Source organism: Astyanax mexicanus, chromosome 20 (genome assembly GCF_023375975.1).
Source record: "Astyanax mexicanus isolate ESR-SI-001 chromosome 20, AstMex3_surface, whole genome shotgun sequence".
Lineage (NCBI taxonomy): Eukaryota > Metazoa > Chordata > Actinopteri > Characiformes > Acestrorhamphidae > Astyanax > Astyanax mexicanus.
This window is the reverse complement of record NC_064427.1, coordinates 21250007-21394185: the sequence shown is the minus strand read 5'-3', so window position 1 is coordinate 21394185 and position 144179 is coordinate 21250007. Positions and strand designations below refer to the sequence as shown.

Here is a 144179-nt window from a genome sequence, read left to right as displayed (position 1 = left end):
TAAGGGACCGGGTCTAAATGACTGGTTCTAATTGATCATGGTGGATCAGACAAGTTACCTTCTGAACAGGTATCTAAATTTAAAGCTAATCTAAAATCTGACCCACCAAGGTATGGACTCCACATGGACCTCTGAAGGTGTTGTGTGGTATCTGGCACCAAGACTACTGAGACACTCAAAAGGAAAAGCCGAGAAGCAAATCACTCCAAAGTAAGAACGTCCCTAAAAGAACACAATATATGCACAAATATAGGACTTTCTAAAAGAACAGCTCACATGGAGAATCAGAACACCTGAGAGGAACCAAGGCTTAAAAGGAGACTCTCCCTAAAACCCAAAGAAAGGAACCAATGCTCAAATGTAAGGACTCAAGGTCATGTAGAAGAAACTTTAAAAGGAACCAAAACTCACAAACAGAATGGCAGGAATCTGCTAAAACCGACCAAGACTCAAACGTAAGAATCCACAATCATCATGAGGAAAAAACACTGAAATAAAGAAAGAATCCCAAAGAAAACATTGATAAGAGCAAATAAAGGAACCACTGAGAACCGAGGCTTAAAAGGAGAACATTCCTAAAACCAGAAAGTAACCAATATTCAATCTCAAAAACCCACTAAAAGCTTGAAGATGTACATTTCAAAGGAGCCAAGACTAAAATGGAGAACCTCACTAAGAACAGAAAGCATGTCCACTAAAAGAAAACAACTCATTCTTAAGAACCCACAAACAGTAAATTAAGAACTACAATCAACACTTAAAATCCCACTAACAGCTTGATGAAGGAACACTGAAAGGAACCAAGCCTCAAATGAAGAACCTCTTAAAGAGAATGTGAAAGGAAACGTCCATGAGAAGGAAAGGAAGAACCACTAAAAGTATAATATGGAAGAAGCACTGAATGGAACCAGAACCTCCCAAATAGCCTAAAGAAGAACCACTTAGATAAGAGCATGAAGTGTATGCGTTGAGAGAAACCAACGTCATCATCCAGTAGAGCAAATGGAGGAACCACAGAAAGGAACCAAGACTCAAACTTAAGAACCCAAAAATACCAGATAGATGAAGAACTACATCAAACTTAAAATCCCACTAACAGCGTGATGAAGAAACACTGAAAGGAACCAAGACTCAAATGAAGAACCTCCTTAAGAGCCTGTAAAAGAAAACATCCATGAGAAGAAAAGGAAGAACCACTGAGAAGGACCTTAGGAGAATAGGGAAGAAGCACTAAATGCAACCAAAACTTGATTCCATCGGAACCAGAACCTCCCAAAGAGCATAGAAAAGAACCACTTAAGGGAACATGGTTTTAAAAGGAGAACCTGTCTGAGATCATAAAGTGTATTGACTTGGAGGAATCAAGCCTTTGAGAAGATGATCCAGTAGAGCAAATGGAGAATCCACAGAAAGGAACCAAGACTCCAACTTAAGAAGCCAATAATACCATTAAGATGAAGAGGCAACGTAAAATCCCACTAATAGCATGATGAAGAAACATTGGAAAGAACCAAGACTCAAATGAAGAACCTCCTTAAGAACATGTGAAGGAAGCAGGAAACAAAAGCTCACAAAGAAAAAAAAAACAGTAAAAGGAAAGGAAGAACCACTGAAAGGAATCAAGACTCAAACATAGAATATCAACTGAGAAGATCTGATACTCAACAGTAGAACATCCATAAGCATAAGCCACAAAGAACCACTGAAAGAACCCAAATAGAAGAATGGAATCAGTTTTAGTAGAATCTATATAGAAATAAATTATTATGATACTATTAAATAAAAATTATTTTTTCAGTTCTCCTAACTCATTAGTCCTACTATAAAGGCCTACACAGTCCTGAGGGTTCCTATAAGGCAGCTGGAGAACGTACAGGAGCAGATTAGTCGTGTGTGGTGATTGACGGTTATGAAAGTCTTTAATGTGCAATAATCAGCCTAACAGCCGGACCGCAGCGCTCCACACCGGCTATACTGTACCGTATTGTGTTGAGTACTGTATATATCGCCGTATTAAACATTAAGAAAAAGACGTTAATCAGCCCGCGGCCCGGTCTGCCTCCGGAACGTTCCGGAGTTTATTCGGGGCTTATCTCCTCCTGCCTTTCTCGTGGGAGTCGTTTTTAAAATGTATCAGGTCACGCCACAGCGCTAAATTACAAATCCACATTAACATGGAGATGAGCTAATGAAAGAAATTACTCTGCTTTCATTACCTTAGGACGTTTATGGCCGACCAGAATCTGGGGGGGGGGGTCAACCAGCAATTACCCGTGAACTGGACTCTGTGGTGGTACTGGGAAGTGCACGGTGCAGAGGGGTAAAAACACACATGCCCCCCAGAAACCTTCTGGAGCAACTGGGCAGAAAATTACACTCACCTCCAGACCGGGTCTCCAATCACGTATTTCTAAATACAGCTGAATATTTCAGAAATCTGCCCTTCTGCTCTCTGAGAGACCAAACTTCCACTGTAAATTTCATAAATTTCCTTTCCCTGTCCCTCACACTACCTCACTCTACCTCCACCTATCTCACTGTACATTGCTCTGCCTCAACTCTACCCTAACTGTACCTCACTCTCCCTTGCTCTACCTCAACTTTACCTCACTCTAACTCAACTCTACCTCACTCTTCATCCATCTACCTCACTCTACATTAGTCTAACTCTTTATACCTCACTGTAGATTGCTCTACCTCAGCCCTACCCTAACTGTACCTCACTCTCCCTTGCTCTACCTCAACTCTACCTCTATCTACCTCACTTTATCTAAACTCTACCTCAACTCTACCCCACTTATCCACACTCTTCATCCACCTACCTCACTTACTACATTAGTCTACCTCTCTATACCTTACTGTACATTGCTCTACCTCAACTCTACCTCCATCTACCTCAATTTATCTAAACTCTACCTCAACTCTACCCCACTTATCCTCACTCTTCATCCATCTACCTCACTCTTCATTAGTCTACCTTTCTATACCTCACTCTAGATTGCTCTGCATCAACTCTACCCTAACTGTACCTCACTCTCCCTTGCTCTACCTCGCTCTACCTCAACTCTACCTCACTTTACCTCAACTCTACCTCAACTCTACCCCAATCTTCCTCACTCTTCATCAATCTACTTCACTCTACATTAGTCTACCTCTCTGTACCTCACTGTACATTGCTCTACCTTAACCCTACCCTAACTGTACCTCACTCTCCCTTGCTCTACCTCAACTCTACCTCTACCTCCATCTACCTCAACTATATCTTACTCTAACTCAACTCTACATCAACTCTACTTCACTCTACCTCAACTTTACCTCACTCTAACTTAACTCTACATCAACTCTACCTCAACTCTGCTTCACTCTACCTCAACTATACCTCACTCTAACTCAACTCTACATCAACTCTACCTCACTCTACCTCAACTATACATCACTCTACCTTGACTCTACCTCGGCTCTACCTTGACTCTACCTCACTTTACCTAACTGTACTTACTCTGCCTCAACTCTACCTCCATCTCTCTCACTCTAACTTGGTCTTCCTCGCTCTACCTCAATTCTACTTTTACTCTTCCTTGCTTTATCACACTGTACCTTACTCTGATTCACTATACCTCACTCTTACTCAACTCTACCTCACTCTACCTTGGCTCTACTTCATCTCTCTTACTCTGTTAGTCTGCCTAACTCTACCTCAACTCTCTCTCTCACTCTGGCTCATCTCTACCTTTATCTACCTGACTTTACCTTGGTCTACCTCAACTCTACCCTTACTCTACTTTGACTCTACCTCACTCTAACTCACTCTACCTTGACTCTGCGTCGCTATTCCTTGCTCTACTTTGACTCTACCTCAGTCTACCTCAACTCTACCTTACTTTGCTTTACTCTACCTTGCTCTACTTCCTACTTTACTCATACATTTCATTCAGTTTGATATTTAAAACCTATAATTGTTGATGTTGCTATTATTCATTACTTGTTTCAGTTGCACCGCATTTAGACGCAACCCAACAATCTGGCTGGACCATGTGAGTGCCAGTATCTCACAATAATGGCACTCTAAACACATCTCTGCAAATATCTGCCAGTAACCTAGCAACAACCACCTGGCATTAACGATGATTGCCATATACATGTATAATAGCAAAGTCATAGGTAACAAGTCTCAGGAAACAATTGAGAAGAATTGAAACTGAAGTGTCAGCAGACGCAGGATTTGATCGGGATGCACAGCTGTTATTTATAACTAGGAACACTGTCAGTTTCTTTGATAAGGCCTGATTTTCCTCCGGGGCAGATTATTAAAAAGAAATAATCAGTTCCTAAACAGCTCTCAGCGTCTTTATATATGCTAATGCTGCGGCTCTGATCTGATCCTTACCTCTATACCTCTCATCCACAGTCAACACACATCTCTGAACTGTCACAGAGCTGCTGAAGAACCTGTCAGAAGCAGCCTGTAGCTCAGCACAACAGCTTTGTCTGTTACTGTCTGATTATTACAGCAGGAAAATCTCATTTAGCAGGAAAGCAGGCGGAGAATGGCGGTGTAATGATGCACTGTGTGAACCTGCTGGAACACAGGCTGTCTGAAGCTATATAACTAAGCCAAGGTCACTAACTCAATTATAAAAGTAGCACAGAGACTGATAAACCGTATTTAATATATCTCAGTGTCAGAACAGCAAGTATCAAACCTCAGGAGTGGGAACAAGTCACTAAGATACAGGTAACAAGTAAATCTGAAGTCTTAATGCAGAAGTCTAAAGTCTTGACACTTAAGTCTGAAGTCAAGACCCAATTAAATACAGTCAAGTCCCATTTCCCTCACTCCATCTACCTCACACTACCACAACTCTACCTTCTTATACCTCACACTACCACAGCTCTACCTTCTTATACCTCACACTACCACAACTCTACCTCCATCTACCTCAACTCTACCTCACTCTACCAGAACTCTACCTCTTTCTACCACAACTCTACCTCCATCTACCTCACACCACCACAACTCTACCTCCATCTACCTCACACTACCACAACTCTACCTCCATCTACCTCACACCACCACAACTCTACCTCCATCTACCTCACACCACCACAACTCTACCTCCATCTACCTCACACCACCACAACTCTACCTCCATCTACCTCACACTACCACAACTCTACCTTCTTCTACCTCACACTACCACAGCTCTACCTTCTTATACCTCACACTACCACATCTCTATCTTCTTCTACCTCACACTACCACAACTCTACCTCCATCTACCTCACACTACCACAACTCTACCTCCATCAACCTCACACCACCACAACTCTACCTCCATCTACCTCACACCACCACAACTCTACCTCCATCTACCTCACACTACCACAACTCTATCTGCATCTACCTCACACTACCACAACTCTACCTTCTTCTACCTCACACTACCACAGCTCTAACTTCTTATACCTCACACTACCACATCTCTATCTTCTTCTACCTCATACTACCACAACTCTACCTCCATCTACCTCACACTACCACAACTCTACCTCCATCTACCTCACCCTACCACAACTCTACCTCCATCTACCTCAACTCTACCTCACTCTACCAGAACTCTACCTCTTTCTACCACAACTCTACCTCCATCTACCTCACACCACCACAACTCTACCTCCATTTACTTCACACTACCACAACTCTACCTTCTTCTACCTCACACTACCACAACTCTACCTCCATCTACTTCACACTACCACAACTCTACCTTCTTCTACCTCACGCTACCACAACTCTACCTTCTTCTACCTCACACTACCAAAACTCTACCTCCATCTACTTCACACTACCACAACTCTACCTTCTTCTACCTCACACTACCACAACTCTACCTTAGTCTTCTATAACTGTACCACAACTCTACCTTCTTCTACATCACACTACCACAACTCTACCTTCTTCTACCTCACACTACCACAACTCTACCTTCTTCTACCTCACTCTACAACAACTCTACCTTCTTCTACCTCACACTAACACAACTCTACCTTCTTCTACCTCACACTACCACAACTCTACCTCCAATGTACTTCACACTACCACAACTCTACCTTCTACCTCACACTACCACAACTCTACCTTAGTCTTCTATAACTGTACCACAACTCTACCTTCTTCTACATCACACTACCACAACTCTACCTTCTTCTACCTCACACTACCACAACTCTACCTTCTTCTACCTCACTCTTCTGTAACTCAACCTTCTTCTACCTCACACTACCACAACTCTATCTCCATCTACCTCTACCACAACTCTACCTCCATCTACTTCACTCTACAACAACTCTACCTTACTCTTCTGTAACTCTACCTCCATCTACCTCACACTACCACAACTCTACCTAAATCTACCTCACTCGACCACAACTCTACCTCCATCTACCTCACACTACCACAACTCTATCTGCATCTACCTCACACTACCACAACTCTACCTCCATCTACCTCACACCACCACAACTCTACCTCCATCTACCTCACACTACCACAACTCTACCTCCATCTACTTCACTCTACAACAACTCTACCTTACTCTTCTATAACTCTACCACAACTCTACCTCCATCTACCTCACACTACCACAACTCTACCTTACTCTTCTATAACTCTACCACAACTCTACCTCCATCTACTTCACTCTACAACAACTCTACCTTACTCTTCTATAACTCTACCACAACTCTACCTCCATCTACCTCACACTACCACAACTCTACCTTACTCTTCTATAACTCTACCACAACTCTACCCTCATCTACCTCACTCGACCACAACTCTACCTCCATCTACCTCACACTACCACAACTCTATCTCCATCTACCTCACACTATCACAACTCTACCTCCATCTACCTCACACTACCACAACTCTACCTTCTTCTACCTCACACCACTACAACTCTACCTCACACTACCACAACTCTACCTTCTTCTACCTCACACTACCACAACTCTACCTCCATCTACCTCACTCTACCACAACTCTACCTTCTTCTACATCACACTACCACAACTCTACCTTCTTCTACCTCACCCTACCACAACTCTACCTCCATCTACTTCACTCTACAACAACTCTACCTTACTCTTCTATAACTCTACCTCCATCTACCTCACACTACCACAACTCTACCTAAATCTACCTCACTCGACCACAACTCTACCTCCATCTACCTCACACTACCACAACTCTATCTGCATCTACCTCACACTACCACAACTCTACCTCCATCTACCTCACACCACCACAACTCTACCTCCATCTACCTCACACTACCACAACTCTACCTCCATCTACTTCACTCTACAACAACTCTACCTTACTCTTCTATAACTCTACCACAACTCTACCCTCATCTACCTCACTCGACCACAACTCTACCTCCATCTACCTCACACTACCACAACTCTATCTGCATCTACCTCACACTACCACAACTCTACCTCCATCTACCTCACACTACCACAACTCTATCTCCATCTACCTCACTATATCACAACTCCACTTCCATCTACCTCACACTACCACAACTATACCTCCATCTACCTCACACTACCATAACTCTACCTTCTTCTACCTCACCCTACCACAACTCTACCTCCATCTACTTCACTCTACAACAACTCTACCTTCTTCTACCTCACACTACCGCAACTCTATCTGCATCTACCTCACAGTACCACAACTCTATCAGCATCTACCTCACACTACCACAACTCTACCTCCATCTACCTCACACTACCACAACTCTACCTTCTTCTACCTCACACTACCACAACTCTACCTCCATCTACTTCACTCTACAACAACTCTACCTTACTCTTCTATAACTCTACCACAACTCTACCCTCATCTACCTCACTCGACCACAACTCTACCTCCATCTACCTCACACTACCACAACTCTATCTGCATCTACCTCACACTACCACAACTCTACCTCCATCTACCTCACACTACCACAACTCTATCTGCATCTACCTCACACTACCACAACTCTACCTCCATCTACCTCACACTACCACAACTCTATCTCCATCTACCTCACTATATCACAACTCCACTTCCATCTACCTCACACTACCACAACTCTACCTCCATCTACCTCACACTACCATAACTCTACCTTCTTCTACCTCACCCTACCACAACTCTACCTCCATCTACTTCACTCTACAACAACTCTACCTTCTTCTACCTCACACTACCACAACTCTATCAGCATCTACCTCACACTACCACAACTCTACCTCCATCTACCTCACACTACCACAACTCTACCTTCTTCTACCTCAAATCACAGAGAGAATCAGTGTCCGCTGCAACTTATTAAGTCAGTGAGTTAGGAGAACTTTTGCCTGTTTTAAGTTGAGTCATCTCAAAAACTGAACTCCAGTGTTCAGTGACTCGCAAGGCCATGAACCACAGTCAGCACAGAGTTCACCGCCACCGCTCAGCACCCGCAGGTCACAGCAGAGCACTGAATTCTGGGATACGGGCAGATTGGCATGCCGACAGTATCTCAGCAGGGTCGCTGTGACACGCCGTCTCCTCGCTCGCCCTCTGAAGCTGCAGCGGGGCGCCGGGGGCTGGCCTCAGAACCCAGGCTTTAATTCCGCCGTCTGGGATAAAAGCTTCTCTCCTGCTCTGCCTGGAAACGAGGCCACAATTAAGGGCCTAACGGCTGAGCTCTGCCAGCCCGAGTGCACCCCGCAATTAGGAATCAATGACCAATCTTTCCTCACAACCATTACCCACACGACCCGCAATAATCACACACTGAGCTCAGGTGCACTTTTAGGTGGACGGACTGCAGCGCTATTGTGCTTTTATTGAATCTGTGTGTGCGTGTGTGTGAGTATGTGTGTGCAGCCCTTTCAACAAGGTGATGAGGAATACATTACATTCCGAACTGCACCATAAATTTGTGAATATTTAGACAAAATAAGAAACAAGACGCATCAGTTTCACTGGCTACTTTATTGAAAAAAACACCTACTATTACAACCTTATGCTTTCACTTCCTGGAAAACACCTTTATTAGAAACACCTACTGCATCACTCCATCAGCAGCCACAGTCCGAGAGAGAGTACAGTAGAACATGCTACTTCTCCATCTGCAGCCAGAGTCAAAGAGAGAGAGAGTACAGTAGATCATGTTGCCTTTCCATCAGCAGCCAGAGTCTGAGAGAGAGAGAGAGTTCAGTAGATCATGCTGTAATATGGATTAAAACATTAATCAATGAGAGCTATTCACTGTATACCAACTAGAGTTTAGATTCTCTGCCCGAACCCGACCCAAAATCAGGTCGGCTCGGGCCGAGATTTCCCACAACATTCCTCGGGCCGGGTCGGGCTCCAGAAAATAGTCTGAGATGTAGGCATCTGTTTTTTAATTATATTTTTATTTTTAAATAAAGCTCTGGTGGTATCACAATGTTGCTAAGTAACCAATTATTATTGTTAACGAAAACGAACCAAATAACGGAAACTGAAAGTGAAAAAACTAATATATTTATAAGCGCTGTTTTCACTCCCGCAGTTGTACAGCTGGGGATGTTGTACCGATTCTGTCCGTGAAGCGGGAGTCGGATTCATCAGGGAGTCAGATTCGGCACAACAGCGGCAGCGCGGTGGCACGTGCACGGGCTCGGGCTGGGTCGGGTCGGATCGGATTTTTTGGGCCCGATCTAACCTCTAATACCAAATTGACCTCTTCACAACTTTACAACTGATGCTCTCAAACACTTTATTAAGAGGCAAGAAATTCAAGTAATTAACTCTTGATGAGTTCAGCACAGCTGTTAACTGAAAGCCTGAATTCCTGGTGACCCTACCTCATAAAGCTGACTGAGAAAATCCAGCAGATATGTTCAAAATCTGTCATCTAAACAAGAGGTGCTACTTTGAAGAATTTAAGTACATATTTAGTAAATACATATGAAATACTTTTTTCATAGTTTGGATGAGTGTAGTATTAATCTACAATGCAGAACAAAACTTTTGACTGGTGTTGTATATAGCATTTATTCCAGGTATACTATCCTTATATCTGGTAAGACATTATAATAGCATGTCATTATTAACCTAATCATTATGTAATCATTTGTTATTGTGGTTAATAATCATATTGTTGTTAAATTAAGAAAGACTACCATTAAACTTATATTGTGACACACTAATATTCAGATAATCCATGTTCTATATTTGTGAAGATGAAACGCCGCTAGAATAAAGCCCTGTGTTTCAGTTTAGAGGTCATCAGAGAATTTCCCAGTGCGGCTCGGTGTTGCCGAGGTATTACAGAGCGGTGCAGCCGAGCCCCTCGGGGAGACGGTAATGATATGCTGGTCTACTTGTGTCTCTTCTATTCCACAGAGACCCCCATTCCACTTTTACTGCCACTATAAAAACACACTGCTCTCACCGGCCACTTTATTGAAAACCCCTACCACCTGCTTTCTACTTTCACAACCTGGCCACTTTATCAGAAACACCCACCGCCTGCTTTCTACTTCCACAACCTGGCCACTTTATTAGAAACACCCACCGCCTGCTTTCTACTCCAACAACCTGGCCACTTTATCAGAAACACCTACAACCTGCTCTCAACTTCTACAACCTGGCCACTTTATTAGAAACACCCACCGCCTGCTTTCTACTTCCACAACCTGGACACTTTATTAGAAACACCCACTGCCTGCTTTCTATTTCCACAACCTGGACACTTTATTAGAAACACCCACCACCTGCTTTCTACTTCCAAAACCTGGCCACTTTATTGGAAACACCCACTGCCTGCTTTCTACTTCCACAACCTGGACACTTTATTAGAAACACCTACCACCTGATTTCTATTTCCACAACCAGGACACTTTATTAGAAACACCCACCGCCTGCTTTCTACTTCCACAACCTGGCCACTTTATTAGAAACACCCACCGCCTGCTTTCTACTTCCACAGCCTGGACACTTTATTAGAAACACCCACCGCCTGCTTTCTACTTCCACAACCTGGACACTTTATTAGAAACACCCACCGCCTGCTTTTTTACTTCCACAACCTGGCCACTTTATTAGAAACACCCACCGCCTGCTTTTTTACTTCCACAACCTGGACACTTTATTAGAAACACCCACCGCCTGCTTTTTACTTCCACAACCTGGACACTTTATTAGAAACACCCACCGCCTGCTTTCTACTTCCACAGCCTGGACACTTTATTAGAAACACCCACCGCCTGCTTTCTACTTCCACAACCTGGCCACTTTATTAGAAACACCCACCGCCTGCTTTCTACTTCCACAACCTGGACACTTTATTAGAAACACCCACCGCCTGCTTTCTACTTCCACAGCCTGGACACTTTATTAGAAACACCCACCACCTGCTTTCTATTTCCACAACCTGGCCACTTTATTAGAAACACCCACCGCCTGCTTTCTACTTCCACAACCTGGACACTTTATTAGAAACACCCACCGCCTGCTTTTTTACTTCCACAACCTGGCCACTTTATTAGAAACACCCACCGCCTGCTTTTTTACTTCCACAACCTGGACACTTTATTAGAAACACCCACCGCCTGCTTTTTTACTTCCACAACCTGGACACTTTATTAGAAACAACTACTGTGACTTGTGCTTTCACTGACTGGCCACTTTATTAGAAACACCTACCACCTGATTTCTACTTTCATAACCTGGACACTTTATTAGAAACCCCTACCACCTGCTTTCTACTTCTACAACCTGGACACTTTATCAGAAACACCCACCGCCTGCTTTCTACTTCCACAACCTGGACACTTTATTAGAAACACCCACTGCCTGCTTTCTACTTCCAAAACCTGGCCACTTTATTGGAAACACCCACTGCCTGCTTTCTACTTCCACAACCTGGACACTTTATTAGAAACACCCACCACCTGCTTTCTACTTCCAAAACCTGGCCACTTTATTGGAAACACCCACTGCCTGCTTTCTACTTCCACAACCTGGACACTTTATTAGAAACACCTACCACCTGATTTCTATTTCCACAACCAGGACACTTTATTAGAAACACCCACCGCCTGCTTTTTTACTTCCACAACCTGGCCACTTTATTAGAAACACCCACCGCCTGCTTTTTTACTTCCACAACCTGGACACTTTATTAGAAACACCCACCGCCTGCTTTTTACTTCCACAACCTGGACACTTTATTAGAAACACCCACCGCCTGCTTTCTACTTCCACAGCCTGGACACTTTATTAGAAACACCCACCGCCTGCTTTCTACTTCCACAACCTGGCCACTTTATTAGAAACACCCACCGCCTGCTTTCTACTTCCACAACCTGGACACTTTATTAGAAACACCCACCGCCTGCTTTCTACTTCCACAGCCTGGACACTTTATTAGAAACACCCACCACCTGCTTTCTATTTCCACAACCTGGCCACTTTATTAGAAACACCCACCACCTGCTTTCTACTTCCACAACCTGGACACTTTATTAGAAACACCCACCGCCTGCTTTTTTACTTCCACAACCTGGCCACTTTATTAGAAACACCCACCGCCTGCTTTTTTACTTCCACAACCTGGACACTTTATTAGAAACACCCACCGCCTGCTTTTTACTTCCACAACCTGGCCACTTTATTAGAAACACCCACCGCCTGCTTTCTACTTCCACAACCAGGACACTTTATTAGAAACACCCACCGCCTGCTTTTTTACTTCCACAACCTGGCCACTTTATTAGAAACAACTACTGTGACTTGTGCTTTCACTGACTGGCCACTTTATTAGAAACACCTACCACCTGATTTCTACTTTCATAACCTGGACACTTTATTAGAAACCCCTACCACCTGCTCTGAACTTCTACAACCTGGACACTTTATTAGAAACACCAACCGCCTGCATTCTATTTCCACAACCTGGCCACTTTATTAGAAACACCCATTGCCTGCTTTCTATTTCCACAACCTGGACATTTTATTAGAAACACCCATTGCCTGCTTTCTACTTCCACAGCCTGGCCACTTTATTAGAAACACCTACCACTTGCTTTCTACTTCCACAGCCTGGACACTTTATTAGAAACACCCACCGCCTGCTTTCTATTTCCACAACCTGGACACTTTATTAGAAACACCTACCACCTGCTTTCTACTTCCACAGCCTGGACACTTTATTAGAAACACCTACCACCTGCTTTCTATTTCCACAACCTGGACACTTTATTAGAAACACCTACCACCTGCTTTCTACTTCTACAAACTGGCCACTTTATTAGAAACACCCACCGCCTGCTTTCTATTTCCACAACCTGGCCATTTTATTAGAAACACCTACCACCTGCTTTCTACTTTCATAACCTGGACACTTTATTAGAAACACCCTCCGCCTGCTTTCTACTTCCACAACCTGGCCACTTTATCAGAAACACCCACCGCCTGCTTTCTACTTCCACAACCTGGACACTTTATCAGAAACACCCACCGCCTGCTTTCTACTTCCACAACCTGGCCACTTTATTAGAAACACCCACCACCTGCTTTCTATTTCCACAACCTGGCCACTTTATCAGAAACACCCACCGCCTGCTTTCTACTTCCACAACCTGGACACTTTATCAGAAACACCCACCGCCTGCTTTCTACTTCCACAACCTGGCCACTTTATTAGAAACACCCACCGCCTGCTTTCTACTTCCACAACCTGGACACTTTATCAGAAACACCCACTGCCTGCTTTCTACTTCCACAACCTGGCCACTTTATTAGAAACAACTACTGTGACTTGTGCTTTCAATGACTGGCCACTTTATTAGAAACACCCACTAATGTGTGCTTCCAATGGCCTGACATTTTATTAGAATAATTGTCCTTGTCATTTTGTCTTTCTGGCCACTTTTTTAGAAATACCTACTAACGTGTGCTTCTAATCATTTGCCACTTTATTGGAAACACCTGGTCACTTTATTAGAAACACCTGTCAGAAACTATGTGATCTGTCTACATGAGATTGCAGATTATCTCCACATGGTTTATGTTACCCGCATTTAGCACAATGCTAACTGGTGTACATAAGCTTACATTAGCAGTTAGCAACATTCGCCTCGTAGCTCCTGTGTAAATCATGACTGTTTGGTTAATTAGTGCTTTAGAAGTATACTGGGTAAATTAACGGTTGTTTTCGTGGTTTTATTTCTACTGACAGTTTTGTTTTAAGTAAAGAAATAAAGGAACGTAAAGTGCGAACGTTGTTTAATTGACGTAACAGTGACAGACGTGACCCTGTTTAATTGGTTTGATGGGGTTCTTGGGCTGGCTTTGATTTCAGCCCAGCGGAGCTTTGGAGCTTTAACAGACAGAGGAAAACGTACAATACGGTGCGGCCCGGCTCAGATAACTTACAGAAAAATTCTGCATAAAACGTAAAAGTAATATATAGTTATATGTGGGGGGAAAACTAATTAATTTTATCTTAATTTCCCACTGGTGGGATGAGCAAAATTAAATTAAATCTCCGCCTCGGAGGTGGCGTGTTGAAAAAGCCTGTTAATTAGATCTTTTCTGTCTCTTTATGTATGTTCTGACCTACCTACCCAAAACCGCCCAGCGCTCCAAACCCAGAAGATCCTGATCCCGTCCCCGGCTGGATATATACAGGGGTTGGACAATAAAACTGAAACACCTGTCATTTTAGTGTGGGAGGTTTCATGGCTAAATTGGAGCAGCCTGGTGGCCAATCTTCATTAATTGCACATTGCACCAGTAAGAGCAGAGTGTGAAGGTTCAATTAGCAGGGTAAGAGCACAGTTTTGCTTAAAATATTGCAATGCACACAACTTTATAGGTGACATAACAGAGTTCAAAAGAGGACAAATTGTTGGTGCACGTCTTGCTGGAGCATCTGTGACCAAGACAGCAAGTCTTTGTGATGTATCAAGAGCCACGGTATCCAGGGTAATGTCAGCATACGAACAAGAAGGACCAACCACATCCAACAGGATTAACTGTGGACGCTGTAAGAGGAAGCTGTCTGAAAGGGATGTTCAGGTGCTAACCCGGATTGTATCTAAAAAACATAAAACCATGGCTGCCCAAATCACGGCAGAATTCAATGTGCACCTCAACTCTCCTGTTTCCACCAGAACTGTCCGTCACCACAATAAATTATTGTGGTCTAAAACCAGGTGTTTCAGTTTCATTGTCCAACCCCTGTATATACGTACTGAAGCTGGAGCTTTTTGCAGGAATGTGTTGTGGAGTTAAAGCGTTTGGTGATATGGATGTTCAGACGTTGGGAACAGTAGCAGGTTCCTCAGCAGGGAGAATCTTCAGTGCTGCAGAAATTGCTGTCATTAAGGTCCACATAATGTAGGCCTTAACTTAGAAACACAGCCTGGGGTGGGTCGGGGGATGGAGATGGAGGAGCCACGGCGGACGGAGTAATTTAACCACCAACTGAGTGTATGTGAGTGTGAGTGTGAGAGTGCGTGAAGGACAGAGTAGAAGGTTCAGAAAATATAGTCTAGAAGGAACCTGTAGATAAAAGTTCAATAAAGTGTTGTTCAGACTGCAGGAAATTCTGATTATATGGACGTTTAGATTGTATCCAGGTTTATTTTTGATATTGATACACACAACACAATTGTTGGTTTTAAATGTAATTAAATGTAATTATAAAGGTTTATCTCAGTTTTATGTTTTCTTAAAGTCTTTTGCGTGATTCGTCAAAGAAGTCACGCTAAAAAAGAAGGGCCAAAGGTTCATTTCTGGAGCAAAAAACAACAAAAAAAAAGACTGCTGTGTCTGTTAGCATTGTGGCTCCAGTCTTACTAAGGCTAGCTGTTAGCACTGAGGCTACACAACACCAAACTTTCCAGGCCCAGCTATTGCCCTATTGACACGTTTTAGTCCCGTTCCCTGTCCTTCCCTGTCTGTCTCCATGTTTTCTTTGTATTGTCTCTGTATTGTTCTTATTGTCCCCGCCATTGTCTTCAGTTGCTTTTACCTGTATTGTTTGTAGCTCCGCCCCCCCATTAACTTCTCCAGGTGTTTTTGGTTTCAGCATGTGGTTGTCAGGTTCTTATGCATATTCCACATCAGCCAGGTTTCAGCCTTTCTTTCTTTGTTTCTATGTTTTCAGTCACAGTGTAGCCGTGCATCTATGTTGTGAAATATCGTTTTGTTTCCTGTTTGTAATTAAAGTGTTACTCGTAAGAAGAGAATGTGACCATTATTATGATATGCTGTTATGGTGACCTGTTCAATAGGTATGTTTACAGCTATCTAAAAAAATCTAGAAAGTAGTCAAATTGCACTGTGCAAATGAATTTAACTGGCTAATTGACACCTTTCATTACACAATTATTTTTTCCTTCTGCTTTCCTTAATATAAACATTTATCTTTAAGTTATTTACACATTCATTGTAAATGCCTTCTTGAATAAAATGATCATGGTTCTATCAATCTATTTTATTTTAAGTGCAGCAGATACAGAAAAAAGGACTGGCATCAGGGCTGATGATGTGCAATGAATCAGTTCAGATCGGTAGCCAGGTTAGCCGTGCAGTGCTAGCTAACAGGCTAACTGTGAAATCAGGGCAGGAATGTAAGATTGGGCACTTCTAATCATTTAAGATTTAAGTGGAAAAGGAAATTGTAATCTGTCTAATGGTCCAATTAGGTGTAGAGCACTATGATGTGGTACCTAGTAACCTTAGCAACCAAACTTATATACAGCCTATGGGAAAACCCTATAGAGTGTAGGTTGCATGTGATGCAAGCATGCAAGTGCAAGCCCTCCAAGAGCCCATTGAGATTGCATTGCAGAGACAGAAACTTTTTAAATTGCCTACATTTTCCCAAAAAAGGCGGTACTGTAGGGAAATGCAACTTGATGTTGGTTTAGTCTGTGATACTTTGAGGCAGGACTGGCTGTCCAGAACAGTCACAGCTAGTTTAATACTGGTTGAATGTGCTAAACATCTTTATTCCTTATAAAGCCAACTTTTAGCATCACAGCTAACTTGATCCAACCTCATTTCTAAATCTATTAAGCCTTTTTCACTCCTGACACTTGTGGTAAACAGGCAGTTAGACAGTCACTCCACTCAAGAGTTTTAAAGTTGTGTACATTTACTCAGAGCTGTATTTTTATATGGTGTAATGTACAGCTCTGGGCCGGCCCTACGGTCTAACTGCTATTCATTAAGACAAAAGAGTTTAAATCCCAGCAAAGGGGTTCAAATCTGTAGGCGAAACCCCAATATTAAGTCATGTGACAGGGGCAGTTTTAACCATTTATATGGGATTAAACTAAAAACACATTAAGTGGGAGGAGCCAAAGACTAAACATCTTACAAAATATTGAATCAAATTTCAGCTGCAAGCTGTTCAGAGCTGTTTTTGAGACTTAAATCAATATGTACTGTTGATCAAACAAACTGAGATACCGAGGTATAACATGTGAGTTAGGAGAACTTACTTGAACTAGATTAAAGTTAAGTTCCGTATTTTATTATGAAGCATCTTGTAATTAATGATTTGATTAATTAGCTTTAGTATACAAAACAAACAGTAAAAGTGGGTTATGGCTTGGGTTAGATATAGAACAGCTGCCTTAACACACACACACACACACACACTTAATGAAAACAATAGAAACATCACACACTAACACACACACACACACTAACACACACACTCAAGCTAGTGTTGCCTCATTTGTGCCTCTGAGGAAAAACACATCGCCTCATCAGTGTAAAATGGAGCAGCAGTGTGAAGCGACGCCCCTCGATACGCCGCGATCCTCAGCGCACAGATAACACCACACACCAGCTTCTGCTGCCGACTGCAGAAAAAGCTCTTTCTGCACCAGCAGGTAAAAGATTCACATCAGACTCTGAGTTTAAACACACAATAGAGAATATCCCCTACGCTGCAGCGGGATTAGAACACAAATAGCGTACACTACCGCAAACAGAATAACCACAACATCCACAATACACTGCAGAACAATGACGGAACTCAGGTAAGATTTAAGGAACATTACAGTCCCAAAGTCACACCACAAGACAATAATCACACCAAAGGAAAATACAGTTACACCAAAGAATATGTACTGTAGTCACAGATAAATATTAAAAGATAATACAGTCACACCAAAAGACACTATAGTCTCAGAGAAATACCAAAGGATACTACAGTCACTCACACCAAAGGATACTACAGTCACACCAAAAGACACTATGGTCCCAGAGTCACATTAAAAGTTAGTATAGTCATGCTATAAGACATTACAGTCCAGAGCTTCACCAACACATACTAGTCCCAGAGTCACACTAAAAGACTCTATAGTCCCAGAGTCACACAAAATGACACAAACATGACCCTGTGGGTTGTTATTCTTTAAAATCTCTGAAATTAAAAGTTTTTGCACTTCCATATTCCAGGTATTCCTCATAAAATATGTTTGTGACTTGAGGCCGTTTTTATTTTTTTAAATGGTTGTATACATTTTAAGAAATTGCAGTTTTTGTGTCACTACCCCAGTTTTCCATAAGCGGGGTCAAAAATGATCCCAAGCATTTCCTATAGAATCTCAAGGGTTTGCTTTGGGAATCTTTGATTCTTACCAACTGTAACTGTCAGGATACATGTTTTGTCCCACTTACACATCTGATGCCTGCATTCTCACCACCAGGAGGTCAGCAGCAGCAGCATACATGTAAGTATTATCTTCATTTATCAACTCCATGCCTTTTCTCTCATAGAGTATCATGTTGGTCAACAAAGTAGACAATAGTTAGCTAACTACAAAATAATCTTAGTAGTAATGTTAGTACTGTGTTAGCTGGCTAACTTAGCTAGCTAACATTACACTAGCTTAGTAAGATAGCTGATATTACTGCATTTATTATGAGAGACTCATCGTATTCATGATTCCTTGTAATAAAAGCTAACCTGTTGGGTAACCTATTATATCATTATTGCTCGTGTGTGTGTGTGTGTGTGTGTGTGCACATGCATGTCTGTGCTTTTACTTACATATAAATGCACAGACATTTACTTAGATAGCTACATACTGATTTATTGTTTTGTGTGTCATTCAAACATTGTCTGTTTAAAGTTTTCTCATCTAGACTATCATGGCTACACAGAGGCCAGCTAGGAGACTCAAAGACCTTGCTCGAGATATGATCCTGAACGGATGGGATGAAGAGCCCATCGGTGGGATTGACTCAGGATCTGACATCTCAGATGTAGAGGATCCAGAATATTGTCCCCTGAATTTTCCATAGGAATCACCAACGCACGGCAACATTTCCTAACAGAGCTCTCAAAAAAGCTTGTACCCCTCACATGAAAAGTCCAACCTACATCACTGAAGTAATGGGAATGTGTAGAGTGACAAAAACTGCAAACCAGGGAGAGAAAAAATTATTTTGTGTGGGAAAATGTGAGTGGACAGTGTTCTGATATTATGTATGTTAATTTTCTTTTTTGTCCTGCAGACACATGGACATACTAACAATAATTTTGAAGATTTTGATGTTATTTCTTGTGAAAGACACTATAGTCCCAGAGTCACACCAAAGGATACTGAAGTCACACTAAAAGACACTATAGTCCCAGAGTCACACTAAAAGACACCATAGTCCCAGAGTCACACTAAAAGACACCATAGTCCCAGAGTCACACTAAAAGACACTATAGTCTCAGAGTCACACCAAAGGATACTGAAGTCACACTAAAAGACACTATAGTCCCAGAGTCACACCAAAAGACACTATAGTCACATTAAAATATATTACAGTCATGCTATAATACTTTACAGTCCAGAGCTTTACCAACACATACTAGTCCCAGAGTCACACTAAAAAAAAGACACTATAGGCCCAGAGTCACACCAAAAGACACTATAGTCCCAGAGTCACACCAAAGGATACTGAAGTCACACTAAAAGACACCATAGTCCCAGAGTCACACTAAAAGACACTATAGTCCCAGAGTCACACCAAAGGATACTGAAGTCACACTAAAAGACACTATAGACCCAGAGTCTAAAACACTATAGTCACTCAAAAAGACACAAAAAGTCATTATAGTCACACCAAAAGACACTACAGTCACAGAAATACACTACAGTCACACAAAAACACAATTTGGTCACACCAAAAGCTGCTACAGTCACAGAAAAAAAACATTAAAGTGACACCAAAAGACACTACAGCCCCACAGTCACACCCAAGGACACTTTAGTCTTGTTTAACCAGCACACACTACAGTCCCAGAGTCACACCAAAATACACTGCAGTCACACCAAAAGATACTATAGTCCCACAGTCACACCCAAATAATAGTAAAATAAGCAACACAGTCCCACAGACCTACAGTTCCACATCTGTAGTTACACCTCTCACAAACACATATAACCCTATAGGTCTCAATTAATTATGATCAAGGACAACACAGCACAGAGAGAGAGAGAGAGAGAGACAAAGAAAGAGAGAGAGAAAGAGAGAGAGAGAGAGAGAAAGAGAGAGAGAGAGAGAAAGAGAGAGAGACAGAGAGAGAGAGAGACAGAGAGAGAGAGAAAGAGAGAGGTAGTGAATAGAGAGAATAGTGCTAACTGCAGGGTTTCGGGGGAGAGCGGTCCTGTGGGACGGCCTATTCAAATGGGTTTAATTAGAGTGTGTACAGCGGGAGTGTGTGTTTGTAATCGCTGCATGCTCACTGAAATGTGGATGCTGCTACTTCCTGCGTTTCCTAATTAACTTACAGATGAATGTAAACCGTCCTGCTATTTATGAGATAATTGTCTTTTATGCTATTGATTCAGGTGTGACATAATGACTGAACAGGGACATCGGGCACAGTGGTTAAATACAGCTGATTATACTGTAAAAAAAGATATATTTTTACAACCACAGTCGGTCCCGACCATTTCAATATCATTAAAAAGTTATTTTATTTCAGTATGTGAAACTCATATATTATATAGATGTATTAAACATAGAGTGATCTATTTTAAGCCTTTATTTCTTTTATTGTTGATGATTATGGCTAAATTATGGCCTAAAAATCAATCAGTGTCTCAGAGAATTAGAATATTGTATAAGACCAACTGGTACTTTTTTGGAAGTGTGGGCAGTGTGCCAAGTCCTGCTGGAAAATGAAATCTGCATCTCCATAAAAGTTGTCAATAGCAGAGGGTAAAAGCATAAAGTGCTGTAAGATTTTGCGATAAAACACTGCACTGACTTTAGACTTGATAATAAAACATAGTGGATCAACACCAGCAGATGTTTCACATGACTTTCCAAACCATCACTGATCATCAGTAAATTTTACATTTCATTTGTAAATAAAGGAAGCAGTCTGGAGGAGGAAGAGTGGAGAGACACACAGTCCAAACTGCTTGAGGTCTAGTGTGAAGTTTCCACCAATCAGTGATGGTTTGGAGAGACATGTCATCTGCTGCTGTTGATCCACTGTGTTTTATCATCATGTCCAAATCACAAGTTTTATGTAGATTTCAGATTTCATTTTCCAGCAGGACTTGGCACACTGCCCACACTGCCTAATGTACCAAGACAGTTTTGTTCAGTTTCACACTGCAGTTTAGTGACTGAGCAACTAAAAAACTTTACTACATCCTCTATTTATCATCTACATGGGTGGAGTCTCCATATACAGTACTTCACACGGATTCATAGTAGAATAGGTAGTATATAAATACATTATATACTACCTATATAATGTATTTATTATATAAATTCTCTTTTCAGTGCGTTTTCTTTATTTTCATGACAGATATTTACATTGTAGATTCTCACTGAAGGCATCAAAACTATGAACACATGTGGAGTTTTATGTACTTAACAAAAAAAAAAGGTGAAATAACTAAAAACATGTTTTATATTCTAGTTTCTTCAAAATAGCCACCCTTTGCTCTGATTACTGCTTTGCACACTCTTGGCATCATTCTCTCAATGAGCTTCAAGAGGTGGTCACCTGAAATGGTTTTCCAACAGTCTTGAAGGAAGGAGTTCCCAGAGGTGTTTATTAGCACTTGTTGCCCCTTTGCCTTCTTCACTCTGTGCTCCAGCTCACCCCAAATCATCTGGATTGGGTTCAGGTCCGGTGACTGTGGAGGTCATCTCATTTTTTGTTAAGTACATAAAATCAATATACATAATAATGGTGACCGGCAGTATCTGGCTAGAATTGTCCACAGTGTGACACACCTGTTACACCTGTGCTAGTTTGGTTTGGACCAAAGAAGAACGATGTGAAAACACACTTTGAAGGATCTGACAGAATATCTAAACACAGACACACACACACACAGGCTATATATTCAATCTCTAGTGTGTGTGTGTGTGTGTGTGTGTATGTTTGTGTGTGTGTGTAAGACTGACAGGTCATGATGTCACTCAGTCTGTAGCACACACACTCTGTCATGTTTCCTCAGCAGGAGGAAGCTCCTCTCTGATTAGCTCTTGACATTCAAACAATGTGGGCAGCCTGGGTGTGTACGTATGTGTGTGTGTGTGTGTGTGTGTGTGTGCACGCGTGTGTAAGTGTGTGTTTGACACAAACTGTTGGCGACAGACCAAATGTACGTTATCCCGCCTCACTTTTAGACATATTCCTATGACAAGGTCAATTCTTTGAGCTGCGCAGTGTGTGTATAGTGTGTGTGTGTGTATAATGTGTGTGTGTGTGTGTATAGTGTCTGTGTGTGTGTGTGTGTGTGTGTGTGTGTGTGACACATTGTATAAACACAGCACTGCTTGCTCTGTTTATCATTTTCTCTGAGAATAACCCTGTCACTCTGCTCGGTGGCGGCGCGGCGCTTCTGTTTTCATAAAATGTTCAGTTCTAATAATAATAAGCCATATATACATACATATATACATACATATATACAGCCTTCAACCAAAACATTAAAACCACTAACAGAATTAACTCTAAAGTGAATAGCGTGGACACACCTTTTCTTCTCATTCAATGTTTTTTCTTTGTTTTATGATTTTTTTCATTTTAAGTTTGATATTGAAGACCATATTATATCTATACAGGAACACAAGCAAACCAGAATATGTCTTATACTTTAGATTCTTCTAAACACTCTGTCTTCCTGAGGTAGAGTCACCTGGAATAGAAGCTTGGAGAGCAGCTTGATTTAGGGCGTGTCAGGGTGTCTTTGCTATCGTAACGACGGGAAAAGTACACCTTACCAAATGTCATGGGTGTGATTAATTTTGGGTGTAACATGAAATAAACTCATCAGTGCGTCACTTGCTCATCATTCCCTTTAAGATTTAAGAGTCAGGTGAGCTCTCAGCAGAGGAAACTGATCTGCTCGTTCAGGTTGTGAAGGAGCTCTTTTATTTACACGCATGCTATGTTTAAAATAATTATAAATAAATATATCTATAATGCTATAATTATTTACACAGCGCCTGTGTGACCAAGATAGCAATAAACATCTGACATTTGTCTAGGTTGTATTCAGTCAGTGGAGCCAGAAATGTACTTGAACACAGAAGCACTGTTGTTATTTAAACGATTTAGGGGGAAGGAGAGAAAATAGACTGTTGATAAGGTGTGAGATTGCGATGAGCATCACAAAGCAATTTGCACAGGGTATGAGGTAGGACCCATAGATCCATTAAATGATGATTTTAAAATGCATTTTGTGGTTTTAATTAATTGAAAATAATACGAAGCAATATGAAAAACAGTAAGTTCGATTTTTTCAGGGTGCAGAAGTGATATTTGGGATTATATACAGGGTCTCAGAGTTTATAACTCACTCAGTCTGGATGCCAGTTGGGCTCCACACTCTCACTTCTTGCCAAGTTGTCAAACGAGTCCTTCGCCGTGTCTGGAGATCCCTCTTTAAACGCTGTTTATAACCTGTGAGGTATTTCCGTACTGACTTTATCTCAGACCCGCCAAGACTCCCGGCGCCAGCAGAGCAGCGTCTGGTGGACTCATGCTGACGTTGAGTCAGAGGAGTGACTCAGTGTGTGTCGTGTGGAGATGAAGGTGGGCTACACGGGTGGGTATGAAACCAGTTTTGGACGCCAGCCGTGTTCACTAAAGCACTTAAACAAATAAACAACTGATGCTGAGAGTGAAGCGCTTTATCACCCTCAAACACACCGTCTGAGGAGCACGACTCCACTGCTTCCTCCTGAGCTTCTTCTACTAATATCCTACTTCACCTGTCCAAAAGTATCCGGGCAGAACCTCCAACCTGCTGAAGAGTCCAGCTCCAGATCAGATTCTGCTCGACACGGGTTTCAGGTGCTTTAAGGTGGATTAAGGTGGATTAATGTGGTTTATACATTTGGATCACCTGTTGAGTTTTAGAAGGCCAGTCAGAGATCGTATCTAATTAGGAAACTGAAGGAGTTTGGGGTTTTTAATGATAAAACCTTGGAGATGCTGCATAAAATAGTAAAAAATAATAAATAAAATAAGTACTAATTTTAAATCAACATTTACTAGAGAGGAAACTGAAGGAGTTTGGGGTTTTTAATGATAAAACCTTGAAGAAACTGCATAAAATAGTAAAACATAATACATAAAATAAGTACTAATTTGAAATTAACATTTACTTTATATGAGTAAAATATACATGTAAATGAGAAAATTCTAAAATAACAAATTTACACATAAAACATATGAAATAAATAAAATGATAATAGTTAAAAGTAAAGTAAAATGATAAGAATGATGAGAAATGATAAAATGAATAATAATGAACTAAAAACATAAGAATAAAAATATAAAACAGAATAAAAAATACAAGGCAATATTAAATTAATAAAATAATTAAATAAAAGGTCTTTAAATGAACGTTTGTTCCCAAAAAAGTTGGAGATCTGTATACTTATTATAGTTATTTACTGTACTTTTACTTTTAATTACTTCTTTTTTATAATTGATTTGTATGTGTAATTATTGTGTTATTGTTCATTTTTTGGTGAAACTGAAAAAAATGTTGTGCTTTATTCTATTCTATTCTATTCTATTGTTTAAGGTGGTTGAAAAGCTGGTCATCCAAAAGTAAACAAACCCCTAACTACCAGAGAACGTAAAAAAAAAAAAAAATCACATAAAGTTCCCAGATAGATGTATACTAACTTTATGGAAACGTTAAAAGTAACATTCCCCAAACAAAAAAAGTAAAAAAAAAAAAAAGTTAAAAAGTTAAACAAAAGATTATAAGAACATCCAGAGAAATGTACAGATCTAAAAGCATTAATAGTAACATTCAAAAAAGTGTTTTTTTTCTACTTTATTGTTGGGCTGTGCTCCCATTGCAAGAGATGGGTGGAGCCTCAGCGAGTGGGCGGGGTTAACTGACTCAGCTGAATTGTTAAAGATAAAAAAAATATAAAACAATGCAGAAGGAGTCCGCACTCAGGCTCCTCCCACAGGACTGTGTGTTTGTACTTTAGTCCAGAGCCGGTCGGCTACTTTCACTCTCGCCGCCTTTCATCAGTTCTTTCACTCAGAGAGAACAGAGGAAGCATTCACTTTCAGCTGCAGACTGCAGAGAGAGAGACTGTCACAATCTGAGGGAGAACCAGTGAGACCATCCACCAATCATATTTAATATCTGCACTGTTATCATTACTATTATACTGATACTAATATATTGATGTTACCTCTTTCACTTATATTAATCTATTAATTTTAACATGCTTTTATGACTATTTTTACTTACTTCCTTTATTGATCACTCAATCGTTTTAATATTACTATTTGTTCTTTATTACTATTGTTAGTATTATTTTGTAATATCTGTTTACTTGTATTATTATTTGCTTTGACAATAGTTATATATATGTAATTACATTCATGACAATAAAGCACCACTGAACTGAACTGAACTGAACTGAACTGAAAGAGAGAGAGAGAGAGAGAGAGAGAGAGAGAGAGAGAGAGAGAGAGACAGGGAGAGACAGAGACACAGAGAGAAAGAGAAAAAGAGAGTGAGATACAGAGAGAGACAGAGACACAGAAAGAAAGAGAATGAGATACAGAGAGAGAGAGGGAGAGACAGAGACAGAGAGAAAGAGAGAAAGAGAATGAGATACAGAGAGAGAGGGAGAGACAGAGACACAGAGAGAAAGAGAATGAGATACAGAGAGAGAGAGGGAGAGGCAGAGACAGAGAGAAAGAGAATGAGATACAGAGAGAGATACAGAGACAGAGAGAAAGAGAATGAGATACAGAGAGAGAGAGGGAGAGACAGAGACACAGAGAGAAAGAGAATGAGATACAGAGAGAGAGAGGGAGAGACAGAGACACAGAGAGAAAGAGAATGAGATACAGAGAGAGAGACAGAGACAGAGAGAAAGAGAATGAGATACAGAGAGAGAGACAGAGAGAAAGAGAATGAGATACAGAGAGAGAGACAGAGACACAGAGAGAAAGAGAGAAAGAGAATGCATTCAGACCACGGTTTCAATTTTCCAACCGAGGATAACTTTTTTTTAAATTTCGCTTTTTTTCAGTTTCATGATTTACTTCATTAAGCATGCATTTCTGTCCCATGTAGACATACAATATAAATGATTACAGGTGGGCATAAAAGTGCTTCACTTGCTGCCCTATAAAAATATATCTCTCTTATAGGCTGCTGCTGGGTAGCGTACCTCTTGGTGAGAGACAGCTGACTGTTAGACATGCTTTATGATGCACTTTAAGACATTCTGCCCAGCTGACTTTGACTTTGAGACTTTGTGAAAAATTCCCCTTACTTTCAAATGTATTTGTTTTTTTTATACAAAGCATGATTTGATTCATTAATTACAGATATGTCAGATATGTGAATGATTACAGGTGATCTAATCAAACACTAGGTTTTGTCTCAGGAGGGAGTAAAAATGCTTCACCCACTGCTCTCAAAAAAAAAAAAAAAGTCTCTCTTGCTCAGTGATAAAACTCCTGCATCAGGACTGCAATCAAAATAACAGGAGGACCAGTATGTTTTTTTAGGTCACATTCTCGGTCACATGACATCACGTTCAGTAGCTCCTCTATTTCCACTCGCTGTTGTGTTTTTGTGTGGATCTCTGCGGAAAATTGTGCCAAAAGTGTAATTACGGTGCGCGACAGTGGACAAATGGCTATTTTATTAAATGTGAGGAGACATAACTCAGAGATGTGCATCCGGACAGGACTAAAATTACCGGAGGACCACGAAACATGAGTAGATAATTCAGCCTGTATTTTTTTATTAAAGGACGTCTGAGAAAAACACGCACATGGTTGTTCCAGACAGAAATAAAATCACAGAGGACCCCAATAAAATAGAAAATTACCCCAGGAGCCCCTGAGAAACTAATCTCGTCCGGATAGGGCTTTAGGCTGATGTTGGGTAGTGTACCTCATGGTGAGAGATTGTTCACTGTTAGAGGAAGTACTTCATTGGACTAAGAGAAACATGATGATTGTTTCTATGGAATAATCTTTGGTCTAGGCCGTCATCTTTATTTGCAGTGAGTGGAAGAGTGCGATCAGACACAGCGCTGATATTTCATTGGAGGCCAAAGTTATTAAAGTTTCCCTCGTTTTCTGATGGATTTGTTTCCTAATCAAATGCATGATTTGTTTCATTAAGTCCCTCTGAGATATAAACTAATGCACAGACTAAATGATTCATCAGTATGAAGCTCCTGCTCTCAGAGAAAAGGTTTCTTTCGTGATCTGAATGGGATGTAGAAGACGCTGGAGTGTGTTGTGTAACGGAAGCAGACTGCGTCTAATAATGCGACTAATAATAATAACACAACAACACACCGATAGCCAGAAGCTACAGCAGCATCATTCTATCGATTTTACCAATCATATAAGATTACCCTCAGCCTTCTATAAGTCACGTATCCTCGCATGTAGAACACGATGCTCTGCAGCGCTTTAACATCATCATTACTGCAGCCAAGTACCAGCCAGATGAATATAAGGGAATATAAAGGACTATAACTCTTTATTATTAGACTGTAGAGCAGAGGAAATACAGAGAGTTAATTCTGCACTGTTGAAGGCCAGTTGAACTCTTTTGGGTTGAGTTGAGTGCTGGAGCTTTATTAAACAACCACTGAAAAAAAATATGCGTAAAATTGACTTTAAAAAATTTCACAACTTTCTGCATTTGCTTTTTTTCACTACATTTAATTTAATGTAAATTTTAGTAACTTTAACTCGGTTTCAAGACATAAATGTTACATAGAGTAAATAAGTGAGCTGAACTTCAGTCAATCCTTTCTTTTAATAAACTTTACTTCATTTATGCATACAATATTACCTCATTACAGTTACTTCATTTATACATTATTATATATAAAGTAGTTAAAACACACATTCAAATATTTACAAAATCTCAAAGATTTATTTTGTAAACAGACAAAGTCTCACTGTCTCAACACATGGATGCCATGTAATACATTCTTTTTAGTATACTAAAAATGTGTTGAGACAGAATAATATGTGTTTTAACTAAAAATATTTTTAGTAATTTTAAGTAATATTGTATGAATGAAGTATTTGTAATTATGTAATATTGTATGCAGAAATTAAGTAAATTTTACTAAAAGAAAGGTTTGATTCAGCAAAAATAAATTAAGTAAAGTTTACTAAAAGAAAGGATTGACTAAAGTTCAGTTCACTTATTTACTCTATGTAACATTTAATTCTAGAAACCGAGTTGAAGTTACTTAAATTTATCTGAAATTAAATTTACTTAAAAAAGGCAAATGTTGGAGCTCTACAGAACTCATTTCAGAATTGAAATTATGGACCGTTGTTGAACTTGTTTGGGGTAAGTTAGACTGGCAAAATTCCAGTGGAACTCCATGGGATGCAATGAAGTTTCAAAGCTCAACTGAACTTCTTTGGAATGAGGTGGACTTCAAAAAGCCTTAAGTTCTAAAACTCATCCAAGATGTGTCCAATGTTTTGTTCCATCAATCAGTATCTTCTCGAAGAGTTCAGTGGATCATCTTCACTATAACACATTTTAAAAAACTACTGAATTCTTTTGGAATGAGTTGGAGTGAGCTGGACATTTAATGAATAGTGAACAGTTATAGTGAAGAAGATAAACTACTTGAGGATACATTTGGGGATTAACACCCATTTTAAACACTTTTGAAATGAGCTAGAGTAATAGAGCTCCATTAAACACATCTAATCCACTGATCGACCAACATTGGTGACATACAGGGGTTAAACAAATGAAACTGAAACACCTGTCAGTTTAGTGTGGGAGGTTTCATGGCTAAATTGGAGCAGCCTGGTGACCAATCTTCATTAACTGCACATTGCACCAGTAAGAGCAGAGTGTGAAGGTTCAGTTAGCAGGTTAAGAGCACAGTTTTGCTCAAAATATTGCAATGCACACAACATCATGGGTGACATACCAGAGTTCAAAAGAGGACAAATTGTTGGTGCACGTCTTGCTGGCGCATCTATGACCAAGACAGCAAGTCTTTGTGATGTATCAAGAGCCACGCTATCCAGGGTAATGTCAGCATACCACTAAGAGGCACCAACCACATCCAACAGGATTAACTGTGGACGCTGTAAGAGGAAGCTGTCTGAAAGGGATGTTCGGGTGCTAACCCGGATTGTATGCAAAAAACATAAAACCACGGCTGCCCAAATCACGACAGAATTCAATGTGCACCTCAACTCTCCTGTTTCCTCCAGAACTGTCCGCCACCACAATAAATTATTGTGCTCTAAAACCAGGTGTTTCAGTTTCATTGTCCAACCCCTGTAAGTGCTGAATGAAAATCCAGCAACAAAAATTGGAACCCATGCTAGACTCCAAGTATATAAAACATATATGAGGTACAGATCCCTCCCTCAGACAAAGTCTTCTTGCTTATCCTGCTATTTACTCTTTGAGGTTCTTAACTATAATGACCGAAAGGGCATTTCTTCAACTGATCTAGTTTAGTGGGTCTCTGGTGTGGGTTGATGAGTGAGGGGTGGAGCCAGGATGGTTCTATGCAGGTTTTCTTATTGTGATGTCAGCATCCAAATGTCTCATAGAAGCAAATGATTCCTGACACCAAACTTTTTCAGCTGATTCCGAGAAAACAGATGGAGTTTTTTTTGGGTGATTTATAGCGTTTATAGGGGCGGTGGAGACAATGTTGGCTGGGTAAACAATCAGCTTAAATTTTTTGGGCTTTTACTAAAAACATATATAATTTAATGGTAACACTTTCTATGAATGTCATCTTTATTAGACGCTATAACCACATTAATAACATATTATAATGCATTCATAAGGCATTATAAACATGGCTATAAATATTTATAAAAATGCATAACCCATTATGACCATGTTTATTAAGCATTATGACCTGTGATCATAATACATTATAAGCTGTGCTTATAATATATAAGTTAAAATAGTATATCTCTATCATTAATAATCTAGTGCTACAATGAAAGTCTGGCACTTTACTTACTGCGCACAAAGACCTGTTATAATACATTATGATTGACTATAAATAATATTATATTCAAGACAAGAATAATTTATGAGGGGTTAAAAATATATTTATAGGATTACTGAGGGTGTGTTTATAGTCTGCAAGTTAAAACTGAGTTTCTTGCTATTGATGTATAACATGTTATAAACACAGCTATTAATGCATTATAATCACAGTTCATGATGCATAATAAACATGGCTATAATGAGTTATAAATTATTGTAAATATGTATAGCCATGTTTATAATGCCTTATGAATGCATCATAATGTGATATGAGTATGTTTATAGAGTCTTATAAAGATCCAATTTAATAACATATGATAAGAGCAGCCAATTGTCCCGCAACCACTAAATGTTTATGTTTTTTAATCAAACTGAGGGTTCTGCCCACACACACAAACACACACACACACACACACACACACACACACACACTCCACCAAGTAAGCAGTGGCGGTTCTGGGAACTGATTGGTCGGCTTCAGATCGTCAATAGAAATGATCTACAGTTCTTTACTGGAATGACAGAATACTTGTGACAGTTGGACGCAATCAAATCTAATCTATTGAGCAACACACTGCAATTACCCTTAAGCACAGAAATCCATTCACAGCGTATCGATCCACAGCCCATGTAGTGGGAATTCATTTGGTTGCAAACTCTATTCAGCAGAGACGCTTATTGGACTTATCGGCCACACACACACACACACACACACAGCGGCGTAACACACTGCATTATGGAAGTGTTTCATTCAAAATAAATTTAAGAAATATTAAGGACTTTCTGCAGGTGATGTAAAATTCTCTAACAGGCAAACCGTGTAGAAATATTTCCTATAATCTGTAAACAGATTGTTTTTCTTTTGGAATAAATAAGGGTACCACTTGAATAAGACTACCTTTATAAAAGGTTTATAAATGGTTACTAATTAGGTTGTAAATGCCTTAAAAATCATTAATAATCAGTTATAACACATACATAGAAAGGGCAACAATATAGATGGCTGTGGGTTCACTATTTGGCAAACAGCAGGTCATTGTTGCCCTTTCTACATATGTGTTATAACTGATTATTAATGATGTTTAAGGCATTTACAACCTAATTAGTAACCATTAATAAACTAATTGTAACTCATTTATAAACCCTTTATAAAGGTAGTCTTATTTTAAAGTGGTACCTAAATAAGTATATAAATATAAGCAGTATGTATAGACAATCAAACAATCATCAACTGTATCAAATTAAAATGCAATAAATAATCTCTGGAAAATAAACTGATGGTATGAGCAGTGTGTGTAGAATTCAATTAAATTAATTATAAGCAATATGTTTAGGCTTAAAAATGGCCATGGTGTAGATTTAAAGATTGTATAAGCCAGCTCTATAAGCAACAAAGTATAATCAACAGCAAACAGTGTATAACTGAAGGATTGTATGAATCGCATGTGTAGAAATAACATGCTGGATAGAAATAAACAAGTACGGAAACAGCTAGGAAAAATTAAACGACTGCCTATGCTGTCATCTGCATATAATTAAATTAACATGAATACATATGCATAGAATTACAGTAGCAGTGTAGAATGAAATGATGGCATGGTCAGTCTGTGTAGAATTAAATAAACTGTAGGCTGACTATCAGTCTTTTACTCCGATTGTGTAGAATTGTGGACAACATCGTTCTGTTTATGTAGAACTAAGGGAGGATATTTATCTATTAGTGTAGAATTAAGCAAGACTATCACTCTATTTGTTGTAAAATTAAGGATAGTTTTACTCTCAGTTTGTGCTAAGCTCAGTTTGTGTAGAACTGAGAATTCTATTTTTTATGCAGAATTAAGCATATCATCACTCTGTTGGTGTAGAATTAAGTAATAATATTGCCCTGTTTGTGCAAAATTGATGTCTAGAATCAAGGGTAATATCACTCTATTGGTATTGAATTAAGCAAAAGTATCACTCTGTTGGTGTAGAATTAGGGTATTATTCCTATATTGGTGTAGAATTGTGCGAGAATATCACTCTATTGGTGTAGAATTACTGGTAATATCACTCTGTTGGTATAGAATTACGCAAGAATATTACTCTATTGGTGTAGAATTACTGGTAATATCACTCTGTTGGTATAGAATTAAGCGAGAATATCACTTTATTGGTGTAGAATTACTGGTAATATCACTCTGTTGGTCTAGAATTAAGCGAGAATATCACTCTATTGGTGTAGAATTACTGGTAATATCGCTCTATTGGTGTAGAATTACTGGTAATTTCACTCTGTTGGTATAGAATTAAGCGAGAATATCACTCTATTGGTGTAGAATTACTGGTAATATCACTCTGTTGGTATATAATTAAGCGAGAATGTCACTCTATTGGTGTAGATTTACTGGTAATATCACTCTGTTGGTATAGAATTAAGTGAGAATATCACTCTATTGGTGTAGAATTACTGGTAATTTCACTCTGTTGGTAAAGAATTAAGCGAGGATATCACTATATTGGTGTATAATTACTGGTAATTTTACTCTGTTGGTATAGAATTAAGTGAGAATATCACTCTATTGGTGTAGACTTACTGGTAATATCACTCTGTTGGTATTGAATTAAGCGAGAATATCACTCTATTGGTGTAGAATTAAGCATGTATATTACTCTATTGGTGTATAATTAAGTGTGTATATTACTCTATTGGTTTAGAATTAAGCCAGAATATCACTCTATTGGTATAGAATTAAGTAAATATATCTTTCTATTGGTGTAGAGTTATTGGTAATATCACTCTATTGGTGTAGAATTAAGTGAATATATCTGTCTATTGGTGTAGAGTTACTGGTAATATCACTCTATTGGTGTAGAGTTACTGGTAATATCATCCTATTGGTGTAGATTTAAGCGTGTATTTCACTCCATTGGTGTAGATTTAAGCATGTATATTACTCTATTGGTGTATATTTAAGCGAGTTTATCACTCCATTGGTTTAGAATTAAGTGAGAATATCACTCTATTGGTGTAGAATTAAGCGTGTATATCACTCTATTGGTGTAGAATTAAGTGAGTATATCACTCTATTGGTGTAGAATTAAGTGAGTATATCACTCTATTGGTGTAGAATTAAGTGAGTATATCACTCTATTGGTGTAGAATTAAGCGTGTATATCACTCAATTGGAGTTGAAATAAGCTTGTATATTACTCTATTGTTGTAGAATTAAGCGTGTATATTACTCTATTTGTGTAGAAATAAGTGTGTATATCACTCTATTGGTGTAGAATTAAGCGAGTATATCTCTATGTTGGTCTAGAGTAGTTTGAGGCGTGGTGCAGCAGCAGCAGCTGCAGGGTAAACTAACAGTAAACACAAGGTCAGAGTCGGGCTGGTGGTCAGCAGATCTGCTGCAGGCGGACCCGGCGCAGTCGTGCAGGCGGACCCGGCGCAGTCGTGCAGGCGGCTCGGGATTGGTGGGGGCTGGAGGAGGCAGCGGCTCGGCAGCAGCGCGGCACAGCGAGTGGAGCTTCCCCTCCTCTTCTTCTTTCTCCTCCTCATCCTCCTCATTCTCATCCTCACTCTCCAGCAGTAGCAGCAGCGCAGAGAGCAGCACAGACAGCAGCACAGCATCAGCAGCAGCTCTGAGGAGGGACACAGAGCAGTCTGGATAGAGCACCTGAGAGCACCTGTGAGCACCTGGAGGAGTTTCTGGAGGAGGACAGAAGCAGGAGGAGGTTCTGCTGCTGTTTCTGGGTTCTGTGGGTTGAGCTGGTGAGGATGGGTGTGTGGTGAGTCTCAGAAGTGTCTCTGAAGATTCCAGCACAGCACCAGTTAGCCAGTTTTTCGTAGGCTGGCATGGGAAAGAGCATCCCGACTCTGCCACTCTGGTTTTCCGAGGTTTGATCTTTTTTTAAGGAAAGTTGGTCTGGAATTGTGGGAATGCTCCTGGATAGACAAGAGGAAACCTCAGGATCAGAAGCGTGAAGAAGTGATAGGAGATCTCTGGATAAAAGGAAAGGATGTTCTGCTGGAGAACCCGTTCCTAATTGTTCTTCTCCGGTCTCTGTAACTCAGTGCTGCTCTGGATTGTAGCCGCTGGTGGAGCTGAACGCTGAGGAAGTGGAGATGTGCGTCTGAGGAGCTTCACTCCGCGTCCGGAGATCACAGCGTCTTTAAAACGTTCGGAGTTCTGAGGGATTTATCATGATTCTACTCAATGCTCTGACTGTCCTCCTCTTACTGGGTGAGTAGCTGTGCTGGTCTGTGCGAGATAATGGAAAATGAATTAAAGCACGTGTGTGTTGGGTGTGTGATTGCATGAAGTGAAACTGTGTCATTTCTATGTGCAGAATTAATAAATACATAAATACAAACGCAGTCTGTGTAGAATTAAATGAGCATATGACTATATCAATTATATTAATGGATGGGCAGTCAGTGTGGACTTATATGGCTGTGTTATCATTCTGTGTAGAATTAAATTATTGCAAGATATATAGGTAGAATTATATGACTGCACAAGCAGCCTGTGTAAATTTTTTAGACTGCATAAACAACCTGTGTCACATCAAATGACTGCACAGGAAGTCTGTGTAGAGCTGAACGAATGCACAGGCAATTTGTGTAGAGCTGAATGACTGCACAGGAAATCTATGCAGAATTGAATGAATGCACAGGCAGTCTGTGTAGAGCTAAACAACTGCATAGACAGTCTGTGTAGAATTGAAAAACAGCACAGACAAGCTGTGTAGAATTGAACAACTGCACAGGCAGTCTGTGTATATTTAAATGACTACACAGGCAGTCTGTGTAGAATTAAACAACTGCACAGGCAGTCTGTGTAGAATTGAAAAACAGCACAGACAAGCTGTGTAGAATTGAACAACTGCACAGGCAGTCTGTGTATATTTAAATGACTACACAGGCAGTCTGTGTAGAATTAAACAACTGCACAGGCAGTCTGTGTAGAATTGAATAAAAAAATGCACAGGCAATGTGTGTGTATATAAATGACGGCACAGTCAGTCTGTGTAGAATTTAATGACTACAAGTCTGTGTAGAATTGAACAACCGCACAGGCAATCTGTGCAGAGCTGAATGACTGCAAAGGCAACCTGTGTAGAGCTGAATGACTGCACAGGCAGTCTGTGTAGAATTAAACACCTGCATGATTATACTATGTAGAACTGAATGACTGCACAGGCAGTCTGTGTAATTTTAAATACTAGTATGATTATTCTTTGCAGAATCAAATTACTGCACCGGCAGTCTGTTTAGAATTAAACACATCGTAATTAGTATGTGTAGAATTGAATGACTGCACAGGGAATCTGTTTAGAAATTAATGACTGCACAGGCAGCAGGTGTAGAATTAAACTCCTGTATGATTATGTTGTGTAGAATTGAATGACTGCACAGGCATCTGCGTAGAATTAAATACTTGTATGATTCTTTTGTGTAGAATTGGATGAATGCAAAGGCTGTTTGTGTAATTTTAAAAGACTAAACAAAGTCTTTGTAGAATTCAGACTGCATGTGTTATCACTTTTAAATGATTAATTAAACGAATTAAAACTACAAGCTATGTACACATTTAAAACTATATGGCCACTCTGTGTAGAAATAAACGGTTGTATAATTAATCTGTGTAGAATTAAACAGTTGAGTTGAGAGGGGTGTGTTATGATTGTACTGAATGCTCTGATTGTTCTCCTCTTACTGTGTGAACACTGGTGCTGATAATGCGCGTGCAGTTCGTGATTTTATGCGTAAGTAATTGCGTAAAGTTACTCATCCACAGGGTTTAGATGCACGTGATTGGTTCGTGGGATGGACGGATGGATACTTTTTAAGGACTTTTAAGTTCCTCGTGCACGCTCTGTGCTGTCTGTGCTCGCGCGCGCGGAGCTGTCTGCGGTGCTGAAACTCCAAACACTCTTAACGCGCACGTTTATGACTCACATTTATATCGTTATAAATCTGCGCGTAACGCTCGCGCTCACGTTCACGCTCACGTTCACGTTGACGTCCTTCCAATACTTCCACTTAGAAATGTGCGTTTCGAGCTCGTGCCCGCGGACTGTCCGTGCTTTCAGCTGGATATAAAGGAGGGGTATAGCAGAGCCAGGCTCGCGCTCTCCACTCTCCTTTTCTTCCCAGTGAGGATGGATTGTGTTTGACGTCTCGCGGGAAAAAAACTACTTAAGATTGTCACTTCCACTCAGCGCGAGCTCGGTAATTTAATCACGCAGCAGCAGCTGCAGTTCCCCGCCCTGCAGATAGATGTCGCTTTGTTCCAAACTCTAGTAATTAGTGACGTTAAGGCTGCTTGACGTGCGCAATTGTGCGCGAGCAGCTCCTATAATCTCTACAGTAAAAACAGCACTGAACAACAGAATGCAACAATAGAAGGTATCTAGAGGCTTTGGTGAAATTATCAATTATGTGATGCTTCTGGATCATAAATATGGTTTTTAACCATAACAACAGATTGAATTTTCCTCACTGGATACCTGAGCAACCACTCAAATTACCACCGCAACCAGCAGTGAAAAGTTGGGACACATTTTCTCATTCAATGTATTTATTTATTTTATTTCCCTACATAGTAAATGAATACTGAAGTGATCCAGAGTATGAAGGAACACATAAGTAAACATAAAAGGTTCACCATCATAATGTTTTTGATGGTCTTTGCAGTGACTGCAGTTAAGGATACTTAGTATTTTATTATATTTATTATTTTGTATTTATTAATTTATTATATTTCTTGCTATAATATGGACTATTACTCAAATAGAGCTATTCACTGTATACCTGTAACTCTACCTCTTCACAACTTTACAACTGATGCTCTCAAACACTTTATCAAGAAGCAAGAAATTCAAGTAATTAACTCTTGATGAGTTCAGCACAGCTGTTAACTGAAAGCCTGAATTCCAGGTGACTCTACACCACAAAAAAATGTCAGTGAAAATTACAGTGAAAAACTGTGAAGTGGCAACAGTAATAAACCGTAAAGCAAGAAGAAGCTTATTGTTGTAGAATAAACATTGAAGTACCATAAATGAAAAAAAAACTGTCAAAAATGTTTACTTTTAATTGTTTTAACATGTGAAATATACACTGTAAAAAAAAACTTAAAATTTACTGTAAAATACTAGCAGCTGTGGTTGCCAGAATTTCACCGTAAAATAAACGGTTGCCAAGAATTATACTGTAATATCTTCTACATGGCAGCCGTTTTATTTTACGGTAAAAATCTGGCAACCACAGCTGGCAGTATTTCACCGTAAAATAAACAGTTGCAAATAAAGCTGACTGAGAAAATCCAGCAGAGATGTGTAAAACTGTCTCTATTTAAGCAAGAGGTGCTACTTTGAAGAATGTAAAATCTAAAATATATTCTGGTTTCTTTAACACTTGTTTGTTGACTAAATAATCCCATATGTTTTTCTTCATAGTTTGGATGAGTTTAGTATTAATCTACAATGCAGAACATTTTAAAATAATGAAAAAAAAAACAGTACACTTAGGTGTGTCCAAACTTTTGACAGGTACTGTCTATAGTCAGACTAACAGATCCATCCTGTTTTAATCAGGCAACTTAAATAAACGCATGATAAAAAGTAATTATAAATCCATATACTGTTTGTCTAATATACTGGGGTGAATGGCTACACAAGCAGTTGAAACAATTTGAAAATTGCTAGTTAGAGTTAATGTAAACTTCAATAGAGTTAGTAGTGGAAGAGAGTTGGATCTGTAGGCTTTATCTAAGAAGGATTTTACACCTGTAGTATATTTCTTTGGTCTGAATCAGTTGATGAGTTTATTCACTAAAACTGATGGACATAAACCCCAAGAGACCTGCAGCTGTAATCGCAGCAAAATTTGGTGCTACAAAGTATTAATGTAAAGGGGCTGAATAATATTGCACGCCCCACTTTTTTAGTTTTTTATTAAAAAAAAAAGTTTGTTTCACTTAAAGATTGTGTCCCACTTTTTATTGCTTCTTCACAAAAAATTAAAAATTAATATCTTTAAGTTTGGACCCTGAAATGTGGCAAAAGGCTTAAAAGTTTAATGGGGCCGAATACTTTTGCAAGGCACTGTTTCAACACCACTTATAAATGTGGCCAAATCGAATCTGAAAATATCAGATTCAGTACATTTCTGCCATTTAGCATAAAGATCAGATAAAAGATCAGATTTAGGACACTTTTACCTGCTATATGAACGTAACTCTCAACACTCCAGTTCTTCCTGAGCTGAGAGATTTCTGGATGGACTAAAGAAGAAGAAGCTTTACTTCAGGTCCAGACGTTTCTCAGAACTTCAGCACTTAGCAGAGCTTTGTTCTTCAGCTGGAGCTGCTTTTCTGGAAACTTTCATTTTTACTGGCGTCAGTATTTCACTGCAGGAGCAGCACTTTTACTGGAAGATAGCTTTAGGCTACTCCACACACCTCCGCCTGAATCAATACTCATTTAGGATCGGCTTCCTGCACAGAGATCAGGCCTAGACCCTAACTGTGCAGCATTTAGAGAGGAGATTTTAATATTAAACAGAAACTATATAAATCATAACTAGAATTACAGTAATCCCCTTCCTGCTAATACGATACACACAGTCCTTCAAAAACAGCAATTTTACACAAGTAAGAAAAAAAGTTTTTTTTTCCTTTCAATGGAAGTCAATTGTATTCTGGGTTTTAGTGATATTAATGCATTTCTCCATTTAAACATTCATCACTACATTCTGCTACAGTATAAAAGATCAACGTTCAGATTAAAATCATGTAAAAGAGCAAAATAAGACGGATGATTTGAGTTTTGTCTGACAGTGGTGATACGTAGATTTTCAACATTAAGCTTGTGGCAAATATTAGTATCTTAGCTACTTCTTTGTTTTGTATTTATTTGTGGCAAATTTTAAAGCATATAATTGATGGTTTGATATCTTTTTGTATTTATTTTTGTAATTTTGGGTCACTATCACTTTACTTGGATGGTCCATTATATTCAGCTAAACTGAACTAACCTAAACTGAACTGAACTGAACCAAACTCAACTAAACCGAACTAAACTAAACTGAACTAAACTAAACTGAACTCGACTAAACCGATTTGAACCGAACCGAACAGATCTGTACAAAAGGAAACTGAGCTGAACTGAACTATACAGAACTGAACTGAACTAAAGCAAACTAAACTGAGCAAAACTGAACTGAAATAAACTAAACTAAACTAAACTGAACTGAACAAAACAGAACCAAACTAAACCAACCTAAACTGAAGTAAACTAAACAAAACCAAACTAAACTAAACTGGACTAAACCGAACGGAACTGAACTGAACTGAACTAAACTAAACTGAACTAAGCTAAACTGTGCTAAAGTAAACTAAACTAAACCAAGCTAAACTAAACTGAACTAAACTAAACTGAACTAAACCGAACGGAACTGAACTGAACTGAACTAAACTAAACTGAACTAAGCTAAACTGTGCTAAAGTAAACTAAACTAAACCAAGCTAAACTAAACTGAACTAAACTAAACTGAGCTAAACTAAACTGAACTAAACTAAACTAAACTGAACTGAACCAAACAGAATTGAACTAAACTAAACTAAACTAAACTAAACTAAACTAAACTAAACTGAGCTAAACTAAACTAAACTAAACTGAACTAAACTAAACTAAACTAAACTGAATTGAACCGAACTGAACTGACCCAAACCCAAACCAAACCAAACCAAATCAAACCAAACCAAATCGAACTACAGTAAATCGAGCTAAACTAATCTAAACTGAACTGAACCAAACAGAACTGAACTAAAATAAACTGAACCGAACCGAACTAAACTAAACGTAACTAAGCTAAACCATGCTAAAGTAAACTGAACTAAACTAAACCGAGCTAAACTAATCTAAACTAAACTAAACTAAACTGAACTGAACCGAGTTGAACCAAACCAAACCAAATCGAACTAAACTATATCGAGCTAAACTAATCTAAACTGAACTGAACTAAATATTATTTTAAATTCTGCTGTTGGTCTCCAGTCTAACTCTTGCTCTGATCTCCTCCAGATGATGCAGTGGGCTCCATGGTGGGCTCCTCCAGTCTGTCTGGGCTGGACGCTCAGGGCTGGCGGGCTCCGATGGACTGCCTGCGGGCGAGTGAGATGTGCAACCAGAACCCCCAGTGCAGCTCCCGCTTCCGCATCATGCGCCAGTGCCTGGTGGGCCGGGACAGGACCACCATGCTGGCCAACAAGGAGTGCCAGGCTGCGCTGGAGGTCCTGCAGGACAGCCCGCTGTACGACTGCCGCTGCAAGAGGGGCATGAAGAAGGAGCTGCAGTGTCTGCAGAGCTACTGGAGCATCCACATGGGTCTGAACGAAGGTAAGAGACTCCGGGGTAACGGCTGGGCTGCCGGGATTAAAGCGATAGTTTGAGACAGTTGATCTTGAGCTTTTCATTAGTTTGTTCCATTAGTTGTGCACTGGAGCTATGAGGCTAATGTAGCTAACAAGCAATGGAAGCGTATGTACACTCTTCTCAGACTGTATGGAGGCATAGCAGCCACCTAGCAACCATAGCAACAGCACAACAACCACATAGCAACACCCTAGCAACCCCCTAGTAACCACCTAGCAAAAACATTTCCACACAGTTGATCTTCTCTGTAGTCGGTCTTTCTAGTCAGGTTTGGTGTCAGAAGACTGCTCTTTTAGTTGTGCACTGTAGCTAGGAGGCTAATGTAGCTAACATGCAATGGAAGCTTATGTACATCCTTCTCAGACTGTATTGAGGCATAGCAGCCACCTAGCAACCACATAGCAACATCACAACAACAATATTTCGTATTCATAGCATCCACCTTGCATCCATCTAGCAAACACAGGTTCAGACAAGTTATCCACCTTAACCATGCAATTGCAATCTCCTGGGATGCTGTAGCAACTGCCTAGCAACAACCTAGCAACAACCTAGAAAAACACTTTAACACTTGTAACTTCTTTGTAGTCAGTTAAGTCATATTTGGTGTCTGAAGATTGTTTTTTATTACACTGTTCTACACTAAAGCTATGAGGCTAATGTAGGTAACAAACAATAGAAGCTTATGTACACTCTTCTTAGACTGTATGGGGGCATAGCAGCTACCTAGCAACCACATAGCAACATCACAACAACCATATTGCCAATCCATAGCAACCATCTTGCATGCCCCTGGCAAAACAGGATCAGAATAGTTAGTTACCTTAACCATGAAATTGCAATCTCCCGGGATATTTTAGCAACTGCATGGCAACACCAAAGCGACACCCTAGTAACCACCTAGCAAAAACATTTCCACATAGTTGATCTTCTCTGTAGTCAGTCTGTCAAGTCAGGTTTGATGTCAGAAGTTTTTTTATTAAGTTCTACACTGGAGCTATAAGGCTAATGTAGCCTTGTATGTAACAAGCAATGGAAGCTTATGTGCATTCTTCTCAGACTGTATGGGGGCATAGAAGCCACCTAGCAACCAAAGAGCAACACCACAACAACCATATTGCGAATCCATACGAACCACCTTGCATCCACCTAGCAAAACAGGCTCAGACAAAGAGATTCACCCTAACAACACAGCTGCAAGCTCCTGGGATACTGTAGCAACTGCATAGCAACACCCTAGCAACCACCTAGCAACCCCAATTTACCACATGCGGTAAACACAGCAACCACTTGGCAACTCCCTATAAACCTTTTAAAGTACAGAAATCAGTAATTGGTGGAATAACCCTGATTTTTAATCACAGCTTTCATGCCTATTGGCATGCTCTCCTCTACAAGTCTTACAGTGGCAAAAGATCACCCAAAAGCAGTGTGTAAGACTGGTGGAGGAGAACATGCAGAACATCAACATGCTGAGATTCATGAAAGCTGTGATTAAAAATCATGTAAATAAATGCTCTAAATTAAAAAAAAAAAAAAACAGACAGAGACAGTTTAAATACCAAACTGAATATTTTGATTAAGTGGTCTCTCGATTGGTTCTGGAGCTGTATATATATATGTGTGTGTATATACAGTATGTGTGTGTGTGTTTGAGTAAGTGTATACATTTCAAGGCCGCTGTGATGTAGCTCTGAGATGCTTGGTGTTTGAGCGTGTTGGGGAATCATTAGAGGATTTGCGCTGTTTTTTTATATAAAGCAGCTGAATTATAACCCGTCTGATTTGGCAGAGCCGAAGGAACGCCAACAAATAGTCCTATTGATGCGGCTAATCAGGGAGAGCTTTTACAGCCCTGCCGCGCTCAGCCCGGCTATTTCAATGAGGCATTGTGGACTGCCAGGTGTGCTAACTGCCTGCTAAGGTAAAACACACACACACACACACACACACACACACACACTATACTCACACACAAAGTGTGCTTTCATGGCAGTGCATGAGATTCTGCAGAAAGTTGATTCCCCGAGAAGGTGGCACGTCGTAACCTGCCACATTAGAGAGATTATTATAGCAATCACGTAGCACCACCATAGTATGGGAGAGTGATGCGAAAGAAGCCATTTCTGCAAGCACGCCACAAACAGAGTCGCCTGAGATGTGCTTTTGCAGAAAGGTGTGCTCTTGCAGAAATGTGCTTTGCATACCTCAGGTGACTCTGTTTGTGGCGTGCTTGCAGAAATGGCTTCTTTCACATCACTCTCCCATACAGCTTCTCCTTGTGCAAAGTGCACAGTGACACCATCTGCAGCAAGATGATGCTGCAGCTCTTTGGAGGTGGTCTGTGGATTTCTGATATTTTTCTTGGCCTGCCACTTCTGAGCTTAACAAGAACTGTCCCTGTGGTCTTCCATTTCCTTACTATGTTCCTCACGGTGGAAACTGACAGGTTAAATCTCTGTGACAACTTTTTGTATCCTTCCCCTGAACAACTATGTTGAACAATCTTTGTTTTTAGATCATTTGAGAGTTGTTTTGATGAGCCCATGATGCCACTCTTCAGAGGAGATTCAAATAGGAGAACAACTTGCAATTGGCCACCTTAAATACCTTTTCTCATGATTGGATACACCAGGCTATGAAGTTCAAACCTCAATGAGGTTATCAAACCAATTTTGTGCTTCAGTAAGTCAGTAAAAAGTAGTTAGGAGTATTCAAATCAATAAAATGATAAGGGTGCCCATACTTTTGCACCGGTCAAATTTTGGTTTCATGCATATTGCACATTTTCTGTTAGTACAATAAACCTCATTTCAATCCTGAAATATTACTGTGTCCATCAGTTATTAGATATATCAAACTGAAATGGCTGTTGCAAACACCCAAATATTTACAACTAAAAATGATTAAGATTAATAGGGGTGTCCAAACTTTTTCATATGACTGTATGAAGTAGAAAAACCATATCAACCACAGATGATATTCTGCAGAAAGTTGATTCCCTGAGAATGTGACATGTCGTAACCTGCCACCTTAGAGATTAAAATAGCAATCACTTAGCAACACCATAGCAACCACTGGGAACACCACAGCAACCACAAAACAATAACAATCACCTAGCAACACTACAGCATCCACCCACGACACATGTACAGTAGCAAAACCATATCAACCACTTAGCAAAAACAGTTTTACATTAGTGACCACACAGCAACACCCTAGCAACCACCATATCCACACAATAGCAATCACCTGGGATGTCAACTGTCTAGCATGCATTGCACACACACACACACACATATATATATATATATATATATATACAAACACACAATACACACTCACGCACACACACAGATATTATACACATTATATGACTGATGTCTGACTGTTGACATCTGTCTACTAGGTTGCCTGAACACACACCATTTTCAGACCACCAACAGCTACACCATCAGTGTAGATATATTCAGAAGCACTGCTGCTATTTAAACAAGGCATTTGGAAAGTGTGAAAATAGACTGTTGGTGGGGTGTAAGATAGCAATGAGCATTGTGACGTGCCTTGCACACTATTACTAGCAGTATCAGCTACAGTAATGTTCTAATTATCAATTACAGTATATCAGTTCAGAAGGTCAATTTCATTCCATATGACAACATTTACTGATTGATCAGGTGGTTCTGTGATCTGTATCCAATATTTCATCTGACTTGTGCAGCACTGGCTCCGCCCCCTCATTAGCATGTTTTCCTCTAGAAACCAGCCACAGGAAACAGTACTGGTCCGTGTGGAGTGGAGCAGCCGCGGTAAATACAGCCCGACAGAACTAAATCAAACCTACTGAACACACACATTATACACTATACACACACACACAGTCGGCCCAGTCTACAGGCTTACAGGAGAAATCCGGGCAGCAGCCTCATCACTCGTTTATCTTCCCTCGCTTCTGTCTGACGAGGCAGGCTGGGATTTTCTCTGCTGAATAAATACAAACACAGCGCCGGACACAGAGCGGGACAGACCCGCTAAAGGGGTTTACGCCTGTAACTCTGTGTGTGTGTGTGTGTGTGTGTGTATAGAGTGTGTGTGTGTAGAATGTGTAAGACAGTCCTTGAGAAGATAAAAAGCACTTTATCGCTGTCGTATAAAACTTTTTTTTTTAGACTTTCTAAAGTAGCCGTACCTGTATAACCTGTATAAACAATATAAACTCTGTGTCTGTGATGGATGGATTCATATAGAGTGAAAGAAATAATGTCGATAGACAGAGTAAAAAAGAAAGACAATGCTAGATAAATGAAAAAAGAGGGATGGGAGTGCAGGTGGGCAGATTGATTATTAAATATATTCGGATGAAACTGGCACTCATCAGGACCACCACAGAAAAGGAAGAGCAAGTGTTTCATCTATTCTTTTGTTCATTTGTTCTGCAGACAAATAGATAGCAGGACAGACAGACATAAACTTTGATGGAAGGGTGGATGGATGGATGGATGGATGGATGGATGGATAGAAAAACTAATAGACAGTTTATTAGAAACTAATAGACTACATCTCTCTCTCTACTTATCTCTCTTCCTTTCTCCCTACCTATCTCTGTCTATACCTCTCTTTATACCTTTCTGGCTCTACCTCTCTCTCTACCTTAGTCTCTGCTTCTACCTCTCTTTACCTCTATAACTCTCTCTCTCTCTCTACCTCTCTCTAACTTTCTCTCTACCTCTCTTTATCTCCCCCTCTACCTTTCTCTCTCTACCTCTTTCCTTTTACTAAATCTTTCTATCTCTACCTCTCTTTCTACCTCTATCTCTCTACCTCTATCTAACTTTCTCTCTATCTCTCTCTCTATATATACATTTCTGGCTCTACCTCTCTATCTCTTTATACCTCTTTCTATACCTCTCTCTCTCCACCTTTCTCTCTCCCTACCTCTATCTCTTTCTACCTCTATATCTCTACCTCTCTCTCTCTACCTAAATCTCTACTTCTACCTCTCTTTACCTCTATAACTCTCTCTCTACCTCTCTCTCTACCTCAGTCTCTACTTCTACCTCTCTTTACCTCTATATCTTCCTCTACCTCTCTCTAACTTTCTCTCTACCTCTCTTTATCTCTCTCTCTACCTCTTTCCTTTTACTACCCCTCTCTCTATCTCTCTACATCTCTCTCTATACCTCTTTCTACCTCTCTCTATACCTCTTTCTATCTCTCTCACTCTCACTTTTTCTCTTTTTTCTACGCTTCAGCTGCCGTATTCACTCCAGGGTGCAGACAGGAGTGCTCTCACTCCGTCTGCAGTCGGGTTTATAGACCGGATGGTTTTAGTTTTGTCCGTCTCCGTCCGCGGGCAGAGAGAGAGTGAGATAGACAGGGAGAGAGAGAAAGATAGAGAGGGAAAGAGAGCGGTCAGGTGTGCAGGATTACCGGACCAGAACGGACGGAACCGGACGAGCTGTCAGAAACCAGAGAACTGTCAAGAAGATTTAAGATTCGGCTGCTGTTTTTTCATTGTTTAGTGAAAATCCATATTTATAGAATTACTCCAGAGCTCTTCCACCTTCCACACCTCCAACTCCATCTCCAACTGTGCTCAGAAACCTGCTGGAAGTCAATGAACAGTTACTTTATACTGTAGAGATACTGTAGATACACCATTTCAGAAGCCAGATTTTTTACAAGTAAAGACAAGCATCAGTTTCTTTATAATGGAAGTCAATTGAAAGTTTGAAAGTTTCTCAATAAGTAAAGTGAATGGACAGTAGCTTATAATTCAGGGATATACAGCTAATCACAAGCTAGTTAGGCTCAGTGAACAGTTCCTTTAAACTCTAGATTATTGGGTAGTTACTTTAATGTGGGAGTCAATTGGATGTTCCTTTATAAGGGAAGCCATTAGACAGTTCCTTAATAATGGATGGGATGTCAATGGGCGAACCCTTTATAATGGAATTCAACTGTTAGTTCTTTACTAATGGATGTCAATTCACAGTTCCTTTTTAATGAAGGTCAATGGACCGTTTTTACCATTACAAATGGTATCAATACAGGCAATTCCTTTACAATGGAAGTAATTGGGTAGCTGCTTGATACAGAAGGCAATGCACAGTTGTTTTATAATGGATTGAAAGTCATTTTTAGTGGAAGTGCTTTTTCATTGAAATGAATGGGCCGGATTTTCTAATGAAAATCAGTGGGCAGTTGTTTCATATCACAGGGGCAAGTCAATGGACAAGAAATCAGTTGTCAGTTGCTTTATAATGAACATCAATGGACAGTAATTGTACAATGGACAGTCACTACATATACAGCTCTGAAAAAAAATAAGAGAGCACTTAAAAATTATGGGTTTCTTTGATTTGACCAAATTGAAAACCTCTGGAATAAAATCAAGAGGAAGATGGATGATCACAAGCCATCAAACCAAACTGAACTGCTTGAATTTTCGCACCAGGGGTGCCATAAAGTTATCCAAAAGCAGTGTGTAAGACTGGTGAAGGAGAACATGCCACGATGCATGAAAACAGGGTTATTTCACCAAATATTGATTTCTGAACTCTTAAAACTTTATGAATATGAACTTGTTTTCTTTGCATTATTTGAGGTCTGAAAGCTCTGCATCTTTTTTGTTATTTCAGACATTTCTCATTTTCTGCAAATAAATGCTCTAAATGACAATATTTTTATTTGGAATTTGGGAGAAATGTTGTTTGTAGTTTATAGAATAAAATAGCAATGTTTATTTTACTCAAACATATACCTATAAATAGCAAAATCAGAGAACCTGATTCAGTGCTCTCTTCATTTTTTCTTGAGCTGTATTTAACGTCTGTATATAATGACTGTGAAAGACGTTGGACAGCTACTTTATAATGTAAGCCCACTATGTTGTAATTAAAACTCCTTAAATGAAAAATACAATAGTAGATGTTTTGTAATTAGGATGTTTTGATTGGATGTTGTTTTGTATTCTGCACACTGAGAAATTCAATTGACTATTCAGGGCAAAAGAGAAAATTAGGCTGAATAGGAGAATACAGCCCGAGACTCATCAGACAGCCTCAGCTCCCCATAGACTCCATTTACTTTAACTAAGCTTTAATATTTAGCTTCAGAGCACACAGTGCGGCCGGTACAGAGCGTCCCGTCATTTTATGTCCACGCTGAGCCTGTAACACTGAGAGACACGGGCAGAAATACTAATGGAAATAATAACAATAATCATGGCTGTCCGGGTGATTGTTTGAAAGCTTAATGACTGCTCTAAAGTAATGGCGGACTAATGGATGCTACTATTATCAAACTCGTTTGGAGACGTTAATCACGTTCGCTAATTTTCTTACAATTAAAAACACGAGCACAGTCATTTCTGTGCTTATAAAAAATGGTAATGAGAGGTGCATGCTGCAGAAAGAAAGCTAAAGAAATAGCATTGAAATATTACTGGAAACGAGCAGCACCAACTGAACAGGCAAGAAATCAGGCTCTTGTTTTAGTGATCTGTAGGCAAGCCATGAACCGTACAGATTGATTTATGGCGGTTCAGTGAGTCTTTGCTATTATAACAACAAAAAAAAGTATACCATTTGATTGATTTACTTTTACTATGTTTTGGGTCATTGTCCTGTTGCATCATCCAGCCTATGTTGAGCTTCAGTTGGCGGACAGATGGTCTTAAGTTTTCCTGCAAAATGTCTTGGTTAACTTTAAGGAATTCATTTTCTGTTGATGACGGCAATCCGTCCAGATCCTGAGGCAGCAAAGCAGCCCCAAATCATGATGCCCCCTCCACCATGTTTCACAGTTGGGATGATGTTTTGATGATGGTGTGCTGCTGGGCCTTTTTTCTTCACATATAGCACACATAACATTGTGTGTTTCTTAAAAACTAAAACTCAATTTTGGTTTCATCTGTCCACAGTATATTTAGCCAGTAGTGCTGTGGAACATCCAGGTGCTCTTTTGCAAACTTCAGCCGTGCAGCAATGTGTTTTTTTTTTTTTTGTCAACAGAAATGTTAGCAAGTGCCAGATATTTCTGTAAGTCTTCAGCCGACACTCTAGGATTCTTCCTCACCTCATTGATCATTCTGTTCTGTGCTCTTGCAGTCATCTTTACAGGACTTTACTACGCCTAGAGAGAGTGCTGAACGCCAACAGTGCTGAACTTTCTCCATTTGTAGACCGTCTGCCTTCCTGTGGACAAATGAACATCAAGGCTTTTGGAGATGCTTTTGTAAAACCTTTCCAGCTTCATGCAAGTAAACAATTCTTGAACGTAGGTCTTCTGAGAGCTTGATCTTTTGTGCGAGGCATGATTCACATCAAGCAATGCTTCTTAAGAACAGCAAACTCAAAACTGGAGTGTGTTTTTGGCTCCAATTAGCTCTTAAAAAAGTCATTAGCCGAGGGGTTCGCATACTTTTTTCCCCCTCACTATGAATGTTAACATGTTGTGTTCAATAAAACCATGCAAATATATATATATATATATATATATATATATATATATATATATATATTTTTTTTTTTTTTTTTTTGTGGTATTAGTTTAAGCAGACTGTGTTTGTCTATTGTTGTGAGTATTGTTGTGCAACTGTATATTCTGATATTATTATAAACCTCATTATAAATTACTTCTACGCTGCTGACATAATTGTTCAAAATAATAACAAATGCTGGTACTATTTTAAATCTGCTGATATTAATTCAGAGATGCTGGTATTATGATAAATCTGCTGGTTTCAGTCGAACCGTGGTGTTTTTTTTCAGTGTGTCCCCATTATGGTCTCACCTCTTGACACCAATTACACATCCTGCTAACAAGCCGAGCATGAAGCGCCGCAGAGTGTTAGAACAACGTTAGCGAGGGATATTTCTGGTCAAGAGCTCTTTAACTTGCTGCAATTTTCTCACCAATAGCAGCGAGCTTATTTTTAATACTGATGCTACAGCAGGGGTGGAGAAGCGAGGGCCTGAGTCCAGCACAGTTTAGAGATTTAGAGTCAGAACCAAGAGTTCTACAACTCTTTCAGAAAAGCAGAATTCTGTCTTAATTAGATTTCAGTTAACGCAGGACTTTGGACGCAACCTTGTTATTAAATGCAGCATTTACTGTAGGCAAGTCACCAACCATGCATCATGCAGCTTGATTCAGGGCGTGTCAGTGTGTGTTTGCTATCGGAACGGTGGGAAAAGTACACCTTGCACAGCTAAAGCACAGTGCAAAAGGCATGAACTAATTTTCTTAATGAATCATGAGTGTGGTTAATTTTGGGCATAATGTAAAATAAACCAATCAGCGTGTCCCTTGCTCATCATTCCCTTTAAGATCCATGTACGCTTTGACATTTTTGGCGGATTGCTATTTTAATGGCGCAGCTATCTGGACGTGTCCAACGCTTCTCAGCAGAGATGTAATTATTATTATTATTCTGTTTATTGTTGATGTAAAAGTTGGGTGTGTGCTGCTGTGTGTGTAAAAAGCAGGGGTGTACATGTGGTGAGCCTGTGTTGCCAAGATAGCGATGAACGTCTGACTGTTGACGTCCGTCTAGGTTTTTTGTTACCAAGGTACACCAGCAATATGCCAGAAATGTACCTGAACACACCTCATTTCCAGATCACCACACCCATCAGTGTAAATATATTCAGAAGCCCTGTTGCTGTTAGGTATTAGGAAGGTAGAAGGTGTGAAAATGGACTGTTGGTGGGGTGTAAGATAGCAAAGAGCATCACAATGTGACTTTACTTGGGATGTAGACAATAAATTAAAGAAAGAAAGAAAGAAAGAAAGAAAGAAAGAAAGAAAAAAAACGTTGAATGAGAAGGTGTAGCTTAATCAATATTTCCAATACCAGTCTACATGTATAATATATTTCCACAATATTATTATATATAATTTTAGTTAAAACACACATTTAAATATTTACATAATCTCAAAAATGTCTCACTGTCTCAACACATGGATGCCATGTAATACATTATTTTTAGTATACAATATACAGTGTAATATGTGTGTTTTAACTAAAAATATTAACATAAATTATTTGAGAAATATTGTATAAAGTAAGTCATTTTAATTATGTAATATTGTATGCAGAAATTAAGTAAAAGTTACTAAAAGAAAGGATTAATTCAGCAAAAATAAATGAAGTAAAGTTTATTAAAAGAAAGGATTGACTGAAGTTCAGTTCACTTATTTACTCTATGTAACATTTAAGTCTTGAAACCGAGTTGAAGTTACTTCAATTTATCTGAAATTAAATTTACTTTAAAAAAAAGCAAATGCAGAAAGTTGCGAAACTTTTTTGAGTAAATTTTACTCATCATTTTTGTTCAGTGTTCCTAACAAATGAACATAACAGGAGTGTTAAAAGTAAATGTTTAGTCTAGAATCCCCACTCCCACGCTCTAGGTCCACACCAATAGAATTAACATCTTTCCCCGCCTCGGGGGCGGAGCTTCCTGCTCCTATAAAACTCCTATGTCTGCGGGAGCAGCTACCCAGCCCGATTATATAATTAGCGATCCTCAGAGCAGCCGGCAGGCCCGCTCGTGCCTATGCAAATCTTTATTTTCAGCTGTCCGTGTTAATTAGGGGATTATGTTGCATTTGGCCACCGAGAATAAAGCGTCTCGCTAAGCAAAGCGAGCTTCTGGGCGACTCCTTAAACGCCGCTCTGTGGAGTCACTGAGAGAGAGAGAGAGAGAGAGAGAGAGAAAGAGAGAGAGAGAAGGAGAGAGAGAGAGAGACAGCCTCGACATGCCAAGTAGGCCAGCGTTCAGTGGCGCGGCGTCCAGACGGACTCCCATTACAGCAGGACTGGGAACAGCACTCCGGCGTTTGGACGGTGGACATCCGTAAACGCTACAAATGAGGGAAATCTGCTGGAGTGTAAAAAAATACACAAATACACAAAGAACACAATACAGGATGAGCTGCATATCAAAAACATCGACTGTTCTCTAACTGTTCTTACACTGCAAAAAGTGATGTTGTGTTTTAAGCAGTCAAGTGTTCAGTGAAATTATTGGTCAGAGTTAAATAATTAAATAAAATCAGTTCAAACTTTTTTTAAAGCATAGCACACCTGCTGTCAGTGACTAGTCTTTATTTATGTATTTTTTGTATTTTATACAGCTCTAGAAAAAATAAAAAACACTTAAAAAATGGTTTCTTTTATTTTGAAAATCTCTAGAATATAATCAAGAGGAAGATGGATGATCACAAGCCATTAAACCTGTCACGACCTCGCTCTGTTCCCCTATGTTTCTGCGTTTCCTAGTGTGTTTCCCCAGTATTTTTCCGTCACGTGTCTGTAATTTGTAGCTCCGCCCTTTCCCCAGGTGTTCATTGTTTCATGTTAGTATAAATAGTACCTTTTAGTCTATGTTTGCTGTTGGTCTTTGCACCTTCCACCTGTCGTTTGTCTCGCCACGTTTGCTATAGTTTGTTCACGGTTTTCATTAAGCTCCGTTCATTTCTTGTTTATTTCTAGTTATTTCACATATATTTCCTGTCACGTTTATTTCCTGTCTGTTTCCTTATTTACACCTGTATATATTTATGTATTCATCCCTTGTATATATCCCTAGCCCCGTTAGTTTATTTTCTGTTTAGTCTAGCTCTTGTTTGTTTCCCTGTTTGTTTATGTGTTCATATTTTCTCGTTATTTCCTTATTTGTTTGTTTATTTATTTGTTACATATTAAAGTCTGTCTTACCCGCTTTTACGTCCGCCTCCCGTCTGCTCCCCTTCGTCACAAAACCAAGCTGAACTGCTTGAATGTGTGCATCAGAAGTGGCATAAAGTTATCCAAAAGCAGTGTGTAAGACTGGTGGTGGCATGCCAAGATGTATGAAAACTGTGATGAACTCTGATAAACTCTTAAAACTATATGAATATGAACTTGTTTTCTTTGCATTATTTGAGATTCTTTCGCCAGGGTAATCACAATAAATCAAACTGAAGCAGCAGAAGCTCCAGAAATCAGATGAAATAATAATTAAGAATTATTAAAGGAGCTTTTGTAAAAAAATCACTGATAAAATTTACTGATTTCTTGCGATTCTGACACACAAAAGTCATTGTGGACTAAATTACCTGGAGGACGGGGTCCACAGGGAGCAGATGGCGTCAGATCTGGAACAATAGTGATGATGGTTTTTATAAAAGATGATTAAAACAGCTCCAAACCCCCCAAACTGCTGAAAGTTTGTAATTAGAGCAGCACTGCAGGTCTGCGGGCGGGAAAAGGCCAGAATTCATTAGCTATTGTTGCACCTGACAAATAGTGAAACAAAGCCGTCCCTGTGCTCCGGCTCCTCTGGTATTTGTGCTGTAATGAAGGGGCCGGTTCTGACTGCACAGCAGATTAACTGGGTTCTGCAGGAGCGCTGCAGCGGACGACTGCGCCGTGTTTACTAATCGCATGCTTTGATTCGCAGACGGAGCAGCATGTTGAGGATTTAGGCTCCAGCGCACTTCATGAAATGCTGAAAACACATTTCATTAAATATTACACTGAGATTAACTCTTTATTTTAGCCTGAAAACACTCACTACACAACATCTAAAACAGGCCATCTAAAAACACATACAACACATAAATAAACAACACATTATAATGATAGACACAGGAGTTTATATAATTAAAAGCCTGTTGATAAGAAATTAGTTTTACTTAAGGGGAATTAAAAGGTAAAGTAGATATTAGTTAATTATAGTTTTTGGATGATTTTTTTTGGTTCAAGATTCAGGATTTAGGGTTTTTTTTTGTCATTCTTACATCGCTAGCCCAACATTTAACACATTAATTTATATTTTTTATTATTTTAAATGTTCTGCTTTGTAGATTAATACTAAACTCATCCAAACTATGAAGTAAAACATAAGGAATTATTTAGTAAAAAAGGATGATCAGTTTTACACATCTCTGGATTTTCTCAGTCAGTTTTATGAGGTAGAGTCACCTGGAATTCAGGCTTTCAGTTAACAGCTGTGCTGAACTCATCAAGAGTTACTTACTTACTTTACTTGTCAATTTCTTGTCTCTTAATAAAGTGTTTGAGAGCATCAGTTGTAAAGTAGTGAAGAGGTAGAGTTACAGGTATACAGTGAATAGATCTTTTTGAATAATGTTTTAATACAGGAGTCGGCAATTAAGTTTGGCCGGGGGCCAGATATTTTCCAAGGCAAAAAAAAATCTGTTTTAGAAAATGAAGTGTAATGGGATGGAGTGCTACAGACTAGTAGCTCTCCAGCCCAGAGGGTTGTTGAACCCAATTGCAGAACAGCTGACCTCAAAGCAGGTAAACCCAAGAAGAAAGAAAAAAAAATAAATAAACACACCACTCCTTACGCGGGATCGAACCTGTGTCGTCAAGATTGTGGTCCAATACACTACTGCTATTGAATTGGGACACAGCCAGGAAAAAACGGCCATATAAGGAGATAGGGAGCCCAAGAACGTGTGGAAAAACGAGAACGGGGGAAACTAAAGTCACGCAGAGCGCGACAGGGAGAGAGACAGGAGAGGATGGTAAACAAAAGCTCACAAGAGAAGCTTTTTATATCTTTTTTTTTTTCATTATCATTCATTATAGTTCAAACAACCTCACAGGCCAGATGTTTCATGCTTGCGGAGCACATCTATTGCTGTCCCCTGGTCTAATCCATATTATGAAAAGCAAGAATGACTAAACTAAGTAAAATAAAAAAAAATACTTACTTTAGGAAGAAATGAAGGTCAGTCAATCTAAAAAAGAAGAATTTCAAAACTTTTGAAAGTATCCTCAAGTGAAGTCTAGTGGTGCAGGAAAAAATCAATTCGAGCTTGAATCGCGATTCTAACATTGAACCATTGAGAATCGATTCTCAATTTCAAAAAATAGATTTTTTTTTGCGTAAAGCTACTGTCGCGCGAAGCTCTTTAACTGTCCTGTGGAGCTCAGCTACTGTCCGGCGGAACTCTTTAATTGTCCTGCGGAGCTCAGCTACTGTCTGGCGGAGCTCTTTAACTGTTAAAAAGCTCTGCAGGACAGTATGAGCTCTGCGCGACAGCAGGTGAGCTCCGCGGTACAGTTAAAAAGCTCAGCGTGACAGTAGATGAGCTCCGCAGTACAGTATGTTGGAAAAAGATTTAATACAGTAAGGAACCTAAATTTATTGTCCTTTCATCTTTTTATCTTCTCACATAATTTAAACAAAATTTATAGGCCATTTGAATTGAAAAATCGTTCCAGAATCGAAAATCGTTTCTGAATCGAATTGTGACCCCAAAAATCGGAATCGAATCGAATCACCAGACCCTGAGAGATTCGCACCCCTAGTGCAGTCACTGCAAAGACCATCAAAAACGTTATAATGATGAAACTGGCACTCATCAGGACTGCTCTTGTGCTTGGAAATGATGCAGTGTTGCTGATTGCACTCAAATCTCCACCAAGATGATCCACAATCTAGTAGAACGTTTTCTGTGGACAGTAGAGACTGTCATTATTCCTCAGCACTGCTGAAGAAACTGGAGTTCATGTTGGGTTTAAAAAACACTTATTTCTTTCAGGAGATGGCGTACAGATTGAAAGCACACACACACACACACACACATGTGCATACACACGTGACTCGTGCGGTGATGGCCGTGGCGCTGTATAATTGATTCCCTCGGAGGAAAGCAATTTCAAAAGCAAACCCAAAACTGTTGGTCTCCCGCCGCCCTGTCGCTCCGATTACTGCTGACTAGTCCACCTCCTATCTGGAGGAGGCAGCAGCACAGAAACACGCCGAACCGAGCGCTGCCCAGCGCTGAATACGCCTCTACATCACTCTACACCCCCCCCCTGATGCTGAGAACAACAGATTACACTCTTTTACTCACAACCAACCAAATCCAAAGACAGTTACCATACTGTATAAAATGGTAATACTTACATTAACCTTTTGAACCCTTGGCTGTTTTGGTGTGTTTTTCTCTGTTTTTGTCTTCTTTAGATCCTCTTTTAGGTCTTATAACACAGTAATTATATCAGACAGACGCATGCCCTGATCTCTTTTACTCCAGAAGACATACGGATGCTCAAACATATAATCATTTAAAATGTAAAAGGAAGCAGAATTGTTATATTTTCCTGGAACTGATCATGTTTTAGTCAAAATTTTACTTTAATTTTAGTTTTTTTTTTATATTTCTGAATATATAGACTTTAAATATATTCACACCAAAGATATCTTTTCAAAAATGGTTAGACTAGAGTGTTTATGAGTTAAAAGCATAAGAATATTGATGATAAATCATTACATAACTTATTATTTTGATAAAATACATGGAGAAACAGCATCAGGCGGAGTTATTTTTCTTGATAATCACACCTCTAGGATACATGTAGATTATTAAAAACGTAACACTCAGAGCAGCCTGTGCCTTTCAGTATTTTAATCAGGACACACAAAGAAAAATATACACAAAAATGTTAAAAAAAACATTTTAGTCTAAATAAATTAAGATGTTTAGTGCAAAATACCTACTTAGTAAAAATGTGCAAGTAAAATAAAAACTATATAAAGTAGTGCGCACACCATACCTAGCTTTAGTTTGAGTAAAGCAGGTAGTTTCACGCTTTTTCTGTGGGACACTTTTGAGTCTTTATTTACTGATATTATTTGGTTTAAAACATCATATAAATATGTTTGAAGCACTAAAGGTAAATACTATTGGTTGGGGAAGGAGATTTTTATTTTCAGAAAGAGTAAGTTCCACCCTTTCTAATCATATATGGATTATGTTGATGTGTGAAAGATTCCTAAATAATTTAAAATTTATTTTTGTATTGGAAATACATGAAAATAGACTGTTGCAAAATAGACTGTTGGGTGTAAGATAGCAATGTGACCCACCTTGTGCAGAGTGTAAGATAGGACCCTAGATCTGCTCCCATCCAGAAAACATCTCTTTCAATGAAGGCCTTGAATTTCAGCAAGACAATGCTCAACCACATGCTGCATCCACCTACTACAGTACTGCTTTACCGAAAAAGAGGTCAGACCTGAATAAAATGAAGGGTCTATGCGATTTGCAAATTGTTGCATTGTGTTTAATTTTTTATTACAACCGTTTTACTCACAAGACCAAATCCATACTGGTACAAGTTACAATACTGTGTAAAATGGTAATACATACATGAAAATACATTTTTGTATTGATAATACATGATAATAGACTGATGGGATATTGATGGGGTGTAAGATAGCAATTAACATTGTGACGCACCTTGTGCAGAGTGTAAGACTGGGTGACACGGGTCATAATTTACCCTGATAAATCGTTTTTTCCACCGTTATCCAGCTCAAAGTAGCTCCACACCTCCTTACTAGAATCCGGAGAGCCCTGACATTTAAAACGAGGCATTAATAACTTAAAAAGTGCACAAGAAGCTTAATAAAAACCACTGTTTACATCCCATAACCCTAGCTTCAGCTATATATATATATATATATATATATATATATATATATATATATATATATATATATATATATATATATATATACAATGTATAACATACATGTAAACAGTGTTTTTAATAAGCTTCTTGTGTTCAGAAGAAGCTCATTTCCAGACCACTACGCCCATCATAGATATATTCAGAAGCACTGTTGCTATTTAAACAAGGCAGGAGGAAAGAGTGAAAATAGACTGTTGGTGGGGTGTAAGATATCAATGAACATCGTGACACACCTTGTGCAGAGTGTACGATCCAGAAAACATCTCTTAAAGGGAAGACAAGACAATGCTAAACCACATGTTGCAACCACCACTACAGCATAGCTTTACAGAAAAAGAGTTTAGACCTGAATTTTTTATGAAGATTCATTCAATTCTTTGAGATTCGCAAATGATTGCATTGTGTTTGATTGTTTCCTTAAATTTCACACAGAATCCTAACTTTTTCAGAGCTGGGGTTGTAGGCGTTTCTGCTGTTTGTGTCCGGTTGATAATAATAGTCTGATAATGTGCATTCTATCCAGCACATTAAGCTTCCTCCACTCGGATCAGCCATATGTAAATTCACCTTTTCTGCATAAAATCTAAACCTGCGTGTGTACATATATATACACACACCGCTCCGTAATTACTCATCGCAAGCTTTTCAAAACTAGCAAATGTTTTATTCAGTCGGTAATGGGTTCTGCTAATGGATTCCTGTTTTAGGAGAATAACTTAGCGCTGCAGAAACAGAGCACTTTTTAAAAACAACCACCGCGTTCTCCTCTCCACCTGCGACTCTATGAGAGCTGTATACTTATACAATACGAGTCAAGAGCTTCGACTTGCATGTAAGGTATGTTTTTCATGATGCCCACTGAAGCCCATATACTGCATTAACACTGAGTCCAATTATACCCAGCACTCAGTATGATGCGCATACATACACAACAGGCTGAATACACTGTATATACTGTATTTATTCTTTATGTTATATAAATAGATTAACTTAAAAAAGTTGGAACAGGGCAACAAAAGGTGGTACTAAGTTGAACTAATAACAACTCAGCACTTAAAAACTTAAAAACACTTAAAAACACCATTGCAATCACGCTATTGCAACATATAAAAATATAATGCCTGGGGATGTAGGAAAATATCCATATTTTATTGGGATATTTTGTTTCATTTTCAATAATGTATTGATGTTTAGTAATTAGTTTAGATGTAAAGATTGGTGTCAGAAGTGGTTCATTTAGTGTTGTATTTAAACCCCGCCCACTAGATTAAAGAGTGGTACTATGATGTTAATTCCCACTCTTTTTATTGCATTAAAATTATACATTTTTAAAACTATATAATAAAAACTCCTTAGCAACACCTTAGCAACCACCTGGGATATCATAGCAATCCTATTGCAACCAGCTTTTAGCATTACCTAGCAACCACCTAGCAACCAATTAGCAACACTCTTGCAACCACCTGAAATACCAAGGCATCCCCCAAGCAACACCATGGCAATTTAATTGCAACCATTCATTTACTTAGACACATTGCAGTCTCTTTATACAACATTATGGCAGCTTAGCAACACCACAGCAACCATTTGGTGCACTAAAGCCATCCCATTGCAACCACCTAGCAAAGTAATAGCAACCACCTTGCAATAACGACCTGAAATACCATAGGATCCACTCAGCAACACAACAGCAATTCCATTGCAACCATCTGGAAACATTATATCATTGTATTACTTATACACTACCTTGCAACCACTTAGCAAGAACACCATGGCATCCACTTAGCAACACCATAGCAACACCTTCAATAAAATTGCAACCACTTACTTAGACTATGGCATCCAAATATTAAGTCACTTTATACAGCATTATGACAGCTAGCAACTGAGTAGCAACATTATAGCAACCACCTTGCAATCACTTAACAACCACATAGCAACCAAGTAGCAACACCATTGCAATGATTTTAGAAACCAGTTAGGAACACCATAGCAACCACCTGACATATAGAAACCACCAATCGAAAACTTTAAAAACATCACACCATCTCTACACTTTTGTAATGAATTTGCTATTACTGCTTACTCTTGATGTTTATGATGATTATTAACTACTATTTATTTACTAATTAACATGTATTAATCTGATTATAAAGTGTTATAAAATATGATCAGTTTTACGACCATCACTTTGTAGCCACTTCCTTTAGTAGCCAAAGTCTCGCACCGTTAGCCGACAGCTCTGTAGTCTGTAGATTATGGTTTGGATCAGTGCCGGGTCACTGTCAGGACAATGTGCATCATTCAAGCTGTCACTCAGAAGTGGCACCCGGCACAGACGGACAGAGTGAGCGAGGGGGTGGAGCCAGGGTGAAGGCTGAGCTGAGGGAGTTTGTTTCTCATCTATCTGAAAGGCTCAGACGGGTCTACAGATCCGCTATCAGCCCGAACCCGAGCCGAGCGGAACCAGAGCTCACAGAGCTCACACTCCAGAGGTTAATTACAAATTATACAGACTTTACTGTCAGCGGTAATTAAACCAGGAGCACAAAGACAGCCAGTGAGACTAACCAAGCCTTTAATCACACACACACACACTGAGACCATGGCCTTCAGAACCAAACAAGAATTCTCTCTTTTTTGCTCTTTACTTCTGGATTGTTTGTCTTTTTAGTTTGGTTAAAACCAAAATAGCATGTTTAAAAGACGACAAAACCCACAGCCTAAACAACAGAGCCGATCTCAGTCCATTGTCCAGTCCAGATTAATTACAGAGCAGTATGGGTACAACAGATTACAGAGCTGGTGATTCTGTATCTACTGTAACTGTAGATTAATTACAGAGCAGTATGGCTACAACAGATTACGGTGCTGGTGATTCTGTATCTACTGTAACTGTAGATTAATTACAGAGCAGTACGGGTACAACAGATTATAGTGCTGGTGATTCTGTATCTACTGTAACTGTAGATTAATTACAGAGCAGTATGGGTACAACAGATTACAGTGCTGGTGATTCTGTATCTACTGTAACTGTAGATTAATTACAGAGCAGTATGGGTACAACAGATTACAGTGCTGATGATTCTGTATCTACTGTAACTGTAGATTAACCCTTATTTATAAACACTAATAAAACAAATCCGGCATGGAGGCAGAATTTGACACAACACCTGGTTGGAAAGACAACTTACTGAATTAACAACATCCTACAAACCAATCAGTGTGAAGTATATGGAGACCCCGCCTACATAGGTGATGATGTTAGGATGTAGTGCACTGCAGTGTGAATCCGAAATTTACCGGATTAAATACAAAACAGAATACAGTGTAACACAAATCAACAGTGGCTCAGACATTTTTTCTATATCCAGGATGAGTTGAAATTGAGTGATAAGTAAACTATTATGGGCTGTGTTGTTTTTAGAGTTTTAGGATCATTAGTTGTTAATGTCACACTAACAGAGCTGGAAGGTCGCTGTGCTCCTGGTCCCTGAGTGGTTGTGAAGGTGTAGGGGGTGTGGCTTCTTCACCGGGTCTAAATTTGGCATCACTGGAGGTCTCTCCATCTGTTGAACTGTTTTTTTTTATATCCGCAGAGAGCGCACTGCTCTTAATAGAATAAAACACAAAGTCGCGCCAAGGACGGTGCCAGAGCACTGTACCCACTAACTGCTGAGGGGCGCCAGATAGATACCAGCCCGGCCCCAGAACCAGCAGAACCATAACACCGGGAATAGCAAAAACCTGACCAAAATATGTCCAAATTTTCTCCTTCAATATGACAATCAAACATGAATAGAGGGTGCTTGGCCTTAGCATTGAGTGTTGAGGTGGTTGCTATGGTGATGCTGTGTGATATAGCACCATAGAAACCATCTAAACTTTCATAGCAACCATTAAGGAAAGTGAGTAGATTAGAGAATGCCTGGTCTGTGGCTTTATTCCCAGGGTAAGATTGTTGGGTGATATTTTAGCTACATATCAACACCATAGCAACTGCGTATCAATAATTTATTAACATAATAGCAACACTTTCATGGTCATTAGGCAACACCATAGCAACCATTTGACATATCACAATAATCACCAAAAAGAAACTAAAGAAAGAGAATAGAAAAAGAGTGGAAAATGCTTCATCTATGGTTTAATTCCTGAGGCATGGCTTTTATCAGGTGTTAAGGTGGTTTCTGTGGTGTTGCTAAGGGGTTGCGAGACAGTGTTCAGTTTCCACACTATGGCGAAATGTTTATAACGTGACATTATAACACTTAATAACACCATAGAAACTATGTAGTAAACACTAAGTAACACTATAGCAACTGTCTCATTGTCATTTAGCAACAACATAGCAACAATTTGAGATACCTCAGCAATCACCAAGGACAAAATTGAAGAAAAGAGTAGACAGTGCTTGATCTTTGGCTTCATTGTGGATGATATGGTGTTACTGGTGGTTGCTATCATGCTGCTAAGTGATTATGGGGTGACCACTTAGTTCTGCAGAAGCAACTACCTCATAAGTCCTTAGCAACACTATAGCAACTTTTATTAGGTGTTAAGGTGGTTGCTTTGGCATTGCTGAGGGGTTGCTTTATAATTTTTTTGAAGATGGCATTATAATCACTTTTCAACACCATGGCAACCATGTAGTAAGCACTTAGTAACATTACAGGAACCACTTCATGGTCATTTAGCAACACCATAGCAACTATTTAAGATACCATAGCAATCATCAAGAAAAAAAACTGTGGAGAAAATAGGCTTTTATCAGGTGTCATGGTGGCTGCTATGGTATTGCTAGGAGATTCCTCCTATAATATCATGTTATTAATGAATAACACCATAGCAACTACCTAGAAACTACAGAGCACTTCAGTAGGTGTTAAGGTGGTTGCTTTGGCATTGCTAAGGGGTTGCGTTATAATTTTTTCGAATGCTATTGCTAAGTGATTATAAGGTGGCATTATTATCACCTTTCAACACCATGGCAACCACATAGTAAGCACTTAGTAACATTACAGCAACCACGTTATGGTCATTTAGCAACACCATAGCAACTATTTGAGATACCATAGCAATCATCAAGCAAAAAACTGAGGAGAAAATAGGCTTTTATCAGGTGTCATGATGGCTGCTATGGTATTGGTAGGAGATTCCTTCTATAATATGTTATTAATGAATAACACCATAACAACTCCCTAGCAACCACGTAGCACTTCAGTAGCACCTACCTCATAATTCCTTAGCAACACCATAGCAACCACTTAGTAACCCTATAGCAATTTTTGTCTCAGATTTTTAGGTGGTTGCCATGCCACACTTAGCACACACATTAGCAACCACCTTATGGTCATTTAACAACATCAAAGCAACTATTTAAAATACTATAGCAACCAAAGAAAGACTTCATTCCTCAGGTGTCAGGGTGGCTGCTATGGTCCTACGATAATGTTACTATGATAGTTACAAGTTATTATGAGGTGATTGTGTAATCGCTTAGCAATGCCATCAGAGCGCCTATCAACTACCTCGCAACCACTTAGCAACTAGGGCAGTAGCAACTACTTCATTATCCCTTAGCAACACCATAGCGACCACTTAGCAACACTATAGCAATATAGAGTTATAGAGATACCATCAAATCTACATAGGAAAATCACCCTGGCAGGAAGGGCAGGGATTAGGCCGATGTTTGGTGGATTAACTGTTTGAGCGGGCACGTGCGGCGCGTGGCAGTGGCAGCTCGTGAAGGTGGCGGCTCTGAGTGGCAGGAGCTGCAGATAAAGCTGATCCAGGATGATCCCGTAAAAGAGAGGCGGGCGGGGTGCCGGGCGGCATTCAGGGAGAACACAGGCGTCCAGGAGAGACCAAAGGGTCCGGAGCCCAGGGGGGCGCCAGGCTTGGTTTAAGGGTCTCGGGAGCGGTGCATTGTGGGAGATTGCTCGCAGGGTGAAGGGCAGGGTGCACCTGGTGTCTCAGCATGGCGAGGTGGCAGGGCCATGCCACCCACCGGCGTCTAAATCCCAGAGAATTCTGACCTGGCGGCAGCTGAGCCGAACCTCGGAGAACACAGTTCACACTGCAGACCCGAGAGGTTATATTTCATAATGTATTTCATTATCAGCAGGGATGCATAGAAATAGAAAATTATATCAGTAACCGAAACTGAAAAAAAGAAAGAAAAAGCAAATAAAAAACAACAGTTTATAAAATAAATTTATAAAATATTTACTGAGCACCTAAAATTGTTAATTGTAAACATTTCATCACTGTTCAATAAAAAAACTCCAACACAGCAACTTTGCAGTAGACATAAAAAAAATATTTTATATATATATTTTATATACAGACAGTGACAGTGTCAACAAAGCACATTATGACTTATGACAATATGACAATTTATTCTGCCTTTTTGCCATTTTTGAGCAAATAATCTTGCCAAATATTAGCCCGACTCACATCTGCATTGAGTGCCCCCCGGTTGCTGAGTATATAAAATATAACAGTTTATATTTATAAAATATTTATTGAGCACAAACATTTTATCATTGTTCAATAAATAAAAAAAAACTTTATCTCCAAAACAGCAACTTTACAGGAGAGATAAAAAAAAACTTTTAATGGAGAACAATGTAAAATATTTTGGAGAAATGTTATCGATTAATTATTTTTTTTGTGTAAAAAAAATAGACATCCTTGTTTTACATTAGACAGTGACGATATCAACAAAGCACAATATGACTTACGACAATATCACAATATACCTTTGCATTTATTCAGCCTTTTATTGCCATTTTTGGCCGAATAATCTACGCTAAATATCAGCTCCACTCACATCTGGGCTGAGTGCTGCAGGTGCCTACAACCCGGTTGCTGAGTATAATATGGGAATCAGCCGAGTCGCATGTGCCAAAACCCTGGTTGCCAAGTATAATATGACAGTCGTCCACAATCACTTTTGCCAACATGATAATACGATAGTTGGCCTGAGCCATATGTACCATCACCCTGATTGCTAAGTATAATACATCAGTTGACCCGAGCCACTTTTGCAAACACCCTGATTGGCAAGTAAAGTACGACAATTGGCCCCATGCTGCATGTGCCAACACCCTGATTGGCAAGTATAGTACGACCATCGGCCCCATGCTGCATGTGCCAACACCCTGATTGGCAAGTAAAGTATGACAATCGGCCCCATGCCGCATGTGCCAACACCGTGATTGGCAAGTAAAGTACGACAATCGACCCCATCCCACATGTGCCAACACCCTGATTGGCAAGTATAGTACGGCCATCGGCCCCATGCCGCATGTGCCAACACCCTGATTGGCAAGTATAGTACAACAATCGGTCCCATGCCGCATGTGCCAACACCCTTATTGGCAAGTATAGTACGGCCATCGGTCCCATGCCGCATGTGCCAACACCCTGATTGGCAAGTATAGTACGGCCATCGGCCCCATGCTGCATGTGCAACACCCTGATCGGCAAGTAAAGTACGACAATCGACCCCATCCCACATGTGCCAACACCCTGATTGGCAAGTATAGTACGGCCATCGGCCCCATGCCGCATGTGCCAACACCCTGATTGGCAAGTATAGTACGGCCATCGGTCCCATGCCGCATGTGCCAACACCCTGATTGGCAAGTATAGTACGGCCATCGGCCCCATGCTGCATGTGCAACACCCTGATCGGCAAGTAAAGTACAACAATCGGCCCCCATCCCACATGTGCCAACACCCTGATTGTTGAGTATAATATGGGAATCAGCCAGAGGTAATGTGCCAAAAGTATAATACGACTATCATCTCGAGTAGCTTTTGCCAATACCCTGGATTCTGACTTTAATACAAAAATCTGCCTGAGCCATGTGTACCAACACCCTATTTGCTGAGTATAATACGACAATCGATCCCGGTTGCTGACTATAATACGACAATCGATCCCGATTGCTGACTATAATACGACAGTTGACCCAAGTAACTTTTGTCAACACCCTGATTTGCGAGTATAATATGACAATCATCCCAAGAGGCTTTTGCCAGCACCCTGGTTGTTGACTATAATACGTCAGTCAAACCGAGTCACTGTATAATACAATACTACAATTGGCCCCATGCCACATGTGCCAACAACCCAGTTGCTGAGTATAATATGACAAAAGGCCCGAGTCGCTTTTGCCAATACCCCGGTTGCCAAGTATAATACAACAATTGGCCCGAGCTGTATGTGTACCAACACCCTGTTTGCTGAGCGTAATATAACGATCAGTCTGCACCACTTGTACCATCACTACAGTTGCCAGGTATAATAAAACAATTTGCCCCAGCTGCATGTGCCAACCCAGTGTTTTGCAGAGTATAATTTGTGAATATGTGAATATGTTGCCTAAAATAAACCTCATGCGGCCCAATTCTGTATGGTCGATGCCGAGTCTCAGCCGATGCTGCCATACAAAAATTATATTATTCATTTATTTATAGAGACCATAAGTATTTGGACAGTGGCACATTTTCTTAACATGCTCCTTCCATGTACACATCTGACATAAAAGCAAAAGCAAAAAAAAAGAATCTAAAGAAGTATAAAACATATTTTCACATTATTATTTATTACCTAATTTAACATGTGTTCCTTTATAGTTTAGAAGTCTTTACTATTCATCCACAATGTAGAAAAAAAAAATATATATATATATACATATTAGTGCTGTTAACATTATTATTTTAATAATATGTGCGTATATATAATTTGATTGGTACTACAGTGTGTGTATATATGTGATGCAGTCCTAGCTTGCGAATATTGCATCAGTGTGAGGAAGGTCTAGCGCTGTGCTGTGGCTCGGCTGTGCTGCAGTGTAGGCCTGGGATTAGCTGTGGATTATGAATGCTAGATTAAAAGTCCAGCAGAAGATCCACCTCACAGGGACTAATTTGTGATTTTCTGCCACTCTGGCTCCGGCCCGGCGGCGGGTAAGCCCCGGCGCTCCGGGAGCAGATGCGCACTTGGCAAAAAGCAGCAGTCTTTGTTAAGAAGAGCGGGAAGAATGGATTTATTGGAAGCGTAATTTTATTCGGGATTAATCTTTTAAGTCAGGTAGCATCTGCTTCGTTCGTACGATGTTTCTGATTTTTAATTATCTCAAACTGTTTTTCTGAGTCTATGAGCTGTTCCTGTTGTAGGAACTGTATTGCTATCTGATTTATATTATTATTATTATTATTTTTTGACATATTTTCACAATTGACAGTTTTCAAAATTATTAAAATCTTAAAATCATTCTCCAGAACTCCAGAATGTTTGGTATGATTATGCAATTGTGTTTTGGATATATTTGGGTATATTATGTCAATGCAGAACTCACAGTCATTTTAACATAATTTGACACTTGTTTATTTGTAGTTTTATTTTCATCACTTGTTAAACTTACCATTGACTCTATTCATTTTCACTCCTACCAAATACAGTCCTTTTTTTAGCCTTAAAAACACCAGAATTCTTCTAACCTTCAGAGCAAGTCCCCAATATGTAATTAATAGCAAATATAGTGTATAGTAACACCATAGCAACCACCTAGCAAAACCTTAGAAACACTATCGCATCCACCTTGGGTAAAAAGGCTAACCATCTAGCAAAACCTTAGCAACCGTTTAGCAACAACATATTAATCACCTTGGATAACATACACCATTGCAACCAGCTAGTATCCATTAAGCAACACGATAGCACCATAGCTGATTTTAACTGTGAAATTCTAAAATCACCTGGGATACCACAGCAACCAACTTGCATCACCATAGCGTGGCAGCAGTGAGGGGTTATTTGTTTAATTACTATCTATATATTCAGTTTAGTTGAAGTGGTTCTACTGGTGCAGTGTTATTATTCACCCTCCTGGTGTTGGGTTGGATGTACAGTATAAGGGGCTTTACCACTGGGGCCATAATGTTACTCCGGTTGCCAAGTATAATACAGTAGTTGGCTTGAGCTGCCTGTGTCAAAACTCCAGTTGCTGAGTATAATACAACAGCTGTCTTGAACTTCTTATTCCTTCTCTCTGGTTTCTGAGCATCTCAGCTAGATTCTGTGAGAACGTTGTAAACCATTTTAATTTGGCAACCATTCAGCACGTCCTTCAGGAAATACTTTTGTCTTATTGTCTCTTTTATTCCTTTCTTTATTTGTAATTTTGTACTAATGCTATTTGTTTTTGTTTTGCAGGTGAAGAGCTGTACGAGACGTCCCCCTACGAGCCGATGATCTTCTCGGACGAGTTCCGGCTCGCCTCCATCATTTCAGGTGAGGGATCCGGGTTTTAATTGGAGCTCCGCCAGCTGCTGAAGGTCGCGGCTCGGCTGTTATGAAACGCATTGTGTATCTCTGCTCTCCGAGGTCGGCGGCCGCCGGGAGAGAGCGGCGTTCTCTTTCTGTGCGAGAGCAGAGGGCGAGCGAGCGAGCGGCCGGGTCGAGATAAGGGGGACGGCCAATCAGGACAAATACCAATTTGCATCTTTTCAGTGTCACATTTATTCACATTAGTCCCGCAGCTGTTTGTCTGATTCAGCGCCCGGCTCCGACCCGCTCGCCTCTAAACCCAGTCAGGATTTATTTGGGCCACAGCAGCAGAAGATCTGAGGTGGGTCACGGCTGTGCGGCTCCGGTACCTCTGCTCTGAAACGGGTCAGCAGTTCGCTGTTGGGTCACGGCCTTGAAACAGAGACGCTTTTAAACAGTTTTTTTCATTTGTAAATGTTGCTAATTTATCAGCTACTCCAGTGCTGTTCATGATTTAAGTCTGATTCTGACTTGAATCTTTTACTGGTACTAACCGATCTGTTCCTAATCAGAGTCTCTAACAGGACATACTTGAAGGTTTTTATTTAAACAGCAACAAATAATATACAGTATTAACCTGTACAGGACCTGTTAAAAACATCACTTTGGTTTGATTTTGTGAAGATTTTGGTCAGATCCAGACTTTGAGTAGGACTCCTTAATATCTTTGGTTAGGACTAGACTTTGGTTAGACTTAGACTTTGGTTAGGACTAGACTTTGGTTAGAACCGGACTTTGGTTAGAACCAGAATTTGGTTAGGACCAGACTTTGGTTAGGAATAGACTTTGGTTAGAACCAGACTTTGGTTAGATCCAGACTTTGGTTAGATCCAGACTTTGGTTAGAACCAGACTTTGGTTAGATCCAGACTTTGGTTAGATCCAGATTTTGGTTAGGATGAGACTTTGGTTAGATCCAGACTTTGGTTAGGACTAGACTTTGGTTAGATCCAGACGTTGGTTAGGACCAGACTTTGGTTAGAACCGGACATTGGTTAGAAACAGACTTTGGTTAGGACCATACTTTGGTTAGAACCAGACTTTGGTTAGGACTAGACTTTGATTAGATCCTGACTATGGTTAGATCCAGACTTTGGTTAGATTCAGACTTTGGTTAGAACCAGACTTTGGTTAGGACTAGACTTTGGTTAGAACCAGACTTTGGTTAGGACTAGACTTTGGTTAGATCCAGACTTTGGTTAGAACCAGACTTTGGTTAGATCCAGACTTTGGTTAGGACTAGACTTTGGTTAGAACCAGACTTTGGTTAGATCCAGACTTTGGTTAGATCCAGACTTTGGTTAGGACGAGACTTTGGTTAGATCCAGACTTTGGTTAGGACTAGACTTTGGTTAGAACCAGACTTTGGTTAGATCCAGACTTTGGTTAGAACCAGACTTTGGTTAGGACTAGACTTTGGTTAGATCCAGACTTTGGTTAGATCCAGGCTTTGGCTAGATCAAGACTTTGTTTAGAACCAGACTTTGATTACAACCAGACTTTGGTTAGATCCAGACGTTGGTTAGAACCAGACTTTGGTTAGATCCAGACTTTGGTTAGAACCAGACTTTGGTCAGGACTAGACTTTGGTTAGATCCAGACTTTGGTTAGAACCAGACTTTGGTTAGATCCAGACTTTGGTTAGGACTAGACTTTGGTTAGAACCAGACTTTGGTTAGATCCAGACTTTGGTTAGATCCAGACTTTGGTTAGGACGAGACTTTGGTTAGATCCAGACTTTGGTTAGGACTAGACTTTGGTTAGGACCAGACTTTGGTTAGATCCAGACTTTGGTTAGAACGAGACTTTGGTTAGGACTAGACTTTGGTTAGATCCAGACTTTGGTTAGATCCAGGCTTTGGCTAGATCAAGACTTTGTTTAGAACCAGACTTTGGTTAGAACCAGACTTTGGTTAGATCCAGACGTTGGTTAGATCCAGACTTTGGTTAGATCCAGACTTTGGTTAGAACCAGACTTTGGTTTGAACTAGACTTTGGTTGGATCCAGACTTTGATTAGATCCAGACTTTGGTTAGGACTAGACTTTGGTTAGGACCAGACTTTGGTTAGAACCAGACTTTGGTTAGATCCAGATTTTGGTTAGATCCAGACTTTGGTTAGAACCAGACTTTGGTTAGATCCAGACTTTGGTTAGGACTAGACTTTGGTTAGAACCAGACTTTGGTTAGATCCAGACTTTGGTTAGGACGAGACTTTGGTTAGATCCAGACTTTGGTTAGGACTACACTTTGGTTAGGACCAGACTTTGGTTAGATCCAGACTTTGGTTAGAACCAGACTTTGGTTAGATCCAGGCTTTGGCTAGATCAAGACTTTGTTTAGAACCAGACTTTGGTTAGAACCAGACTTTGGTTAGGACTAGACTTTGGTTAGAACCAGACTTTGGTTAGATCCAGACGTTGGTTAGATCCGGACTTTGGTTAGATCCAGACTTTGGTTAGAACCAGACTTTGGTTAGAACTAGACTTTGGTTAGATCCAGACTTTGATTAGATCCAGACTTTGGTTAGGACTAGACTTTGGTTAGGACCAGACTTTGGTTAGGACTAGACTTTGGTTAGAACCAGACTTTGGTTAGAAACAGACTTTGGTGAGAACCGGACTTTGGTTAGATCCAGACTTTGGTTAGGACTAGACTTTGATTAGATCCTGACTATGGTTAGATCCAGACTTTGGTTAGATTCAGACTTTGGTTAGAACCAGACTTTGGTTAGGACTAGACTTTGGTTAGAACCAGACTTTGGTTAGGACTAGACTTTGGTTAGATCCAGACTTTGGTTAGAACCAGACGTTGGTTAGATCCAGACTTTGGTTAGGACTAGACTTTGGTTAGAACCAGACTTTGGTTAGATCCAGACTTTGGTTAGATACAGACTTTGGTTAGGACGAGACTTTGGTTAGATCCAGACTTTGGTTAGGACTAGACTTTGGTTAGGACCAGACTTTGGTTAGATCCAGACTTTGGTTAGAACCAGACTTTGGTTAGGACTAGACTTTGGTTAGATCCAGACTTTGGTTAGATCCAGGCTTTGGCTAGATCAAGACTTTGTTTAGAACCAGACTTTGATTAGGACTAGACTTTGGTTAGATCCAGACTTTGGTTAGAACCAGACTTTGGTTAGATCCAGACTTTGGTTAGGACTAGACTTTGGTTAGAACCAGACTTTGGTTAGATCCAGACTTTGGTTAGATCCAGACTTTGGTTAGGACTAGACTTTGGTTAGATCCAGACTTTGGTTAGGACTAGACTTTGGTTAGGACTAGACTTTGGTTAGATCCAGACTTTGGTTAGATCCAGGCTTTGGCTAGATCAAGACTTTGTTTAGAACCAGACTTTGGTTAGATCCAGACTTTGGTTAGATACAGACTTTGGTTAGGACGAGACTTTGGTTAGATCCAGACTTTGGTTAGGACTAGACTTTGGTTAGGACCAGACTTTGGTTAGATCCAGACTTTGGTTAGAACCAGACTTTGGTTAGGACTAGACTTTGGTTAGATCCAGACGTTGGTTAGATCCAGACTTTGGTTAGATCCAGACTTTGGTTAGAACCAGACTTCGGTTAGGACTAGACTTTGGTTAGATCCAGACTTTGGTTAGAACCAGACTTTGGTTAGATCCAGACTTTGGTTAGGACTAGACTTTGGTTAGAACCAGACTTTGGTTAGATCCAGACTTTGGTTAGATCCAGACTTTGGTTAGGACGAGACTTTGGTTAGATCCAGACTTTGGTTAGGACTAGACTTTGGTTAGGACCAGACTTTGGTTAGATCCAGACTTTGGTTAGAACCAGACTTTGGTTAGGACTAGACTTTGGTTAGATCCAGACTTTGGTTAGATCCAGGCTTTGGCTAGATCAAGACTTTGGTTAGGACTAGACTTTGGTTAGAACCAGACTTTGGTTAGATCCAGACTTTGGTTAGATCCAGACTTTGGTTAGGACGAGACTTTGGTTAGATCCAGACTTTGGTTAGGACTAGACTTTGGTTAGGACCAGACTTTGGTTAGATCCAGACTTTGGTTAGAACCAGACTTTGGTTAGGACTAGACTTTGGTTAGATCCAGACTTTGGTTAGATCCAGGCTTTGGCTAGATCAAGACTTTGGTTAGATCCAGACTTTGGTTAGAACCAGACTTTGGTTAGAACTAGACTTTGGTTAGATCCAGACTTTGATTAGATCCAGACTTTGGTTAGGACTAGACTTTGGTTAGGACCAGACTTTGGTTAGAACCAGACTTTGGTTAGATCCAGATTTTGGTTAGATCCAGACTTTGGTTAGAACCAGACTTTGGTTAGATCCAGACTTTGGTTAGGACTAGACTTTGGTTAGAACCAGACTTTGGTTAGATCCAGACTTTGGTTAGGACGAGACTTTGGTTAGATCCAGACTTTGGTTAGGACTAGACTTTGGTTAGAACCAGACTTTGGTTAGATCCAGACTTTGGTTAGGACGAGACTTTGGTTAGATCCAGACTTTGGTTAGGACTAGACTTTGGTTAGGACCAGACTTTGGTTAGAACCAGACTTTGGTTAGATCCAGACGTTGGTTAGATCCAGACTTTGGTTAGATCCAGACTTTGGTTAGGACCAGACTTTGGTTAGGACTAGACTTTGGTTAGAGCCAGACTTTGGTTAGAAACAGACTTTGGTGAGAACCGGACTTTGGTTAGATCCAGACTTTGGTTAGGACTAGACTTTGGTTAGAACTAGACTTTGGTTAGGACTAGACTTTGGTTAGATCAAGACTTTGGTTAGATACAGACATTGGCTACATCAAGACTTTGTTTAGAACCAGACTTTGGTTAGATCCAGACTTTGGTTAGAACCAGACTTTGGTTAGATCCAGACTTTGATTAGATCCAGACTTTGGTTAGATCCAGACTTTGGGTAGAACCGGATTTTGGTTAGATCCAGACTTTGGTTAGAACCAGGATTTGGTTAGATCCAGACTTAGGGCATGTTAAAGACTATGGTTAGTGCTCAGGTTAGGACTAGATGTTGGTTAGGACCAGATTTTAATTAAGACTTGGTAAAGACTTTGATCAGAACCAGTTTAGTTAGGCCCTATAAAAGCCTTTGTTTAGCACAAGGCTTTGGTTAGGACTTGTTGAAGACTTTGGGCAGAACCAGCTATTGTTTAGGACCTGTTTAAGACTTCGACCAGGACGAGACTTTGACGAGGACTAGACTTTCGATGTAGCATGTTAAGGGCATTGGAACACTAATTATGAGCCAGACTTTTTTTGTCGAGACTAATTTAACCTAATGATTTGTTTTTATAAAGTGGTGACAAATTCCACTAAGCTTATTAAAAAAAATGTTTAAAACAACATACCTCAAATCTATGGCATTAAAGATGATTTTTTAAAGCTGTCTCCTATATTTAATAATGAAAACCAACACTGCCAGTGGGAAATACCAGCGCAAATACTGGAGGTCTTAAATCTGCACACACTCAAATCCTGCACACCACTGACATTCAAATCCCTGAACTCTCTCAGATCACACTGATTTACACCAGCGCCGCTCGTGTTTACACAAGCCTTCACTCATTAATCTACACTGCGGTCCGGCCCAGTGCTGTAAACCCAGCTAAACCCAAACCCAACCGCCTTAAATCAGCTCATCACATCCCCTGATAAACTCCACTGCTCCACTGAGAGGAAATATAAAGCAGCTGTTTCCAATAAAGTGGCCAGTAAGAAGCCCAAGGTTCTTATAAAGTGGCTGGAGAGTGGAAGCACAAGGCAGTAGTCTAGGTGTTTCTAATAAAGTGGCCACCCACAATGAGTAAAGCACAAGTTGGCAGGTGTTTCTAATAAAGTGGCCAGAGAGTGGAATGCCAAGAAAAGTTAAGAAAGTTGATGTTTCTAATAAAGTGGCCAGCATCAGTGAGTGAATGCAACAGGTAGTAGGTGTTTCTAATAAAGTGGCCACAGAGTGGAAGCAGCTTAAGGTAGGTGTTTCTAATAATGTGGCCATCTTCAGTGAGTAGACACAGATGCTGGTAGGTGTTTCTAAAATTCTAAAAAAGTGGCCAGTGAGTGGAAGCAGCATAATGTAGGTGTTTCTAATAAAGTGGCCATCTTCAGTTAGTGGAAACATGCATTGGTAGGCCAGAGATTGAAAAACCAATACAGTCAAGATAGTAAATGTTTCTAATAAAGTGGCCAGTGAATGGATCCACAAGGTAGCAGGTGTTTCCAATAAAATTGCCAACCTCAGTGAGTGGACATATATGTTGATAGGTGTTTCTAATAAAGTGGCCAGAGATTGGATGACCAAGACAGTCAGGATAGTAGGTGTTTCCAATAAAGTGGCCATCTTCAGTGAGTGGACACGCATGTTGGTAGGCCAGAAATTGGATAACCAAGATAGTAACATAGTAGGTGTTTCTAATAAAGTGGCCAGCGAATGGATCCAGAAGGTAGCTGGTGTTTCTAATAAAGTGGCCAACCTCAGTAAGTGGACAAACCTTTTTTGTCGGTGTTTCCAATAAAGTGGCCAGCGATTGGCAGCACAAGGTAATAAAAGTAGGTGTTTTTAATAAAAGGGTCAATCCCTTTGAGTAGAGGCACGTACTAGTGGGTGTTTCCAATAAATTGCCCTATAAGCAGCCCACAGCGGGGGGTTCTAATGAAGTGGCCGCTGCTTGTAGAGCATTTCACCACACAATGTAGAGCGGAGGTTCTGAAGAACTGTGTTTGGGCTACATTCACTACAGTAGGACTGGAGTTGGGTTTAATTGGTGCACACAGGGCGAATTAGTCACGACTATACCGGCAGTTCACTTCGACCACCTCCGAGAAGAAAATGAGTCCATATGAATCATAATTATAGAGTTGAGTATAAAACTCGATCGTGAATAAGCCGTGATTCACGGTTCTGACCGTTACCGTTCCTCCGTCGCCTCCGATACTTTGATTGTTAATTTGTATGGTAGATTAAGAGCGCGGCGGGGTTCCGAGCGAACCGGGTCTCCGGAGACGTCACCTGGGGTTCTCGGAGCGGAGGAAAGCGAGAGGTGAGGAATACAAATATAGCCAAATAAAGCGCGCTCCATCCCGACTGATGGAAAGGAACAAAAGCCGTCCTCCAATCTGTCATGAAAAGCTATTTTCTTTTCAATTCCTTATGCGCCAGATCACATTTCTCATTATTTACCCCACACCAGAGGTAATCTGGACCCTTAAATACGGCAGATAGGGCCCCGTCTGAAAACAGCACCCGGGAGCCCGGCGGACGCGTGCGGCTGCAGGCGGGGAAATGTATGTGGAGTTTATTTGGCCATTCGTTTGGCCACTTCATCAGGAACACTCTAATCAGAGAAATATGAAGGTGTCTAGCAGCAGCTGAACGGTCCAGGCCTGTTTTCACGCCTCATTTCTGTGGGAAAACATGATTATACCACTATATCAACTCCCACAGCCACCTTATACACACTGCTTTAACACAGACACCATCAGAAAAAAAGCTGTATTTGTGTTTGTTATGGGCGGCACCATACCAGGTTTTCACATCGATATCTAAATAAATACCAATACACCAATCCACAATTAAATTCAAGCACAATTAACAAATAGGCAAAATGTGCCAAATAATGTACATATTGTACTGCACTGTAAACAGGGATAGGTTGAATATATTTTAAAAACATGACTAACTGTTTAGCTTAAAAACGTAAATTAATAAGCAATAAATATTCTATCTTGGTCTTCCACTCCCTGGCCTCTTTATTAGAAACACCTACCAACATGTGCTTCTACTCACTGAAGTTGGCCTCTTTATTAGAAACACCTACCAACATGTGCTTCTACTCACTGAACCTGGCCACTTTATTAGAAACACCTACCAACATTACTTCTGCTGGCTGAAGGTGGCCACTTTATGAGAAACACCCATCAACATGTCCTTCTACTCACTGAAGCTGGCCACTTTATTAGAAACACCTACCAACATTACTTCTGCTGGCTGAAGGTGGCCACTTTATGAGAAACACCTATCAACATGTCCTTCTACTCACTGAAGTTGGCCTCTTTATTAGAAACACCTACCAACATATGCTTCTACTCACTGAAGCTGGCCACTTTATTAGAAACACCTACCAACATTACTTCTGCTGGCTGAAGTTGGCCGCTTTATTAGAAACACCTGCTTTCTTCACTATCTTGGTTTTTCATTCTCTGGACACTTTATTAGAAACTTACATTACTTATACTCATTAAATATGGCCACTTTATTAGAAACACCTACAACATGTGCTTCTACTCACTGAAGATGGCCACTTTATAGAAACAACTAACAACATGTGCTTCTATTCACTAAATATGGCCACTTTATTAGAAACACCTACCAACATTACCTATACTCATTAAATATGGCCACTTTATTAGAAACACCTACAACATGTGCTTCTACTCACTAAATATGGCCACTTTATTAGAAACACTTGCAATCTTGACCAACTCAGCCTTCCACTGTCTGGCCACTTTATTAGAAACCCCTACAACATGTGTGTCCACTCACTGAAGACGGCTACTTTATAAGAAACACCTGCTACCTTGACTATTTTGGACTTGAAAAACTGAAACACCTGTCATTTTAGTGTGGGAGGTTTCATGGCTAAATTGGAGCAGCCTGGTGATTAATCTTCATTAATTGCACATTTCACCAGTAAGAGTGTATAGAGTGTGAAGGTTTAATTAGCAGGGTAAGAGCACAGTTTTGCTCTAAATATTGCAATGCACACAGCATTATGGGTGACATACCAGAGTTCAAAAGAGGACAAATTGTTGGGGCACGTCTTGCTGGCGCATCTGTGACCAAGACAGCAAGTCTTTGTGATGTATCAAGAGTCACGGTATCCAGGGTAATGTCAGCATACCACCAAGAAGGACCAACCACATCCAACAGGATTAACTGTGGACGCTGTAAGAGGAAGCTGTCTGAAAGGGATGTTCGGGTGCTAACCCGGATTGTATCCAAAAAACATAAAACCAGAACCGCCAGAACTGTCCGTCGGGACAATAAATTATTATGGTCTAAAACCAGGTGTTTCAGTTTCATTGTCCAACCCCTGTACAATATTTTGTTGGTTGTGGGGAAAGTCTTCATGAATCAGAACCTCTTCAGAGGTGTCGTGGAGGCCGTTTTCAGTTTGCGCCGTGTTTATTTTTTCTTTTCCTACTTTTCTTTGTACTCTTCTATCTGGAGAACATCCCGTCTCGACCGTGAACCAATTTAATAATAAGAGGATTCTTCTTCAGCCGCCACCTGGTGTGACAAATAAATAAATAAATAAATAAATAAATAAATAAATAATCAGATCTGGTCGGGGTTTTATTCTCTTTAAAGTTGTCTCCAGTCGAAGCGTCCTTTCAAGATCGTTTTTTATTTTTTCCTCTGTCCCGGCGGCCGGTCACGCACTGATCGATTAGGAACGCTTCTCTTGTCTCAAACCTCCTTTAATGTTCTTCTAATGGTCTTCTTTATGCTCTCCTTTAAACGTCACATTCTGTTATCCTCTTATCTATCCCTCTCTCTCTCTCTCTCTCTCTCTCTCTCTTTCTTCTCATTTCTCCTTCCCTGCAGCATCATCCACATTCAGCCCGGTTGTGCAGATCGCTGGCAGCTGATTGGCTGAAAGTTCTGATCTGACTTTGGGACTTTGGTGTTGGACTTTAGCAGATTGGATCGAGACGCTCCCCGCTGTACGCTCCAATAAACAAATAATCTCAGTTCAGAGATGTTGTGCCGTATCTCGTGGATGTGCTTTGATCTCTTCAGAAGTGCATCTTCTTTTTAAAGGCTTTGTGTTTGGGGTCGTCCTTGTTTGTTGCTGATATTTGATTGGAGGAACCAGCTAAGAAGGGGAAGCTGGTTTAAGGAGATGTTTTTTAATCAGACCTTCATAACATCATTTATAATAATATTAATAATAATATAATTCATAGTATAATTACATTCCAAAGAACCAGTTCACAAACAGTGTCAGTGTTTTTATCACTGCTGGATTCATTCATTGTGCTATTGGTGCTAGCTAACGTTTCTGCAGAACATTAAGCTCTATCTCATTGAGGCTGCAGTAAAAAAAATAAAGTTTAGGAGCTGTGGAGATACAAAAGCCAGACTGAAGAGGTTTGGAGTAGGATAGCTACAATGCTAACAGCCAGGCTAAACAGGGTTGAGTCTGCAATGCTAACAGCCAGGCTAAACAGGATTAAATCTGCAATGCTAACAGCCAGGCTGAACAGAGTTGAACTCGCAATGCTAACAGCCAGGCTAAACAGGGTTGAATCTGCAATGCTAACAGACAGGCTGAACAGAGTTGAATCTGCAATGCTAACAGGCAGGCTGAACAGAGTTAAACTCGCAATGCTAACAGCTAGGCTGAACAGGTTTGAATCTGCAAAGCTAACAGCCAGGCTGAACAGAGTTAAATCTGCAATGCTAACAGCCAGGCTGAACAGAGTTAAATCAACAATGCTAACAGCCAGGCTGAACAGAGTTAAATCTGCAATGCTAACAGCTAGGCTGAACAGAGTTGAATCTGCAATGCTAACAGCTAGGCTGAACAGAGTTGAATCTGCAATGCTAACAGCTAGGCTGAACAGAGTTGAATCTGCAATGCTAACAGCTAGGCTGAACAGAGTTGAACTCGCAATGCTAACAGCCAGGCTAAACAGGGTTGAATCTACAATGCTAACAGCCGGGCTAAACAGGGTTGAATCTGCAATGCTAACAGGCAGGCTAAACAGGGTTGAATCTGCAAAGCTAACAGCTAGGCTGAACAGAGTTAAACTCGCAATGCTAACAGCCAGGCTAAACAGGGTTAAATCTGCAATGCTAACAGCCAGGCTGAACAGGGTTGAATCTGCAATGCTAAAAGCCAGGCTAAACAGTTTTTAAGATGTGCTAACAGTGCTAACAGACATAGCAGCCTGGTTCAAAAGGTTTTAACAGGACTAGGCACAATACTAATGCAGTTTGAACTATTTACTTTAAGTAAAAAAAATGCATGTTTCTTCTGAACTTCTAAACTTAAACCCGAAACCCATGAACAATCAAAAGTATTGCATCCTCCTGACACAGAAGTTATTATTTCTCAAAAAGGTGACAAATGATTGGTTGTATAAACATGCCGATGACTTGAACTGGGGTTGTTCTTTCTTTTGACCTCATCTAAAATAGTCTCTTTTTTATTATTATTCCTACAGAAGAATAATGCAGTTGGCTGAAAGAAACTGGTGTTTCCTGTGGGTTGAGATGGCGAGGTGTATGTAGAGCGGCGGGGGGTTCGAGGTCTGTAGTCTGCTGTGTGTTTGAGTTGGTAATTGGTGCTCTGGCGATTGGCGGCGCTGGAAAGAGAGAGAGAGAGAGAGAGAACCGGAGGCTTTATCATTCCCAGGAAAAAGAAACGAACAATTCTCACACGATCCGAACAAACATCCGCCTCTCCAGCTGACAATTCCAATCAGCGGCAAAAAACGACGGCGTCAGAGCGAGCGGCGGCCCGGCTTCACCGCCCGGACTCAGCCAAGGGGAAAAGGTCAGCTTTGAAGTTGTCAAAGGACTAAATTAAGACTTTGCTCTTTTTCTGTTGTCTCTTTTTCATCCTTTCATTCTCCTTCTCTCTCTCTCTCTCTCTCTCTTTACTCTCAGTCTGTCGGTCTGTCTTCATTCTGCTGATTTGTTACAGCCGATGCTTTTCAACCCCAACAAACAGTGTGCAGACGAATGCCCTGATTTAACCTTCCCCAACGTATAATTCCATTTATCAACTGCAGCACTGCAGAAACATGCACCCAGCTGAACCCACTGCTGACACAGAACAGAAGTGTTGCCAATAGAATAGGACTCTTTGGAGCAGACAGCAACCAATAATGAACATGAACCAATAATCGGCAAAATACCTTATGCTTAAATGTGTGGACTAGAGGGGTATAAAGCCCCGATATTGAGCAGCTGTGGAGCAGTGGATGAACTGTTTTCTCTGGTATGATAGAGCTCCATCCAATACTCTTTGGATTGGATGAGTTGACGAGTTGAGGAATCTATCTAGTAGATAGACTGAACTACTGGTTCTTCCAGCAAAACAATTGATTCAACACAACTTAACCTAACCATCCTAACCATCGACTCGCTCCCACTCTCCCCAACAAGGGTGCTGGGAACCTGAGTGTTATGGTCAGTGATGGAAATAACAGCGTTAAAATAAACGGCGTTACTAACGCTGTTACTTTTTTCACTAACAAGTAATTTAATTACTCTGATTGTCACTATAACGCCATTACCATTTCCGACACCCCGTGTAACACAAGTAACACAAAAGTAATGCAAAAGTTACTTTCACTGGTAACTAGTTACTTTTATAATGGAATAACTCAGTTAGTAACCGAGTTACTTTTTTGGAGAAGTAACTAGTAACTATATCTAATTACTTTTTCAAAGTAACGTGCCCAACACTGGTTATGGTTGATGACCAGTTATACTTTACACACTATACCACGTCAAGTTATTTTATATAGAGATTTTCCAAGCCATTACATGGCAGGCCACGAAAAAAATGTGAAGTAGGTGAACCCAAAAAGAAAGGACAAAATAAATATATAAACACACCGCTCCTCACACGGGAACGAACCTAACCTGTCTCATCAGGGTCACAGGCCAATACACTACTAGTGAATTGGGACACAGCTGGAAAAAAAAAAAACGCCCTTATAAGGAAATAGGGAGCCCAAGAACGGGCAGAAAAATGAGAACACCAAGCCCGACAGAAAGAGAGACAGGGGAGGGATGTAAACAAAAGCTCACAAGAGAAGCATTTTTTTTTTTCTTTCATTATTGCTCATTATATTTCAAACAACCTCACGGGCCAGATGTTTCACGCTTGCCGGCCACAATGGCTACAATAAATGCACTGTTCTTGGCTGTTCTTCCTTTTGAAGGCATATAAAATAGACTTTATTTTTATTACTGAAAAGAACAGCCAGAACAGCATTTGTTTCGAACTGTTACCTTGACAGCTGTCAAGGAATTCTGGTTGTTCTTGGAGGTGTTTAGATTCAAGAATAGCTATTGAAAGCATTCCTTTTAAATAGCTACAGGTGTTCTGTCCAAAGAATTAAATAAAAATAAGACGTACGACAGCTGTCTTCGGAACAAATGACAGCATCTTCATTCCTGGAAATTGACTGCTCGAAATTGACTGCTCGTGTTTGTTAGTTTGCTGCCTTTGAGATATCACAGCTGTTCTCTCAGGCTGGCGTGATGTTTTTGAGGAACTCTGACTGTTCTCCATAAAGAATAAAGGGGATTCCACCTCGGTGGCGTTCAGGAACAGGAAAAGACGTGTTTCCTGGAAAGAAAAAAGGTGTTCTTGTGGGAGAGTAGAACATGCTCTGAGTGCAAACGTGTTCTGACTTTCCTCCCCGAGGCGAAGCGGGTCACTGTGAGGGTCTCGCGGCTCTTTCAGAGGAATAACAAGACTTCCACCTCTCCGCACGTCTTCAGAGAGAAAAACACACTCTCACTCTCTTTAAAATCAAACGTTCTCTGATTTATTTCACAGCTGGAGCTTGATGGAAATATTCCAGCTAACAAAGAACATTGTCTTAATGTGACAGACTTTCTTCTTTGATCTGCTTAACAACAGTATGCATGTTATGCACAATATATTTGGAAAACATCCAGAGAGCATTTTTGATTGTGTGCTTAATTTTAAATTTTTATCTTTAATTCTGACCATCAGAGGACATTGTTCATAGGCATACATTTTTGCAAAGACACTGTTTAAACCAAGGAAATGTATCATAGCATTGAGATAGAGAGTGCATTTCCTGAAGACAGCACTGCAGTTGTCAGGTGGTTGCTAAGGTGTTGCTGTGATATAAAAAACTCAGTTGTTTGAAGGTTGCTATTGTATCCCTGACGGTTGCTAAAGCTTTTTAAATGGTTGTGAAGGTGTTTCAATAATATATATGTGTTGGCTGCCGAGGTGTTGCTAGGTGGTTCTTAAGGTATTGTTATATTGATATTACTGCTTACTTCTTTAAAAAGTAACTTAGTTACTTTATGGTTTGCTTGATTCTAAAAGTATCTAAGTTACTTTCAAATTACTTTATTAGTTACTTTCAGCAGCTGCCAAGTAACTACTACTATAAGCTACTAAGTAACACGTTACTGACACCACATGTGGTTGCTAAGATGTTGGGTAGGTTAAGGATAGGTGTTGGCTGCTATGGTGTTGCTTGGCAGTTGCTAAGGTGTTCCTATAGAATGTGTGCTGATTTCTAAGGTCTTGCTATAGTATAGTTGCAGATGTTTGCTAAGGTGTTGCTGGGTGGTTCCTAATGTACTGTTTTGATAAAATAAATAAAAAAAATAATTTGCTAAGTGGCTGCATAGGTCTTGCTATGTTTTTGTCATTTGTTGCTAAGGTGTTGGTTGGTTGGTTGGTTGGTTGATAAGGTGTTGCTATGGTATAGGTGCTGATTGCCTAGCAACACCTTAGCACAGTACAGTATAGGTGTTGGTTTCTAGGTGGTTTCTAGGGTGGTGCTATGATGAAGGAGTGATTTTGCTAGTGGTTGCAAAGGTGTTGCTATGTTATATGTATTTATTGCTAAGGTGTTGTTTGGCAGTTCTTAAACGCCTCAATGTCACTGTTGGACTGAGAATAGTCCAACAACTGCATCCTGTGGGCAGTGCCCTGTAGTTCTAAGGTTCTCTTGGGTGGTTGCTGAGATGTTGCTGTGTATTTATTATATATAGTATAAGAGTCAATATGCCAGTTGCTGTGGTATATGTGTTGGTTGCTAAGGTGTTGCTAGTTGGTTACTAAGGTAGTGATACAGTAAAGGAGTAAGTTGCTAAGGTGTTGTCTAGTGGTTGCAAAGGTGTTGCTGTGTTATGTTAGGTACTTGTTGCTAATGTCATGTTGGTTGCTGAGGCGATGTTTGTCAGTTTTTAAACACCTCAGTGTCACTGCTGAACTGAGAATCATGCCCACCAAAAATCCAAAAGTGTCCTGTGGTCGTAAAGTGCTGCTTGGCGGTTGCCAGGGTGTTGCTGTGTTATACTGTAGGCATTTGCTCCCAAGGCCATACTGTTTGCTAAGCATTGTTAGTTTGGGAGTGTTAAAACACGTCAGTGTTTGCTGGGGTGGTTGCTGAGGTGTTAATGTGTTATACTGTAGGTATTTGCTCCCAAGGTCATACTGTTTTCTAAGAGTTGTTTGTTTGGGAGTTTTTAAACACCTCAGTGTTTGCTGGGGTGGTTGCTGAGGTGTTGCTGTGTTATACTGTGGGTATTTGCTCCCAAGGCCGTACTGTTTTCTAAGAGTTGTTTGTTTGGGAGTGTTTAAACACTTCAGTGTTTTCTGGGGTGGTTGCTGAGGTGTTGCTGTGTAAATACTGTATATATCGTATAAAAGTCGCTGTACCAGTTTGCCAGAAAGAAGCAAAGCCTATTAAAACTTTCCACTCCAGGCTGTTTGTGCTGCTTTCGAGAAATCCAACACGTTTTTTTTCCTGCAGAAGAAAAACGAGGCCTGGTCTCAGACGTGATCCGGAGGAAGCCCTTTTCCTATTAGAGCCCCTTTTCGGAACGATCAGTGCTGAACTTGGATCTCTAAACCTGGCTTTGAGAGGGCCTTGCAGGCATTCTTTTTCTGGCTCTCCTCTTTTCGGAGATGAAATGAGCCCGTGTTTTTGTTCCGCTGCCGATGCCGCTGCCACTGTTGCTGCCGGGCAGTCGGGGGAGCTGAGCCAGGAGGCGGGAGGAGCTTTTGCCGGGTTTCGGCCGCGGAGGCAATCAGCGGACAGGTACTCTCTCCACTTACATGACCTTGTGGAAGCCTCTGCCTGTGCGCGGTGCGTTCTGAAGCCCCGGCCTTATTCCCTGGGCTTAAATAAAAGATGCAGGGGAGCGCCGCGGGGAAGAGCTCTGAGTCGGAGATACAGGGAGGGAAAAAACGTGTCTGTCAGGCAGATAACAAGCTGGCCCTGGCGTCGTGCTAATTGGCCATTGCGTACGTATACGCTCGGAATATTTATCGCTCCTGCCGGCTCGTGGCAAGACCCACAGCATCGCAAATTTTTCCCCTTGAACAGTTTCAAACAAACGCCAGCTCTGAGAGAGAGAGTGTGTATGTATATGTGTGTGTGTGAGAGTGTGTGTGTGTGTGTAGAGAGAGATCCGCAACGAGATAATAAGAAGTGGAAGTATTGGGAAGCGCCGGCCGCCGGGCCTGTAAGGTTAAGACTTCTCAACAAGCACATGCGGCTTAGATTACATCAGGGCCTTGATGTGTACACTCATTACCCATAATGCACTGCCTGCTAAGACCTCATCCCGACTGCCTTACACTGTTCTTAGAAAGTTTTGACTGGATTTATGGAGAACAGACAATATTAACAAAAAAGGGAAAAAGCCAGAAGGTAACATAGACGGGGAGGCACCCTGAAACACTGTCATCCACCCCCTCCACCCTCCACAAACCTGAGTGATCGCGTGAGGATGGTTGTAGTGGACATTGTTCACGGAAAAAAAAACAAAAGTGCGCCGCTGACTGAATACAACTCACAGTGCGCGTCCACTAGCACTTTTCTTCAACGAAGGTCGCCTTGCCCGATGTCTCGGCTCGCCGCGTGTTTTGAATTCAAATGAAGCAACAGTTGTAGTCAATCATAACTTTAAGATTTTACATTTTTAGTAAACCTTACTGTGCTTTATAGTTGTATGAATCCATAATCCTCCATTTTTAGCATCTATTCTGTGTTTGAAAGGCGCCTGTTCTGTGTGTGTCAATTTGCTATGGTGCTAAGTGGTTGCAACGGTGTTGCTATGTTTTAGGCATTTGCTGCAAAGGTTGTGTTGGTTGATGCAGTGTTGCTATAGTATATGTGCTGATTGCTAAGGTGTTGCTGTGGTATAGTTCATAGGTATAATGTTGTGTTAGTTGCTAAGGTATGGTTTGGTGGTTGCTAAGGTGGTGCTAGTATAAAGGAGTTTTTGGCTAATGTGTTGCTGTGGTGTGCATGTTGCTTGCTAAGGTATTGCATAGTGGCTACAAAGGTGTTGCTATGTAACTTGATGAACCATGAAAAACATGAACATGCTGGTCAAAGTTGGTCAAACTTACTCACAAGATAGCACCTCATAACTTATAAAGGTGTAGCTGTTTCCAAGTCATAAGACTTCAGGATCAGTGTACATACTACTATCCCATCACCCACAGTGGTAACATGTGGTAATGTGTGATAATGTGCAGTAATGTGTTGTTTTGTCTCGAAACTTTTGTGAGCGTATATCGATTTTCGCCTCTGATCCAGAAGCGAATTTCAGAGCTTCAACAAAACCAACAGAGAAGGAGAAGGAGCTCAATTTTGAGAGCAGAGTACAGAGTTTAAGTGTTTCAGTATCAGAGATCAAGCCGAGGTCCCGAGAGCAGAACCGGCATCTGAACATTAATATAAAACAGCTCCACTTTTCCTGTGGCTGCGTTCAGAAATCAAAGCGTTTACGATTAAAAAGCAGCCCGAACAAACACCTCGCCCAGCGTTCACGTCAGCAGTTCCTCGCTAGCGATCCGCGCTACGAGAAAACGGCTTATCCAACAGTTCTCAGCGGGTAAAGAAACTAATTAAAGAGGCTCTGCAGAACAAAGATGAACAGCTACGGAGCTTTTAGAGAAAAATCGCAATTAGAGCGCACGTGAGCCGCTATCACGCCGGCTGAAAAGGTCAGAACATGTCACGGCTTTAATGCTGAGACGACAGACGCTCTGCAGCCGGCCCCTCGGCGTTCCAGGAAACGTAGCTTCCTCACTTTCATCCAGCAGAGAGCTGGAGTTATTGTTCCGCACGTCTCTGTGGTGAAAAGTTTAAAAGGTTAGGAGTCTGACTTCTTGCTTGACCGGTTGTCTCTCTCTCTGCTTCTCTCGTAATGACTGTAATTACCTCATACACTGCAATCATACGCTTTCAGTAATGTTACAAAGGTCTGTATAGGTAGTTCTTCATTGGAGATTAATACTAAACTCATCTAGAATGTAAAGAAAAAACAGCTAGAATTACTTCAAATAAATAAATATTTTTATTAGCCAAGTTTTGCACATCTTGTTTAATTTAAGAAAAAATGAAGTTCAGTCAATCAAAAAAAAAGAATTTCAAGAACTTTGAAAGTACCTTTAAGTACAGTCACCACAAAAGCCATCAAAAGCGTTATGATGATGAAACTGGCCCTCATCAGGAAACTGCTGAAGCTTAAGCTCTCGCCAGAAAATGTGTATTCTTTTTAAAATGCTTATATTGTTCAGTAGTACAATGGTCTTTGCAAACAAGGTAGATCTATCTTCTTTATGCATCTTTTTTATTGATTTTTAAATAGCACAAAAAGGATTAATTTTTTGCGATCATATAGAAGCTTAAAAAACCTATAAAAATAGTTTTTTGTTTTTTGTTACAAAATGTCTTAAATTGGTATTTCCCTTAATAATATGGGAATAATTATGGTATTAATCAGTGGAGTTGGGTCCTAAAAACTCGAATGACCAGAATCCTCAGCGATGTTCAGTGCCAACCAGACACACTGGTGCAGCATGGTATAAAAAAAAAAAGGCCAAAGCCTCACAATTTGTCGCACCTTTGTAGAGGGGAGATGGGTAACAGAGGGTATCAGACAAGACAAAACAAGACAAGACACTAGTTTTGACTGTTTTAGTTTTTTTATTTTTATTAAACACATTAAATAAAGAGAGAGAGAGAGTTTTAGAGTTTTGTTGAGTCTTACTGCCTTTTAGTTTGATTTCTTTTGAGCTGAAAGATGCCTTGGTTTGTATTTGCCAGGAGTAGCATTTCCTTTGTTCAATTCCGCACCTTTTTTACTCCTCTTTTGGAGCACTTTCTTTTCACTCATTCTTCAGTTAGTTCAAATCCCAGTTTATCACTTTTCTATAAAGTTCCACAAGCACACCTTTTATGACTATTATACACAATTTTTGTTCAAATAACTTTTAAAAAGGAGTGACAATATAAATAATTTTAAGGCATTGCCTGTTTATAAGTAATTAATCAAATGAAAAAAAAACTTCCATTCTGTTCTGCACATGGATCCACCACTTTCCTTTCCATTTTCATCAATTTTATTGAGTTTACTATGTCATTTGAACAGAGAAACTGTCCCTCACACTTTGTCAATATGTCTTGATGAAATGACCAATAGAAACTCCAATAGAAACTCTTTTTACATTGACTTCCTTTAAAGGATAAAAAGGTTTTCATTGGACAAAGATGATTTATGACTACATTAATGTGTGCAGAATTTGGATTTTTCTAATAGATTAACTCTAAAAGTGTTTTATTTTTGTCTCCTGGCAGCGATGGACTCGGCCCTGTCTAAGGGTAACCTGTGCTCGGACACCGGGAAGCCCTGTAACCCCTGCCTGGACGCGGCCAAGGCCTGCAACCTGAACGACACCTGCAAGAGGCAGCGCTCCGCCTACATCGCCACCTGCAACCGGGCCACGCCCATCGCCCACACCCAGGAGCCCTGCAACCGCAAGCGCTGCCACAAGGCCCTGCGGCAGTTCTTCGAGCGCGTGCAGACGGAGTTCAGCTACCCACTGCTGTTCTGCTCCTGCAGGGACAAGGGCTGCGCCGAGCGCCGCCGCCAGACCATCGTCCCCGCCTGCTCCTTCGAGGAGAAGACCAAACCCAACTGCCTGGAGCTCCGGAGGACCTGCCGCTCAGACCCTCTCTGCAGGTAACAAGCTTCTACCACACCTGAGCAACCGAGAGACCATCCATAATACGCTCAGTATCCATATCCATCAAATTATTGAGATATAAACTTTATATAATCTTTAACTCTATAGAAAAGTATTGGGACACGGACAAGTTTCTTTACTGTTTCTTCTAAAATTAAGAGCATTAAAAAGACTTTATTCTGAGGAAATGCTAGATTTCTACTAGGAGAATTTGGAGCATTGCTGTGAGGATTTGATTGCATATAGCCACAAGAGCTGTAAGCTGCAAACAAGGTCAGGATGTATCACGAAAGGACCACAATATTATATTTTGCAACACTGTATTGATTTTAAATCAACAGTTTACATAATTATGTAGACTTGTCTTTAACTCTATGGAAAAGTATTGGGATACCTGTTTATTAACAATCTCCTTAAAACAAGGGTATTAAAAAGAGTTTAATCTACTTTTGTTGGAATATCTGGAGTAGCTCTCCACTGTCCAGAGAAGACATGATTTCTGCTAGAAGTATTTGGAGCATTGCTGTGAGGATTTGATTGCATTAAGCCACATAATAAAGTCAGGACATTGGAGGATCACCACCCACCCGATCCACCTCAAAACATGGTATCCCAATATTGATTCTCAAAAAGACAATATCAATTATAAACAGATAGTTTACATGTAAAATTGTCTTTAACCTGTTCTTCACCGTTTCTTCTGAAATCAAGGGTATTAAAAAGAGTTTAATCAGCTTTTGTTGGAGTAAATGGAAAGGCTTGATACTTCTACTTGAAGTATTTGGAGCATTGCTGTGAGGATTTGATTGCATTTAGCCAGGGCGTTGGAGGCTCACCACCGATCTGATCAACCTTAAAACAAAACAAGAATATTGCAATATTATATGTCGCAATACTGTATTGATTTTGAATCAAGAGATTACGTGTCTTTACCTCATTACCTGTTTAACAATCTTTTTAAATCAAGGGTATTAAAAAGAGTTTAATCTACTTTTATTGGAGTAACTGGAGTGGCTCTACTATCCAGAGTAGACAAGATTTCTACTAGAAGAATTTGGAGCATTGCTGTGAGGAATTGTTTGCATTCAGCCACAGAAGTGTTACTCTGATCCACCTCAAAACGTGGTATTACAGAATTATATTTTGCAATATTGTATTGAGTGATTGTCTTTAACTCTATATAAACGTTTTGGAGCACGTGCTTATTTATTTATTTTTTTTTTTTTTTCAGAAATCAAGGGTATTAGAAATAGTTTATCCTGCTTTTTTTGGGGGCAACTGGAGTAGCTCTCTACAGTCCAGAGAAGACAAGATTTCTACTAGGAGAATTTGGAACATTGCTGTGAGGATTTGATAAAATGATTGATAAAATGTTAAGATTAGAGTTTGGGGTAGACTTGGTTTGAAGGGTTACATTCAACACAGAATCAATTCTTTCAATTTCACTAGTTCACGAGTTCAGTTGCTTTTAAATGGCATGCAATTGAATGTCAGTTAAATGTTCATTGAGCATCTATAAGGCATCTTTAATGGACCATCCAAATAAAATGGTACTCAAAGCTATTTTGTTTCTTTTCCACTGACAATAACACACGACACGACCAAAAAATGAGAAATGGACTTTATTCCCATTTACTATTAACGGTTCTTGAAATGAGAATCGAATGACCAAAGGAGCACCAACCAGCATGGCTATGCAATGCTATGAACATCAGCTGAAGCTCCAGAGCGCTGCTTTATTTGTGGTAAATGGTGCTCAAGAGAAAAGCTGCTGGCAGGACAGGAGAAAGAAAGCCGTCTGGCTGAGTGCTGAATGTAAAAGGTGTAATCAGGGGCAGCGCCTGGCACTATCATCTGGAGAATCGTCAGGAACAGAGGGTGTGGAGAGGGTGAGCGAGCGAGTGAGCGAGATAGAGATAGAAATAATACAGCATCTCAGGAGCTCTCCATCTCAGAGCAGCCTGGGGCGGACTTCTGTTGGGCAGCTTTTGTTCTCTGAGTTCGGTGAGCCTTAGGCTAAATCAGGCAGAACGAATCATGAGCTGACAGCCTCGCGCGAGCAATCCCTCCCAACAAGCGCATTGTGGAATGAGTGCTGTCCTTGATTCTGGTCCTGAGCTTCCACAGATGGCTGCTCTCCAAGGTCCTGATGCGGCGTGCAGGGAGGCGAAGCAGGTTTTGTGATACGGACCTGGTGTCACGGTCCCCTGTTGCGCTGCGGGTCTTTGCAGGAAATGTAGAAATTGTGTGATGAGGGCGATGGGTAAACTAGTCAGATAGTAGTATTGATTCTACACTGCCTACTTGCCAGCAAGCATCTTTCTTTTCCTTAATGGAAGAATATTATATAAAAATATAAAAAGATGAAGCCCAAACTGAGCTCTAAAGCATCAATTTTTAGAATGAATGGTCAAAATACATGAACCATGAACCATTTTTGGGGAGCGTCTCTGGATGTTTGGATGAGTTCTGGCGCTCAAGCTTTGGCCTTTCTTCAGTTTGAGGAATGAATCCCCAATGAAAACCACCAAAAGTCCAGTCTATCCAACAGAGATATTTGAAGCCATCTCAGAGGGTTTTAATGCCAGATATCATTATAGAATTTAATTCTATCAAACAGAGGCTCTCTAGCACCTTCTTATAAAATCTTTATGGTGCTCTAGCAGACATTCTAATGGACTGTACCGCAACCTAAAAGAACTGCCAACTTGACAGCAAGCATCTTTCTTTATCTTTATGGAAGTATAAAATGTAAAAATATAAAAGATGAACCCCAAACTGACCTCTAATGCATCAATTCTTACAATGAATGGTCAAAATACATGAACCATGAACCATTTTTGGGAAATTTCCTTGGCTGTGGTGTTCTGAAGCTCAAGTTCTGGCCTTTCTTAAATTTGAAGAAATGAATCCTCAATGATTACCGAGAAAGTCCAGTCTATCCAACTGAGACTTTTTGAAACCATCTCATTTTTCGAAAGCTTTCCTGGCTCTGGCAGACCCTTCTAGTTCAATTTGAGGAATTATTTTTTTTAACAAGAAAGTCCAGACACTAGATCATGATTGTAATCATCTCAGAGTGTTTTAATGCCAGATATCATTATAGAATTTACTTCTATCAAACAGAGGCTCTCCCGAACCTTCTTATAAAATCTTTATGGTACTCTAGCAAACATTCTAATGGACTGTACCTCGACCTAAAAGAAAGGTTCACTGGTTCAAAGGTACTACTGCCTACGTGACAGCAAGCATCTTTCTTTACTTCTTTATGGAAGTATAAAATGTAAAAATATAAAAGATGAAGCCCAAACCGACCACTAATGCATCAAATCTTACAACGAATGGTCAAAATACATGAACCATGAACCATTTTTGGAAAACTTCCTTGGCTGTGGAGTTCTGAAGCTCAAGTTCTGGACTTTCTTCAAGTTGAAGAAATGAATCCTCAATGATTACCGAGAAAGTCCAGTCTATCCAACCGAGACTTTTTGAAACCATCTCATTTTTGGAAAGCTTTCCTGTCTCTGGCAGACCCTTCTAGTTCCATTTGAGGAATTATTTTTTTTACCAAGAAAGTCCAGACACTAGATCATGATTGTAATCATCTCAGAGGGTTTCAATGCCAGATATCATTATAGACTTTACTTCTATCCAACAGAGACTCTCCAGAACCTTCCAATAGGATCTCCATGGTACTCTAGCAGGCATTCTGATGGACTGTACTTCGACCTAAAAGAAAGGTTCACTGGTTCAATGGTACCACTCCCTACTTGACAGCAAGCTTCTTTCTTTATCTTTATGGAAGGATATTATATAAAAATATAGAAGATGAAGCCCAAACTGAGCTTTAAAACATCAGTTCTTACAATGAATGGTGATTTTTGGAAAACTTCCTTGGATGTTTGGATGAGTTCTGGTGCGCAACAAAGGCTCTCTAGAACCTTCCAATTGGATCTCCATGGTACTCTAGCAGGAATTCTGATGGACTTTTCCTCTACCTGACAGAAAGGTTCACTAGTTATATCTTCATGGATGGAGATATATTTATCCATATTATTGGATATATATATCCATCCATGAAGGGTTAGATTGGGATAACCACAACTGGTCTTTAGAGTAATTTGGATAGGAAGGAGGACGATTGGAAGTAGGAACTTCTGTAACTTTTTTTAGACATCCTTGTAAAGGTCTATAACTCTGCATTGATACATCCCAGAATGTATCACTCAGGTTGTGAAGTTGCCAAAAGACCACCCACACGATTACGGATTTGAAAGTTTTCTAACAATAGTTAAAATAGCCAAAGTAGAGCCAAAAAGAGTGTCAGAAACCTAGGGTGGGAACAGGTGGAGTGTAGCATGAATTGCCAGCCGTGCACAATCAGCACCTCCCACATGTCTCACCGCTGAGTGGCTGCTATCCTTGGCTCCAGTCCTCAAATCCTGCAGATGGCTGCACTCCAAGGTGTTGATGCGAGAGAGTGATGCTATGCGGGGTGGCATGAGTAGGCTTTGTAGTGCCTCAAACTAACGTCATTAAAAATGACATCATTAAAAATGACATCATTAAAAATGACCTTAGTATTGAAACTAAGTTTAGTAAAAAGTACCTGTATGTTTTTTTTTTCCAAGCACAAGCCATGTCAATTCTATCAAAGGTACAAAACTGTCTCTAAGAACTGATGTTCCTCCAACAGTGTGAGCTTTAGGATTAGGATTTGAGTTAAAAATAAAGTTTAAGTGTTGGTTAGAGGTAAGAAGTTAGAATCAGGTCTAGAGTCAGTGTTAGGTTTAGAATTAGGGTTTGAGTTGAAGATAAAGTTTAAGCGTTGGTTAGAGGTTAGAAGTTAAAATCAGGACTAGAGTCAGTGTTAGGTTTAAGATTAGGGTTTGAGCTAAAGATAAAATTTAAGTGTTGGTTAGAGGTAAGAGGGTAAAACCAGGACTAGAGTCAGTGTTAGGTTTAGGATTAGGATTTGAGTTAAAAATAAAGTTTAAGTGTTCGTTAGAGGTAAGAAGTTAGAATCAGGGCTAGAGTCAGTGTTAGGTTTAGGTTTAGGGTTTGAGTTGAAGATAAAGTTCAAGTGTTGGTTAGAGGTTAAAAGTTAAAATCAGGACTACAGTCAGTGTCAGGTTTAGGATTAGGATTTGAGTTGAAGATAAAGTTTAAGTGTTGGTTAGAGGTTAGAGGTTAAAATCAGGGGTAAAGTCAGTGTTAGGTTTAGGATTACGTTTTGGGATGAGATTAAAGTCAGAGTAAGTGTTAAATGTAGGATTAGTATTAGATTAGTTTTTTAAGTGTAAGTGGGGCTAAAGTTTGGATTTTTAAAAGTATGCTAAAGTCTGGATTAGACTTTTGGGGTTTTGGGGTAGGTTTATGTGGAAGACATAGGACTAAGTCTTAGGTTAAAGTTTTGGTTTGAGTTTAAGATTAATGGGTTTTTTTTAAGGTTAGGGGTTAATATTAGTTTTTGGTTAAGATTAAGTTCTGCTTGGGTTTATGTTTAAGGTTTAAATTAGTGTTTTCACGCCTGTAGTTGGTTTCTGTGGTCTGAATCAGTTGATAAGTTTGTTTGCTTGGAGCGTTTTCCTGCTGGTTTGGTTTGTTTTCAGAAATGAGCAGTGAACGCTGCACATATGAGGTTCAGTGTGTAAACAGTTTAGCATGGAGCAGCAGTAGAGATTAGCATTAGTTATTAGCTGTAGTAATTACACTCTGGCTAATAAATCAGGTTAAACTGCACCTGAACATCCGTTTACGTTTAGCTCAAACATGAGAATTCTATTTTGATAGTCGGGTCGGATCGAGTTCTGATCACTTTCTCACCACAAATAGAACCGATCCAGAGTTGGTTTGGAACCGGACCAAGACCACATCCTCTCTCTGGTCTCTGCACGTTTGTTTTGGTCTGATCCTGATTATGAATACTGATTTCACACCTGTTGAAATGAACTGCACCAACAGTACAAACCAACCAGAGTCTGATTTAACCAAACCAAAAACTGCTGGTGTGAAAAAACCCATAGTCGACTTTAGGACATATCAGTGAGATTTTAATACTGTAGATGTTTAGTTGAAAGTAAGATAAAGCTGTGTGTACTTGAGTTCCTTTGTTTTAAAAACTCAATATTCCAAATAAAGCACAGTAATTGTGAGTGTAAGAGTGAGTGAATGAGTGTGCGAGTGCATAATGATGTGGAATAAACAGAAATAAAACATTTCCAATGCACACATGACAAACTGCACAGCAGCAAACAGCCGAGTTTAATCGTTTAATCCTCTGAGCAATAACGCAAGAATGCAACTCATCTTCCATGTCGTTCCCACAGCGTTCCCGGTTTCCTGCCGGCGGAATTCGGTGATTGATATCACGCAAATCAATCCTCTGAGTCTATTAGGAACAGTAAGAATAGCTGTTAAATTGAGTGTAGAGTGTTAATTAGCCGAGTCCGGTGAGCAACTCGCAAATCAATTAACTCGACCGGACGATTCCTTCCCTCCCCAGCGTTCGGATCTGAACCGCTAACAAATCATTCATCACCCGTCGCCCGGGGCGACCCACGCCACGCCGTGCGCTCCAGTCCGATATGAAAGCGTTAAAACACTCAGAATGTCAACGAAACAATGACGACTGTTAAACAGGAACCCGGGCCAGAAACCCCGGTTCTGAACGAGGCCTTTCTTCCGATAAAAAAAGCATCGGAACCACGGCGACGAGTTCTCTGTGTTTTAGTTTATTTCAGGTTTTATTTTCTGTTTGTTCTGAGGTGGTTTAGGAATGATGGTGAAGCTGCAGCTCAGAGAACAATTTCCTCCATCAGGAGCTTCATAAAAAACACCACCTTCATTTCTCCTGACTCTAGATTCATACCAGCCCCTTACCTCCGGGAGAGAGAGAGAGAAAGAAAGCGAGTGAGAGACAGAGAGAGAGAGACAGAGAGAGAGAAATAATAATAGAGAGAATGATAGAGACAAGAGAGACAGAAAAAGAGAGCGAGAGACAGAGAGGACAATAAAGTGAGCAAAATTAAGAGAAATATACAAAGAATGAGCGAAAGAGGGGATCATATAGATAGAAAGCGAGACAGAGAGAATGAAAAAGAGAGAGAGATAAAGAAAGGACAAGAAAAACAGTAAAATAAAGGGCTGTGAATGTGAGAAAGAGAGAAAAATAAAGTGTGTGAGAGAGATAAAGAGTAAGTGAGAGAGAGAGAGAGAGAGAGAGAGAGAGAGATGGATAAAGGGTGTAAAAGAGAGTGAAACAGTAAAGAGAGAGAGGTATATATACATAAGGAGTGAGAAATGAAGAGAGAGAAAGAAAGAGAGACAGAAATGAACAGAGAGAGAAATAAAGAGAAAGAGAGAGAAATAAAGAGAGAAAGAGTCAGAGATAAATAAAGAGAGAGAGAAAGAGAGAAAGAGAGAGAGAGAGAGAGAGAGAGAGCTGGTTTGTCCTTGTATCACTATCACTAACACTATCACTAACACTATCACTATCACTAACACTATCACTAACACTATCACTAACACTAACACTATCACTAACACTATCACTAACACTAACACTATCATTAACACTATCACTAACACTATCACTAACACTAACACTATCACTAACACTATCACTAACACTAACACTAGCATTAACACTATCACTAACACTATCACTAACACTAACACTAACACTAGCATTAACACTATCACTAACACTATCACTAACACTATCACTATCATTAACACTATCACTAACACTATCACTAACACTATCACTAACACTAACACTAGCATTAACACTATCACTAACACTATCACTAACACTATCACTAACACTATCACTATCATTAACACTATCACTAACACTAACACTAGCATTAACACTATCATTAACACTATCACTAACACTAACACTAACACTAACACTAGCATTAACACTATCACTAACACTAACACTATCACGAACACTATCACTAACACTATCACTAACACTATCACTAACACTATCACTATCATTAACACTATCACTAACACTATCACTAACACTAACACTATCATTAACACTATCACTAACACTATCACTAACACTAACACTAACACTATCACTATCACTAACACTATCACTAACACTATCACTAACACTATCATTAACACTATCACTATCACTATCACTAACACTATCACTATCACTAACACTATCACTAACACTATCACTAACACTATCACTATCACTGACACTATCACTAACACTATCACTAACACTATCATTAACACTATCACTAACACTATCACTAACACTAACACTAGCATTAACACTATCACTAACACTAACACTAGCATTAACACTATCACTAACACTATCACTAACACTATCACTATCATTAACACTATCACTAACACTAACACTAGCATTAACACTATCATTAACACTATCACTAACACTAACACTAACACTAGCATCAACACTATCACTAACACTAACACTATCACTATCATTAACACTAACACTATCACTAACACTATCACTATCGCTAACACTATCACTAACACTATCACTATCATTAACACTATCACTAACACTAACACTAGCATTAACACTATCATTAACACTATCACTAACACTAACACTAACACTAGCATCAACACTATCACTAACACTAACACTATCGCTATCATTAACACTAACACTATCACTAACACTATCACTAACACTATCACTAGCATTAACACTATCACTAACACTATCACTAACACTATCACTATCATTAACACTATCACTAACACTAGCATTAACACTATCACTAACACTATCACTATCACTAACACTATCATTAACACTATCACTAACACTATCACTAACACTAACACTATCACTATCATTAACACTAACACTATCACTAACACTATCACTAACACTATCGCTATCATTAACACTAACACTATCACTAACACTATCACTAACACTATCACTATCATTAACACTATCACTAACACTGTCACTATCATTAACACTAACACTATCACTAACACTATCACTAACACTATCACTATCATTAACACTATCACTATCACTATCATTAACACTAACACTATCACTAACACTATCACTATCACTAACAATAATACATACTGACCTACACTAACACTATCACTATCACTAACACTATCACTAACACTAATAAATACTGACCTACACTAACACTATCACTATCACTAACACTATCACTATCATTAACACTAACACTATCACTAACACTATCACTAACACTAATACATACTGACCTACACTAACACTATCACTAACACTATCACTAACACTATCACTAATAAATACTGACCTACACTAACACTATCACTAACACTATCACTATCATTAACACTAACACTATCACTAACACTATCACTAACACTAATACATACTGACCTACACTAACACTATCACTAACACTATCACTATCACTAACACTAATACATACTGACCTACACTAACACTAACACTATCACTATCACTAACACTATCACTATCATTAACACTAACACTAACACTATCACTATCACTAACACTAATACATACTGACCTACACTAACACTATCACTAACACTATCACTAACACTATCACTATCACTATCATTAACACTAACACTATCACTAACACTATCACTATCACTAACACATACTGACCTACACTAACACTATCACTAACACTATCACTATCATTAACACTAACACTATCACTAACACTATCACTATCACTAACACTATCACTATCACTAACACTAATACATACTGACCTACATTAACACTATCACTAACACTATCACTATCACTAACACTAATACATACTGACCTACACTAACACTATCACTAACACTATCACTATCACTAACACTAATACATACTGACCTACACTAACACTATCACTAACACTATCACTAACACTATCACTATCACTAACACTATCACTATCACTAACACTATCACTATAATTAACACTAACACACACTGAGCTACACTAACACTAATACACACTGAGCTACACTAACACTAGCACTATCACTATCACTAACACTAACACTATCACTTAAACTAACACTATCACTGACACTAACACACACTTAGCTACACTAACACTAATACACACTGAGCTACACTAACACCATCACTTACACTATCACTTACACTAAAACACATGAAATGAACTGTGTTCAGGTAAATTTCTGGCTTATTTCTATCTTTTCAACAAAAAAACACTGGCAGTGCTTCACTGACTGAATACAACCTAGACGGACGCCAACAGCCAGACGTTCATTGCTATCTTGGCAGCTTATCACACAATCGTGAACACACAGCAGCAGAAACCCAACTTTTTAAGTCAACAATTAACAGAATACTAAATAAAATAACATTAGTGTTCCTGTAAATGAGCTGCTGGAGCTCCTTCACAGCGTGAACGATCAGATCAGTTTCCTCTGCTGAGGTAGCTGCGCCGTTAAAATACCAATCTGCCAAAATCAGAATGTACCTGCCTCTTAAAGGTAAAGATGATCAAGTGACACTCTGATTAGTTTATTTCACATTAAACCCAAATACAAAACACACTCATGATTAGTTAATATTCGAGCAGCACAACGTGTACTTTTCCTGCTGTTACGATAGCAAAGACACACTGACACGCCCTAAATCAAGCTGCACGGTTCGTAGTTGACGGCTCGCCTATAGATCACTAAAACAGGGCCCATGATCTTTTCTCATTACTTTGTGTTCATCTTCGCAGTTTCGTATTTGAGCACAATGTTCTTTTGGAGATTAATAATCACGCTGGCTGGAACATCGGACACTGAGGATCTTTTTTTATTTTATTTTGTTTGTTTTTTTCTTCGAAAACATCAGTTTGAAGCCGCAGCACTTTTTTTTACGCTGTCTTTTTGATGCATCTCCTCTCCTGTCATGCCTGGATTCACTCTGGCTGAGACTTATCTGCGTCTTTGACACCAATCGGTCAGATCAGAAGCGTTTGGATTGAGCAAACAAACCGAGGAAGCTGCAGTTTTCAGTGGCTCTGCTGGAAGCTGGAGGGGAAGTCTGTCCCCGGCTCTGATTTATTTCAGGTGACACAAATCTTCCCCTGCTTTACATTCCTGGCGTTTCTGGCCTAAATGAGTGGAATGTGGAGTCGGAATTCGCTCCAGGCCTCAAACTCCTCTGGACTGTTCGTCTTCTCCAGGCGACTCCGGGCGACTCCGGCTTGCTTGCAGGCTGGAACTGCTGGAGGTGGAGCCGTGGCGGGGTTCCTGGCCCTGTCCCTGCCGGGATCCTCGCTGTGTTGTGGAATGGAACGCTGTCGTGTCGGATTCTCCTCACATCTCGGGGATTACACAAGCGCCGAGCGCTGCGGCGGGAACGCTGGTGGAAGGGCAGGAGGACTGGAACCTGCAGATCTCTGATTTCAGGAGCTTTGGTGCTCCGTGTGGAGAACTGGAGAGACCTGAGATTCATTAATCTCTGCAGACTCACACCAAACCCAGACAGTAACTTTATACATGTAACTGTATTATTATTATCAGTGTATCTCAGTCAGAGTAGTACAAAGGAAAATAGGGTGAAATAAAGGATATTTTGGGGTTTGGATAAGATTTGCAATTTATGAAATGTATTACTCAGAAAAACATTCTACTGTTATATTCTGTGGAGGGATGCTTTTTATCCCTTTTTATAAAATTCACAGGTTTAATATCCCTTAGCCCTATGAGTTTTATAAAATTCAACGGTTTGGTATCCCTAAGATTATGAGTTTTATAAAATTCATGTTTTATAAAATTCACAGGTTTTATATCCCTTAGATTTAAGAGTTTTATCAAATTCACAGGTTTTATATCCCTTATATTATGATTTTTATAAAAAATCACATTTTTTAGCTTTTAGATTTATGAGTTTTAAAAAATTTACAGTTTTCATTTTTAAGCATTTCCGTTTTCATGTTTTGATGTGATGTAAAGCACAGATCCACAGAGAACTAATGGAAATCTATCGACTGTTACAAGCAGCAGTGTTTCCTCAATAAAAGCTGGAGTTTTTGGGGCATTTTTTATAAAATCAGTCCAGAGATTTGTGTTCAATAAAAGCTAATGTTCTCGCTGTGTTCTAGACGACAATGTGTTAATAGCCTGGACACTCGATATGAACAGCTTCAATCTTCAAACACCTTTACCCAGAGGGTGTGTGTTCTGGTGTGTGTGTGTGTGTGTTTATTCAGTCGATCTCCAAACATAAGTAAATCCAGTTTTGTTTAATTTAAAACCTTAAAGGGTAACTACATTTTTGTTTTATCTGACTCCACCCTCAGCTCAAATTTGAAAAAGGCTGAAAAATGGAAGGGGTAGTTTGGAAGTGATGTATGGGCACTGGGTGATGTATGGGTTTAGGGGCGGGGCAGAAGTGAGACCTGAGAGCTGAGGATGGAGTCAGCTCAAATCAGGGGGTTTCCTGCCCTTTTAATGAAAAAAATATGGTTAAACGTTTTGTTTAACCATGCTTTTTTAAGGCAGCATTTAAATGTTTTTAGTTGAAGCTGCTAATATTATTTGCAGTATGGAATAATTAAACATAAGCCACAGTTAATTAAATACTAGATTTAAAACAACAGGCCAGGATTTTTGTTAATAGTCTGCATGACATTACACCTCTAAATCTTGAGGATTTCTATTCATGCAGTACATAAAAAAGCTTTCATGTTTAATGAAGAACTTTACTGATTGTAATTGTAATAGAAAATATAAAAAATAGTTTAGTAAATCTGCTAATGTAAAAATATAATGAATAAAATCATAAAATTGTCTCTTTTCTGAACTTCATTTTAAAATCAATATATTCCTGAATATAAATCAAACAGTTAATGTCCTCCAAACCTTTCGTTTCATTATGTTTGTCTACTTTTTACGTCTATTTTCCAACATGCAGTTTTTGAAGGGTTTTCAGAATTTTCAGAATGTAAATATATTATTTTACTGCAGAAAAAAGGGTTTTATATCACCTACACATGTAGCCCGTGTACAGGATAAGGCATTTTAAGGGGTTAAAATGTAATAATTTGATAGAACCATTTCTAACCCCATAATTTCCACTGCTATACATCAGCCATGTTTCCTTCTACTACTCTATTAGTGATAAGAAGTGATAATAATAATAATAATAATACAGTAACTTGCTGCTTTAAAACACCTTCACTCAGAGGAGAGAGAGAGAGTGTTAGAAGGTAAAGGATGTGGATCTGCTGGGGGTGAAGAACGGTGAGGAGCATGACTGCAGTTCAGACGTTATCTGTCCTGATTGCCGGGGGACCTGCAGCCGCCGCGCCTCAAATGAGGCATGAAACAGAAAGAGACGCCGCCTCCAAAAAGAGACTTGCTTAAAATATTCAGCCTTCGTCCTCCGTCTTTTGTCCCCGGCCGGTGCGGGACATCCATTGTCGGAGGATGTCCCCCCCGGGCCGGGCCGGGACAGGGAAGGGGAACCGGGACGGCTCCATCTGTTCCTGAAGCCGCAGTGATAAGCGCTCCAATTACACAGGAAGTGGGGCGATGTCCCGCTGATATTTCAGTAGCGTTACAGCAGGTAGAGATCCACTGATTAGCGGCTAACGCTAACACTCTCACTTCTTCTGCTGCTGGAGTGATGAGATCACAAAGCATCAAATCATAGAAATACACTATAAATACATATAAAAATACATATAAACATACAGTATATACTAATACACACAGAACACCTGTGCCTCCACTCACTGGCCACTTTACTGGAAACAAACTACCCTGTGATTTCACTCACTGGCCACATATTTAGGATGTAACTGAGATGTAACAGGGATGTATTTATGTTATATTTAGGATGTAACTAGGATGTATTTGGGCTACATTTGGGACATAGCAGGGAGGTTATTGGGATGCATTTGGGATGTAACTGGAGTGAAACAGGGATGTTTTTCGAATTTAACAGGAATGCATTTGGGATGCATTTGTGTTGTACTTGGGATGTATTTAGCATGTAACTGGGATGTAACAGGGATGTATTTAGGATGTCACTGGGATGTATTTAGGATGTAACTGGCACGTAACAGGGATGTATTTAGGATGTCACTAGGATGTATTTAGGATGTAACTGGGATGTAACAGGGATGTATTTAGGATGTAACTGGCACGTAACAGGGATGTATTTAGGATGTAACAGGGGTGTATTTAGGATGTAACTGGGATGTAACAGGGATGTATTTAGGATGTAACTGGCACGTAACAGGGATGTATTTAGGATGTAACAGGGGTGTATTTAGGATGTAACTGGGGTGTATTTAGGATGTAACTGGGATGCAACAGGGATGTATTTAGGATGTCACTAGGATGTATTTAGGATGTAACTGGGATGTATTTAGGATGTAACTGGGATGCAACAGGGATGTATTTAGGATGTCACTGGGATGTATTTAGGATGTAACTGGCACGTAACAGGGATGTATTTAGGATGTAACTAGGATGCAACAGGGATGTATTTAGGATGTAACTGGGATGTAACAGGGATGTATTTAGGATGTCACTGGGATGTATTTTAATGTATTTTGGATGTGTATAGGATGTATTTGGGATGCAACAAGGATGAAACATGGATGTATTTAATATGTAACAGGGATGTAACTGGGATGTAACAAGGATGTATTTGGAGTGTATTTGGGATGTTCTTAGGATGTATATGTGATGCATCTGGAATGTAACAAGGATGTATATGGGATGTAACAGGGATGCATTTGGAAGGCCTTTGGGCTGTATTTAACATGTATTTATGATGTATTTAAGATATTCTTGTATATATTTGGTGTATTTATTGTTCCCTTGATTATGATTGTGTCTGTCTTAAGTCCGTCTCTGTGGTGAGTTTGAATATGATGTTGAAAGGCGAGAGGAAAATAGAGTGGTGTTGCTTCATTAATTTAGTAGTGAAGTGAGCAGTAAGACAGATGAGCAGTAAGACAGATGAGCAGTAAGACAGATCAGGATAAAGCCTGAAGCAAAAAGCTATTAAAGCTCTTCCTTATCTACCTCCCGCCAAACCCTGCCGGATATTTCTGGAACAAGTGTGCAAAGATCCTCCACATTAGTTACAGGATAAACTCTGAGGACTAAATCACTCTGACGGGCAGTCACCTGACCAGCCCGCCCTGTTTATAGCAGGAAAAGTGAGTTTATACACAATTAATTTACTATAATCCCCTTCAGTCTGTTCACACAGAAACCGGATTAACCCCGACTGACCTGCTGAACTCTCTCTCAGGTTCAGCTCAGTTTATATCCTGAGAAAAAACAACAGGCTCCTCATTTAACCCTCTACTGTTTCTGTTATGTAAATGTATGGTCTGTTTTCCACCACTATGAATTATTTAATGACATATTCATTGTCTAATGTTATTATTCTGTGTCTACTAAGAATAATTCACTGTCCACTATGAATTATTTGTAGGAGTTATCAGATATCCAGTTTGAATTGGTAATGTCTTTTATAAACTATTAATATTTCAGTACCTACATGAATGAATTACAGTATCCGTAATGAATTATTCAGTTTCCACTATGAAACATTCAACATCCATCATAACGTATTCAGTATCCACTATGAATTATTCAGTATCTGCTATGGATTATACACTATCTACTATGAATTATACAGTGTTCATTATGAACCATTCAGTATCCGCTATGGTTTATTCAGTATCCACTATGAATTATTCAGTATCCACTATGAATTATTCAGTATCCTCTATGAATTATTCAGTATATGCTATGAATTATTCAGTATCCACTATGAATTTTTTAGTATCCATTATGAAATATTTATAATCTGCAATTAATTATTCTGTAACTACTATGATTTATTCAGTATCCACTATGAATTATTCAGTATCTGCTATGGATTATACACTACTATGAATTATATACCGCTCATTGTAAATTATTTAGTATCCACTATAAAATTTTCAGAATTCACTATGATTTATTCAGTATTTCAAATGATTTATTTAGTTTCCACTATGATTTATTCAGTATCTTCTATGAGTTATTCAGTATCTATTATGATTTATTCAGTATCAACAATGAATTATTCAGTATCAATTAAAAATAATTTAGTTTCTACTATGATGTATTCAGTATCTTTTATGATTTATTCAGTATTTACTATAATTTATTCAGTATCTTCTATGATTTATTCAGTATCTACAATGATTTATTCAGTATCTTTTATGATTTATTCAGTATCAACTATGAATTATTCAGTATCAATTATAAATAATTTAGTTTCTACTATGATGTATTCAGTATCTTTTATGATTTATTCAATATCTACTATAATTTATTCAGTATCTACAATGATTTATTCAGTATCTTCTATGATTTATTCAGTATCTTCTATGATTTATTCAGTATCTTCTATGATTTATTCAGTATCTTCTATGATTTATTCAGTATCTTCTATGATTTATTCAGTATCTTCTATGATTTATTCAGTATCTACTATGATTTATTCAGTATCTTCTATGATTTATTCAGTATCTTCTATGATTTATTCAGTATCTTCTATGATTTATTCAGTATCTTCTATGATTTATTCAGTATCTACTATGATTTATTCAGTATCTTTTATGATTTGTTCAGTATCTTCTATGATTTATTCAGTATCTACTATGAATCATTCAGTATCAATTATTCCATATTCCATATCTACTGTGGATAATTCAGTTATTACTATGACTTATTAAGAGTCCACTCTGATGTATTTTAGTATTCACTATGAATTAATCAGTAGCCACTATGAATGATTGAGTTCCTTCTGAGTTATTAAAAATCAACAAGGATTTTTTATTAACTGTCTACTTTGTCTATTGTTAAATATCCAATATAAATTGTTAATATCTTCTATAAACTGTAAATCTTTTGATATATACTTTGAATGATGTAATATCTGTACTATTATTCAGTATCTACTCTACTGTGAAGAATTCAGCATCCACTGTGAGTTAGTAGCAGTGTACCTGCTGTAAATGGTTCAGTATCCAGTATGTATCGTGCATGTATTATTGAGTGTCTGTATTGAGGAACTGAAAGAGGAGCTGAATCCAGAGTGGATTTATTATGAGCCTCGTTTCTGTGATTAACCCTGATTGACACCGCCCCCTGCACCCACACCCTCCCCCCCCCCCAGTCGTGTATTTTGGTAGCGTGTTGGAGGCTCGGCCTGCGGTCTGAGGTCTGAAGGATTTCAGGTTTCAGGTTATACGTTAGCGCTTAGCGAGGTTAGCGTTTAGCGAGGTTAGCGTTTAGCGAGGTTAGCGTATTAGCGCGTGTGGAGTCAGAGGTGGCATTAGCGCTGATTTGGCTGGTTTAACACGTTGACCCCTTTCGCCTCCATTACCGGGGCCTTCAACCTGGCAGCGCCGCGCCTCCCACGGCTTAATTAACAATGTAAATCAAACCGAGTGCTGCGGGATTCCTTAATTAAGGCATTTAAATACTGGGTTGCGGCTAAAGAGCTTTGCTAGCAGGTTTTAGCGCGTTCCCTCTGTCTTTATTATAGCCGGAGCTGCCGGGATCGATGGCAGGAAGCTTGTGAATTCGGTGATATTAGGTAAAGTATATCGTTAGCGTCCCCGGGCTTGTAATCGAAGGTAATTATGAATGTATTGGCTTATTTGTTTGTGTTTGTAGCTCGTGCGAGTGAGTGTGTGAGTTTTTTTTTCGTAATAATTCATACATACTAATGCGCTCCCCATGCGCTCCCTTGGGTTATTAAACCGGTAATAGAGCTTGAGATTTTGCAGTGTGTATAAAAATGTGTGTGTGTGTGTGTGTGTGAGATATTATGAGGAACAGACTGACGGTTTGGGGTCAGGCAGACTGATTTGCAATGCTGCTACATTCATGGTCACGTAGGCAAGATGGCAAAATAACAGAGCGAGCGAAGCTCTCCATCCAGCACTTAGAATCCATCCGTAGATGAGTGTGTGAGTGTGTGTGTTTGTGAGTGTGTTGTATATGTGTGTGTGTGTGTGTGTGTGTGTGTGTGTATGCCACTTGAATATTTTCCAGTTTCTTTTGCAGAAATTGCCGCTGCATTCCGAGTCTATAGATCTATCCGACATGCCTCAGCTGCTTGACAAAAAGTAAAAAAAAAAAAAAAAGGCAACAAAGGGACAAAATTCGTCCAGCAGAAGCTAATAATCCATAAAGCCATCAGACCCGAGTGCCAGACAGCCCCGTATGATCAGCTGCCATTCCTTAATTGATGCTTTACCCAGAAACCCTCAAATAATGCAAAGAAAACAAGTTCATATTCATAAAGTTTTAAGAGTTCAGAAATCATCAATATTTGGTGGAAACCTGAATAACCCTGTTTTTTAATCACAGTGTTCATGCATCTTGGCATCATGTTCTCCTCCACCATTCTTACACACTGCTTTTGGATAACTTTGTGCTTTACACTCCTGGTGCAAAGATTCAAGCAGTTCAGCTTGGTGGTTTGATGGCTTGTGATCATCCATCTTCCTCTTGATTATATTCCAGATTTTTTCAATTTGGTAAAATCAAAGAAACTGATCATTTTTAAGTGCTCTCTTATTTTTTTCCCAGAGCTGTTTATCATCTGAGCTATGGATGATTATTCATAATTTTAGGATTTAGGATTTAGCTTGGTTTATACTTGAAGCATCATATATAGTCTGAGAGGATGTATGCCAAAATGCTGCTATCCATCTATCCGTCTGTCCGTCTGTTTGTCTATCTATCTATCTATCTATCTATCTATCTATCTGTCTGTCTGTCTGTCTGTCTGTCTGTCTGTCTGTCTGTCTGTCTCTGTTTATCTATCTGTCTGTCTGTCTTTCTGTCTGTCTGTCTGTCAACACTGGTAGTGAGTTGTTGTAGCGACCTGGAAAACCTTAAGTGGATTAATATGTAATGCACATTAGTTAACATTAATATGTATATTCTCCTACTGATCATATGGAATGGATTCTTTCACGACGCAATAAAAATATAAAACTGAAATTTTATGACAAAAGAGTAATTACTAAATAAGGCTTTGAGAGCAAGGCTTGAATCCTTTACCAGGCAGGGTTACAAGACATGCTACATGAAATAAAACATATATAGATATTATATGCCACAGCATTATTTATTTTTTCTCTATTGTAGTATCCACTACAAGTAATCCAGTGAAACTAGACCAGCATGATATTTCCTGTTTAACTCTGTCTATAGAAATGACTCTTCAACCTCAGTATCACTACAGAAGCACTCTCATATCCATTGCTGTAATTTTATTTGATGGTACAGACGGTTTGGGTCTTTTAGAGCCTCGGGCTGGCCGGCGGTCGGGCGGCATGGAGCGGCTGTAGCCTGTGGCTGAATGAGTGTGTGTTTATCCCTCAGGAGAGGCTATTTGAGGCAGATTGGTGGGGTTACTGAGACAGACCGCATGCAGTCAAACAGAAAATGACCTGGTGGTGAAGTGCTGCAGACTCCGAGCTCTCAGAGCGTCCAGCACAGAGACACTGACCGAGATCCTCACCAGCTCATCTCCAGCACAGAGCCAGAGGACAATCACAGCTCTTCCAGCAGCCACAACAAACACAGCACAGTCCAAACATCTGCACCCTGGCCTTTCACTTATATTAAACCTAAAAAGGAGCAAATGCTCTATCTATCTATCCGCCTGTCTGTCTGTCATCTGTCTGTCTGTCTATCTATCTATCTGTCTGTCTGTCTGTCTGTCTGTCTATCTATCTATCTATCTATCTATCTATCTATCTATCTATCTATCTATCTATCTGTCTGTCTGTCTGTCTGTCTGTCTCTGTCTATCTATCTATCTATCTATCTGTCTGTCTGTCTGTCTCTGTCTATCTATCTGTCTGTCTGTCTCTATCTATCTATCTCTCCATCCGTCTGTCAATCTATCTATCCGTCTGTCTGTCTGTCTGTCATCTGTCTATCTATCTATCTATCTATCTATCTATCTATCTATCTATCTATCTATCTATCTATCTATCTATCTATCTATCTATTGATTTATTGATTGATAAGCTGATTGATTTATTGATTGATTAGTTGCCTCTCCTGTTTCTTTTTCCGTCTGTCTGTCTATCTGTGTATCTACATATGTACATATCTATCTGTCTCTATTTGTTTTACTGATTGATTGATCGATTCAATGATTAATTGATTGGTTGGCTCTCCTAAGTGGTGCTTAAACCTACAGTTTAAACAAACTGATCGAAAAGTATAATAAACTGATAATTATATTATATATTGGAGTAGATTATTAATTATTTCATAATTACTTTCTACTCGTCTATCAGTACACACTGCAGTTCATTTTATATTAGAGTAAAGTTTATATTCATGAACCGATATTTAGTATCTGATAGGAGAGAGAGAGAAAGTGATAGAATTATCCCAGACATTATATTATTTAATTATTTATTTGTTTAATTATTTATTTATTTGTTTATTCGTTTGTTTGTTGCAGATCCAGATTGGCAGATTTCCACATGAACTGTCAGACGACTCCGCACTCCATAACGAGCTGCCCTAACGATAACTACCACGGCTGCCTGGTGTCGTACGTGGGTCTGATCGGTGAGTGAGAGCCTCAGCTTCACTTTCACTTTAAATCTGTTTATTATCTGATCGTTCAGCCGCTCAGTCTGAGAGAGAGAGAGAGAGAGAGAGAAAGAGAGAGAGAGAGGTCCTCTCTAATCTGGAGGTTAATGGTTAGGTGAGAGTTCTCCACCGTAGTTCATTCAGTACAACTGTTTTTTTAATATTGGGTATCTGAAGTTAACTTCTTCAAATTTACTCTTTAATTCTATATAAATAAATAGTCTAAACACAGAGAGCGAGAGATGAGTGGGTAGAATCCATCTACAGAGCTTTCTGATCATTTTTACTGCTGTATAAAATATGGAGGTTTGGTTCTTGTTGGATGCGCTATGTTTTGAACGTTTGAGCTTATTTATAGCATGATTAGTATTGAGAGTTGCCAGGTTCGTTGATTCTCACCACATATAGGACTTGTTTAAAACTACAGTCAAGTGTGAAAATGAAAGGTTTTTTAGAGCTACTTTCAATAATGCTTTAAAAATAGTCTAAATTAGAATTAGTTTTGACAGAAGCCCACTCATACTGTTTTCTTATCTTCTGAAAAGTTGGTTTAAACACATATTTCTGCTGGAACTGGCAACCTTGTTCTGATTCCTGAGGTTGAAAGAACGTATCCTCCCAGCAAAAAACAGCAAAGAGAATGATACTGTATGAGCCACGGATATATCACAGAATGTATTAATGTGATTTGTAATAGTTTGCGATTGATAATTGTTTTGTAGAATCATCAGTTTTCGGATGATTTGGTAGATATTTTAAGCCGATATTTGCTGGGGTATTTATTGTATGCTGGAAACAAAATTGGCCAACCATAGCCATGCTACTTTCAAATCCACTGATTTAAGCTAATTTTAATGTATTTTTTATTCGTTTTAAATGTATAAAATTAACAGTAATTGTAAGTAAATATATTAAGTAAATTACACACATATATATTCTCTCTGAAATACACACACACACACACACACACACATATACATACATACAGCTTATTATCAGAGGAGAGCTGATTATCCAGTGGAGATGGATGGAGGTCAGTGGAGCTGATGGGGCTGCAGATACAGGCTATCCTACCCTGGGGTTGAAGGTCAGGCTGGGCCAGTAATACAGTTTACTGAATCAAGCCCCTCCCCTTTTCCCCCAAACCCCCCCCCCCCAGCACTTTCACAAGGACACTTTCACATCTTCACTCCAGCCATCAGTTCAGTCACGCTAAATCAGAATGACAAGTATGATTATCATCCTCTATGTGTGTGTGTGTGTGTGTGTGTTCTTGGCAGAGAGGTATAGTATGGTAGTAGAACTACTACACTTCTGTAATTAAGTAGTAAGATTCTTTATCTATTATTTTTTTTTCTCTTTCATTTTTACTTCACTACATATTTTGGATGAGTTTAATACTATTTAATACTATTACTATTAATATCTATCTTTCTACCTACCTATCTACCTACCTACCTACCTACCTACCTATCTACCTACCTATCTACCTACCTATCTACCTACATACCTACCTACCTACCTATCTACCTACATACCTACCTATCTACCTACCTACCTACCTACCTATCTACCTACCTATCTACCTACCTATCTACCTACATACCTACCTACCTACCTATCTACCTACATACCTACCTATCTACCTACCTACCTACCTACCTATCTACCTACATACCTACCTATCTATCTTTCTACCTACCTACATACCTATCTACCTACCTACCTACCTACCTACCTATCTACCTACCTATCTACCTACCTATCTACCTACATACCTACCTACCTACCTATCTACCTACATACCTACCTATCTACCTACCTACCTACCTACCTATCTACCTACATACCTACCTATCTATCTTTCTACCTACCTACATACCTATCTACCTACCTACCTACCTACCTACCTACCTACCTACCTACCTACCTACCTACCTATCTTCCTACCTATCTACCTACCTACCTACCTACCTATCTACCTACCTATCTACCTACATACCTACATACCTATCTATCTATCTATTTGCTCGATATTCTCTGATTGTGGTCAGTTGCAGGTTATTCGTAAGGAGTTGCCAGGTTTGTTGTTTCCCAACAAATATAGGGCTTGTTTAAAACTACAGTCACGGGTAAAAATTCAAAAGCTGTGAGTTGCGTTTTTAAAGCATAAAATAGTTTAAATTAAAATAGTTAAAAACAGAGTAAGATTAAGTTTTTGAGAGTAGCCCACTGATAGTTCTTACTTATTTTCCAAAAGGTGGGGTTAAACACATACTTCTGCTGGATCTGGCAACCCTGTTCTGATTTCTGTTCTGATGAAAAATGTATCCTCCCAGCAAAAGAAAAAAACAGTAAAGAGAATGCTAATGTGTGAGGCAAGGAGTTTGTTTCAATGTTCTGCACTGTCACTGGGTTTGATTAAATTGCTCATCATTGAGTGAATCAAGAGATCAAGCTGATCTTATAAAAGATCTCACTGCTCCCGTTCTGCCTTTAGAACTGCTTTCTGTAATAACTACTGTCACACCTTAGCTCAGGTCTGTCTTGTGTTTTTCCTCTTTTGGTCCCGTGTGCTCCTGCCCTCTGTTTTCCTGTCATGTGTTCCCAGCCATGTGCTAATGTTGTGTTTTTGTCCTGTCTCCACCCTAGCCCCACCCTGTCATTAGTTATTTATAACCCCGCCCCCTTGTTACAGATCCTCAGGTGTTTCCAGTTTCCTGTTCCCTCCTCATGAATATAAGCCCTTTTGTTTCAAGTCTTCCTTGCCTAGTCTTTTGCTTGCTGGTTAATTGCGTGTCTCTTGCTGCTTGTTGTTAGGTTCCTGTTTTGTAGTTAAGTCTTCTTGAGTTTATTCTTGTTTTGCATTTCCCTACTCGTGTTTGTTTTCTGTTTGTTTTCAGTGTAGATTTGTTTATCATGTTTGTTTGTTACTTTATTAGTTCATTTATTTAATAAATATATCTGCGTTTACGTCCGCCTCCTTATCCAATACAACTACACTAATAACACAGTACTGTACCTTTACTTTACTTTACAAAAAGTGTTGAATACTTTAGTACTTCTAATTACATATTCTACTCAAAGTAATTGTACTTTAACTCTACTCTGGATCTCTGATCCTCTGCTCTCTCAGGTTTAGACGTGACCCCGAACTACGTGGACTCCAACCACACCAACATCACCATCTCGCCGTGGTGCGGTTGCCGGGGCAGCGGGAACCAGGAGGCGGAGTGCGAGGCGTTCCTGCGGGACTTCCGGGAGAACGTGTGTCTGAGTGAGTTCCCTCACACCATCACCTCACGCCACACACCACTGAACAAACACCCAACCAGAGAAAAGCAGCTCAGTAATGAGAAAATCTGCATCTTCCATTAGACTGAGCTCAGACTGCCTGTTCACTCACATTACCTCCACCATCCAGCACCGCCCTGCTGAACATCACACAGCTCCAATCAGAGGAACAGGGTGAGATAAAGAGTGATACAGTGTGATAAACTGGTGATGTATATTGAATTAAAAGAGAACTAATCAGATTAATCACATATATAATCCTTTATAAGCTTTAAAATGGACATATTATAGAAACAAACTCACTTTTTGTGTGTTTTTTTGTTTCTATTCATGTCTTGACTGCCCCTATAAACACTATAAACACTCCAAACACCAAAAAAAGACAATGAAAAAAGAGTTTGGTGTTAGAAATCATTTGCTTCTATGAGCCGTCTGGATGCTCCTCCTGATGTCAACCTCCACCAGAGCCCCGCCCACTAGATCAGTTAAAAAAAACGTTTCCATTTCCGTCAGCTATGGGAGAAGAACGGACAGTACACATGGCAGGATTAGCCAGCAGACCTCGTCTGAAGAAGGGATCTGTAACTACTCTACGTTGCAAAACAGCAGATGAGGGAGATGTTAGAACTTTCAAATAATAAGTGTTGTGCTTCTATCGCAGTTAAGCATGAACTAGCTTGTTCATGTTTTTAGCCTTTTAGGACAAGCTAACACTAATGTGTGGTCAAACGCTCAGCGCAAACAGCTTATTTGCGTAAAAGTGACAGAGTCCTTAAACGTCTCATTCTGAGGAGGACGGAACTAGTGGAAATAGAGTTGTTAAGATCTCTTTATCTATATGAGAGAGTGATTTTGTGTGAAGAACTGTTTTGTTTAGAACATGTTTTGACCTACTCTATACCGTATATCTTGTGTAAAAAGAGATGTACTATGTTACTTTAAAAGCTTAATGATGGATCTTTAAATATAAAAAAACAGGAATGCATGTAAGATTGGCGCAAATAAAAAAGTGATATCCACACCTCGACTGTTTTGGATTAAAATACTCACTTATACACTTTGAGTGATAGTTAGAACCATTTTAATGTTTTTTTTATATATAGTATAACCAGGAAAATAACCATTCAAGCACTGGCATCTACAATTATTAACCATGTAGTGCCTGTGCACATACTGTACCCAGTGTAAACTGGTACTGACCTCTCAGAACTAATAATAATAATAAACCATACTGTATTCAGCACCACTGGAACTGTCTGCACGGGTTAAATTGGTGGGTGTGTGTAAATATACTGTGTGACATTTAGTGTGTAATTTAGTCCTGCTGAATTCAGCTCTGACTATTATTATTATACTTCTATTATTATTTATCTATAAGGGTTAGTATTATCTTTATTATATGTTTATTACTATTATTATTATATGTCTGGCCTCTGTGTGTGTGTGTGTGTGTGTAGGAAATGCTATCCAGGCGTTTGGTTACGGAGCTGATGCCGGTTTCCTCCCTTTCACTGAGTCTCAGTCGGCGTTTCCCTCAGAGAGACCCAACCTGCAGCCGGCCATCATCACCAAACCAGTCATCAGCTCCAACGACATCAAACCCGTCGACGGTGCCTGCGTCTTCTCCACCTGCGCCAACCTGAAGGTCAGAACCTCACCTCCACCTGTTCTGGGTCTGAGGATCCTTTATCTGGCTGTTGTTGCTGTTAAAAGCAATCAAATCCTCATCTACAGGGGTTGGACAATGAAACTGAAACACCTGTCATTTTAGTGTGGGAGGTTTCATGGCTAAATTGGAGCAGCCTGGTGGTCAATCTTCATTAATTGCACATTTCACCAGTAAGAGCAGAGTGTGAAGGTTCAATTAGCAGGGTAAGAGCACAGTTTTGCTCAAAATATTGCAATGAACACAACATTATGGGTGACATACCAGAGTTCAAAAGAGGACAAATTGTTGGTGCACGTCTTGCTGGAGCATCTGTGACCAAGACAGCAAGTCTTTGTGATGCATCAAGAGCCACGGTATCCAGGGTAATGTCAGCGAGATACCACCAAGAAGGACCAACCACATCCAACAGGATTAACTGTGGACGCTGTAAGAGGAAGCTGTCTGAAAGGGATGTTCGGGTGCTAACCCGGATTGTATCCAAAAAACATAAAACCACGGCTGATCAAATCACAGCAGAATTCAATGTGCACCTCAACTCTCCTGTTTCCACCAGAACTGTCCGTCACCACAATAAATTATTGTGGTCTAAAACCAGGTGTTTCAGTTTCATAGTCCAACCCCTGTAGTAGTCTCTGGCAATAGAGGCAGTTACTCCACAAAAATCTGGATAAACTCTTTTTAATAGCCTGAACTTTAGAAGACAGGGATGGAAAACACTTTACTGACTGAATTCAACCTAGACAGACGTCAACAGTCAGACGTTCATTGCTATCTTGGCAACACAGGTGGAACACACAACAGCACAAACCTAACTTTTACATCAACAATAAACAGAATACTAAATAAAATAACATTGCTGATCCCGTAAACGAGCTGCTGGAGCTCCTTCACAGCGTGAATGATCAGATCAATTTCCTCTGCTGAGAAGCGTTAAACACGTCCAGGTAGCTGCACCATTAAAATAGCAATCCGCCAAGTCCCCAAAGTCAGAGCTCACCTGACTCTTAAAGGAAAAGATGAGCAAGTGACACACTGATTGGTTTATTTCATTTTACACCCAAAATTAACCACACCCATGATTAATTAAGATAATTAGTACATGCCTTTTGTGTCGCGTTTCGAGCTGCACAAGGTGTACTTTTCCTGTCGTTACGATAGCAAAGACACACTGACACGCTGCACTGTGCTCAGTTGATGGCTCCCCTACAGATCAATGACAATGTGGTGTCTTTTGTGTCGAAGCATGGTTGATATATGCTTGAGGTAATAAAAAGTTAAAATTAGATACATACATACATACATTTTGCACATTTCGGTGTACTTTTCCCGTCATTACGATAGCAAAGACGCACTGACACTCCCTAAATCAAGCTTTACGATGCATGGCTCACCTATAGATCGCTAAGATAGGGTCGCTAACAATGTGTCTTTTGTGTCGTAGCATAGTTGACAGGAGAATATAAAGTGATTAAGCTGGATAATAAGATTTTTGTGTATCCTGATGTATTATAAATTTGATGAATAGTCAAAATAAGTCATTTTTGTACAGTTTTGAGGGCCTGAAGGCACAGTATTCTGATATCAACCCCCCTGCACAGTTCCAGTACATGGACCCCATTGTGTAGCTCTGATTCAGGAGACGTTACTGGTGTTCTTCTTTAACTGGGAGGCTAATTGGAGCAGTCTGAACTCTGGAATGTTCTGCAGAGCAGTTTGTAAAGGTTTATTGATGAGCTGCTCTATCTGCTCCTGATGGACAAAGCTCTGGAGATATCTCATCACTGCAGATCTGACACCACAAGAATAATTAAATTTCTGCTCAGACATGACATCAATCAAACCTCAACCCTCAGCTCGTTCATCATCATGCGAGGGTGTGTGTGTGAATGTGTGTGTGTGTGTGTGTGTGTGTGTGTGTCGGCTAACTGATTAAAACGTGCCCATGCTCACACTAGTCATTATAATGTGTATAGAATACTTACGTATCTCAAAAAAAATTTAATATCATTGAAAAGTTATTTTATTTCAGTAACTCAGTTCAAAATGTGAAAGTCATATATTATATAGATGTATTACACAAAGAGTGATCTATTTTAGGTATTTATTTATTTTATTGTTGATGATTATTTATGCCTTACAGCCAATGAAAACCCAAAAATCACTGTCTCTGAAAATTTGAATATTATATTCTAGGACCAATTGGTACTGTTTTGGCAGTGTGGGCAGTGTGCCAAGTCCTGCTGGAAAATGAAATCTGCATCTCCATAAAAGTTGTCAGCAGCAGAGGCAAACATGAAGTGCTGTAAGATTTTGTGGGAAAACAAAACTGCGCTGACTTTAGACTTGATAATAAAACACAGTGGATCAACACCAGCGGATGACAGACATGACTCTACAAACCATCACTGATCATCAGTACATTTTACATTTCATTTGTAAATCAAGGGAGCGGAGTCTGGAGGAAGAGTGGAGAGACACACAGTCCAAACTGCTTGAGGTTTAGTGTGAAGTTTCCACCAATCAGTGATGGTTTGGAGAGACATGTGATCTGCTAGTGTTGGCGTCATTTGAGCTTCAATGAGCCGTTTGGATGCTCCCCCCTTATTGTGACCTCACCATAAATCGGGAAACCTGCATAGAGACACCCTGGCTCCACCCCTCACCCATAAACCCCTACCAGAGCCCCACCCACTAGATCAGTTGAAGAAACATTGACCATTTCTCTTTGCTCGTTAAGAACCTCAGACAGTACAAACAGCAGGATTAGCCAGCAGACTTTGTCTGAGGGAGGGATCTTTACTGTACCTACTGTCTATGGCAAGTCAGCAGATGTCTGACATGTCTCACAGGTTCTAGATATTGAACAGGTACATCTTTTACAGCCCTTTTACTCATTTATTAAGCAGAATGTTCTGGTTTTTACACAGTGTTTTACACAGTGTTCCTCACAGCAGGTTGTTCTACAAAGGGTTATTTGTTGACCTACATGGTAAGAACTCAGTAAAACCAGAGAAATAAGCACTGACTTCTTCAGTGTAAGGAGACTGTATTGATACTTCATTGATCTGTATTGATCATCATTGGAGCTTGTATCTCACACTTACCTGGTTAATATCTAGAACCTGTGAGACATTTTTGTGTGATTAGGCAAGACTGTCCTCGTACTTACCATCTTGTTACCCAAAATAATTACTTAGTACTTTGTGAGCTTGTACCTCACAATTACCTGGTTAGTACCTAGAACTTAGGGGACTGTAAAAGAAAGGGTTACCGAACTTTCAAATAATAAAAGAGTTTTGTTCCTCTGTCACAGTTAAGCATGAACTGGCTTGTTTGTTTTACCAGCGTGTTTTACCCAGAGACTGTAAAAAAAGATGGACGCCGTGTCGCCGTTCCCATTCATTCAATGAAAATGAAGCCAAAATCTTCCTCCATGTTGGCGATCCTGAAACCCGAGTCTGCGCAGTAGAGACCAGAGGAGGGAGAAAGACTGTGGAGAAACAGCCTACTCATTTAAATAACCCCGCCCCTGAGGGCTGCCTCCACAGAGCTCACACAGTCTATGGTCCCACCCATACAGGCATTGGTCCCACCCGGCTAGGTGTAACCCAGCCCTTTTACAATAACCACACCTTTTTAAATATAGAGCTGAATAACATTTAAAATTTGACAATATAAGCAGAGGTTACAGTAGCTGTTACATTTAAATAATGGAGGTAGAATTACAGTATATTAGAAAAAAAACCTGATTGAAAGTTGTCTGTTTTGCCGTTGAAACCTATGGGGATGGGTGGAGTTACACAGCTTTCTGCAACCGAACAGCAGGGGGCGCCTGACCAGTTGTGGCTTCACTTTCGAGAGACGATGCTCTGTCCAGCTATACACAGTCTATAGTTTCACCATTTAGCACATACTAACGCTAACAAGTGCAAAATGCTAATCATAAATATGGGGTGTGGCCAGCGACAGCTTATTTTTGTATAAAAGTGACAGAGCTCTTTATTAACGGCTCATTCTGAAAGGGACAGAAACTGGTGAGGGTAGAGTTGGTGAGATCTCTTTATATTTATATGAGGGTGATTGTGATTTTGAGTAAAGAAATTTATGAACATGTTTTTACCTGCTTGATTTGGACCAGTTTGCAGGTTCATAATTTATCAGGACCGCGCCGCCGCCGCGCCTGTTCACTTTTGTGAAATGAAATGTTGCCTTCTGGGAAGAACAGGATGTTTTGATAATATTTAAAGGCAGAATCACAGAATCGTTTTCTGATGGGAATACGAGGTTGCGAGTGTGTGTATGAGTGTGTGTGCACTCAGGAGGAAGCGAGGCACGCCAGAGCTCATGAATAGAGCGAGAAATGTGAAATATTATGCATGAGTCATCAATATTCCGCTCCAATATCTCCACAATGGCGGTTGGGCGCGGGCGCTGCCCGTAATGGCAGATTTTACCTCCACCTCTCTCTTCATGAATTAACATCATAATACTGCAGCGCTGTAAAACACCACCCCGGCACACACCGAACCGTCACACACCACCCCGACACACACCACCCCAACACACACCACCTCAACACACACCACACCGACACACACCGTGCCATTCTGCTGTAAAATGCCACAGCACTTACCAAACACTGCGCCTGCTCATCAGCACTGGAACGGGTGGGAGGATGTTCATTCAAACGCATACACACACACAAACACACACACACACACACACACACACACACACACTTTCAGCACAACACAGGTGAAAGCTTCTCAGCTCAGAGGTGCATACAGCAATCAGACGGCCTCAGTTCTACAGTAGTTATGATGAACTCATTCAACAGTTTAGTCACACCAATTATCTCTGTTACTTTAAGCCCAATCCTCATTTATCACGCTACACCATCATTGTTCCCATTGTTACACTGCATTCATTAAAATCATTAAGCTGCACCACTTTCAGTAATCCCACTACGTCCATTTTTTATTGTTACACAACGCTGATTTCAGTAGTTAAGCCACACCCATTCTAACAGCTTCTAACCTCATTTCCTTCTTCCCTTCCTTTTCTCCTCTATCCTGCTTTTCCCCTTTGGCCTCCTTTAGGCCCTGTGTAAAAATGTTTTTTTTTTCCTTTAACTTCTAGGTCCACTATTGTTAAATGTACGTCATTATTGTAAGTCGCTTTAGTCAAAAGTAGTAGTTACGCACATTCCCGTAGTTACGCACATTCCAGTATTTATGCACATTCCAGTAGTTACGCACATTCCCGTAGTTACGCACATTCCAGTATTTATGCACATTCCAGTATTTACGCACATTCCAGTAGTTACACACATTTTTAATAGTTACGCACATTTTAATAGCTACGCGCATTCCAGTAGTTAATAGTTCAATAGTTATGCACATTTTAATAGTTACGCACATTTCAATAGTTACGCACATTTCAATAGTTACGCATATTTCAATAGTTCTGCTATGCCCATTTCATTAGTTACGCACATTTTAATAGTTATGCACATTTCAATAGTTATGCACATCTAAATAGTTACACACATTCCAGTAGTTCTGCTATGCCCATTTCATTAGTTACGCACATTTTAATAGTTACGCACATTTCAATAGTTACGCACATTTCAATAGTTACGCACATTTCAATAGTTACGCACATTTCAATAGTTCTGCTATGCCCATTTCATTAGTTACGCACATTTTAATAGTTACGCACATTTCAATAGTTACGCACATTTCAATAGTTATGCACATCTAAATAGTTACACACATTCCAGTAGTTACGCACATTTCAATAGTTATGCTATGCACATTTAAATAGCTACGCACATTTCAGTAGTTCTGCTATGCCCAATCAATAGTTACGCACGTTTCAGTATTTACGTACATTTCAATAGTTATGCAAATTTTAATAGTTATGCAATTCACATTTTAATAGTTATGCCAGACACATTTTAACTCTACACACATTTTAACATTTAAGCTACACGTATTTTACTCTTTTAAACCCTTTTAAAGTTAATTTGCGATATTTAAATCCGTCAGTGCGTTGTGTTGCGTGGTGAATACGGTGTGGGTCAGTGGAGATGCCGCAGCAGAAGCTGCTTACAGATGAGCAGAAAGTGGAGGCAGGCGGCTCCTCTGCTGTGCTGAGTGAGGATTTGGATCAGGAATATAATGAGTGAGAAGTTCCTTCTGTTCAGACTGGAACCAGATCTGCTGCCTGCTTTCAGCGCCATCCGCATCAAAAGCAGTTTATTAGCTAATCCCTGTTGTTAGGCGATGCAGTGCGGGCAGGGATGTGCGGCTGAGTGTGTGTAGTGTATGTGTGTGTGTAGTGTATGTGTGTGTGTATAGTGTGAGAGTGTGTGTGGTGCTTTGTCTCTCCAGGCTCTAGCAGGTTTGTTTCCTGCCTGTTTATTAATCTCTGCATTTAAAAGAAACAGAATTGAGCAGAAATGCCAGAGATAATCTGAGGGGGTGAGGGAGTGTGAGAGGGGGGTTAGAGGGGGGGTGAGGGGGGCACGGTGTGCCCGCTGTAACTGGCATGTCTTGCGCTGGCACTCGGAGGTGCTCTGGAGTCGAGTCGGAGTGGGTTATCAGCGGCCTTTTGATTGCTTCATGCACTTCTGAGCTCAGAGGCTTTCACCTCCACACTGCTGAGAGTGTGTGTGTGTGTGTGTGTGTGTGTGCGCTTGTGAGTTAGTGAACATCCACCTACACACTTCTCTTCTGATGTGAAGAGTAATCTGTGTCGCACAACCATGACAATTGATGTAGTGTAACAATGGAAATAAATGTAGTGTAACTGCAAAAATAGGAGTAGTGCAACAATGGAAATGAACATAGTGTAACAGTGGCAATGGTTGTAGCTTAACTATTGAAATGGGCGTGGCTTAGTTCTTGAAATGTGCATGTGCATAGCTTTCTGGAAGCTGGACTTTATCCTGGCTAGCTCTCACTGTGAGATGTAGATAATGAAACTACCTCCACCATGTTTGGAAGCTGGACTTTATCCTGGCTAGCTCTCACTGTGAGATGTAGATGATATAACTACCTCCGCCATGTTTGGAAGCTGTACTTTGTCCTGGCTAGCTCTCACTGCGAGATGTAGATGAGGAAACTACCTCCACCATGTTTGGAAGCTGCACTTTATCCTGGCTAGTTCTCACTGCGAGATGTAGATGATTTAACTACCTCCACCATGTTTGGAAGCTGTACTTTATCCTGGCATTGTGCTCTATAACGCCACCAAGAGGACAGTATAGGAGTGAATTCTGGTACTTCTACACACTAATCTGTCCTCATTTATCTCCTTTTCTACTGAGTGATTTTTTTTCTCAGTGTGGTTTGAGCATATGTTTACCTTCTTCAGAGCTTTTGGAAGGCGTCCCAAGAGGCTCCTGATGAAGCAGCTTTGGAGTGTGTGAAGCTGCATCGCGGCTCACGAGGGAATCGTGCAAATAACCTAAAATAGCAGATATGTGTTTAGAGATGTGTAGCACGATTTTGGCTACTGTTCAATATTCCCGTCTGCTGTTCCACAGCTCTGATCTCTGCACTGTAAATCTAAAAATGGGGGAAAAGGTAAAAAATAACGAGGAAATATCTTCATTTTTCTCCATAATTTAGATTTATATTGTACACACTATCATATTTTGGCGACTAGCATGTATCCAAATCACCCCCCAAACTCTTCTACATTGATGATTAGATCTGTTTTTTCCTAATCTAATTACATGAACTTGAGGAATCACATTCATTATCATTACATATGAGTCAGGCATGAGTCTTAATCAAATTTATATAGTATGCACTATAAGACGCCACAGATTATAAAGCGCACTATCAATAAATGTCTAGCCAGCTAGCCAGTTTGCAGTGCTAGCCAGCCGCGGTTAGCACTAGTAAATGCTGCACAATAGCACTAAACTGAGGAATGCTAAGTGTTTCGCTAAACCGGACGCTATCGGCTAGCTATAGCTAGCGCTGCAGTAAGCAGCTAATGCTAATGCTGCTGCACCCAGCCTTACTGCTGGAGAAACTTCACTGAAAACTCTGTACTTCAGCAGAGTTGCTTTACTGCTCCTTAATACCTGACTGGTAGAATTCATACATAAGGAGCACTGGATTAAAAGACACACTGACGATTTTTGGGACAATTGAAGGATTTTAAATGCAACTTTTAAAAATAGGTTATATTACTACTTCAGTCATCAAAACACTTTAAACTACAGTAATCCAATTAAAAAATGCTCATGTAAAAATACCACCTTCACCATGTTTGGAAGCTGGCTTGGTTTAAGTGTTCAGACAAATGTCAGATATAGATTACATAAAAAAAAACATAAATTAAACATTGGATTCTTGGGAATTTTTTGGGCAACTAGCTGTCACTGTGAACTGCAACACTTGATGACATGATCCGATTACTGGATGAGATCAAGTACATAAAATTAGGTAATCCAGACAATAAATTCTCGGAATAAGATGTGATGTGAACATCACATCCCAGCATAGTCTGGTTGAGATTTAATGTTCGCTGTCCAATGGAAAACAAGTATCTCCATTTTTGTAGATTTTTTCAGTTTGCAACAAATTGTCAAAATTTCTTGATGATGAATGGACCAATAGAAATTCTCCTAAATGACTTCCATTGAAATTTAGGTAGGTTTTTATACTTGGTTTTCATTGGATAGCGATGATATACACACTGAGACGTGCCAGATTATCTCTCAGTCATGGGCGTTTTCACACCTGTAGTTCGTTTCTCTGGTCTGAATCAGTTGATGAGTTCGTTTACTTGGAGCGTTTTCTTGCTCTGTTCGGTCTGGTTTCACATAGGCATAAATGTAAACGCACCAAAATGCGCATCAATAAACCATGCGAACAGCCTGTGTCCTCTGATTGGTCAGAGCTGTGTGACACGGGAGTACGTTAAATATAAATATGCGAAAAAAGTAAATACAAATATCTGTGCTTTAACACTGAACGCTGCACTTTCAAACACAGTGTTTCTACGTGCAGCGCAGATTTATACATAATAAACAGAGTCACGCGGCTGTGAGTGGTGAATGCAGCGCAGACGGCGCGTGCATGGACACAGCGTTTGTTCACAGCTGTGGTAATTAGCGTTATCTGGTTAATATATCAGTTTAAACTGTGCTTGCTTTATCAGCAGTTTAGCTCAAATAAATAGCTTATATTTAATAGCTGGATCCGATCGAGACCGGATTACATTACATTACATTACATTTGGCAGACGCTTTTGTCCAAAGCGACTTACAATAGTCAAGTACAATGTAAAATAAGTTTAAAGGTAAAACATCTTTGGATAGGGATAAAAGGAGGACAAAGGGGAATAATAGGATAGAGGAGTGAAGGAGAGGAAGAAGGAAATGAGGTTAGAAGTAGTTAGTGTGTTAGAGGTGTTAGGAGAGTAAGTGCTCTTTGAAGAGCTCTGTCTTCAGGAGTTTCTTAAAGATAGCGAGAGATTCTCCTGATCTGGTAGTGGAAGGTAGTTTGTTCCACCATTGGGGAACTCTGTATGAGAACAGTCTGGATTGCTTTGTGTGAATGTTTGGCAAAGCGAGGCGACGTTCATTGGAGGAGCGCAGTGGCCGGGAGGTAGCGTAAGCCTTCAGGAGCGAGTGCAGGTAGGAAGGAGCTGTTCTGCCATCACCTTGTAGGCGATTGTAAGAGCTTTGAATTTGATGCGAGCATCAACTGGTAGCCAGTGGAGCTCAATGAGCAGCGGGGTGACATGTGCCCGTTTTGGCTGGTTGAAGACCAGACGTGCTGCTGCGTTCTGGATCATCTGGAGTGGTTTTACTACACAGGCCGGGAGGCCAGTTAGCAGGGCATTGCAGTAGTCGAGGCGTGAGATGACGACCGCTTGCACCAGGAGTTGGGTGGCCTGTTGCGTCAAGAACGGTCTAATTTTTCGGATGTTATAGAGCGCAAAGCGGCAGGACCGAGGCCACATGGTGCGTGAAGGAGAGTTGGTCATCAACCAGAACACCCAGGTTCCTAGCAACCTTTGTCAGTGAGAGAGAGAGAGAGTCGATACTTATAGAGAAGTTGTGTTGAAAAGATGGTTTTGCTGGTATAACCAGAAGTTCAGTCTTTGAGAGATTTAATTGAAGGTGATGCTCCTTCATCCATGAGGATATGTCAGAGAGACACTGCGATATCCGTGCAGAGATTGAGTGATCTTCAGGTGAGAATGACAGGTATAGCTGGGTGTCATCCGCAAAGCAATGGTAGGAAAATCCGTGTGAGCGGACAACCTGACCAAGAGAGGTGGTGTATATGGAGAAGAGAAGGGGTCCCTGTACCGAACCTTGGGGAACCTCAAGGGATTACATTCTCACCACAAGCGAACCGCTCCAGAGTTCGTTTGGTACCGGACCGAGACCACCCCCTCTAGCTGGTCTCGATCCGGTTCTTATGATCTGCACCCGAGTGCGATTACTGTTTTCACACCTGCTCAATCGAACCGCACTAAAAAAGTTACAAACAGACCAGAGTTCGTCTTAACCGGACCAAACAGTACTGGTGTGAAAACGCCCTTAGTTTAGTTGTGGGATATAAAGTACCAGTTAAAAGTTTGGACACATCTTCTCAATTAATGTTTTTATTTTATTTTTTTCCTACATAGTAAATGAATAGTGAAGTGATCCAGACTATGAAGGAACACATAAGGCATCATGGAACCAAAATACTCTGTGAAGAAGCATTTAGTTGATCTTATCTGGGGAGCTGTTAGTTAACTTGCAGTTTCTGAGGCTGGAAACTCATCCTGAACTTATCCTGTGCAACAGAGGGAACTCTTGCTCTTCCATTGTTTGCTGGGGTGGTCCTGATGAGGGCCAGTTCTATCATTATAATGTTTTTGATGGTCACTGCGGAGACTGCACTTGAAGATACTTTCTTTGCAAAAGTTCTGGAAATTCTTCTTTTCGGATTGACTGACCAATTTTTTCTTAAAGCCATTTTTTCTTTACTTAATTCTAAAGTAGTTCTTGCTTCTTAAATAATCTGGATTGGAACATTACTCAAATAGAGCTATTCACTGTATGCCTATAACCTCTTCACAACTTTACAACTGAGGCTCTCAAACAAAAGTCATTAACTCTTGATGAGTTCAGCACAGCTGTTAACTTAAAGAGAGAAAATTGGATGAGGACTGTAGTCTTCATCGTCATGCAGAATACTCTCCATCAGAAATTCCGAGATGAAGAGAGTGAATGGAGTTTCAGTGTGATGTTCTGGAGTCCTGAGCTCTGATCTAAAGTCGTAATCGTGTTTATTTCTGTGTATTCTCACAGGATGGAGTCCAGAAGTGCTCCCCCTCCAACAGCTTCGAATGTGCAGACGAGGTAAGTCTGAAAACTCCAAAAGCGCAGTCGGTTCAACTGGTTTCTGCAGGTTTCCAGCTGCAGAGCTGTGATTACCTCAGGCGTGCTGGGAGCTCCAGCAAAGCAGAAATGCTGAGGCGATGTGAGGCGAGGAGCCGGGGCTCGAAGGGGCTCGACTGAAAAAACTCAGACGAAAAAAAAAAAAAACACACACACACACACACCTGTACAGAAACGTGAAGAACGGAGATGCTTTAGAAGAACCCAAACTCAGTCTAGACTAATGATCTCACCACTGTTTTTCTGTTGTGCAGAATTCAGCAGTTTTAAATAAGATCAATAAAGTTTTATCTCTATCAAATAAGCCATGTTTTAGCTTTTCTGATTTATATTTCTAAAACCTCAAATCAGAAATGGATGGAACAGTTTGGAGAAAATAAATAATTGTATAAATAAAGGTTTTATTTGTTTGCAGAAACTATGTAAGTAACTCAAAATACTCTATGTCTATCCGTCATTTTTGGTTATTACCCCAAACCATACTTACTTTATGTTCTGTGCATTTATTTTTAATTTATTTATTTTTAATATAATGTTCCCTGGCATATCTACATCGGATACAATGAGATGTACAGGTGGCTCATAATTAAAAATGTGTATTTATGCTATAAGTTATTCTTTCATTCTTGTTGTAAACTTTCTAAAACTTCATTTTAGTTTTTTTTTATTTCTTTTCTTTTCTTTTCTTTCTTTGAACAACATTATGCAGGTAGACCACTTTTAAGTTAGATTAATCATGATCAATCGTTGGTTCTTATTACCTCCTAAAAATGTATAATTCTCAGACAAAAAAAAAAAAACTTCTGGTAACACTTTCTATGAATGTCATCTCTATTAAACTCTATAACCACATTCATAACATATTATAATGCATTCATAAGGCATTATAAACATGGCTATAAATATTTATAAAAATGCATAACCACTTATAGCCATGTTTATTAAGCATTATAACTTGTGATCATAATACATTATAAGCTGTGCTTATAATATATATGTTTAAATAGTATATACCTATTGTTAATAATCTAGTCCCACAAATAAAAGTCTGTCACTTTACTTAGAGCGCACAAAGACCTGTTATAATATATTATAATTGACTTTAACTAATATTATATTCACAACAAGAATACTTTATGAGTGGTTAAAAATATATTTTGGGTATTATTGAGGGTGTGTTTATAAGTTGGAAGCTTTTTTAGTCATAATATAGTCTGTAAGCTGGGACTGAGTTTCTTGGTATTGATGTATAACATGTTATAAACACAGCTATTAATGATTCATGATGCATAATAAACATGGCTATGATGAATTATAATTTTTTATAAATATGTATATCCATGTTTAAAATGTCTTATAAATTCATTATAATGTGTTATGAGTATGTTTATAGAGTCTTATAGAGATGACATTCATAGAAAGTGTTACCAAACTTATCTTATGGGCTGTTGCTTTAATATATAGCACCAGTTGTGAGCAGTGAAAGCTGCACATCCTGCACGTGTAAACAGCATTGAGCAGCAGAGACAGCGTTTGTTCATAGCTGTAGTAATTGATGTAGTAATAACATTATCTGGCTAATATATCAGATTTGATTGCGAATTATCAGCAGTTTAGCTCTAATAAAAGGAGTATATTTGATAGCTGGGTTGGACCATGACCACATCACATTCTCACCATATGAGAACCGCTCCAGAGTTTGTTTGAGACCCGACGAGATCACCTTTACTAGCAGGTCTTGGTCCGGTTGTTTTGATCCATACCTGTGTGTGATTACTGTTTTCACACCTGCTCAAACGAACCACACTAAGTGTACAAACCAACCAGAGTCCATTTTAACTGAACCAAATAGTGCTGGTTTAAAAACGCTCTAACTGTAGCCATGAATGCAATCAAATTCTCACAACAATCTCTGGACAGTAGAGACAGTTACTCAAATAACAACAAAAGCAGAATAAACTCTTTTTAATACCCTTAATTCAAGAGGAAACTATAGGCAAGTTTGTGGTCTGTTTGTTGGTGTCAGGCGCCGCTGCTTCTCCACAGACTGCAACTAAACTGAGTTGATCCGGTTCAGATCCGAGCTGAGTTTGGAAAAACTCTTTGGGTCTGGTTCCCAGACAGGGATTAGACCCGGTTCTGGACTGTAGTTCCATTCAGACTGCTGTGTAGGCTTAATCCCTATCTGCACAACCAACCCTAAAACTTTCATCTCCTCGGAAGATGCAGAACTTTATCTCCCAACACAACTTTACAGACAAAAGTATTCTGTGATGGCTGGTGCTGCACCACCGGCCACCAGCAGGGGAGCTGTGTGATGCGGGGAAGAATAGGAGTTGGGTCCTGAAACTCCGATTCCCAGAATGCCTGGTAGTGATCAATGCTATGCAATCATACCTGTGCAGCATGGTATAAAAGCACAGGCTAAAACTCACATGTTGTCGCACCTTTGTATGCAGAGGGTTGACTGGTAACAGAGGGTATCATGCAAGAAAAGAGAAGACAAGACAAGACTAGAAAATAAAGTCTTAAATTTAATTCTGGTTTCTTTTGAGCGGAAAGCTGTATATATCTATCCATTCAGTAATAAAGACTGCAAAAGAAAAAGAAAAATACTGAAATAGATGGAAAAACATTTTAGCACTGTTAAATTACTGTTAAACATTTTAGAGTAAGCGTCTTATTTACTCTACTGTCTCCATCGCAGAGCATGCTGGACCCCAACATGGACGGCTCCATCGACTCCATGGGCTCCCACCAGTCCGAGAACAACAGAGCCAGGCAGTCGTCCGCGTCTCCGGCCGGCGTCTCGGCGGCCACCGTGCTCCTGTCCATCACGCTGATCAGTCAGGTCCTGTAAATACACCCCGGATACACACCACGCCAAGACCAATCTGATGGACCTCCCCCTCCCCCACCTCAACCCTGACCAACAGACTGGAACCAAGACTCTGATCCTCCTCTCTCTTCACTTTAAGTGTGAATATGTCTCACCATCCATCTCCCACCAGAACGATCCACGGCAAAGGAGTACACACCGCGCAGACGAGTACAAACTACTGCAGACAAGTACACACCATGGTAAATGAGTACTAATCCACTGCAAATCAGTATGAACCATGACAAATGAGTCTATACTACAGCTAGCAAATAAGCAACCACGGCAAGGAAGTACGAACCATGGCCAATGAGTACAAACCACTGCAAAAGAGTACGAACGGTAAACGAGTACGAATCCACAGCAAACGAGAAAGAACAATGGCAAATGACTACGAATTCACAGCACATGAGTATGAACCATGGCAAACAAGTAAGAACCATGGCAAATGAGTAGGAACAATGGCAAATGAGTATGAACTGCGGCAAATGAGTATTAACTGCGGCAAATGAGTACGAACCACAGCAAACAAGTATGAACAACGACAATTCAATAAGAACAATGGTAAATGAGTACAAACAACGGCAAATGCATAAGAACCACGGCAAACAAGTATGAGGCATGGCCAACAAGTACGAACTACGGCAACTGAGTATAAACCATGGCCAATGAGTGTGAACCATGGCCAACAAGTACAAACCATGGCAACTGACTACAAACCATGGCCAATGAGTATGAACCACGGCAAATGAGTATGAACCATGGCCAACAATTAAAAACCATGGCAACTGAGTACAAACCACAGCCAATGAATATAAACCACGGCAAATGAGTATGAACCATGGCCAACAAGAACGAACCATGGCAAAGTATGAACTTTGACCAATGAGTACAAACCACAACCAATGAGTATTACCATGGCAAACGAATTTGAGCCACGGCAAACAAGAATGAACCATGGCAAACGAGTATGAACTACAGCCAACGAATACAAACCATGGCAAACGAGTAATCTGAATGCGTAGTTGGAATTCAGTTCAAAGAGGAACGTTCGTGATTTCAGCTCATTTTTTGAGAAAAACAACAAATCGAGGGTCTACATTCCACATGGTCTCAGCATTTTTCTATGTCGATGATTGATTGTCCTAATGTGTAACCACACCCAATTCAGAAGCTTCGTGCTGAAAATACGCCAGTACTCGGGTTTCTAAAGCAGGAGTACGGTAGTGCTAATGGTATTACCACTCATTCTGATGTAAAAGCCTCCATTATTGGACATGATATGTATTTATATATATTTCATGTTTTTTTTTTTGTTGCATAAATTTCATAAAATTCTCATAAAACATGATCTGATCCTACAGGTCAATACAAGTCAAAAGCATTGATTAATATGTTTTGCCAAAAAAAAAAAAAAAAAAAAAAAGAATCTAGAACAGGAATGTAGAAATTTGTTTGTGGCAGATTTCAGTCCATTTGCACCATCAATTCTATACACTCATCACATATCCTGCTTCCCCTAAAGGATTTAATTTCAATTGGAAATTATCGCAATAGATATTAAAAAAAACATATCAATCTAATCAGTGTTTATTTTTTTTTCGATCATGTGTTATAGGTGGCCTGTTTTTCTTATTTATAAAACTTATACTTTTATTTAATTTGTATTATTTGTATTTAGAATAATATGTTTGTGGCTGATTTCAGTTCATTTGCACCATCACTTCTGTACACGCATCACATATTCGGCTCCCCCTAGAGGATATAATTTGAATTGCAATGAAACAAACTGAAATCCATTAATTATCGCTGTAGATCTTTTGAAAAACATATCAGTAAAATCAGTGTTTATTTTATTTTTTATTCTATTTTATTTTTTTTTTATTTTAGGTGGCATTTTTATTTTTAAAAAACGTATACTTTTCTTTAATTTAATTTAATTTCATTTCATTTCATATATAATAATTGGTTTGTGGCCGATTTCAGTTCATTTGCACCATCACCTCTATACACGCATCACACATTCTGCTCCCCCTAGAGGATGTAATTTGAATTGCAGTGATGAACATGCTTTAAATTAAGTTTTGACAGTGATGAATCAATCAATGGAAATCCATTAATTATCGCTATAGATATTTTGAAAAACATGTGAATCAATTTTTCATCATGTGTCATAGGTGGCTTGTTTTTTTTTTATAAAAGTGTTCTTTAATTTAATTTCATTTCATTTAACGTAATAATTAGTTTGTGGCTGATTTCAGTTAATTTGCGCCATCACTTCTATACACTCATCACACATTCTCTATACACAGCTATACACGCATCACACATTCTCTATACACAGCTATACACGCATCACACATTCTCTATACACAGCTATACACTCATCACACATTCTCTATACACAGCTATACACTCATCACACATTCTCTAAACACAGCTATACACTCATCACACATTCTCTATACACAGCTATACACTCATCACACATTCTCTATACACAGCTATACACTCATCACACATTCTCTATACACAGCTATACACGCATCACACATTCTCTATACACAGCTATACACTCATCACACATTCTCTAAACACAGCTATACACTCATCACACATTCTCTATACACAGCTATACACGCATCACACATTCTCTAAACACAGCTATACACTCATCACACATTCTCTAAACACAGTTATACACTCATCACACATTCTCTATACACAGTTATACACGCATCACACATTCTCTATACACAGCTATACACGCATCACACATTCTCTATACACAGCTATACACTCATCACACATTCTCTATACCCAGCTATACACTCATCACACATTCTCTAAACACAGCTATACACTCATCACACATTCTCTATACACAGCTATACACTCATCACACATTCTCTATACACAGCTATACACACATCACACATTCTCTAAACACAGCTATACACTCATCACACATTCTCTATACACAGCTATACACGCATCACACATTCTCTATACACAGTTATACACTCATCACACATTCTCTATACACAGCTATTCACTCATCACACATTCTCTATACACAGCTATACACTCATCACACATTCTCTATACCCAGCTATACACGCATCACACATTCTCTATACACAGCTATACACGCATCACACATTCTCTATACACAGTTATACACTCATCACACATTCTCTATACACAGCTATACACGCATCACACATTCTCTAAACACAGCTATACACTCATCACACATTCTCTATACACAGCTATACACTCATCACACATTCTCTATACACAGCTATACACGCATCACACATTCTCTATACACAGTTATACACTCATCACACATTCTCTATACACAGCTATACACGCATCACACATTCTCTATACACAGCTATACACTCATCAAACATTCTCTATACACAGCTATACACTCATCAAACATTCTCTATACACAGCTATACACTCATCACACATTCTCTATACACAGCTATACACTCATCACACATTCTCTATACACAGCTATACACGCATCACACATTCTCTATACACAGCTATACACTCATCACACATTCTCTATACACAGCTATACACTCATCACACATTCTCTATACACAGCTATACACTCATCAAACATTCTCTATACACAGCTATACACGCATCACACATTCTCTAAAAACAGCTATACGTTCATCACACATCATATAATTTGAATTGCAGTGATGATTATGCTTTAAATGATGTTTTGACAGCGACACAATTGGAAATCCATGAATTATTGCTATAGATATTTTGAAAAACATATCAATCAAATCAGTTTTTTTTTTATCATGTGTTATTGGTGGCCTGTTTTTTTTCTTTTATTTCAATTAATTTAATGTAATAATTAGTTTGTGGCTGATTTCAGTTCAATTGCACCATCACAGCTATACACTCATCACACATTCTCTATACACAGCTATACCCTCATCACACATTCTCTATACACAGCTATACACTCATCACACATTCTCTATACACAGCTATACACTCATCACACATCATATAATTTGAATTGCAGTGATGATCATGCTTTAAATGATGTTTTGACAGCGACACAATTGGAAATTATTCAATTTTTAATAATTAATTATTTAATTAATTATTGCTATAGATATTTTGAAAAACTTATCAAATCAATCATTGTTCACATTTTTCTGATCATGTGTCATATGTGGCTTGTTTTTCATTCATAAAACTTGTTTTTTTTTTATTTCGCTTCATTTAATGTAATAACATGTTCGTGGCATCACATGTTTGGCTCCCCTAGAGGATATAATTTGAAGTGCAGTGATGAACATGCTTTAAATGTTGGTTCTTCATGGTTTAGAGGTCTAGAGGTTTTAGAGTTTTCGACAGTGACGAAAATGGAAATACGTTTATTATTGCGGATGTTTTGGAAAATGTATCAATCGGATCAGAGTTCACACATGGAACGGACATCGCTTGACCACTTCGTACGACTTTTGCTGGTGATAAAAGGACAAAAAGGAAGGGAGGCACAAAGCGTCCTCGCGGGAGATCAGAGAGACTGTGCTTTTATACTGTTTTATCTTGGGGAGAAGCAGCGGGGAAACGCCGAGCTGAAACAAAAAAAAGCGTTAGCCGTGTCAGACATATCGCAGCAGAGTGCTGTCAGTGCCAATAATGCTCCTTTAGGCTGTTATTATGTGTAAATTTTCCTTTTTTTTCCCTCTTTTTTTCCGTCCCCCCAAGAGACTTGGATCACGTATGAGGAAAACGCGCTCCGGGGACGATCGGAACAAAGCGGCGTTCGCCAAAAGAGTAAATCGTTAGTGTTTTATAGTGTGCAATCTATCGTGTGGCCTTACTTTTTTGTCTTCGCTTCGTTTCTCTCTCTCTCTCTCTCTTATGTAACGGTTTCAGACCCCGGCGCCGGCAGTGTCGGGCCGGGGCAGGACTGACGGAGATGATTCCAGACGGACAGAAACAACAGATCCAGCACTGAAGAAAAAGAAAAAAAAGAAAAAAATACAGGAAAAAACACGGGATAAAATTAAGGTTCTTCTGTGCTGCTTTAAAATGAGGACGGGGAATGACAGAGACTCACGAATGTGTCCGAAATATTTGTCTAAAATCTAAATAAAAATAAAACATCCTAGTAACGTTGTTCATAAACGAGTGTCGCATCTGTCGTTTTTCACTGACAACAACATACACAAATGTCTGTCTTTCCAAATGTTTGTGGACAGATATATGTATCACAATACAGGGACTAGGATTCGATATATTACAATATAACACAATATTGTAAGTGAGGCGAAATGTTGCAATTTATGGATACATTTATATTTATCCTATGATATACAATGGCTTGCAATTTCTTTTTATTATTCATTGATCAAAAAAAAATCTGAAAAGTTCCCCTCCATAGCAATACTCAGTAGAGCAAACTATCGCTGCAATTACAGCTGCTAATTATTTAGTTTGTCAGGACTTTGATTGGGCCATTCTAACACATGAGAATTCTTTGATCTAAACCTTTTCACTGTAGCTCTGGCTGTATGTTTAGGGTCATTGTCTTGCCGGAAGGTCTCAAGTCTTTTGCAGCTGATGCATGCTGCCACCACCATGTTTCACAGTGGGGATGGTGTGTTCAGGGCGATGAGCAGCGTTACTTTTTAGATTTGTGGATTACACGACTTGTGTCCTGTGGACAGATTCTGTTGATCCACCTGAGCTGTGGATTTCTGCAGCTCCTCTAGCGTGACCATTGGCCTCTTGGCTGCTTCTCTGGCTATTGCTCCCTTTGCTCGATCTGTCAGTTTGGGTGGATCAGGGCCACGTCTTGGTAGGTTTGTATAAACAGTTGTAGAATACGTACATACTTAAAGCTGTTTTTATAGCTGTTTTTATAACATAACCCCTGCTTTAAACGTGTTCTCCACAGCTTTATTCCTGACCTGTCTGGTGAGTTTATTGGTCTTCATGATGTCGTTTCTTGACTAGTGTTTTCTAACAAACCACTGAGGCCTTCGTAGAACAGGTGTTTTTATACTGAAACTAAATTACACATTGCAGCAGGACTCTCTATTAACTAATTAAGCCAAGACTTCTGAAGGCAATTGATTGCACTGGATTTTATTTAGAGGTTTCCGAGTAAAGAGGGTTGAATACTTTTCAGATATTTGTTTGACATGTATAGTTTTCATTCACTTCACAATTACAGTATGTTCTAGTTTTTGTTGGTCCTGATTTAAAATCTCAATAAAACACATTTAAGTTTGTGGTTGTAAGCTGACAAAATGTGAAAAAAATCAAGGGTTATGAATACTTTTGCAAACCACTGTATATAATCACCAGCTTTGACCATCTGAAACCAGTTACTAATAGAATCTGGTTTTGCACTGGGTTTTCAGCAGTGTAATGTTTGTAAATGCTGTGTTTTTTTGGCCAAACTATCACTTTAAACTCTGGGAAATCGAGTTAAATCCCCATCCGCCAATTACCAATCTGTTGGTAAATATGAAATATGTAATGCTGTGCGCTATTTTTTAGCATGTTTGGAGATTTTCCTCCAAATTGTGTGCCTGCTGTCGCTCTCCAGAGATGTTTATTTTGACATTTGGATTCTGCAACGAGTCAATTATTAAATTATTCATCATTTATCTCCTCAGGAAGTTACAGGAGAAGTTCAGTGTGAAGAAAAGCAGTCCAAATAATACAGCCCAGATTAATGCATATGACTTAGGTGCTGTTAGCTGTCCAAAAGTGTCTAGATACTCTAATTAATTGGCTAATTAATTGTTAAACATATTTTACACTAATGGTCACAATCATCCCTCCCACTGCACTGTCCACTGTGGGTGGTAACTGTAGCCTGTACTTACTTACTTACTTTAGAAATGGAACATCACCCGCATCTGAACCTGCTATCAGTCTGCACTACAACTCCCATTTTTCACCTGGGCTTACCATGAGCACACTGACCAGTGTCCAATCACTGTCACTCACAAGATAACACCTCACCATTTGCACAGATCTCTGGAAAAAATAAGAGACATTTAAAATGATGAGTTTCTTTGATTTTACCAAATTGAATAACACAGCTCTCACTGTGGTTCCCTGGAGTCCCACAGCTTTAGAAATGACTTTGTAACCCTTTTCCAGATTGATAGATGTCAATGACTTTTTTGTCAATGTTTTCCCATCTGATGTTGAATAGAACACAGAAATTAAATTAAACTCAACTTTCGTATCATTACTAAGGGTGACAGGCTGTCATATGCGATGCTCTCCAGATCATCACACCAGCAGCTTGCTGGGGGAGTGTGTCGCTCCACAGCAAAGGTAAGGCCTCTTTACCCTCAATCTCGAATGTCTATTTATCGCTCAATCTCGAATATCCTCAATCTCGAATATCCTCAATCTCGAATATCCTCAGTCTCCAATATCCTCAGTCTCCAATATCCTCAGTCTCCAATATCCTCAATCTTGAATGTCTATTTATCACTCAATGTCGAATATCCTTAATCTCGAATATCCTCAATCTCGAATATCCTCAGTCTCCAATATCCTCAGTCTCCAATATCCTCAGTCTCCAATATCCTCAATCTCGAATTTCCTCAATCTCGAATATCCTCAGTCTCCAATATCCTCAGTCTCCAATATCCTCAATCTCGAATGTCTATTTATCACTCAATCTCGAATATCCTTAATCTCGAATATCCTCAATCTCGAATATCCTCAGTCTCCAATATCCTCAATCTCGAATGTCTATTTATCACTCAATCTCGAATATCCTTAATCTTGAATATCCTCAATCTCGAATATCCTCACTCTCGAATATCCTCAGTCTCAAATATCCTCAATCTCGAATATCCTCAATCTCGAATATCCTCAATCTCGAATATCCTCAGTCTCAAATATCCTCAATCTCAAATATCCTCAATCTCGAATATCCTCAATCTCGAATATCTATTTATCACTCAATCTCGAATATCCTCACTCTCGAATATCCTCTATCTCGAATATCCTCAATCTCGAATATCCTCAGTCTCGAATATCCTCAATCTCGAATATCCTCAATCTCGAATATCCTCAGTCTCGAATATCCTCAGTCTCGAATATCTTCAGTCTCAAATATCCTCAGTCTCGCATATCCTCAATCTCGAATATCCTCAACCTCGAATATTCTCAGTCTCAAATATTCTCAGTCTCGAATATCCTCAATCTCGAATATCCTCAATCTCGAATATCCTCAGTCTCGAATATCTTCAGTCTCAAATATCCTCAGTCTCGCATATCCTCAATCTCGAATATCCTCAACCTCGAATATTCTCAGTCTCCAATATCCTCAGTCTCCAATATCCTCAATCTCGAATGTCTATTTATCGCTCAATCTCTAATATCCTCAATCTCTAATATCCTCAATCTCAAAAATCCTCAATCTCGAATATCCTCAATCTCGAATATCCTCAGTCTCGAATATCCTCAATCTCGAATATTCTCAGTCTCGAATATCCTCAATCTCGAATATCCTCAATCTCGAATATCCTCAGTCTCGAATATCCTCAATCTCGAATATCCTCAGTCTCGAATATCCTCAATCTCGAAAATCCTCAATCTCGAATATTCTCAGTCTCCAATATCCTCAGTCTCCAATATCCTCAGTCTCCAATATCCTCAATCTCAAATATCCTCAGTCTCGAATATCCTCAATCTCGAATATCCTCAATCTCGAATATCCTCAATCTCGAATATCCTCAGTCTCGAATATTCTCAGTCTCCAATATCCTCAATCTCAAATATCCTCAGTCTCGAATATCCTCAATCTCGAATATTCTCAGTCTCCAATATCCTCAGTCTCCAATATCCTCAGTCTCCAATATCCTCAATCTCGAATATCTATTTATCACTCAATCTCGAATATCCTCAGTCTCCAATATCCTCAATCTCAAATATCCTCAATCTCGAATATCCTCAATCTCGAATATCCTCAATCTCGAATATCCTCAGTCTCGAATATCCTCAATCTCGAATATCCTCAGTCTCGAATATCCTCAATCTCGAATATCCTCAGTCTCGAATATCCTCAGTCTCGAATATCCTCAGTCTCGAATATCCTCAGTCTCGAATATCCTCAACCTCGAATATTCTCAATCTCGAATATTCTTAGTCTCGAATATCCTCAGTCTCAAATATCCTCAATCTCGAATGTCTCTTTATTGCTAAAGACAATATGGTTCTAGTCAGTAGCAATCCAGGTTTCTCGTTCACTACATCACTGCTAACCAAGGTGACGGTGGCTGGATAATGGACGTCCTGGATGGCGTAAATTCATCAAAACGACCATCGTGCTTCTCTCAGGCCTGTCTCTTATTGGCAGTCAGTGCATATTGATATAACGCTCATTGTCTCATAGGCTTCACTGCTCACAATGTGTCACTTCTGCTCGTGAGTGGTGTTGTGATACTGAATTACAGTGCTAATTGTTATATCACACAGTTATCACGCCATTAGAACTGTCATGCTGTCACGCTTCATCATCAAAACAACACAGCACGGGCCTTCAGGGGCTGCATTCAATCCTAACAGCCTGGATCTTCAACGGCGTCGCGATCGTCCTCGCCATTACTCTGCAGTCTAATCATCAGCTTCCTCATCCACGTTCTCTCAGTCAGTACAGCTGCAGAACACCCAACTACTCCAATCTGCATTTCAGATGGACTCTTTCATCACCCGGCTCTCCATCTGCTGCAAAACTCAGCATGCAGTTCTGTCTCAGGCAGATGTAGAAATTAGACACTAAGGATGTCTCCATGCTCATTGCTATCTTACACACAGCAAACAGTCTATTTTCACACCTTCCTCCTGACTCGTTTAAATAGCAACAGTGCTGCTGAATATATCTACACTGATGGTCATGGTGATAATCTGGAAATGAGTTGTGTTCAGGTAAATTTCTGACCTATTGCTATCTTGACATTTGTTTAGGTTTTATTCAGTCAGTGGAGAATGATGTTTTCTGATGCCAAGATAGCAATTCCTCAGGAATTTACCTGAACAGATATCAACAATCAGGCATTTATTGCTATCTTGGCAACACAGGTGCTCCACTGACTGAATACAACCTAAACAGATGTCAACAGCCATGTGCCGGTTTTACCAACATAGCAATGAACGCCTGACTGTTGACATCTGTTCAGGTAAATTTCTGACGTATCAATATAGTGTGCACCACTGACTGAATACATCCTAGACAGAGAGTCTACAGTCAACAGTCAGATGTTCACTGCTATCTTGGCAACACAGGCGCTCAACACGTGTACACACACACACGTGTTACAAACATATGAGATACACAGCAGCAAAAAAAACACTTTTACATCAACAATAACCAGAATACTAAATAGAATAACATTGCTGTTCCTGTAAATGAGCTGCTGGAGCTCCTTCACAGCATTAACCAGCAGCTCAGTTTCCTCTGCCTAGAAGCGTTGGACACGTACAGGTAGCTGCACTGTTAAAATAGCAATCCGCCAAATTCAGAGCTCACTTGACTCTTAAATCTTAAAGGGAATGATGAGCAAGAGACACCCTGAATGGTTTATTTACGTTACTCCCATAATTACTCACACCCATGATTAATTAAGAGAATTAGTACATGCCTATTGTGAGTTTCGAGCCTCACAAGGTGTACTTTTCCCGACGTTACGATAGCAAAGACACACTAAAACGCCCTAAATCTCGGCCGGCGGCACTGATAACATTTCTCGGCCATGGGGACGTTAAGCGCTGAATGAAGCTGAGAGTCTGCCATTAAATTAAGCAAAGTGTAAGGGTTAACTTTATCTAGCACTCAGTGCTATATCTTTATAACTAAAGCTGTATCTCTGAAAACATTTTGTTCTTTGGGTTTTAGAGCTGTAAAACTGACTGTGGGGGAAGGCAGGTAGGCGTTCTCTGCTGCAGTCCTGTTAGCCAATCAGAGGTGATATATTTGCATGTGTGAATATTCATGATGGACAAGAGCCAAATCCTGTCTTTCTTCAAAGACCACTAATTCAGTGATCTAAAGCAGGGCTAAATAGAAACACCTGAGCACTTAAAAAAAAAAAAAAAAAAGACTCACATGGCATTCATTCATAATAGAGACCACAGCTTTACTGTTTAAAATAAATGGAAAATATGATAGAATGAGACCTTTAAAGTATTTTTTTCTGTATTTAGTTGAGTAGTTGCTTCTCATAACATGGATTAGAACATTACTCAAATAGAGCTATTCACTGCATACAAACTCTACCTCTTCACAACTTTACAACTGATGCTTTCAAACACATTAGTATTAATTCATAATGCAGAGCAGTTAAAAATAATTAAATATATATATATATATATATATATATATATATATATATTTATATATATATATATATATATATATATATATATATATATATATATATATATATATATATATATATAGTCTGATAGAGAGATAAAGTGAGTATATGGATGCAGCACTGCTCACTCCAGCAGTCGGATCTGATCAGAGTGCAGGTTCTGGACGTGTGGGTTCAGAGCGGAGTTGTCAGGAAGCCCCTGAAGTGCTTGACAACCTGTCTGTGAACTCCTGAGCCGGTTTAGAGCTGAGATCGGACGGACCCTTGGGGCTGGAGAGGGGGCGGAGCTTAAGGCTCCTCGCGTATTTTCCGTACCGCTGACCTCAACTAGCATCCAGAACCGCCGAGCCCCCGGCCGACCCACCGGTTCATTACTCACAGCCTATTTATAACACACACTCACACAAACACAACCGGCCACTTTATCAGAAACACCCACCTACTATCTTGTCCTTTTACGCTCTGCATGGCCACTTTATTAGAAACACATACTACCTCATCCTTTTAACTCTCTTACTGGCCACTTTATTCGAAACACCTACTTACTACCTTATCCTTTTGCTCTCTGCACGGCCACTTTATTAGAAACACCTACTTTGTAAATACTGGTGGCCACTTTACTAGAAACACCTACCTTGTACATATATATGGTCACTTTATTGGAAACATCTACCTTGTAAATAACAGTGGTCACTTTATTGGAAACACCTACCCTGTAAATATAGATATCCTTTTGCTCTCTGCACGGCCACTTTATTAGAAACATCTACCTTGTAAATACCGGCGGCCACATTATTGGAAACACCTACCTTGTGCTTCCACTCACTGGTCACATTATTGGAAACACCTGTCTTATAAATACTAGTGGCCACTTTATTGGAAACACCTACCTTTAAATACTGATGTCCACTTTATTGGAAACATCTACCTTAAGCTTCCACTGACAAGTCACCTTTTAAATATTGATGGCCACTTTATTGGAAACACCTACCTTTAAATACTGGTGTCCACTTTATTGGAAACATCTACCTTAAGCTTCCACTGACAAGTCACCTTTTAAATATTGATGGCCACTTTATTGGAAACACCTATCTTTGAAATACCAGTAGCCACTTTATTGGAAACACCTACCTTGCGCTTCTGCTTTCTGGACACTTTATTGGAAACACCTGCCTTGTAAATATAAATGCCCACAATACTGGCAACACCTAACTTGTAAATACTGGTGGCCACTTTATTGGAAACAGCTGCCTTGTAAATATAGATGGCCACATTATTGGAAACACCTATCTTAAGCTTCCACTAACTAGTCACCTTATAAATATTGATGGCCAATTTATTGTAAACAAACCTAGCTTGCACTTTTACTCACAGACTGGCCATTTTAGAAACATCTGCCTTGAAGATACTGGTGGCCAGTTTATTGGAAATACCTACCTTGTAAAAATGGATGGCCACTTTATTAGAAACACCTTATACCTTGTAAATACTAGTGGTCAATTTATTGGAAACACCTCATGCTTGTGATTATACAGGTTGTTATGCAAGAAGTTGGAGCTACAAAGTGGCCAAGGAGCTTTCTGAGCTTTTCTGATAGTTCTGACAGCTTCTCCACACACACACACACACACACACACACACACACACACACACATTAAAGCGATTTAGACATTGTTATTGTAAGAGTAGAATAAGGGAAAACATGTTTTTAAATATAGCCATCGCTCCCGGATTACATAACAGCTGGAGGGGCTAAAGAGCCGGAGCTCAGAACACACGGCATCACCTCGGCATCGCCTAGCAACCAGAACACCCGCATTATATTAATTGCCTAATCCACGCGGTAGCATCTGGAGAGGCTGAGCGAGCCACGGTCTGATTACAGAACCGGCACCGGGTCCAAGATACGGAATCAGCCCGAGCCAGACCTGCAGCTTAAAGACCAAACAAAACGTAGCGCAGATTACAGCAACAACTCAACTCAACTCAACCAAAAACATACATTATTACAGCTTGCTTTATTTAGCTAAACTGGTTTACATGCTACACAGTACAATAAGAGAGAACTCTGATGTAACATGGACGTTCGATGTAGTAAAACATGATGTTTGGACAAATTGTTAAAATGTCTGGATCTCGGAACACTGTGGGAGATCCAGAAATTTTAACAATTTGTCCAAACATCATGTTCAGACTGGGTAATATGGAGCATAATTTGCCCCAATAAATCGCTTTTTCCACAGTTCTCTAGGCTCAAAGTAGACCGATAATGACATATATATAGACTCCACATAGCGTAGCAGCCGGTGCCAGGAGGCAGGCTATGCAGAGTCTATGTATATATGTCTAGGTCATTATCATTACAGTGATGGCGGCGCTCGGAGCTGAAGGAAGCATTATGGGATGTAAACAGAGGTTTTTAATAAGCTTCTTGTGCATTTTTTAAGTTATTAATGCCTCGTTTTAAATGCAGGGGCTCTCTTGATTCTAGCAAGGAGTGGTGGAGCTACTTTGAGCTGGATAACGGTGAAAAAAGCTATTTTTTTAGGGTAAATTATGCCCCGTGTCACCCAGTCTGAAGGGTGTTTAGACAGAGTGCTAAAATTTGTGTGCTATTCATCAAAGGTAAGTATTTTTTTTATCATGTTTTACTACAACAAAAGTCCATTTTACACCAGAGTTCTTTTTAAGGCCAAATCCCAATTCTAATTTGTACCCTACCCCTTGTTCCTGAGCTATAAGAGGAAGGGGTGAAATCTTCCCTCTAATAAAAGAACTGGGACGACCCTTTAAGAACCCGATATAGATATACTGTATATAGTTATAGCAGTAGAGTGCTAAAGTTCAGCAACCTAACTGCTGCTGCTGTTAACTAGTTAACTTTACTTAAGGGTTTATCGTGTGTCTTCAAAAAGGGGGGGAAGGTGGTGCAGCAATGAATTATTATTGTCTTCTCCTTAATTCCTCTGTGATGGGAAGCAGAAATCAGCTTTTATAGGTTATTTTTCATTTCATTTTCCATAGAAAAAAAATTAGACCACTTAAAAATGATGATTTTTTTTTATTTTACCAAATTGAAAACCTCTGGAATATAATCAAGAGGAAGATGGATGATCACAAGCCATCAAACCAAATTGAAATGTTTGAATTTTTGCACCAGGAGTAAAGGCATAAAGTTATCCAAAAGCAGTGTGTAAGACTGGTGGAGGAGAACATGCCAAGATGCATGAAAAAAAATGTGATTTAAAACCAGGATTATTCCAATAAATATTGATTTCTGAACTTTTAAAACTTTATGAATATGAACTTGTTTTTGTCTTTGTATTATTTGAGGTCTTTTTTGTTATTTCAGGCATTTCTCATTTTCTGCAAATAAATGCTCTAAATGACATTTTTTTGCGAATTTGGGAGAAATATTGTCTGTAGTTTATAGAATAAAACAACAGCCTATAAATAGCAAAATCAGATAAACTGATTCAGAAACTGAAGTGGTCCTATTTTTTTATTATTATTATAGTTTAACCAGTCTCTACAACAGTTTCTGACCAGGTTAATCCACTCTTCTATTTTTTTCCCCAGACAGAATGCAACACTGACCCTTAAACATCTATAATGATGACTGTTTGGGTCACAGAGTGCAGAGTCTGGCTATATCAGACTGAATCACATCCATCCCAGACTAATGGAGTGTGTATTTGCGTATTTTGCATTTTACAGTGTGGGTTCTGACGTAAATCTTAATTCCTGAAGGTAATTAGCTCATTCTGATGCCACGGTTCAGCCTCAGAAACGGACCGATGCCCCTGAGTTTACAGCGCTGTTGTCTGCTAATGTGTGGTAATCAGACGCTGTTCTCAGCGGGAATGAAACGTACAGAAAGCTAATAATGTAGAAATTATAGAGTGACATTGAGGGGAAATTCAGCTGGATAGAGACGAGTCAGAGAGTGTAACACAAACTACATCAACTGCTGTTTACTATTCCATATTAAATCAAACATACACACTGTTTCTATTCAATTAAATTAATTATGCTTCCAAACATTACTCAACTACTTTGAGTTAGGTGATTTTTTTTAGATTATCAAACAGTATTATATAATACACAACAAATTCGCATCCAGTAGATACTTTTAATATGATAAGAAAAGGCTGCAAACTGTGCTCTGATTGGTCTAAAACAGGGGTTTACAATTTTTTGCAACACTGTAGCCCACTTAACCCATATTCAAAGAGTATACTTAATACATTTTTGAACAAAAACGTACCATAAACTGAGAATTTCTTAATAAAGTTTCCAATAAAATTTTAATTTGCTTTATAATTGCTTTCAAATGATTTGCAGGCATAAACAAAATACAGACTGTATTATGATTTAAAAAATTACAGATGTAACCCTAAAATAAATAAACGTTTTTGAGCCTGTTTACAGCCTGTTAAAGATCATGCCACAGCATCTCAATCAGACTTTAACTGGGTTACTACTTTTTTTCTTTTTTTTGAGCCTATTAGAGATCTGAGAGATTAGAGCCTGCTGGTGTACCTTTGGTCATTGTCCTGCTGCAGAACCCAAGTACGCCTGAGCTTGAGGTCACAAACCACTCTCCGGATATTTTCCTTCAGGATTGTCTGGTGAACAGCAGAATTTATTCGATTATCAAATTAACTTTAATATCAGACAAATATAACCTGAATAAATATCAGGATTGCAGCAGCATGAGAGTAGACGTGATAGCAAGTCATTTATTAACAATGAAAACAAACAAACCATGAAACAAAACTTAAACAATACAGAGACAATAAGGACACTAAGACTTAAGAAACAAAGAAAAGAAACAGCAACCTGACTGACCTGAAAACGTACAGGACCCAACAAACTAACACTGAAAACACAGGGTCCTAAATACACATGGAGGAAACAGGAAACACCTGGGGACAGGTAATGAGGGGGCGGAGCTACAAATGAACACAGGTGGGAGCACTAAAGACATGGGTGGAGACAAGAAGAAAAGAAAGCACATGGCTAAGAAAACAGAAAGAAAGAAAGAAACCCAGAGATAGAGCAGAAAAGACATGGAACAGACCGAGAACGTGCCAGTAAATGTAAAAAGCTGTTTTTAAATGCTGATTTT

General features: G+C 39.6%; 1 protein-coding gene across 1 annotated transcript; it reads left to right on the top strand.

Annotated features, from left to right (window-relative positions):
* The first annotated feature begins 34101 nt into the window (after positions 1 to 34101).
* On the top strand, positions 34102 to 130337 carry gfra2b (GDNF family receptor alpha 2b). Its single transcript, XM_007228839.4, has 9 exons — positions 34102 to 34841; positions 40690 to 41004; positions 67782 to 67859; positions 87292 to 87676; positions 108238 to 108347; positions 111508 to 111648; positions 113123 to 113310; positions 124670 to 124720; positions 127467 to 130337. The coding sequence occupies exons 1-9, from the start codon at positions 34802 to 34804 to the stop codon at positions 127617 to 127619; spliced, it is 1461 nt and encodes a 486-aa protein (XP_007228901.2). The 5' UTR covers positions 34102 to 34801; the 3' UTR covers positions 127620 to 130337.
* Positions 130338 to 144179: the final 13842 nt, after the last annotated feature.

Excerpts from the sequence above, each read along its gene's own strand:
- gfra2b (XM_007228839.4), top strand. The coding sequence starts at position 34,802 with ATGATTCTACTCAATGCTCTGACTGTCCTCCTCTTACTGG. Across the intron at positions 41,005-67,781 it reads CCACATGGGTCTGAACGAAG|GTGAAGAGCTGTACGAGACG; the intron begins GTAAGAGACTCC and ends TTTGTTTTGCAG. Across the intron at positions 67,860-87,291 it reads GCTCGCCTCCATCATTTCAG|CGATGGACTCGGCCCTGTCT; the intron begins GTGAGGGATCCG and ends GTCTCCTGGCAG.